Source organism: Pogoniulus pusillus, chromosome 17 (assembly GCF_015220805.1).
Source record: "Pogoniulus pusillus isolate bPogPus1 chromosome 17, bPogPus1.pri, whole genome shotgun sequence".
Classification (NCBI taxonomy): domain Eukaryota; kingdom Metazoa; phylum Chordata; class Aves; order Piciformes; family Lybiidae; genus Pogoniulus; species Pogoniulus pusillus.
This window is the reverse complement of record NC_087280.1, coordinates 15,980,951-16,123,992: the sequence shown is the minus strand read 5'-3', so window position 1 is coordinate 16,123,992 and position 143,042 is coordinate 15,980,951. Positions and strand designations below refer to the sequence as shown.

Genomic DNA, 143,042 nt, shown 5'->3' with positions numbered 1-143,042 from the left:
AATGGAGCTTGTGCTGTCCTATGGGAACACAGGGAAGTGGTGCTAATCCTGCAGCTACTGGCCAACAGCATCCTGGCTTGGATCAGCAAGAGTGCAACCAGCAGGACCAGGGCAGTGATTGTCCTCCTGTACTCAGCACTGTTTCTCTACAACTCTCTGAAAGGAGGTTGGAGCCAGGTAGGGGTTGGTCTCTTCTCCCAAGTTACAAGCAATAGGACAAGAGGAAATGGACTCAAGTTGCACCTAGGAAGCTTTAGGTTGGATATCAGGAAAAACTTCTTTACTGAAAGAGTGGTCAGGCACTAGAACAGGCTGCTCAGTGAGGTCATGGAGTCACCACCCCTGGAGGTGCTCAAAAAACATATAGACATGGTATTTTGGGACATGGTTTAATGGGCATGGTGGTGGCAGTTTGAGAGTTGGACTTGATGATCTCAGAGGTCTTTTCCAGCCCTAATGGCTCTACAGTTCTATGACTCTACTCACCATTAGATGGGGAGGCTTTGGTGATATTGCCCTAAAGGCAGTAGCCCTAATTGCCAAACATCCTCCTGAAGTGTTATAAGGTAGCCATGAGTTAGCAACCTACTCTTGAATTCGTCCTTGTGCTGAAATCCACTGGCATCATGGATTTCACCTTGGGACATGGTTTAATGTCCATGATGGTGTTAGGCTGATCATAGAATCATAGAATCAACCAGGTTGGAAGAGGCCTCCAAAATCATCCAGTCCAACCTATCACCCAGCCCTAGCCAATCCACCAGACCAAGGAACTAGGTGCCTCATCCAGTCTTGTCTTGAACACCTTCAGGCACAGCAACTCCACCACCTCCCTGGGCAGCCCATTCCAATGCCAATCACTCTCCCTGCCAACAACTTCCTCCTAACATCCAGCCTAGACCTACCCTGGCACAACTTGAGACTGTGTCCCCTTGCTCTGTTGCTGGTTGTCTGGCAGAAGAGACCAACCCCACCTGGCTACAGCCTCCCTTCAGGTAGTTGGACCCTGATGATCTTAAAGGGTCTTTTCTAGCCTAAACAATCCTGTGATTGTATGATTCAGTCACCCAATGAGGGGTGATGGAGAGAGCTTTACTGTTCCTTATCATTCCATCTGTTGTCTCGCCACTAGGGTTCTGTCCCTGCAGAGGAAGGGAGAACACATTTGCTGGTGTGAATTTGAAGTACTCTTGGCAAGTCCTGGCTCATGTGGAGATGTGAACCTACAAGGCTTGAGGGTGCCCTTGTGCCACAGCAGTGAAAAGCAGTGAGATTTTCTCTGTCAGCATCACCTCCTACACCTCCTGGAGCACAGGAGCTTTGGTCAGGGACAGAGGAAGGTCATTGCTGGCTCTGAAAGACCTCCCAAAGGGAAGGACCAGCCCCAGTGGGCAACACAGAGCTGCAGCCATGCTTCCCCCCTTTGCCATCACCATCATCACTTCTGAGCATGCGAGTCTGCTGTCCCCCAGGCTAGCAAACTGGGAGCCCTCTGGGCTTCCTGTAGATGAAAGCAATCAGATTAACAGTGGGACATGAGATGTGTGTAGGAAAAACCCAGTTCTGAGGCATCACAAAGGGGCCTTGGCTCCTACCGATGCTTCTGCAACCAGGAAGTTTGCCTTTTGTTTGATCTATTTTGCACATCCCTATTAAATAACTAATTATTTAACATCTTTTAAAGCTTTGCTATATATTACAGCAGGCAAGGACACAAATGGCTGCTTTTAATAATATAAAAGCCCATTAGCTTCATTTACTGTTAATGTTAAAATAAACATGAGGCAATTTAGATATACTATTCCAATTTCATGGAAACTTTGATGTTTTTCTTCTCCTCTCACATAATTAAGGGAAAAAACTACTAATGATATTAAGTTTGTACAGTGTTAATGACAGAAACAAGCTGCAGTAGAAATTGTGGCCATTAATATGGAAAAATAAAATATTTAACACGGGAGATAAATGAAAGCAATTTTAATAAAGTAAAATGAAGAGAATTAATTTTAGGGACTTCCAGTGTTTGTAAAAAGGCTCCTGGTTTCTGGCATGTCTTGTGCCTTGCTCTGGTTGGGATTATTTGTGGGTAGTATGGAAATCTGTCCTTAGTATCATTTTCACACCTACCTGTTTTCCCTTTCTATTGCCCAATGGTTTGTTTGTTTGTTTTTCTGAAGGCTAAATTCTGTCCCCGTGGTCTGGCAGCAGCTAAAGGTGATCTCATTCTTGAGAGCTTCTCACAAGCTCTTTTGAGGAGGCAGGAGCTCTTCAAGCATCTCTAACACTTCAATGCCATGCCAAGATACATAGAATCATAGAATTAACCAGGTTGGAAGATACTTCCAAGATCATCCAGTCCAACCTAGCATCCAGCCCTAGCCAATCAACCAGACCATGGCACTAAGTGCCTCAGCCAGGCTTTGCTTGAACACCTCCAGGGATGGTGACTCCACCACCTCCCTGGGCAGCCCATTCTGGATCATACTGTCCCATCGGGATAGGGCTCCATGGTTGTTCATCCCAGGGGACATTAGTAGCTTTCAGAACAGAGAATATAACTGTTTTGGCTGGAAGAGACCTTTAAGAACATGAAGTCCAACCTTCAACCTAACACCACCATGGCCATTAAACCATGTCCCCAAATGCCACGTCCACACATTTCTTGAACACCTCCAGGAGTGGTGACTCCACCATCTCCCTGGGCAGCCTGTTCCAATGCCTGACCACTCTTGCAGGAAAGAAATTGTTCCTAATCTCCAACCTAATGACACAATTTCAGGCCATTTCCTCTCATTCTGTCACCTGATACTAAGGATAAGAGACCAACCCCCACCTCACTGCAACCTCTTTTCAGGTTGTTACAGAGAGAAAGCCAGCATGGACATACATCATTTGAATGGAGTAACATCTGTGTGCAGCAGGGTTTATGTCTCTTGTGGGGGTTTTATGTCAGGTGGTGCTGTAGTAACACTGCATGAGCATCAGAAACAACAGAGAGTAGCTAATGGGGCTCTGCTGCAGGTAGATCTAGATCTAGATTTGCACTGTGGTGCAAATTCCAGTCCTCAGAGCAACCCAGAGATTGTGCTATAAAGATAACCTGGTTGGTCCCACAGGCAAGCACCAGCCTGTGCTTCTGTTGCTATGGCAGACCTGGAGCTCTGCTGTGATAGAGACAAGACCAAATCTTGTCCTGGTTTAGCTGGGACAGGATCCCAGGCCAGCCACAGACTGCAGGATGTTCGGAGTCAGCCAGGGCAGCCCCCCCTTTATTTGGCCACAGGTCCTTCTCCTGCTCCTGAGGACTGCCTTCACAGTCACTGTAAGCACCCTACACCTGCTGAGTATGACTTTATATACTTTACACTGGCGTTAGGGTCAGTTTGGCTGTTTCATTAAATCTGATTTAATTTCAACCCAGGAGTCTTCTCCCTTTTTTTTCAGTCCTCCTTTTTGGCTGGGAAATGGTCACCAGGTGATAGAACAACTGTTAGAGTTTAGCCTCAGCTAAGGGCTCAATGTAGACAGAACATGGCTCCAGTTCTCAATGAAACATACCTGTCCACAGGAGAGAGGGAGGGAGAGCTCACACCCAAGGAGAGGAGCTCTTGCTCTGTGGCTCAGCTGCCAAGTCCCCAGCATCCCCCTCACTTCAGAGCCCCTCAGTAGCTAAATCCAGCTCATTTCCTAAGAAGCTTCCCACATCTCCAAAGGAAGGACAACTGATACCCACCTAATATTTGAGCCTCTCCTGCGCTTCTTCCACACCACGAGCTGCATGTGGCAGCCTCTCAGAGCAAGCCCTTTTGTAAGAGCATCACCATGAAGTGTTTTATTTTGATGCAGTTATTTACAGGAAATGATGGATTACAGAAATCCTTCTCCCTGCCATTAATTGGCTTGCAGAGAAGCCAAAGAGATAATCATCACACGCTGGCAATCACTTGCCATCAATTCTCCACACGCCACTGCTGTCAATGAATCACAGCCTCTACCTGGTGGGAGAGTCACTGCTGGTGCCACTGGGGCATTTCCCCAGTAATGTATAAGAGGGGAGGAGGATAAAAGATGCTCTTCTCAGACAGGCTGAGAGATTGATCTGCAAGCCAAAAGGGAAATGCATTAAACCATTTAACTGCCTGGAAATCCAGTGTAATGAACATCCAAAGGTAGCTTATTACTGGTGCGCTGTAGCTTGCCCTTATTTATTTGTTAATGTTTAAATGTGTTGAACTGAGTTCTTCTGCTGGAAACACTCTTGCTGCTAAGGTAGGTCCAGCTCTTGTTCTGATGAAGGTCATGGCTGAAGATCTTTGAGTCTGTATTTAGAATCCTAGAATTGCTTCAGCAGGAAGAGAGCTTTAAGATCATTCAGTCCAATGATCCATTCAATCCATTAATCCAGCACTACCAAGTTTGATGCTCAACAACATCTACATGGCTTCGAATCCCCTCCAGGAATGGGGACTCCACCACTTCCCTGAGTAGCCTGGTCCAGGGCTTGATTACCATGATTGTAGCCAGGTAGGGGTTGGTTTCTTCTTCCAAAGAGCGAGTGATAGGGCAAGAGCAAAGTGCCTCAAGTTGCACTAGGGGAGGTTTTGGTTGGACATGAGGAACACTTTCTTTCCCTAAAAGAGTTGTAAAACCCTGGACCAGGCTGCCCAGGGCAGTGATGGAGTTCCCAACCCTAGAGGAATTCCAAAGTTGTGTAGATGTGGTGCCAAGGGACATGGTTTAGTGGTGACCTGTAAATGTTGGGTTAACAACTGGACTCAATCTTAAAGGTCTCTTCCAACCAAAATATTTCTACAAAGGCTTTGTGGGCTTAGGCACATCACCACCTCTGTGGGTTTAGGCTCATCACCACCTCCACTCCCCTTTCCCAAGCAAACATTGAATTAATTTTGCATGTACTGCCCAGTGCCACCTCCAGCACCATGCCTGGGAGACAGTTTAAAAAGAAACCACATCAAAATCTCTTTTATGGCTACGCATCACTGGGGACAGCTGAGAGGACACTGGGGACATGCAGTGGCCTCCTGCTCTCACTGAACCTCCTGCAGACGATAGAATCATAGAATCACTCATGATCAGAAGGGACCATAAGGATCATCTAGTTCCAACCCCCCTGCCATGGCCAGGGACACCTCACGCTACATCAGGCTGCCCACAGCCTCATCCAGCCTGGTCTTAAACACCTCCAGGGACGAGGCTTCCACCACTTCCCTGGGCAACCCATTCCAGGGTCTCACCACTTCTTCCTAACATCCAGTCTGAATCAACCCATTTCTAGCTTTGTTCCATCCCCCCCAGTCCTATCACTACCTGACATCCTAAAAAGTCCCTACCCAGCTTTCCTTTAGGCCCCCTTAAGATACTGAAAGGTCACAATAATGTCACCTCAGAGCCTTCTCCTCTCCAGACCGAACAGCCCCATCTCACTCAGTCTCTTCTCATAGGAGAGCAACTCCAGCCCTCTGATTATCCTTGTGGCCCTTTTCTGGACACCTTCCAGCATATCCATATCCCTCTTGTAACAGGGGCTCCAGAACTGGACACAGTACTCCAGGTGGGGTCTCACCAGTGCAGAGAGGGTGAGCAGAGTGAGGCATTTGGTGAGCAAAGCTTTGTGAAACTGGACCAATGTGCTCAGTGATGCCTCAGCTTCCCAATCACACCAGAAGGATGCTAAACCAAATGCATTCAGTGCTAGGAGTTATGGTGTCTTTAGAACCTGAAGTGGATAATTAAATGATAGCATCTGAGATTGGAATTGCTTTTTGGTTTTTTTTTACTTGTAGAGGAAGGGGAAAAAAAGAAAGAAGAAGAAGAAGAAGACATTTTAATAACATGTCATAAGTTTTACAGTTATTGGATTTTTCAATTGTTTACAAAAGCAATATTGCTAAATTGCATCGTTGAAGGGGGGGGGAGGTTGGGCTTGGGTTGGGTGTTTTCTTAAAGCCTTTTGATAGAAAGAATAAAGTAACAATAATGTTCCCAGGAGGGAAAAGAGAACTGCTTTTCACTTTTGTTATTTGGTTAATTATCCATTCAGGCAGGCAGTAGATAAAACTCATTTTCAGCAGATTCCTTCTGAATGTCTCCAGCTTCCAGCTGTAAGTGTTTGACTTGTAGTTAACATCAAGAGGCCAAGGAAAAGCTTTGTGGTTAAGGTGTTGCCAGCACCTGATCATCTGCAATTCATGCAGCCATCAAGAAGAGGTAGGAGGGGGCATCAGGCTGGTAAGTAAGCCCTAGCCTTGAAACTTGGGAGCTATGGACTGTGGTGTCCTGTTTATTTTAAAGAGGGAACCACTAGCAAGTTGTTCCTAAAATCAACAGCCCGCAGCAGCCTCACTGATAGCCTCATAGCAGCAAAGTTTGACAACTCTCATGTCAATTAAAGCTGGGGAAATGTGGAGCAGCTGGAGGAGGGTTGTGAATTCTTCAGCTGGTGGTGTTTGCTGGGATTTCTCCTGGCTGTTTTCCCAGGTTGCTGGGAGGAGAAATGAGGTGGTCCGTCTGAAGGTGAGTTTCCCATGTTGTAACCCATGTGAGGTTTGAAAGGTGGCTTGGCTCAATAAGGAGGCAGAAGCTCCAGGAGGTAGATTGCCCATGCCATAAGTCAGGTGATGTCCACATCTCAATGCTCAGCAAAAGCTAAAGGGTGGGGGGCAAGAGGATGGGGCCAGACTCTTGTCAGTGGTGCCCAGTGACAGGACAAAGGGCAAAAGATACAAACTGAAGCCCAGGAAGTTCCATCTGAAGATAAGGAGAAATTTCTTTGTTGTGATGGTGCTGGATCCCTGGAGCAGGCTGCCCAGAGAGGTTGTAGAGTCTCGAATCAAGACTAGAGGCAGAAACAAGGAGGCTTCTCTCAGCTAACAACTGACAGGACAAGAGGAAGTGGCCCCAAGTCACACTAAGAGAGGTTTAAGTTGAATATTAGGGAAAATTTCTTTCCTGCAAGAGCGGTCAGGCATTGGAACAGGCTGCCCGGGGAGGTGGTGGAGTCACCATGTCTGGAGGTGTTAAGAAAAACATGTGGACATGGCACTTTGGGACATAGCTTAATGGCCATGGTGGTGTGGGACTGATAGTTGGACTTGATCTTAAAAGTCTTTTCCAAGAAAAAACGATTCTATGACTCTGTGAGTAGCTGCTCTTGTTGTCACTCTGCAAGTCTATAAATATGTCCCCATTAGAGAGGAGGACAGTCCTGAGAGACCCTTCTCAGGGGTGGTTCAGTGCACTGAGCCAAGGGGATGAAAAAGACTGTTGAGAAATGAAGAACAACAAAGAAGTGCTGGCAGCACCTTTCAGAGCTGGGACCTGCTGCCCCCTGAGCTGCAGGCTAGGACTGAGCTTATGAAATAGAGAAATAAGCAGTCCTGAAGAGTCACTTGGCCAGGCAGGCTGACTGACCTCTTGGAGAGCAGCCTGCACCACCTCATCTGCTGAGGACTGGGACAAGACAGTAGGAGACACAGAGTCAGGGTGATGCCATGCATGGCTGGACATGAAGAGAGTGACACTTAGTGTGTGCTCATTGACTGAATTTGGGTGTAAACCCCTCTTCTTGCAGAGTTAAGTGGAGCAGCTGTGAGCCAAGAAGGTGATCACTCCTCTACTCCTACAGAACCTCACAGAGTCAAAGAATCATTCTGGTCAGAAGAGACTTTTAAGGTCATGCAGCAGTGAGGAGCTGGAGGTGATGCAGAGTAGACAGCGAGACAGGAGCAGCTGCAGACCCAAAGTAGGTCCTTCCCTTCCTCCAGATCTCCAGAGCATGGTCTTGCACTCCTACTCTTACTTTCACTGAGCCAGACAAGACAAGATACCTCTCACTAGATGAATTTCACAGCTGCCCAAAAGTCCAAGCTGCCCTTCTATGCTGGTTTCATTGATCTTGGGCATGAGCAACTAGAAATGCACTGGATATGCCAGGTGTCTCCAGTATCACATTCAATGCCAACAATGTTCTGCCTTCCATGGAAAACCATTCTCTTGATGTGAGATCTGTGTCTGTCTCTGGAGTCTTCAGCACAGCAGGGCCAGAGGAGGCAACAGCAATGCTGGGAGGGCTGGAAGCCCTCTGCTGTAAGACCAGGCTGGGAGAGTTGAAGTTGTTCAGCCTGGAGTAAGAAGGCTCCAGGGAGACTTTCTGGTGGCCTTTCAGTGCTTCAAGAGGCCAAGAAGAAAGCTGGGCACAATCTTTTGTGCAGGCTTGTTGTGACAGGACAAGTGATGTTTTTAAAGTAAGAGGAAGATTCAGACAGGAGAAAAGGGAGACATTTTTGACACTGAGGGTGGTGAGAACCTGGCTCAGGTTGCCTGGAGACTTGGTAGATGCCACATCCATGGAACCGTTGCAGGTCAGGTTGTCTGGGGGTCTGAGCAATCTGCTCTAGTTGCAGGTGTCCCTGCTGACTGCAGGGGGGCTGGACTAGATGACCTAGAAAGGTCCCTTGCAATTCAAACCCTTCCAAATAAATATCTCTGAATCAAGCAGGAGTGAAGCCTATGGACCCATTTTTTGGAAGGCATGCAGTAGGATAAGCCAGAGGCAGCTGATGGAAAACCCAACTCTGCTGCATGGCTCCAGCAGTGACCCCACAGCCACAGCATCAGTGCCAGGTGGATAGAGATCTGGTTAGCCAAACACATCCAGAAGAATTCAGGTGCATGTAAGCCCTAGGACAAGTAGTGACCAGGGAAGGTCCTCTTTGGCTTGTGCCCCTTCCTTGGCTGTAGGGTGCTGTCCAGAAGTGAGCTTTGCAGGTGCCTGGGTACCATAGGCTTTTTCTTCTGTCCTGCAGCCTAAAAACTGAAGGAAAAGCAAATCCTTTGGTAACAGCTGTTTCCTTAGCAAATAAATGTTCCCTTAAAAGATCCAGGATGACAAGTTGACAGTAATGAAGCAACATCTGTCCAACCACTGCACTTTTTGGCAGCTCCAGAGCCTCCGACTGAATGCTCCCTAATGTTCAGCAGACACTTGCAGCACCTGCTCTTCACCCTCAGCCTCCTACTGCTGCCTCCAAATGCAGAGCAGATGTGAGCAAACCTTCCCGAAGCAATCCATCAGGCTAACAGCATCCATCCAACACAGTCTCAGAACATCACTTGCTTTGCTCCAGGCACCTTCCACCTTGCTGGGACGTGTACCCTGCCATTAACTCTTGCAGGGATGCACAAATGGAGGCTCTCAGGACCTGACAGGGTGGTTGAGTGTTTTTTGTTACAGACAATCAGTAGTGCTGGGACTGCAGCACTCAGGGACGTGTAGGAGTTGCTGTGAGGGTCTGCTGGGAGTAATAGTGGGACAGAAAAGATCACCCATATAGGCATCAGCTCCAGAGTGGCTCTGAGCAGGCCTATGGCTGAGAAAATGCAAGACAAGGACACACACAGAATCATGGAATGGTTTGGTTTGGAAAGCTCCTTTTAAAGGCCATCGTAGTGCAAGACCCCAGCAGTCAGCAGGAGCACTGCAGCTAGAGCAGGTTGCTCAGAGCTCTGTCCAACCTGACCTGAATGTCTGCAGGAATGGTGCATCTGCCACCTTTATGGCCCAGCAGAGTGTTCCAGCCTGCTGATCATCTGTGATCTCTTCTGGATCTGCTCAAACAATTGCATGTCCTTCTTGTGCTGAGGACTCCAGGGAGTCTGTGCCTTCAGGGGCACCCTTGGACTGGAAGATTCCTGTCTTGTCCTGTGACAGCAAAGAGGAAGTGTAGCCCAGAAGGAACAGCTATGGTGCACTTTTCTGATCTCATCACATGCCAGATCTCAAGAACAGTCTGAGACTGAAAAGCTTTGATTTCCATCGTGCCTCAGTTTCCCCACTGGGAATTTTGGACAAAACCAATTCCAGCCCACAGTGCTGTTGGGAAGATTAATTAGTCCCTCAATGTCCTGTGATGCTTTGATGTAAGGCAGAGCTTCCTAGGAGCTGATAGTGCAGTTTTCAGAGGAGAAGAATGCTTTGGGTCACACATGTGTGCAGTGACAGCCCTGGAATCCATACTGGGCAAGATGGAGTGGGCAATGAGTGTCTTCTGGAGTAGCAAGAGCACTTAATAGCAAAGTCCTGCTTTATTAGGCATTTAACCCAGAGCAAGTCTCGTTTTGCTTCTCCCCTGTGCTATAAATACACCTGCCAATACCTACAGCTAAATGGGTTGGAAACTGTGCAGCTCATCCAAGCATCCCCATGGGAGATCTTCCAGGACAAGACTTTGTGAGCTGCTGAACTGTGTCAGCTTAGGCAGCACCTGATCAATTCTGAATTATCATCTTCCCATCTATTAGCACACTAAATGATTGCCCTGCACCTACACATCTGGATCCATATGTCCTCCTGTGCTTTGCACTGACTTGTTGTCCCTCATTGATTTTTACCCTCAAGCTTCTCTGCTGTGATTGATTCCAAGAGAAAGGTGCAAATGAGGAGTCAAACATCTTTATGACTTGAGAACTTCGTATCGAAGGAATTCTCTGCTCTTAATAACCTCCCTCCCACTGCTGGGTAAGCATTTTGCAGCAGGTATGTTTTGTCAGGAGGAGCAGCCTGGCCATCCAGGATGAAAAACCTTCTTTCATCACATCTCACTGCCTGCAGGCAGTGAAAGAAGGTGACTTGGTTTTCTCATGGAATCTCAGCAGGGTGGGGGTTGAAAGAGACCTCTGGAGACCATCCAGTCCAACCTCCTTGCTAGAGCAGGGTCACCCACAGCAGGTTGCCCAGTATCACAATAGCCAGGTAAGTTTGGAATCTCTTCCTGCCCCAGACAGTTGCAGGTGGGCAAGGCTGAGCTGCTCTGCATGGTTCCACAGGGGTTTGCCAGCAAAATGGTAATGCTGGCTGTAGGTCATTGAGCTCACCAACCACTCATGTTGTATCACAGTATCACCAAGGTTGGAAGAGACCTCACAGTTCATCAAGTCCAACCCTTTACCACAGAGCTCAAGGCTAGACCATGGCACCAAGTGCCACGTCCAATCCTGCCTTGAACAGCTCCAGGGACAGTGACTCCACCACCTCCCCGGGCAGCCCATTGTGCCCCTGGGCCTCTTCTACTTGCTGAACTGTGAGAAGCACAGGTGGGTAGAGACACCTGGAGATACCATCTTTGACTGGCAGTTAAGTGGGATCCTTTCTCTGGGGACATGTGCTCCAAATATCTTTGGAGCAAATATCCCCTGCCCGTGACTGGATTTGGCAGCAAAGCAGAGCACACAAAAATCAAGCAAACAAACAAACAAACACCCTAAACCACACAAATAGCAGAGACAACAGCCACAGTATGTCACTTCATGACATCTTTTTGTGCAGCTAATGGCCCCAACTGCCTGGAAGGGCACTAAACTGGAAAGAAACCACAGCTGCCCACTGCAGAAGACACTGGGAAGTGCTGTGAGCAAGCACTCCTCTGGATTAGGGCCAGAAGCCCCAGATTCCTGCCCTACCTGAAGGCTGCCCACAGTCATGTCCCTGCATCCCTTACTAACCATACTATGGTAGAGATTGGAAGGGAACTCTGCAGATCACCCAGTCTGACTGCTCTGCTAAAGCAATGGCACCCACAGCAGCTCGCCCAGCGTCACAGTGTCCAGGCTAGTTTGGAATCCCTCCAGACAAGGAGACTCCACAACCTCTCTGGGCAGCCTTCTCCAGGGCTCCAGCATCCTCACAGGTAAGAAGTTTTGGGGTAGGTAGGATGGTGAGTGCAGCCCAGGAGGTACCCAGGTACAAAGGACCCATCATGGATCTGCATTGGCCCTTTGCCACCCCTTCTCAGGCTAGCAAGCAATGTTCCTGATAATCTTGGGGGTGGTGTCAGTGAGTTCTGTCAGTTTGAGGTGCTGCAGAAGCATTGAACTTTTATGGCCTCGAGCACAAGCTGAAGGAATCAGGGTAGTTTAGTCTGGAGGAAAGGAGGCTGAGTGGACACCTCACTTTCTATAACCACCTAAGTGAAGGTTGGAATGAGGAGGGGCTTGGTTACTTCTCCCAGGGAACAAAAGGACAAGTGAACGTTGCCTCAAGTTGCACCAGGGGAGATTTAGGTTGGCTGTGAGAAGCAAGTCCTGGCCCAGGCAGTAGAGGAGTCGCCATCCCTGGAGGGGTTTCAAAGCTGTGCAAATGTGGTGTGGAAGGACATTGTTTAGTGGTGACCTGACAGTGCTGGGTTAAGGGTCAGACTTAATGATCTTTAAGGTCTTTTCCAAGCAAAACCCTCCTGTGATTCTATAACCCTGACCCACAGCCGGGAGGGCCAGGAGCTTCCCTTAACGTGGGGAGCAGACGCTGCCGTTCCTCTCATGGGTCTCATGCATCGGCAAGCCACCAGAAGACAAGGCGCTGAAGCATTCACAGCCATAGCAGAGCCCCCACACCACCCTCTTGGTGCCCGGGACGTTCCCGCAAGCGCCGCGCACCGTCTGCTGTGTGGCGAGCGGCGCGCCTGCGCTACACGCAAATGGCCACAAGAGGGAGACAGCACACCGGGAACGGCACCGGCACGGCGGCGCACGACCCCCCCTGCCTCGCGGCTGCAGGCTCCGAGGAACTCACTTGGTTCGTTTTGCTACTGGTTTTACTGGGCTTGACGCTGGTTTGCTGGGCTGGTCACTGGTTTTACTGCTTTTGTCACTGATTTTCTGCGTTGGTCATTGATTTTATTGGTTTTGTCACTGATTTGCTGGGCTTGTCACTGGTTTTACTGGGCTTGACACTGATTTGCTGGGTTGGTCGCTGATTTTACTGGGTTTGTCACTGATTTTACTGGTTTGGTCACTGATTTGCTGGGTTGGTCACTGATTTTACTGGTTTGGTCACTGATTTGCTGGGTTGGTCACTGATTTTACTGGTTTGGTCACTGATTTTACTGGTTTGGTCACTGATTTTACTGGTTTGGTCACTGATTTTACTGATTTTATCACTGATTTGCTGGGTTTGTCACTGATTTTCCTGGTTTGTCACTGATTTTCCTGGTTTGGTCACTGATTTGCTGGGTTGGTCACTGATTTTACTGGTTTGGTCACTGATTTTGCTGGGTTGGTCGCTGACTTTCACAGAAGCGCAGAATGGCTTAGGTGGGGAGGACCTCAGAGATCATCTATTCCAAACCCCCTGCCATGGGCAAGGACACCTCTCAATTAGGCTTGGTTGCCCAAGGCCTCATCCAGCCTGGCCTTTAACACCTCCAAGGAGGAGGCATTCACAACCAATCTGGGCAACATATCCCAGAGTCTCACCACTCCCATACTGAAGAACTTCCTAAGTCTCAATATAACTCTGCTCTCCCTCAGCTTCAAACCATTCCCCCTTGTGAAAAGTCCCTCTGCAACCTTCCTGTAGAAGCCTTCGATGTTGGAAGGCAGCTCTAAGGTCTCCTAAGAGTCTTCTCTCCTCTAGGCTGAACAAGCCCAGCTTCCTCAGCCTGTCCTCATAGCAGAGGTGCTCCAGTCCTTGAACCATCCTTCTGGTTTTTATCACTGACTTTGCTGGGTTCATCACTGATGTGCCAGTTGTATCTTTGGCTTTGCTGGGTTTGTCACTGACTTTGCTGGGTTTGTCACTGACTTTGAGATGCTTTGGGGGCTCAGTGATGTTTTGGCTGTTGCATGTATGGAGGCACGCAGTGACTCGAAAGCGTTTGGGTCTGAGTTTGTGTTGATGCTTCACAAAGTCCACCCTTTCTGCTTCCCATTCTCTGGTTCAGAGGCTGGGTTCAGGGCAGAATTTATCCTGCTTTCTTGGCTTCTCTCTAACCAACATCTCCCTGCTCATGGTGCCTCATAGCATTACCAGTGACCTAAACTTAAGCCACTCATAGAACTAAAATACATTATTTCATCCTCATTAATTCTCATTCATTAATGCTAAATTCAATCATCCTTTAAAAGTCATTTGAGCCACTCTCATTTATTCCAGCCACAGAGCACGTATGTGGACAAACCACTATGGTGTCTTCTGGGCTGGGAGGAAAGTTAGAATCACAGACTAGTTGAGAGAGAAAGAGAGAAAATGTGACCCAGCTGTCATCTAATGGTTTGGGTGGGATGGGATCTTTAAAGATCATCTAGTCCAACCCCCTGGCAGTGAACATCTTCAGCTAGAGCAGGCTGCTCAGACCTTGTAGTAAAATATCCTGCCAAAGCCTTCTGAGCTTTAGGGATAGAATTTGCCCTTCCAGGCTGACCACAGAGCATGGCGAGATGCTGTGCTTAGATCTATGGTGTGGAATGCAAGCTGAATGCGTTGTCCCCTTAACACAAAGAGAAGATGAATTAGCAAAGGTGAAAGGAAAGTGAAAGGTCTGTCTGCAGGCTGGCCTGGAGTCAGATGGAGGGCTCTCAGCTCATTCTGCATGAAGCACAGCAAACTAAAGCCTTAGCCTTGAGGCTTCTGGCCATTGAGTTTATGTATATTGATTTCCCACCTTCCCTCATTTGCTCTCAGCTTTCCATGGTGCTTTCAAGCAGACACATTTAAAGCCCAGCAGAGAAGGAGCATCCTTAGCTGGGAAAATCAACTGTGGCAAATCTGTGATAAAAGTCAATCTCCTGTGCACCTTTGCTTTACTATGTGTTGTAAGAGATTAGACACCTATCTCACCCAGCTGAATTTTCACCCTGAGCTTTCTTTGCTGTGGGATCAAATGGGAGGGAGGTTGTTGTGCTTTGTTCAGGTGGCAGTCGCCTGGAGACATCCCAGTTACCTGAAACCAGAGACCCTTAGAAGAGGACTCTGGGTGGGGGGAGGAGGGGGACAGGGATATTTATTTTTAGGCAGGTTCCAAGCAGAATTGACTTGAACTTGAGGAAAATCTAACAGACCAGGCAGGCACATTTAGCTGGAGTGAGTGGTACTGGTCTGATGTTGCAGCTGTGAAGGGGTCACCTCCCCACTTTCCCCATTTCTGGTGCTGCTTGCAGAGCTCTGGCCCCTTTGCTTCCTGGTCCAGCTTGATCTGAAGGTCCCTGGGGCTCTCCACTGCCTTACAACTAGTTTACTCTCTCTTCCTGCTTTATGTTGTGACCCAAAACAAGTCATTGCTCTGAACACGGGACAAAATTAAGCCTGCACTGTTTTCTGCATCCTCCACAGTCCCCATCCTCTTTTTCTGCTCCAAAGAAGCTAAACCCAGGTTATGAATGTAGCAAATGCAACTTCAAGGCACTGAAGAGGGCCCTGCTCCTCCTGCAGAACAGTGGTAGGGCCACCCTTGCCATTGCTAAGGGTTTATCCCACTGAATGAGTGCAGCTCCAGCTTGCACTGGATCCCACAAAAATGTGCTTTAATCCTGGAGTAAGAGGAGGGAAATTCTGTGGTTTCATGCCTAGCATCTAGAGCAAATGATAAAACTTCTCCTTTCTCCACATACCAATAAATGCCTGATTTAATGAGGCAGGGCTGTTGACACAGGGTGAGCTGGTTAGAGGTGATTCATGCACACCAGGGCAGCAAGAATTCCTTGGGAAAGGTGTCTTTCCCTCAAGCTGCTCTGTTGCTGTGTGAGTAACAGGGAACCTCATCTCTCTGTTATTAATATGCCATGGGACCATATGTTCTCAGCCTCAGCCCATATGTTTTTTTGAGAAGAACCACCTGTGAGGAGTTCTGCCTCCTCAGAGCAGTGAGGAAAATCTGCTTTGCTGTTCATAGAAACATAGAATCATAGAACCAACCAGGTCAGAAGAGACTTCCAAGCTCATCCAGTCCAACCTAGCACCCAGCCCTATCCAGTCAACCAGACCATGGCACTAAGTGCCTCATCCAGGCTTTTCTTGAACACCTCCAGGGACAGAGACTCCACCACCTCCCTGGGTAGCCCATTCCAATGCCAATCACTCTCTCTGGGCAGAACTTCCTCCTAACATTCAGCCTAAACTTCCCCTGGCACAATTGGAGACTGTCCCCCCTTGTTCTGTTGCTGGTTGCCTGTTTGTGTGTGCAACCAGCAAAGGGGTGCCTCAGGATTCTACTGAGTTTAATAGAGTCATAGAATTGTTCTGGTTGGAAAAGGCCTCTAAGATCATTGAGTCCAACCATTGACCTAGCACCACCATTGGCCATTACACCATGTCCCCAAGTGCCACTAGAATCATAGAATCAACCATGTTGAAAGAGACCTCCAAGATCATCCAGTCCAACCTATCACCCACTCCACCACCTCCCTGGGCAGCCTGTTCCAGCCACTGACCACTCTTGCAGGATAGAAATTGTTCCTAATATCCAACCTAAACATCCTCTGGCCTAATTTCAGGCCATTCCCTGTCATTCTGTCACCTGACACTAGGAAGAACAGATGGAACCCCAACACTCCTCACTCCAACCTCCTATCAGGGAGTTGTAGAGAGCAGTGAGGTCTCCCCTCAGCCTTCTCTTCTCCAGACTAAATAATCCCAGGTCCCTCAACCACTCCTCATCACTTACAGGTCCTCCCCGCTGCAGCTCAGGGGTTACCCCAGTCCCTGTGCCACCTCACCTCTGCAGGAAACCAGCCCTGCACAAGAGGCTGTTGTTTTCCAGGCAGTCCATGGGCCTGCTGGTCTCAGGTTATTTTAACAGCTGTCAGGAGCAGTTCAGCAGGGAGCTGCTGTTTCAGCCTCTGGTGAGTCACCGCCGCTGCCAAGGACAGAGCACAGACCTGCTCGGGTGCCAAGGCTGGCGGTGCTCAGTTACCCCAAACAGGCAGAGGGCTGGGTCTGACCCCAGCCAAAGGCTCCCTCTTATTAGCCTCTACTTCACAGAGAGATGGGGAACTACTTAAGAGGGAGCAGTGAAGGCTACAAAGGTAATGAGTAGCCTGGAGCATCTCTGTGAGGAGCAAAGGCTGAGAGCCCTGGGGCTGGTGAGCCTGGAGAAGAGCAGCCCGAGAGGAGAACTTAGCAATGCTCAGCAAGAGCTAAAGGGTGAGGGGGCAAGAGGATGGGGCCAGAGTCTTGTCAGTGATGCCCAGTGATGGGACATAGAGCAATGGGTACAAACTGGAACCAGGAGGTTCCATCTGAAGATGAGCAGAAAAGTCTTTGTTGTCAGGGTGCTGGAGCCCTGGAGCAGGCTGGCCAGAGAGGCTGGGGAGTCTCCTTCTCTGGAGAGATGCCAAACCTACGTGGACAGTGTGCTCCTTGGCAACATGCTGTGGGTGACATAGATATAGCAAGGAGGTAGGACTGGGTGATCTCCAGAGTTCCCTCCCAACCACTTTTAATATTCCAGGATTCCAATGATTTTGGATGGCCTAAAGCCCTTTTGAGAGCTCTGGGAGCTTCTCAGCCACTGCAGCCCCAGGATGCACTACCAAAGGACATCCCAAAGACAGATGTGACTTCCCCATTTTCTGAAGGCATCAGGACACAGGGTTACATTTCAGTATCTCTAATCTGGTGGGAAGGCTGGGAAGCAGGAGAATAGCAGAGCCATTTGGAAGGGCAGTTGGCACTCAGGATGAAACTCCATCTTCTTGGTTTTGGGGAGGTTAACACCTTTAGCAGCAGCAACCATGGGCCAGTGAAAGTCTGGAAGTAGCTATTGTTTGCAGATGCAGGAGAAAATGTTTGCTAAACACTGTTACGAATCAGAGCTGCAATGGATTGGAACCACATGCTAGTGTGTTTTGGGGTTGGGTTTTTTTCATGGTAAAATGTTAATAAAAAACTTTTGGGCAAGCCAGTTCCAGTAAATGATATAGCTCAGGTCTGTGTAATGCTGGGAATGCCTGAGGAAGGGCTGGATTTACTGCTCCACTGGAGTCAGAAACACATTTGCTGTATAGAATCACAGAATTGGCTTGGAGGGGACCCTTTAAGGTCATCTTCTCCAATCCCTCTGCAACAACCCAACTAGGTTAGGTTGCTCAGGATGCTGATCTTGACTGTCTCCAAGGATGGGGCTTGCACCACCTCCCCCTGGTAAAACGTTCCAGTGTTTCAGCAGCCTCATGGTAAGGAATTTCTTCCTAACACCCAGTCTAAATCTACCCTGCTCCAGTTATCATAGAATCACAGAATGCAGGGTTGGAAGGGACCTCAAGGATCCAACCTTTCCAGGTGATAATGTAGTTGAAATGAGAAAGCCCAGCACTCTGTCAATCTGAGTCTTAAAACTGTCCAATATTCTTCCCCTGGGAGAGGTTTTCAGTGTCTAACTGCTCTTGTGGTGAAGAATTTTCTTCTGGACTCCAATCAGAATCTCCTCAGCAGTAACTTGTACCCATTGCCCCCTCTTTTCCATGGGAGTCCTTGTAAAATGTGTCTCCATCTTCTTGGCAATGACCCTTTATGTACTGGTACATGGTAACAAGGTCTTCTTTAAGCCTTCTCTTCTCAAGGTTGAGCAAACCATGTTTCAAACCACTGCCCCTCGTCCTGTGACTGCAAGCCCTTCTAAACAGTCCCTCCCCTTCCTTCCTGTAGGTCCCCTTCAGTTATTGTTGAAACTGGGTGGCAGACAGTGCCCAGGTCTTTCTCCTGCCTGTAGCAGGGTTGAAAGCACCTGAAATTTACACCCCATCCTTTGGCATCACTGGAAATTCGGGTGTAGTGAAAAAAAACCAAACATGCCTTTGGGCAGGTTGTTAGATTTCTATGCCCACTGCAGCCAGTCAGTGGAGCCATCCAGAAAGAGCTGCTGCAAAGCCTCATGCCTTGGGAGACAGTCCTTGGATCTGCTCCTGGCACACAGTCCTGGTCTGATGGAGGAACACCTTCACAAGAAGGTCACCCTCAGCAGATGGGCAGACAGGCAGCAACATCACCAGCAGGCAGGGAGCTCTCAGACACCTACCAAATGCCATTTTGGGTAAGAGTAAGGGGAGTAAGGCCAGTTGCTGCTGCTCTGTGTCATCCAGGGCACTGAGTCAGCAAGTCCTTCAGCTTATGCTTAATGTCAAGCCCATGAAAGATCCATTTAAACACCTTTACTCATTTTAGTGCCCAGATGTGTCTCAGATACCAGATACCTCTGCTGCAGGTGCTTATTCCATTTCTGGACTGCTTTTCTTTCTGTATCATTTGGGCAGCAAGAGACCATCTTGCTAATCTTCACCCAGCTCCAGCTGAAGTTCCATCATGCTTTTAAGAAGAATTAGGAAGTTGTGAGCTGTGCAAATGAAGTGTGCATGTGTGGTCTGAGTGGCTTGAAAGAAAGAAAGAAAGCAAAGCAAAAATGCCCACTGCAACTCAGAAAAGAGAAGCAGGGAAATATGTTGAGAGAAGATGCATTTCAGGTCCACCAGTGTCCTGCATCATGTGCCAGGGTCTGGAAGGGGATTGCATTTATCATCTCCCTTGTCTTTCTTTTCTCTCCCTGTGCTGTGTGTTCACAAGAGAACTCACAGCACCAGCAAGTAGCACTTTGTTCCAGTCCTGATATTGTACTACTTTTGAGTACTCAAATGAAGCTCCAAACTCAATGAGAACCATAGAATCAACCAGGTTAGAAGAGACCTCCAAGATCATCCAGCCCAACCTAGCCCTATCCAGTCATCTACACCATGGCACTAAATGCCTCATCCAGTCTTTGCTTGAACACCTCCAGGGATGGTGACTCCACCACCTCCCTTAGCAGCCCATTCCAATGCCAATCACTCTCTCTGCCAAATTCCTCCTAACATCCAGCCTAGACCTCCCCTGGCACAACTTGAGACTGTGTCCCCTTCTTCTATTGCTGGTTGTCTAGGAGAAGAGACCAACTCCTACCTGGCTACTACCTCCCTTCAGGTAGTTGTAGACAGCAATAAGGTCTTGTCCTCACCAGGAGAAGCTTCCTGTGTATGGTATCTGCAAACTCTCCTGTGCTGGAAAAACCTTGTACTGGTGAAGGAAATGTTTCCATATACAAGAATACCATAAGGTAAGGTACCAAAAGTCTTTCTTGACCTGGTAGCAAGAGCATGCCATGGGGTTGGTCCCCACATGTGATGGGAATCCACAGGCCTAAGCAGAGAAGCTGTGCAAGGGAAAGTTTCCAGAGTGGCCCCAGCCTTTGTTTATGAATCATTTGAATCATCCATTTCATGTAATGCCAAAGGATTAACCCACTCCCGGGTTTTAAAGGGAAGCTTTAGGAAGATCACTCACACATTGTAGGGTCAGGGGTTTTTTCAGAGTAATGACTCAATTAAATCTTTCTGGAAGCTGTTGTTTAAGCCTGTTAAATTCTGCAGGACTTCTCATGGGATTGAGGATGAGCGAGAAGTAGAGAAAGAGCTGATGGCCAGCACTGGCCATTCCAGCTGCTCTTTTCTGTTCAAGGGCCCTCTTTAGTGGGGGCAATCTTAAATGCCATGCCTTCAACAAGAAGCAGAGATATTTCAAGGTCCCCCTTTCATAGTGATCTCCTGTCTGCACCAAGGAAACCTTAGTTAAGAATCATAGTAACACCAACCAGGATGGATCATTCCCATCCCTGCAGCCCGTCCTTGCAGCAGAGGCTGTGCTCCCATTTTGTCCTCCTTGTTTGCTCCCTCCTCAGATGCTGTTTACAGCAGCCTCCCAGCACCAGCGGTCAGAGCAAAGGGAGGAGCAGGGGTTTGGCTTTAAGGATCAGGACCAAAAATAAAGCTCTCTGCCAAAAGCCAGGCAGAGCTGGGAATCTTGAGAACTGTCCCTGCCCAACCACACAGACGGGCTTCCTTGGGTGGAAAATTAGAGATGAGTACTGGAGCAGGCGTGGGAGGCAGGGCACTTCTGTAGAGTCTGCAGAAACAAATGTTGTCGTGACATAGACATGGCCAGAGCTCAAACAGACAGGGACTTGAGCAGACACTGATGGGCTGTCCAAGCCCACGAAGCTCAAGAGGAAGCTCCAAAGTTTCCAGAGATGACCATGTATGTGAGGAAGCTGGGCCAGTGCTGCTCAGCTTAAGATTCCCACCAGCATTTCGTTTTCCTACTAAGTCCCAAAATCCCAGAGTTGTTTTGGTTGGAAAAGACCTTCACGATCATCAAGCCCAACTGTTCTCTACCTCTCCTAAGTCTGGGGCTAAACCATGTCCCTCAGCACCACATTTCTGCATTTTTGAAACTCCTCCAGGGATGGGCATTTAGACTAGAGAGAAAGATGACATTTTTGACACTGAGGGTGGTGAGACCCTGACCCAGGTTGTACAGAGAGGTGGTAGATTCCACATCCCAGGTCAGGTTGCTGGGGGCTCTGAGCAATCTGCTCTAGTTCCAGGTGTCCAGTTGGATTAGATAACCTTTACATGTCACTTACAACCCAAACTATTCCATGGTTCTAAGATTCTCTTCTGTGATCTCACATAGCCTCAGGCAGGCACGTGCTGTGTGCAGCCCATCTAGGGTCACCCTCTTCAAACCTAGTTTCTGCATTATTGATATTAATGCCTACAGATTTGGCTTAGCCTTTTGGCTTTCTTGCCTGTACTTGGGGGTTGGACAGGATGACCTCTGAGGTCCCTTCCAAACCATCCTATGATTCTATGAAAATATCTGGAGCTGTAACACCATTTTGTGTCACCAGCTTAACAGGTTATCTCCAGGCTGTAGTGTGTCTCTCTGTGCAGAGGCATGCCCAAGACTTTGCCCCTCCATCTGCCTCTTCTGAAGCACCAATGAAACAGGCAAACCAATCAACTTGTGGCTTTTGAAAGCCCAGAGTGCCAATCTCCATATCCATATTTGCTGGAAAACCATTAATGCTTGCCTGTGGTGTCAGAAGAAGATGAGTGTCTATGCGATTAAGAAACAACTGTTCCTTGGCAGCCTGCCCCAACCAGTCTCAACAAGGAGCAAGACAGGTAGCCTGCTTTCATCAGACCCTGCAATCCCTTTCCAATCACCCCAGACAGAAGATTCACAGCCAGAAAATAAAATAAGCCAATTTTTTTTATTAGCCTGTAGGAATGACAGGTTGGTTTGGGGCCAAAACACAAGATGAAGTTGTTCTAAGGCATAATGCACTGCGGTAAGGACAGCATGTTTCCACCACCACCACCTGGCAGGAGGAACTGAAAACAATGCTGAAATCAGGCCAATCTAAAGATGTTCTGGAGTTGATAGCGATGTCAAACCGGGACAGGTGTGGCCATACTTTCCAAATTGCCCAGGGCCAGTGTTTCAGAAACCTGGCAACCACTGGCAGGGCCAGATTGTCTAAGGAGGTCAGCACCCAAGATGTGGAGCTGGCTTGAAAACCTGACCCATAATATGGAGCAGGGAAACACATACCTTGAGGGCGTCCCAAATGTTTCCCCACTGCACATAAGATGCCAGGAGACCTAAGAACCCTTCACATCAAATGCTGGGTGACCTAGCAACCTTCTCCAGACCACTGGACACAGCTTGGCAGTGCTAAGTATCTCTCCTACTGCCACCTGGGGGCGAATGAGTAACCTCTGACTTCTCTGATTCTGTGATTCCCTGGCAGCTTGTGGCTTGAAATAAACAAATAATACTCTGCTCTCATGAGACCCCCCCTGGAGTACTGTGTACAGTTCTGGAGCCCCCAGCACAAGAAGGACATGGAACTGTTAGAGCAAGTCCAGAGAAGAGCCATGAAGATGATCAAAGGGCTGCAGCAGCTCTGTTATGAGGACAGGCCATGAGAGCTGGGGCTCTGCAGCCTGGAGAAGAGAAGGCTTCAAGGAGACCTTGTAGTAGCCTTCCAGTATCTGAAGGGGTCCTACAGGAGGGCTGAGGAGGGACTATTTACAAGGTCCTGTAGTGACAGGATGAGGAGTAATTGGTTTAAACTGGCAGAGGGGAGATTTAAACTGGATGTTAAGAAGAATTGCTTTGCAGTGAGGGTGGTGAGACACTGGCACAGGTTGCCCAGGGTGGTTGTGGATGCTCCCTTCCTGGAGATGTTCAATGCCAGGTTGGATGAGGCCTTGAGTGACCTGTTCTAGTGGGAGGTGTCCCTGCCTATGGTGGAGGGTTGGAACTGGCTGATCTTTGAGGTTCCTTCCATCCTAAACCATTCTATGATTCTCTGAATAAAATGTTGTTATTTCTTGAATAAAATCTGTTTCATTTCCTTCCTTCTGCTTTCTCTCTTTACCTCTTTTCTTTCACTCTTTACTTCTTCTGTCAATGGCTTTCATTTCCAAAGCATCATGATTTGCAATTGTGATTCATTAATTGCATTATAGTGGGGAAAATTCCCAGCATGATGCTGGGAGCTGTACAGACACTTCTGTCTGTCCTGCTGTCCCCATCCATGGTTTGAGCAGGGAAGAAGCAAGCCACCTCCTCTGAGTCGGTGCAGGATGCTCACCTCACCTGCCAGGAACTGATGCTCCAAGTAAAGAGGTGCCTCCACACCATCTTTGCTTGGCCTTAAGAGAGATGGAGGTTGGAACTCAACTCTTGGCGTGTTTTGTACCAGACCCAGACAGGGACACCCATAAATTCTGGGAAAGTCTGGTTCTGAGCTCTGTGGCTTGAGCTCCTCTTTAATTACAGCTTGCTGGTGAAGCTGGTTGGAAAATGTTCTATATATTCTCTGCAAAAGTGGTGGTTCAGTCAAAAAATCTCTACTGATTTCATTCTTGGAGTATTATATCTTCTTCTCGAGGCCTTGCATATATTTAATTGTCCACTTTTTCACTCAGCTTCCATCTTTCCAATAGAGGAGCAAATGAAGTGGTAGAAAATCAAATCCCTCATCTGCATTTTTCTCCAAAACCTTGGAAAATTCCAACCAGAACAAAGAAGTACTTCAGCCATGAGCCATTTTGGTCAATGAAGTGCTCTGTGAAAAACAAAATTGAAACCAGCCTTGGTCACAAAGCTAAACTGGCTGCCTCCACATCCACAGAGTGCTGTGGGAAGAAGTTGGCCCACTATTCACCCTCCCTATACTCAAGGCTGCTGTCTTCTGCTGAGAAACTCCACCGCACAGACTGAGGTGGTGAAGGCTCTGCTGACCTCCTGCCTGTGGTGCCCCTGGGTGGTATCTCCACTTCCTCTATGTCTTTAAGGATGGAGAACATTGTAGCAAACAGTTCTTGTGCCCAGTGTTCCATGCTCAGAAGGATGATCCAAGCAGGCAGATGTTCCTGGGAAGTTAAGGGTGTGGAAAGAGAAGTTCTGCAGCACGTCAGTGGAAAAAAAAAACAAACCAAACAACAAAATAAAATGATGAAGGCCAAGTGTCTTAAGCAATGGTGTTTCCTGCAGAGCCAAACAACAGTGAGGACAACCACCTTTGGGAATTGATGATGTAGAAGTGCACTTCTGCTGGAGGAGGAAGCGAGGAAGTGGGAGGAAGCAAGTCGGCAAGAAAGGCCAACGCTTCTGAGCAGCATGACCCACAGCCCATTGATGTCTGCATTTTATTATTAGAATTATTATTATTTGCACTGTGGTAGCAACAAGTGGTCACAACTGGAAGAGAGCCTCATTGTGCTAGCACTAAACAAACACTGAGTACCAGACACTCCCTTCCCAGTGGGATTTGCTGGCACAGAGGGCTACGGAGGACAGGAAATTATCATTTACTGGCATTCATTGTAAGGCAAACTGCACTTCTGTGCTAACAAGGCTGTCTCCCACTACCCTTGTTCCCATCTAGGGCCTACTCCAAAACCTGATGGAGTCACTAGAAACATGGACTTGAGCACAGCACAGACCAACGCATTCATTTTGCTCCCTCCCTCCATGTCTGTCCCCACAGCTCCTAAATATGCAAGAATGCTGCTTCAAACCACCACTGGCTGAATAAAGATGCAGCCTCGAGGCAGAGGAGGGAGATATGCCCACAGTCCTTTAGAATCTAATTTTAGATTTATCATCCTTGATGAAGTCCTTTTAAAGACTGACCCAGGTGGGAAAATCTAACTCTGCAGCTGTACAAAGGCCACGCACAAAGATCTCAGGTCCCTTTGATTCGCCCAACCTTTAGCTTTGTAAACTGGAGATTAACACAGCAGCCTCAGCAGAGAAACCTGAGATAGATTCAAGGTTGACAGGTTTCACTGAATAAAGGTTACTTGCTTTAAAAATTACACATTCAACATTTCAGATCTAAATACCTGTCCTTACATCTCCAGGGGAAGCAATTCAGGAAAGCATGTTCTCCAGGGAACCAAAGCCCAAAAGATGTCCCTTGTGCTGCCAGATATGTGACAAATACTAGTTTCAGTCCATGCCATTCTTCATCCTTCTATTTTATTCAGCTGACTAGTACCAGATGCCCAAGATTGGCAGGTGATGAACGCTTCTAAATCCATTTGAAGTGATGGGAGCTGCAGAAGAAGCTCAGCGTCACCAGGTTGACAGTGCTCTAAGGGAGGCACCGCTCTGCTTCCAAGCCAAAGCGCAAAACCTTCTAGGTAGGAGAGCATGAAGACAGGCTGAGAGAGTTGGGGCTGTTCAGCCAGGAGAAAAGAAGACTCCAGAAGGACCTTATGATTGCATTTCAGTGTCTGAAGGGGACCTACAGGAAGGCTGGGAAGGGACTGTTTAAAAGGGCCTGTGGTGATAGGTTGAGGGACAATAGTTTGCAACCAGAGCAGATTGAGCTTGGACATAAGGAGGAAGTTCTTCACAATGAGAGTGGTAAAATACTGGAATAGGTTGCCCAGGGATGTGGTTGAGGCCCCATTCCTGGAGACATTCAAGGTCAAACTTGATGAGTCCCTGAGCAGCCTGATCTAGTTGGAGATGTCCTTGCTGACTGCAGGGGGGTTGGATAAGATGACTTTTGAGGGTCCCTTTCAACCAGATGCACTGTATGATTCTGCCATTCCTTGCACACTCATATGCAATCTGCTGGTGGGCTGACAGGTTAAGAATGCATCTCCCAAATGTTCAGCCTTTCTGAGCCTCACAAAAAGTCTCTGCACAACCCAGCTGGAGAAAATAAAAGCCACTGCTCCAGCACTGCTCCCTCTGCTACGTGTGGGAGTTTCGCTATTTGCCATGGGCATGACCAAGGTTGTTGTTGATGGAGGTGGAACAGAGCTACTCAAATCTCACCCAGAAAAAAACCCACATAAACAGTCTGCAAGTGAACCTCCACCTGTGTTGGTGCATTTCTGCTCTAGAAGCTGTGGGCCCTTTTCTCTTGTTCAGATGTCTGGCACATGGCTGGTGGGCAGTATTGTGCTGCTTGGGACTGGCTGGTGTGGTAGAGCATGGGCTCCAGCCTTACCCTCTCGCCAAGGGCCATCCTAGGGCCGTGCTGAATGTGGATGCACATTCTCACTGTCCATGTAGGGCTGCTACTTGTCTCCAGCTTGCAAATCCAGTTCAAGGCACAGCCAATCCACCACCTGCTCTCCCCAGCAGAGAGCACCATGGCACAGAAGAAAAAACCTACCACCACACTGCACACCATGGCTATGGGGTCTGTGATAGAAGAAACCAGCAAATAGATGTTCAGCAAGTCACTGAGGCATCGGCAGGTTCTGGAAAATGTTCCCCTAAGACTTTAAGGATGCTCCAGAAAGGTCCTTGTGGCCTTCTCTGAAGCACCATGCCCACAAAGTGTCCCAGAAAAGGTGACACGAGTGCAGACAAACACAGCAGCTTTTTCCCAGGTTTGTGGCAGCTCTGAGATCAGGAAGCTCTCTAGACAATCTTGTGGAAGGGTGTGGGCACAGATCAAAAAGCAAAAGACCTTTTGTAGCCCAAAGAGGCCCCTACACCTTTTCAGTGCACACAAGCTACTCATCTCCTCCCTTCTCAGTCAGGGCAGCTGAGCTGAGTTGGCCACAGGTGTATCCCATACCAGAAATGTCCTGCTCAGTATAAAGGGAGAAGTTTGCTGATGAGGAGGTCTCCTGCTTGGGCTTCATTTGATCCTGCTTCTCTTCCTGAGGACTGCCTCCCTGTTCACCATGGCCACCCTATGTTATCTGGGCTGAGTATGACTTTATAGAGTGTATATTTGTATTGGGATCAGTTTCTTTATATCTGTTTTCATTTAAACCCAGGGGTCTGCTTTTTCTCAGTGCCCTTCTTGGATGGTGGAATAGTTATCAGGTGATAGAGCAACTTCTAGAGTTTAGAATCATAGAATCACAGAATTGTTTTGATTGGAAGACACCTTTAAGATCGTGAAGTCCAACCTTCAACCCAACACCACCATGCCCCCTAAACCGTGTCCCAAGGGGACATGTCCACACATTTCTTGAACACCTCCAGGGATGGTGACTCCACCATCTCCCTAAGCAGCTTGTTCCAGTGCCTAACCACTCTTTCAGGAAAGAAGTTGTTCCTAATCTCCAACCTAAACCTCCCCTGGCACAATTTCAGGCCATTTCCTCTCATCTGATACCAGGGAGAAAAGACTTACCCCCATTTGACTCCAACCTCCTCTCAGGTAGTTGTAGAGAGCGGTGAGGTCTCCTCTCAGCCAGATACTGGCTAACTGTAGACAATGTGCCCTTGTGTCATGATGTTATCTCCCACTGTATGACTATGTCCATTTTTCCTCATGGGGCTCCTGCCTCTTTCCATGTACCAACTTGCAGAGTGAACCATTATTCAGCCTCTTGTTCTTCCTTGTTGTGCAATCTGTGGCCCCATGCCTTATTTTCTGCAGGCTCTTCCAACCCTGCTCTGAAGACAGACTTATTAATTTCCTTATGAGCTCTCCTAGGGCACTGATGACAAGAACTGGTGAATTTATTTTCCACTGTTCCCCTGTGAGATGTGGGGGTGGTGTTATGCTTAGTTTATAGATGATATTTGAGGCAGAGAGACATCAAGTTGATGAGTTTTCACCAGTTCTGGGTTTGGATGTGATGTGTCTGCAGTAGTAACCCCATGCAGCACTGCAGCTCCTCAAAGGCCAGGTGTTTTCAGATACAGTTGGGAGCTAGGAGCTCAGTGAATGAAGAATGTGTATTTAGTGACCATCTGGGCCTGTTGTAAGTGACTATTCTGTGGCAGAAGCAAGAATTCAATTCAAGAGAGATGTTGAGATATTGGAATGTGTCCAGAGAATGGTGACGAAGCTGGTGAGGGGCCTGGAGCACAGCCCTGTGAGGAGAGGCTGAGGGAGCTGGGGGTGTGCAGCCTGCAGAAGAGGAGGCTCAGGGCAGACCTCATTGCTGTCTACAACTATCTGAAGGGAGGCTGTAGCTAGGTGGGGGTTGGTCTCTTCTCCCAGGCAATCAGCAGCAGAACAAGGGGACACACACTCAGACTGTGCAGGGGGAGGTCTAGGCTGGATGTTAGAAGGAAGTTGTTGCCAGAGAGAGTGATTGACATTGGAATGGGCTGCCCAGGGAGGTGGTGGAGTTGCTGTGCCTGAAAATGTTCAAGCAAAACACTGTATGAGGCACTTAGTGCCATGGTCTGGTTGATTGGCCAGGGCTGGGTGCTAGGTTGGACTGGATGATCTTGGAGGTCTCTTCCAGCCTGGTTGATTCTGTGCAATTGTACAGACATTTTCCCCCTTTCAGTTCTCAGCTGCATGAACTGGTTCTCTTTCTAATTCCTTCTTAATTCACTATGTGCTTGCCACCTCCTGCAACACATGCAGAAGTATTATAAACAAAAAGTAGGAGCCCACCAAGTTGTAGCTTCCATCACCTTGCAGTCCTAGTTAATTCCTTACTAGAGTCTTGCCTGTGTGCTGATAGAAAACGAGGACACAGCAGGGATGTGGCTACATGTAATAAATGCATTTGTGGAGGTCAGTGGGATGACACAGTTCATAAGGTCTGTGTTTTCTCTGGCTCCTTCCACAGCCCCTACTCATTTCCACTTCCAGTCTTTCTCCCTGTTGCTCTCCTGTTCCATCCTCTAACACATAGCCAAGATTTCTACCTGCTGTCCTCTCCTGCATCCATTTCCAGCTCCATCCACCAGACTTTATTCTGCAAGGCTTGCCATAGCTTCCAGCTCTTCACCATGTGTAGCCTATGAAGTTGTTGAACCCACACCTGTGAGCTCTGGTGGCCAAGCCAGCTCTTCTCAGCCTCTTTGGGTGTTGGTCTGCAAGACTGTGGGGCACAAAGAAGCATCCAGCAGGTCAGTTCTGAGCGCTTCCAAACTGCAGCTCATTGTAAGTTTGTAACTTGAGTAAACTTCCAAAAATACTCCCCTTCCCTTGCCAAATTTCAGGCTTCTCTTCTGGAAAGTAGGCATGTTTCTCAGAAGTCAACAGAGTTATTGTAGAAAAGGCAAAATACCCTCTTTTACTCTGTCCTCATTTCACAAATGGATGAATGGTTTCACTTGATTTAAATTGAATCAAAAGAGCAAATAAAACCTCAGGACAAACCAGACCATGGCAGGCCTTTGACACTAAATGTTCAACTGAAGTGTTGAAAGCTTGGCAAAGACCTCAACAGCATTGAGGCATCAACTAAAGCTGCCTTTTACCCAAGGAGGCTGGGGTGACCTCATGCTGTTTTGGAACTAAAGAAAGTGAGATGAGACAGTGATATTAAAGGTATTAAATCATTAAAGGTTGCAGAGGTGGTAATCTTTGGTTCAAAGAGGTAGCAGAGTCTTGTGCTGCCAGGTGGAGATAGCTGAAGATAGGGCTAAGCACAACACCCATCAGCAGGGACATCACAGTGCCTGGAGCTCTATCCTCTACAGTGGCTGTGCTGAGATTCCCAGAGAGAAAGCTACACTGGATCCCTGTGGCTCTTTCATTTCTTATGGTGGGTTTCTGGATGTGGAAGTAGTTTGTAGCAAAAACTGAATCACTTCCATGCATCTCTGAAACATAAAAAGACTTCAAAGGCAGAAAGGCCTCCTTCTGCAAAAGCAGGGCTGACTCCAGTTAGGGACCCATGAAGTGCCACCACTGGAATTAAGGGTTAGTAAAGGAAATACAGAACAAGTTGTCTTGAAAAAAGCAACAGAAGTCAGGGAAGAGAGTACATGATACAGGAATTTTTAGCCTGGTGGATGGAGTCACAGCAAGGGAAGCCTTCCAATAAAGTAGGATCTGACTTGTCCAGGAGACCTTTTCTGAAACCAGACTCAGATGTCAGAGTTTCCTTAAAACTCTCATAGTGACCTACTTATGTTTAACAGACAGCTGGGGATGTGCTTTGGCTATGTGAAACTACATAGCTCAGAGATCAATTCAGACTCAAAATTCAGATGTGATAGAATCATAGAATCTTTTAGACCTTCAAGATCATCGAGTCCAAGCATTAACTCAACACTGCCAAATCCAGATCGCATCCCTCAGCACCACGTCTACATGTCTTTTAAATCCCTCCAGGGACTGCCCTAGCCAGTCAGTTCCAGGGCTTGACAACCTTCAGGGAATAAATTGTGCTTCATGTCCAGCCTAAACTTCCCCTGGGGCAACTTGAGGTCATTTTTGCTTGTCCTGCTGCTTGCTACTAGAGAACAGACCAACTCCCCTCCTTGCAGGGATTTGTATGCTGCTAGAAGATCTCCCCTCAGCCTCCTTTTCTCCATGCTGAACAAGCTCAGTTCCCTCAGCTGCTCCTCATGAGACCTGCGCTCTAAACCCTTCACCAAATTGTTACCTCTCTCTGAACCTACTCTGCTGTGGTGCCCCTCTTGGAGTTCCCTCAGCTGCTCCTCGCAAGTCCTGTGCTCTAGACCCTTCACCAAATTGTTGCCTTTCTCTGGACCCACTCTGCCATGGTGTCTCTCTTGGAGTGAGAGGCCCAAAACTGAACTCAGTACTCAAGGTGATAAGCAGGCAAATGGTCTTTGCCTTCAGGATTTACCATTCTGGATCTCAATTCATTACCAAGACCTAAAGCAACAACTCTCTTTCTCGTGGCTGATGATAATGACAGAAATCCTTGATTCTGCAGGTCCCTCAAAATTGGAATAAATGTTTCAAGATTATTCTGTGCTCTCCTCTTGATGTTCAGGCATGCTGCTAGTTTCATATTTGCACAACCCTTCCCCATGCAGGTACTTTGGGACAGATGGCATCAATACCCAGCTTTCTTTTGGATTGCTGTGCAGTTAAGGACACTTTCACAAGGAGACAGATATTGCTCAAAACACTTTCCTCTCAAAAGTCTTCTGTTCAGAGAAGAGAGCAAGAATCATCCCTTAATATAATATATTTAAACATCATGATAAAAACCCTCTCTGGAGAATCTGACAACACACTCTTCCACCAACACTGTAATGGATGGTTTTCTTCTTTTAAATGCCTTGCCATTAAAGTTTAACGAGCAATACTTACTTTCCTTCTAAACTTATTTTTCTCCTTGACAGATTGGATACTTAGTTTGGATTTGTTAACACAGCTAGTCATAAAAACGTCTGCTTCAAAGAAATGGATAGAAACTGTCTTGAAGAAATTGGGCTTTGATGCCTGATTTGATTTCCATGGCAAAATAAGTTCATATTTTCTTGTTTGGAAGAAAGGAATGTGAAGTGTTCTGCAGAATGAGCCAATAAGCTCATGTCCCTTTTTATTTGCTTGGAATTTAAGTTTATAATAGATTGTTTAGCTCAGAAATGTCCTAGCTCAGGACTGTACTTTTTAACAACGAGGGGGGAAGGCTGTTCACTTGTGGGTTTTCTGATCTGTTTTTACATGTTTGAGGACTTTACACTTTCTAATCATTTACTCCTTGCATCACTACATATTTTAAAGTAGTCATCAATGAAGTTGTAATTAAGGCTCATATCTTTATGGAGAGGTTATCTACAGCACCATGCATCTTAACCAAATGTCTGGTAAAAGTCCTTTTGTAGTTGTCCTGGTTTCACTGGGACATAATCCCAGGCCAGCCATGGGCTGCAGGCTGTTAGCAGTTTGGAGTCAGCCAGGGCAGCTGTCCTGAGCTGGCTGCAGCTGTATCCCAGGCCATAAAAGTCATAGTCATGTAAAGGCAGGAAGTTAACTGAGCATAGAGGAGAACCTTGCTCTTGCTTGAGCTCCTCTTGACCCTAGTTCTTTTTCCCTCCTGCCTGCAAGGGCTGCTTTCCCATTTAATGTGACTGCTGTACATTCTCTGGGCTGAGTGTGACTTTATATACTTTATTTTGCCATTAGGATCAGCTTAGCTGTTTCATTAAACCTGCATTAATTCTAACCTTTGGTTCTTCCTTCCTTCTCCACTGAGTAGTCATTGGGTGATAGAGCAACTGCTAGAGTTGAGTCCCAAATACAGCCTCAGTGTGGACAGTGTTTTTAGTTCTCACAGTTTTACTTTGAATGTCAGTATTTGTCTTAGCTTTCAGATTTCCTTCCAGACATGATTTCTAACCTCAGATTTGGAAAGAGAGGACTCACCTTGGGAATTCCCATGCTTCAAAACAAGTATACCTTTGTTTTGATCCATAAACCAAAACAAGGGGCATGGAAGGTGAGAGGAGCCTGACTCCTGATTTCTTTCACATTCAAATTGTCCTTCCTCTGACACACTTTCAGAACAGCCTCTGTGATCTTGCCAGGCTTTGTGCTTCAAGAACAAACATTTGAGACAAACCTCCTTGACCCTCTGAGTGATGTGGTGCCGGATGGATCGATGTTAAGAGTGACAGCAGAAAAACAAAAGGAGTGGTTCAAAGACTTGCAGGAAATACACTGAGAAAAAAAAAGTGCTGAGCAAGGACATTCGCAATTTCTTTAGCAATCGTTTTCTTACAGCTACAGTCTTCTCCAAAGCTGAGCTTGGAGCTTTGAGCTGATGAGCCTTTTCCTAGCTCAGAGGAGGGCAATAGCAAACCACCTGATATCTGAAGACATGAGGATCCAGTGGAAAAGAAAAAAGCAGACCACAAATAGACGGTAAGAACCCGTACGACATCACAGCAAACATTTCCTAATGCTCTGTGATGCCAGAAGATGATTCATCTCAGTGTTCCTGTTGCATAATCTTCCCCACAGCTCAGGAGAGTGAAACTAGAAACCCAAAGGTCTCGCTGGGCTTTCAGTGACATTTATGCTTAGACTGAACTTTCAGTTAGGAAAGTGTGAGTTTTTTCTCTGATGACAAAGGAGGAGGAACTGATATAGTAAGGTGCTCTTTCAGAAATGATAAACTACGGCATGTACCAGATTGTCATCTCCTTGGCTCAGAATAAACCCTGAGCTAGACCACAGCCTTCATTCACCCTTCCTGACTTCCATGCAGGTCTTGTTGCAAAGACATTCTGGCCCACTTAGCCTGCCTGGTCCCCGAGAGATCTCAGCTGGACTTACAGAGCCATAAAGCCCCTCCAGAAAAACCAGAAGAGGGTCCCTCAAGGCTTGGTTATTGGGTGGAAGGTACCATGGGGGTTTCCCCTTCCACCTAAACCTTTGTGGCAGCAAGAGGTCTGGAAAGTCCAGGCACATGTTTCAGTATTGTGTGCACATGGTAGGTCCAATGTTTTCCAAAAGCACCAGACTTGCTGCTTGCCCGTGGGATCTCCTAAGCATGCAAGGAGCCCCAGGCGCAAGCACAGCTGCCAGACTGCCTGTGTAGTCACCAGGGAAATTCCACCCAGGTAGCTGCTTGCAAGAAAGAGCATGAAGAATGCAGTAAGAAAGCAGCAGGCAGCAAGGATCACTGCCTCAGAGCTTCTGAGAGGTGTCATGATGCATGCAAAACCGTGTGCTTTAAGGGCCCAATCCATTTTTTCTCCCACAGGAAAATCAAGTAAGTTTGGGAATACTGCACATTTTGGGTCTGTGACCAGGTGCCCAGCACTTTTCTGTGCTGCCTGGGTGAATGCTCTTTCAGGAGAGGCAGTGTGAGTAGCACACAGATCCTTCACACCTCGGCAACCTTCTAGTCTCTTGTTACACCAGGCTGAACCAGGTCAGTTCCTCCTTCAGGGCAGCAATTGTCACAGGCAATGAAATTTCTTCCCCCTTTCTGCTGAGAGTAGAAAAAATTCCTTTATTCAGAGAAGGGAAAAAAAACCCCAACAAAACTAAGCATTCTGAGAATGACTTTTTCTCAACATCTGTTTGTGGGATTTCCAGTCTTGCTGTATTTCATGCCCCCCTCCCTCCAGCTGATGTGGGACATGGTCTATATTTGCTGCTACTTGACAGTTTGTGGGGCAGATAAGGCATTTGCTGAGCACTTGTCTCAAACACACTTTTTGGTAGGGATGGGTGCTCCTCAGGCCAGCCTTGGCTCTGCAGGTGCGTGGTCCTGACTCACCAGGCAGAGCTGTCTCTTTCCTGCAGCAGGGAAATTCTCCTCTTGGATCTCTGCCCTGTGCTCTGCCCTTTTGCCAGGTCTGGACGTGTCATCTTTGTCTGAGGCTGTACCTAAAGCATCCATGAGCTTGGTCTTGAGGAGTAAAGTAGGTGATCTCCAGGTGATCAGCAATAACTGCTGTCAAAAGCTATGAGCAATCGTGAAACTAAAGAGACTTCAGAGTTGGGAAACAAAAGGATAGACTGAGGGCAACCTCAGTTAAATGGAGAACATTGCAAGCCTTGTGTTAAGGTTAGTGAAATGAAGGTTCCTTGCGTTTTGCCAGCAGAGACCACAAACCCAACAGGCAGCTGCCTGTGGGTGAGAAAGGGCTGCCTGACTCACCACCTCTGAACACTTCTTCATGCCACTATGGGATGAGAGCAGAGAGCTGAAGCAGAGCATTATCCCTATGAGCTAGGCTGAAGCTGAAGTAGGAGCAGATGCCAAAAGGGGAACAAAAACTCATCAACTCAACCACAGCTGTGGCTAGAGAAGGGAAGATGGGGTTTCACAGCCTCTCTCCTCTCACATCAGGGCTGCATACCACAGGGAAGGAGGGGTAACCGACATTGCTCTCACTCAGGCATTGCTCTCCATGGCTGGAAGATGAAGCCTCACAGCATGACTCCCCCATACTACTATGAATATGGCCCTTAGCAGTGATGAAGCCAAACGGTTTTGTCATTTGGATGAGGATGGGGATGAAGAGCTGTACTAGGAGAAAACGACATCAAGGTGCAGGTGCTTCCTACGTGCCTAAAACTGTAACCTTAAATGGAGAGTGATCCATGAGCAGCAAGCAGAAAATGAATAAAATAGGTACATGAGTGGAAATGCAAGTCTTAGTTGCTTACCTGGTTGAAAGATAAAAAGCTGGGCCTGTATTGGTAAAGATGATGCACAGAGTTTGCAGATCACTCTGGTCCTCAGCTGCATGATAAGGGGTGGGGGGGGGGGAAGGGAAATATGCACAATTATGCAGCTACTTAGCTTAAATGATTCGTGTCATGCTCTGTACACTGAAGTTTCCACCTAAAGTGTGCAGCTCTCCCTTGCACTGATGAGCTGGATGGTGTCACAGTTTAGTGACACACAGATACGGTGTTGTTTCAAAATTATGGCAATACCTAACCAAAAGAAGTTATAAATCATAAATATCCTGCATTAAAATACTTGTGGAATTTTCAGGCCTCAGGAAGAAGGAAACTTCTTCAGAGCTGCTGGAGGACTGATCATTTTCAATGCCAAATCTTAGCTCGAAGCATGTATTTATGGCCAAGTTTCTAATGGAAAGGCTGGCACCACCTTAACTGTAGTAACCCTGGCAGAGGCTGCTGTGCCTCTAACAACAGCCATGGCTGCAGAAATGGGAAACTGCCTCTTGTTAGTTCCTCATTCTTCAGCCGGGAGGGTATATGTGCCTCCTGTGGAGAACCCCTTCTTCCTCTTGTATCCTCTAATTTGTTATCTTTGATATCCTGTTTCAACTGGAAGTTAAGATTTTTTAGCTCCACCAGGCTAAGTCTGCAAGTGAAGCATGGCATTAAGTGCACATGAAGTTCAAAGTCCTCCTGCAAAACAAATACCTGTTTAAGTATTCGCTCAGATCCACTCTAAACTGGGAACAAAACATAAAGATGTTTCAGGGCTTTGATGAACTAAGGCAGATTTAAGCATACCATTAATTAATAGGCAAACATTTGTGCCCAAGGCCTGCTGCAGCAGTGTTACAAGACGTTCCCTTTTAGAAGATCCTTCAGCAAATTCACTATCCAGAGTCTAATGTTATTATTCCATCTTAATTCATTACGGGCTAGACTTTGCCACTTCTATTAATGCAAACACATCCCTTCAAGCTTAGCTGAAAACATCCCCAAAGAAAGGGGAGCCAGGGGGTGGAAATCTCATTTAACTCTTAAAATGAAAAGACTGTTTGGAAGGAAGTGTTACCAGAGAGTGTAGGCTCTGTAGCACTTGTTTTCTGTTTTATCTGTGCTAACTGCTGTAGCAGTCAGGCCTGTGACATGCATTGTTCACTGGAAATGAAATTGCACACTGTCATAACAGTCTATTAACAGCTCTGAATTTCTGCAGAACTTCACCCCTTCTCTGGGAGATAGCATCTCTCTTTCCTTCCAAGGATAAAACAGCTTCCTTTCTAGCAGCGGTATATATAATGGTGCCTTTGCTTGACGGGGATGTCACGTTCCCTTGACTATTAAGGAGAGGGGAAACGTCTTTGTTACACATTTCTGCTCTCCTTTTATCCTCTTCAGAGAGGGCCCAGCTCAATCTAAACAAAATAAAGCCAGGGTATCGTTTAGAAACTAAACGGCTTTGAGACCTCTTTGATCTGCCTGGCTTCCTGTTAAAGACACAATCGGCTGTTTCTCTACATCCTCGACCACTGCAGATCTGATCTTCTCTATGGTTTGTATTGTCTTTGGCACTACCCAAAACTAACATAGCATTGGCTAGAAAATCTTTTAAAGAAATCCAAACCCTTCTCAGCCTTACCTTTGCCTTTTTGCATCCCCTGCCACCCACCTCTCTGTGTTTGAAGACCCTGAGGTTAGCCACTCTCTTCTGCCCTTATTTTCCAAGTCTCCTGTCCATCTTCCTTTTTTCCCCAGTTCAGTGAAGATCTCTTCTGTGTTAGTCCTGGAAAAACTCAGTATCTCTTTTTCTCTGTATCTACACACTGTTCTATGGGATTTCCCCTGCAGAAGCTTCTCCTGCCCTACACCACCACTGCTACCAGGTCACTGCAACTGAAGACCAAAGTCTTCTCTACCATGGCGACCTTCTCCTCCAATTCTGCCTAAGGTTTTCACCATCCTCTGGGTGGGAAGAGCATTGTTTACCCTCTGCATGCTCTCCACCAGCCCTGAATGCTCAGGCCTTGGTTTCCCTTATCCTCTTTCTACTCACCTCTTACTCTTGCACTTAGCTGCATCTCAGCCTGGCCCTTCTCCTTTCTCAGAATCTAAACTTTTCCAGTCTACTCATAAAGCCATTTCTTCTCTCTTTGATGGATTTCTGCCTCCATCCTTGCTCCACTGTAATCTGAATAATTGACTGCCCTTTTTCTTCTATGAGGTGGTGAGAATGGGTGGGAATGGATGGGAATAAGACAACTTCCTACTCCTCAATCTTATCTCAGCTGTCCAGCGTTCATCAGTTCTGGTGTGTTAATGATTCAGGCAAAGTATGTTAATCATTTAGGCAGAGCAGGGAGTTATACCTGATATAGATTAATAGATGGTAAGGTATGTAGGTTTTACTCTACTCGTGCAAAGCACTGCACATAATCTATTGAGCTTTACAAGTAGCAACAGGACCTCTAATCCTCTACACTGGAAAATTGTTGACTTTGTCTCTTCTGTATTTAATTACACTGAAGAAAAAGAAAACATTGTAGCTTCAAGGACTAACTGCTCCATTAAGTGTAATGTTTTAAGCAAGAGAAATGTTTGCATGCAATGGAAAGATACATAATGTTGCTCCATGCAGAAATCAGATAAATTGGTCTCTAGCTCTAGTGACAGCAGAAACAAAAGGCTTTGTCTCCCACATTGTGGCAGCAAAATCTGCATGGCTGCCTTTGCATTCCTCCCCCTACTTCAGGCCTCTCTGTGTTCAAATACCAGGAGGCAGAACATTGTTTCACATGTTTCAGGTAGGACCAAAGCTGGCCGAGGTCTGAAGCAATCTGTGAGAGCGTGAGAGATGCAAGTTTTGACATCAGAGTGTAAAAGTGGGAATGGAGTTTGCATGCATCATGGGGAGATTTGCTGTCAGAATAATGGATCTCATGGGGCTTTGAGTGGCTGATCAGAATTATTTTGCAACTTGTCTGGTTCCCCTTCTTGCCTCAGAGGTATTGTATAAAATGAAGATAATATTTCATAAAATAAAGACACCAGAATATCAGAATAAATTGCTATGTAGCACAGCCACTCAGCTTCCCAAATGCTAGCCCAACACAAAGGCTAAATTCTCAGCTTGCCTGAATCCATTCAAATCTTGCCTTGCACCACAGCAACTTTGTGTTCATCCTGTCTTGCAGAGCTCACACAGCCCCAGTACCCAAGGGCCCTTTTCAGGATTCTCCTCCCATACAAGCACAATGCAGTGATTAAGAAATGGCATCAACACTGAAGCATCTTCTTCCCTGCTCACAGTACCTTTATAGCTTACCCACTCCTTCTCCCCAGCCTCAATAGCCAGAGGGAACTACTGCCAACTGGGTAGTGTGTAAAAGGCATCCTCCACGTGATGCCAGACTCCCACCCCAAGAGATCCTCAGTTTACAACTCAATGTCTGAGGAAAACTCTCAGAATTGTCAGAATAAATAAAAAATGAGCTGACTAATTTCAAATGTGCCTCAATCTCGACCTCAGCAAGGTTGGCCTCTAAACCAAACCAGAAAATACAAGCTGAACCAGAAATCAGAGCTGAAAAAGCCCATCTTCATGGCATTTCACTGTGAATTCAGCTTTTAGCCTGGTTTCTTTTCTTTTTAGAGTAACACATCTCTCTGGAAATAGTCAGCTCTGTGAAGCTTTGTACCGCTGGTTTGTCATGACTGCATCTGGTCAGAACAAATGGTGGTACAGGAGAGGAGTTAACCATTTCTCATTTACTTAGTCAGCTGGGCTAACAGGAAGGTCAGCCAGGAGGATATCCCCTATAGAACAGAGCCAAGATATGAGTCCATTTACTAAACACATGCTTTCTCTAGCATATTTGTCAGTATCCTGTAAGTAAATATAGGGCATAGTGAAATTTCTGCCTACACTGATGGTTACCAATATTTTCTGTACTCTCTCATTTTACAACTCTTCTTGTTTTCAGCAATTTGCCTACATGACTAAAGGTCAAGTATTCTGGCCTAGGCCATCATTTCTGCAGTGTTACAAATGATGCTGAAATGCAGATGAATTTTTAATATGAATACATAGAAAGCAATGAAAGGATGGATATTTAATACCTAAGTTATAGCATTCTGTCTTCTTCAACCCAGGGATCTTCAAACTCTTAACAAATCCAAATTTCCTGCTGCTAATGGGGTTTGGATCAGCTTCTTCCCCTCGAAAAAATAATGAAGCCAGTTGTCTTTTACCCAGCTCTTTCTTTGTGCTGTAGGCGTAAATTCCATTTTACTTTCTCTGAGGAGCTGCAAACAACTCCACTGCCTTTGGGGTAGGCGGGGAAAAGAAGTATGGCTGATTCTAAATAGAAGTTACTTGTCAGATCAACCTTGATAGCAGAGATAATGAGGGTGATCACATGGGAATATAGATTCAGGGTTTAGTTTAATCATCGTTCCGTATCAGCTGCACTGATCCAGTTCTTCGTGACTAAGTCAAATAAACATTAGGTAACTGAAATTATCTCTAGCCTTACTTTTCACTCCACCCCCCCCACCCCCCCCCCCCCCCCCCCCCCCCAATACCCACAGTGTTTGTTTCAGTGACTTTAAAATCTATAAAGGACATCTGTAAGTGCTGATAAGCAAACAGGATGGACTTTTGGTGAAAAGGTATCTGTAGTTAAGCGATGAAAGAGATTGCTAAAGGCAAAAAGTAGCAGCAAGGTCATAAAAATCACATGTGGCTTTGAAAATCTCTATCAAGGCTGTACCCAGATGCCTGAATTATCTTCCATTAACTTTCACAAGCACTTTCTGAGTGCTGAAGCATGTGAGTTTCAATTCTACTCCCAAGTCCAATGAAGGGAAAGATCATCAATATTGAAAAGAATTCCCTTTGATACCTTACAAAAAGCCTTACAAGCACTGATGTGGCATTATGATAAAACCCCCAAAACCTCCCCAAACCAACAAGCAGCCTTCCCTAGGCAGCTTTGAGCTTTGGTTTGAAAACTTGATGCGGATCCAAATTGTGCTGGTTAGCTCACCCTGAAAGAAAAAGAAAATATTAGTGTGGGATCCCAACATGTTACAATGAAGCATCGTTGGAGGTTTCCTTAATTTGCTCAGTATCTCAGGTCAGTTTGTAATTAAGAGCCTGTTCTACACAGCTCTGGTTTCTTTTGCACCACTCCTGCCTCTCACAAGTTTACTGCAAGCCTCACGCAGGTGGTGTTTCTTAAAACCTTCAGCTCCCAGAAACACAGGATCTCAAACTTCATTTCACTTCATCTCATCTTTTATGTGGGCCAAGACAAGGCAGGAAACATGAACCCTTTGAGATGCAAAAATGGAAATAGTGTTATTATTTTTATGTAATTGCTAGAGCTGCAAGCCCATTCGATGGCATGCTAGGGTCTTGACTCGGGAGCTTTGAATGCTCGAGTGGGTAGTTCTGCCTTTAGCCTCCATATCAAGCACTAGGCTGTGTGCTTAAACTCTTAAACTGAATTTGATTTGGGTTTGGTTTTAATTGAGGGCAGTCTGCCCAGATTGCTTTCCCCTCTCCTGACAGACTTGGCAATGCATTTCAGCCTCACTAGCAAAGAGCCCTCACACAAAGCAATTTATTTCTCCCCCCCGCCTTAGAATAAATAAACAAAGAGTAAACATCACTCCTCTCACACAGAGGGAACATTTCTTTGTGATTCTCCTCCCCTTCTGTGCCATTTCTAGAGCCCAAGAAGGACTTCAGCTTCATGAAAACTTTATGAAAAATGATTTTTTTTTTTTTTTTGGTGATGGTAAATACCCAGAAGAAGACATAAAGTAAAAAAAGGAAAGGCAGCTTTTTTTGAATGGTACATACAGAGCTCATGGATTCTCTCCAGTTCAGCTGTGCTTGAGGCTCCCCATATTAATGTGACTGTGGCCTCTTGAAATGTAGTGAGATCCCCAGCAGAAACACAGAGCAGGAAGATTGTAGTGGTTTGATTTTCCTTTTTTTACACTTTTCATTTTTGTTTTCCTTTGACCCTGAAGAATGTACTTTCTTGGGTTACACATTAAACTGTCAGGAGGCAAAACCAACACTTGGGATTCTACATGGAGCTTGAAAAGTTGCTCCACAAAGCATGACCACACAGAGTTTCTCCCATAAATCTTTAAGCTGTTTTTCTTATCTGAGCAAGCTATGTATAAATATTAACATATTATTCATGGGTAAATAATTCCATGCCGCTCCTTCCTGCTTCTGCCTTAAAGAGGATTCTTGATTCAGATGAGAGTGACAGTCCCTTTGTGGGGCCTCTTCTGTGTTTCAGGTTAAAAGAAATCCAATTTAAAAAACAAACAAAAAATGAGATTAATGGGACTTCTTAATGAAGTAAACCTCAAAAATGAAGAAGTAAGCAGCCTTTAACTGTTGGGTTTAATGTAGAGGAACCACCACAGAAATATTTATGGCTACCCTCTATAGGAATTGAAATTAGTAAACTCCCACTCAACTTTTGTGGGGCAGGGCTGAGCTCGAAAGCATTTGTTGCCCGGTGAGCGTGCACAAGGGTGCATGTAGAGCAGCCTTAAACCCTGCCCAGGTTCAGCACAAATATTGTAGCAAGAAAATGGTGTCTGAAAAGCAGAGTTTTAATCTGAAACAGGATCTCCCTGTAGTGCTGGGGAGATCAGTTCTGGAACGTTGGACAAGTTGGTTTCTGCTACTCAAGGCTAAGCATAACAAAGGGCAATGAAGCTGGTGAAGGGTTTGTGGAACATGCCTTATGAAAAGCAGCTGAGGGAACTGGATTATTTAGTCTGGAGAAAAGGAGGCTGAAGGGAGACCTCATTGTGTTCTACAACTCCCTGAAAAGGGGCTGTAGTGAGGTGGGGGTCAGTTTCTTCTCCCTAGTAACTAGCAAGAGGACAAGGAAATGGCCTCAAGTTGTGCTAGGGGTAGTTCAGATTAGATATTAGGAAAAAATTCATGATTAAAGGAGTGGTCAGGCATTGGACCAGGCTGTTCAGGACAGTGGTAGTTGCCATCCCTGGAGGTGTTAAAAAATGTGTAGACATGGCACTTGGGGATATAGTTTAATGAGCATGATGGTGTTGGGTTTGATGCTCTTAGAGGTCTTTTCCAATCTTGAAGATTCTGTGATCTCTCCCTGCAGCACAGGTGAGTTTTTTTCATGATAATGTACCCTGAGACTCTCTCTTGTGCACAACCAGAAATGTATTCCTCCAGAAGTGCATTCTTCTCGTAGAGAGAATTTGACCTGCCAGCAGCTGCGGACAAGAGGCCATTGCAAGTGGAACATGTGAAAACAGGAGCCTATTCATAAAAAAATTAAGATATTTATATTTACTTCTTAAAAGTCTTTGCTCAGGATCTTTTTTAAAGTTCAGCTGGATATAAAATGCCCACTTCAAAAGCCAAAATGAAGACTTTAACAGATGTGCCTGGCAGAGAAAAGGGTGTAGACACAGCAAGGAATTCAGAAGGGACAGACAGACATATATGGACATAGGAAAAGAATCTCAAATGAAATGCTTGTGGCTGGGAGCTGGAGTTTTTGTGTTACCTGTAATGAGCCTCTGCTCACTGGGGCTTTGGGATCTGGCCTATTCCTTCTTTTTCCTTCTGGCTGCAGCTTTGTTACTGGTGCTTTTTGTAACTCAGGAGACTATCTCTGCAATTTTATGGGGACCTCAGTCTAGAAAGCAGGGGAGGGAATGTCTTATAAGGAGAAATTTTCCTATAACTGGGTTTTACCTGGAAATTGGATCCAAATTCTGGACCTGGAATTTGGATCTTATTTGAACCAGACAGCATACTTTAAAAATACCAAACTTCATTCTGCAAAACCTGGACCAGGCAATCATGTGAGTGTGTGTGTGTGTGACATTGAGCAACAGCCTGACAGCAGCTACTTGTATGCAAAGCTTCAGCAGCACTGAGCATTTGCAGGTGCTGCCTTCTTGCAGAGCTAGGTGCTGAAAACACTCCACGATGTCAGGATATCTGCATGGCCTGGTGGGTGTCCATAACAGTAGATAATTTTATCTCCAGGGTAATTGAAAGCATATGAATTTTGCTCTGTTAACACATTTGTAAAGATTAGATCAGGCCTTATCCAAGTGATTGCGGTTCAGTTGAGGGCTTGACCTCAGGAGGCTTCTGTGTCCTTGTGTGTGACCCTCCTGTCCTCCAAGAATTTTGCAGGGGAAGATCATGGAATCATAGAACTGTTCCAGTTGGAAAAAAACCTCTAAGATCATAGAGTCCAACCAACAGCCCAAGCCCACCATGGCCATTAAACCACACCCCAAATTGTCCACATGTTTCTTGAACACTTTCAGGGACAGTGACTCCAACAACATCATAGTTTCTCCAGTAAGCTGCTTTATTATCTCTCATGAAACAAACTGATTGTCAGACTATTGATTGCCCTCTCAGAATCACAGAATTGCCTAAATTGGAAATGGCTTTTAAGATCATCAAGTCCAATCACCAACCTAACACTGTACAAATCCTTGACTAAATCATATCCCTAAGCAACACATTTACATGCTTCCTACATACCTCCAGGGCTGAGAACTTCACCACTGCCCTGGGTAGTTATGTGTCTCACATCACTTTCTGGACACAGGTAACCTGTGTTAAGAGGTATCACATAAGATATCTTAATATTTCAAAGCCAAGCCTTCAATGACCAAGGAAAACCAGAATTAGTATTGCCATTCTCAAAGCTCTGCTAGATTTGTGTCTTTGAGGAGGTCCTTCAGGTCCCTGCCCACCAGGACGTCCCGCTTTACTGAAGCAGAGCTCTCAGCAGCTTCCCGTGCAGCTGCAGACTTCACCCCAGGGGAGCAGCCAGACCTCCTGAGAGCAAGATGCACACAATAAATCAACAAAAATTAGAGTATTGTGTGTCCCAGATGGGGCATGGAGGTCTACTGAAGGCCACTTGTTAACCTAAGTTATAAGCAGAGAGGTCTCGAAGTGTAGGAATGGCCTATCCACGGCTCTCTGGGGAGATCAGCTCCAGTTCACGAGTGTCTAGACAAATAATTTGCCAAAATAGGGAGAGTAAGTCAGAAGGATGACCCCAGGCTGCTGCCTTGTATTTTTCCCTTAGGTGAGAGGTGCTGCAGTGGTCACAGAGAGGATTCTGGCTTAACTAGACCTCTGGTCCAAGGTATTTGTGTGATTTTTGCACTAGTCAGGCTCTTGGAGCATGCAGGTGAATTAAGTCTGTAGCAACTCTGATGAATTTTCAACACAGCAACTTTTTATTGTGTTTTGTCATATGTAGTGAGGAATTAATGCTGTACCCTGAAAGGATTTGCCTGAGCTTCACAAATTGAAGTTAACTCTGAAGACATTAACTCAGAATGACCTTGCTTTTCTCATGACTCACATCAGAAGTTATTTTCCTGTAGGTTTGTTCTGAGTGATGAAGATAGGTTTGCTTGCATATAAATGCTGTTCTACATATATATATTACCTCAAGCAAGGAAAGCTCCCACACTTTCCCTTGTTTGTGCATATTATACGTGACACAGATTCAAAGCAAAATGTCATAGCCCTTATTTACAAGTTAACATATGAATATAACCCAATTTAAAGCTATCTCCTCATTTTCTCTCCTGCCTATCTCACTTTTCAGTGGGGCTGCTACTTATGCAACATGCAGCAAATGGAGTTGAGAAGGTCATGGACCTCTTTGTCTGCTCCAGTACTACCTACTATGAACTTAACAGGTTGTCCACCTGTTTCTCTGCTGTTTTGGTCAGTGGTGTTGTAAAATTCCACACACAGGTAATCATAGAATTGTTTTGGTTGGAAAACACCTTTAAGATCATCAGGTACAACAATTCTCTAACTCTATCAAACCTAGGGCTAAACCATGTCCCTCAGCAAACACACCTCTGCATCTTTTAAATACCCGAGGGATGGGGATTCAGTCAGCTCCCTGGACAGCCTGTTCCAGGGTTTGAGAACCCTTTCAGTTAAGAATTTCCTTCTAATATCCAACCTCAATCTCCCCTGGTGCAACTTGAAGCCATTTCCTCTTGCGTCACTTCTTACTAAAGAGAAAAGTCTGATCCCCATCTCACTTCAACCTCCTTTGAGGGAGTAGAAAAGAGCTAGAAGGTCCCCCCTCAGCCTCTTTTTCCCCAGACTAAACACTCCCAGTTCCTTCAGCAGCTCCTCACAAAACCTGTTCTCCAGCCCCTTCACCAGCTTTGTTGCCCTTCTCTGGACCCACTCCAGCATCTGTGTCCTTCCTGTAGTAAGGGCCCTAAAACTGAACATGATACTCAAGGTACAGCCTCACCATTGCTGAGTACAGGGGTACAATCACTTCTCTGGTCCTGCTGGCCACATTGTTCCTGGTACAGTTCAGGATGCTGTTGGCCACCTCGGTCGCCCGCAATGCCCACATAGGAAATTACACTCAAAATTTCAGTCACTGAGGAAAAGAGAGATGGAGACAGGACATTAGAAGCTGATTCTCAACCACTCCTTGACTTTTGAACTAGCCACCACTGCATGTTAAGACAGCACGGGAGTTGTTTCAGCAGGCTCCCCGAAGAACCGTCTGTCAGCTGAGCAGAGCCAGAGAACAAGGTTCTCTGTTCCAACATGCCCCTGCGCTGAGGGTGTCAGGGAAAGCAGCAGGAGCCAATGGAACCAGCTTTGTGTCTGCCCTAAAATCCCTCACTCCCTTCTCACTACGTGAAGGCTATAAAGGGAACACAGAGCAAAGCACAGAAGCTATTCTTCAGTCTCAGAAGCTGTTAAAAATATTTCTAATAAAGGTAGATGTGTGTGTGAGCCTCAGAGAACACCTTCTTGTTCCTTATGCTAATTTTCTATCGTTCCCAAATAAGAGCCCAGTTTTTGTTCTTTGTGAAACTAAAGCTTAAATTCAATTTCAATTCTCTTTCTATTCACTGAGTGATCCAGTTAATAAACAAGGTGTGTCGAGATTAATTTTCAGTCATGAAGGTGCTAGTGTGTTAGCAAAAGGTTAAGAAATGCAAGATAACCATAAAATGTGTGTTTGTTTTTCTCTTCAGGTACATGGGTTCCTCACATTATTGCAGATAGTTATCTTTATTTTCCAGTAAAAGCAATCTGCAATAAGTGAACTCCCTGAACTTGTGCTGTACCACCAAGAAGCAAAGATAACGACTTCTAAAAGGCAAAGGCAGAATTGTATCAGAAATAAATGCATACATTTATGGCTTCCAAGACATCAGGCATTTTGTAAACCAGAAAACAGATCCAGACCATGCAAAACTGGGATGGTCCTATCTTTTCCTGTCCGTTAACTTTTCCACTATGAGCGTGTCCAAAACTCTCTGAAATAAAGGTTGACTGTCTAAGGGGTTCAGAAAGTCATATTTTCATAGAACAGTTCATTCTGGCAGGTAACCTCAGCAGGCACACAAGCTGCTCCATAAAAACTAATATCCCTAACCTTAACATCTCATTCTGTGCCCCAAACTCAAATATTTACTTGTTTTCAGTAGTGTTCACAGTGCTGCTGTGGCCCAGTTTAGCTCAGTGATTTACTGCCTACGCCTCATAAGATGGTAAGCAAGCGAAGTCCCAGTTTGGTTTAGTGTTTAGCAAATTCTAGTCACTCTTTTGCCACTAAATCACTGTAAAAGGGTGAGCAAACCACTCAGCTCTTTCTCTCCTTCCCCTTATTCAAATGCGCCCAGTCGATTGCTTGCGATATGACTGTAACAGAGTGAAGATTAGGCCACGAATACGCACAGAAAATTCTGGAAGCCCTGCTGAACTGAGGTCACAGCATGGGTTCTGAGTGCAGAGATGAGATTGGAGTAATGTTGCAAACTTTCTGGATGAAAACAAATATGGGAAGGTCCCCATGATTTTCTAGAAAGAAATAGATAGAGTCCCCAGTGGAAATTTGCACTGAGATCACCTTGACATGCTATTGACACGCCTGGTCTGAGAAAGGTCCTTCAAGATCACCCTTCTTCTGGGTTTCTTATAGTTGCAAACTATAAGTAGTTGGGTCAATAATCAGGAACAGGGAATAAGATTGCTTCAAACTTCACCACATTTAGAATAGTAATAGTTATTTATTTCTACAATTAACATGTTTTTAACTTCACCATAACAGAACAGAATCATAGAATCTCAGAATGAATTGGGTGGGAAGGGAGCTTCAAAGTCCATCTAGTTCAAATCCCCTGCAGTCAGCAGGTACATCTGCAGCTTAGAGCCTCAACCAACCTGGTCTGCAATGAATCCAGGCATGGGGCATCTACCACTTCTCTGAGAAACTTAGGCCAGGGTCTCTCCACTTCAGTGTCAAAAATGTCTTCCTTCTCTACAATCTGAATCTTCCTCTTATTTTAAAACCATCGCTCCTTGTCCTGTCACACCAGGCCCTGCTCAAAAGACTGTGTCCAGCTTTCTTCTTGGCCCCTTTAGGTACTAGGAGCAGGTGTGGATCTGTTGGAGGGTAGGAGAGCCCTGCAGAGGGACCCTGACAAACTCGATGAGACTGAATAAGGCCAAGTGCAGGGTTCTATGCTTTGGCCACAGCAACCCCAAGCAGTGCTACAGGCTGAGGACAGAGTGGCTGAGACCAGCCAGAAAGAAAGTGACCTGAGGTAGATAGTAGCTGAACATGAGTGTGCCCAGGTGGCCAAGAAAGCCAATGGCATCCTGGCCTGGACCAGGAACAGTGCGGCCAGCAGGACAAGGGAGGTTGTTCTGCCTCTGGACTCAACACTGGTCAGGCCTCACCTTGAGTGCTGTGTCCAGTTCTGGGCTCCTCAATTCAAGAGAGATGTTGAGATACTGGAATGTGTCCAGAGAAAGGCAACGAAGCTGGTGAGGGGCCTGAAGCACAGCCCTGTGAGGAGAGGCTGAGGGAGCTCGAGGTGTTTAGCCTGTAGAAGAGGAGGCTCAGGGGGGACCTCATTGCTGTCTGCAACTTCCTGAAGGGAGACTGTCGGCAGGTGGGGGTCAGTCTCTTCTCCAAGGCAAACAGTGATAGAACAAGGGGACACAGTCTCAAGTTGTGCCAGGGGAGGTCTAGGCTGGATGTTAGGAGGATGTTCCTCACAGAGAGAGTGATTGGCATTGGAATGGGCTGCCCGGGGATGTGGTGGAGTCACCATCCCTGGAGGTGTTCAAGCAAAGCCTGGCTGAGGCACTTAGTGCCATGGTCTGGTTGATTGGCTAGGGCTGGGTGATAGGTTGGCCTGGATGATCTTGGAGGTCTCTTCCAACCTGGTTGATTCTATGATTCTGAAAGGCTACCAGAGACTCTTCCTGAAACTGTCTCTTCTCCAGGATGAACAACCTCAACTCTCTCAGCCTGGCCTCAGAGCAGAGGGCTTCCAGCCCTCCTAGCATTACTGTGGCCTCCTCTGGCCGTGCTCCAACAGGTCCCTGTCTGTGCTGTGCTGAGGACTCCAGAGCTGATCCCAGCACTGTTGGTAGGATCTCAGCAGAAAGGAGCAGAGGGACAGAATCCGCTCCCTTGACCTGCTGGTCACAACCATCTGTGTTTCATTTGGTTCACATTTTCAGGTCATTCTCAATAGTAGTGAGAAAATACTTTGTGAACTGAAAGTTCAGATTCTTCAGTAATCACCAGGTATCAGGAAGGAAGCCTTTTCAGAAAAGGGTTTTAGTGTAGTTAGTGTCAAAGCTTTTTTGGTTTATTTTAGAGGTATTGAGGAACTATTTCCTCAAACGATGTTGGGATCACCTACAGGGGTTCCACATCTTCATATTTCAGGCATCTCAACTGAGGCAGCCAAAAACTGGGTCAGGGCAACACTCCAAAATTTTAGTGGTGAGCCTCCAAAATTCAAGACACTTAGGGAATGCATGTTGGGGAATAATATGAAAATGCTGGAGAAGGAAGAAAAAAATAAAGAGAAGGGAGTATTTCATGGTGCTCAGTACCTCAAAATTCAGTGATGTCGATCCGAATGAAAACGTGCTGCTTGTTTTAAACCCCTGTGAAAGCCCAGCCAGTTATTTCTGAGCTTCATTCAGGCCCTGTTTGAACCCATGGGTTCCTAACTTACCGCAAGGCAATCTATAAGGCTGGCTGCTTTGAGTGCACAGGCATTTTGGATGCTAGCTTTCGAGGAGTCTCCCCCACTGGGTTGCACTGGAACCTGGAATATGAGAATGTGGGTTGGCAAGAACCTGTGTGTCCGGGAAGTGCTGCACAGCCCTGCGGGCTCACCATCATCCCTTCTGATAGGATGGAGAAAATCAGGAAGAAAAATCTCCCAAAAGCACAGAATTTGGGAACTGAGTCCCCCCAGACTTTTATCCCGGGCAGCTGTAGCAAGGAGTTGTGAAGCAGCTCAAGCTCAGAAGCATGAACTAGCCCTGGTCGAGGCACCTGGTAGCTCTGCAGGTAGCCCTCAGCCTCCTTGCTGCTGGCCAAGCTGCTGTGCAGGCTGTTTAGAACCGTTTTGGGGTGGTTTATCAGAGAACTGGAGACATGGTTTGTGCTTAACTTTCTTTTAGGGCCTGGACATCCTTTCAGCACGGAGGGGGCGATGCTAGAGACTGGGGAGTGTGACAGCCCAGTCTGGCCAGCGATGGAAAGTTAGAAACTGGAAATGACCTGGCTGCCACCCTGACTCAGCCAGCCCCAAAGCATCTCTACAAAACACCTAGATCTGAACAAACTGCTGTCCTCTGACAGAAATATTCTGTCTGAGAATTTCTGACCAGCTCTGGTAGTAAACATCTCCAGGGTGTCGTTTGTGCCTGATACAGGGTAAAAATTATTTAGGTACCTGGTACTTGGGGTGGAAAGATGAGGGAATGGAATAGTAAATTAAAAGGGGCTGAAGGAAAAGCTGCCGATTGTCTGAGCAGGACTGACCAAGTTGTGTTCGGCTATCTCTGTGTGCAAACACACCTTTCCACAGAGGAATAAGCTGTGGGGTGGAGCACATCCATCCCACCCTGCCCGAGGACCCTTATTTTTGCTGCCACCCCCTGCAGGGGCTTTCTCCTGGGCTTTTATGGCCGGGCTGACCCACTTGTACACCCGCGGCTCTGAGCGGGACGGAGCTGTCACCCCCGGCCGGCTCGCCACGCTGTGGGTAGGCCAAGGGGCTGCAGCAGAGCCCCCGTGGGGTGAGGAGCTCCTTCCCTTTGCGGCGGCCTTGAGGGGATCTTCCTCCCCTGCGCTCTCAGTGGTCTCACGGAGGCAAGGCCGGGGGCTCCGGACGCCGCTGAAAGGGCTGAAGGAGGGAGTGCCCCGTCCTAGGGGCCTCTGCTGGGAGTGCGGGGGTTGTCGACGGAGGGGAGAAGTAAGGGGAGGGGAGCGGAGTTCCCAGCGGGCTGGCCGCCTCCCCGCCCTCCCTCGGCGGCGTGAGTGAGCGTGTTTGGGAGGGAAGGAGGGGGTGGAAGCCGGGCCGGGGCGGCCAGCAGGCAATTTGCATGAGAGACAGACTGGGAATGAGCTGGAGTGGGCGCCTCTCCGCGCACACAGAGCGGGGCAGGAGGGGGAGGAGGGAGCTGCCGCCGCCGCCGGGGAGAGGCGGCGAACTCCGGGCAAAGTTTGGTACCGCGGGCCCGAGGCGCTGAGGCAGCGGCGGGGCGGGCGAACGGAGCGGAGCCAGGCCAGGCCAAACCAGGCCAGCGGGGCCGGGCTTTGTGCTGCCCGCGGCGCGGCGGGGCCTGCGCGGAGCGGAGCGAAGCGGCGCGGAGCGGAGCCGCGGGCGGCGAGAGCGGAGCCAGCAGCAGGGCGCTGCCGGCCCTGCCGGGCGAGCCAGCATGTCCTCCATCCTGCCTTTCACTCCTCCCATCGTCAAGCGGCTCCTGGGCTGGAAGAAAGGGGAGCAGAACGGGCAGGAGGAGAAATGGTGCGAGAAAGCGGTGAAGAGCCTGGTGAAGAAGCTGAAGAAGACGGGGCAGCTGGACGAGCTGGAGAAAGCGATCACCACGCAGAACATCAACACCAAGTGCATCACCATCCCCAGGTAAAGGGGCTTCACGGTGGCGGGGAGCACACAAAACCGGGGCGCCCCTCGCCGGTCACAGCAGCCCCCCGCCCCGTTCCCCCCTGCGGGGAGAGGTCGCGGCAGGGCGGGTGCGGCGGTGGGGCCCCTACCCGGGGTGGGTACGAGGGTGCTCGGAGGCCCTCCGGTAGCAGCTTTCTCCCTAGGGATTCGGCGTGTTCTTGGTACAGGCTGGTGGAGAGCGTTTGTTTTGCTCTCCAGCCCCGCTGCGCTTTGGTGCGGGGTTGGTTCTCCCCTGCATGCTCTGCTCTGGCTCTATATATAGTTCGAGGAAAAAAAAAACGTAACTGGCTGCAGAACTGAATCCCTGTCTAGCAACAAGAGGGGAATGTAAGGGAGAAAATATGTCTCCAGCCGAGATTAAGAAAAGAAAAAAGTTGGAAGCACTATGGATTACAGTTATTGTGGATACTCATTGTCAAAAGTTTCAGCCTGTTCTCTGGTGCTATTATATTCAGGTTTCCTTGTGATTAATGTACCAGGGAAATGGTTTTTACTTGGGGTTGCTTGGTTTCTTCCATATTAGCTCGACAGATACTACTCTGGGAAGGTGATTTCGGAGCCCTGCTGTGCATATGTTTTCAAATGACTTTTTGAAATCGGCAAGGCAAATGGAATAGCTGAAGGGAATTGCTTGAAGTTAAAAAAAAAAGATCATGTAAGGAGAACTAGAACTGAAAAATGTTTCCCTCCCGTTTTTTGGATGAATATAGATTTTTCAGCCAATCCGAGTCTGATCCACAAATCCTTTCTAAATCATAAAGGATGTGGCTCTAAGTATCCCACGTAAGAAAAACATTTTCCAAGTAACTTTTCAAATCGCTCCCCCCCAAGTGGTGTTTTATTGCTGAAGATCTGTTGATGGCTGTGAGCTCGGCCAGATGACTTCAGAGTCTGTTGCTGATTGTCGTGTGAGGGTGCTTTTATTTTATTTATTTTTTAAAAAATTATTATTAAACAAAGGCCAAAGTTCATCCCAAATATTTGAATGCTGCGTAATTGTGTGCTTCTGCGTGAGAAGATATCTCTGTGTGTGTGTATTCATGCTTCTCTCTCGCACAAACAAATGTATGCTTTCTTGGTTGTCAGAATGATTTAATATGCAGTAGCTAACACAAAGCAGCATCTGTTGCATGAAAAAGTGAGGCAAGTAGCTTAGAAATGTGGATATTTGGAACTCCTCAGATTTTCTAACAACATCTATAGTAGTTTTTTTATTAGGAAAAAAAAAAAGGAAAAGTAAAGTGTTTTTTTTCCTTTGTCTTTCTTTTTGTGGTGAATGACTGTGGCTAAGTTTTGGCCAGCAATACAAATAGACCTCTCAGCCTTTGTTAGAGTTACTCTCTCTTTGCCGAGCTGAAACAAATCAAACCCGTAGAGGTACCGTCCGGTACAAATGCCTTTAAACCTATGTTTTTAATTTCTTGATAAGCTGTGTGCTTTCCACATAGATAAGACCCTCTTTAAACCACCTCCCTGAAATACTTAACCGTTTCAAAAGAAGAAAATAACTTGAGCAGCCCTACCGATAGGACCTGGGTAATGTGTATAGCAGCTGCTGACCCGTTAGGGAGTGTGAAGCCTCTTGGTACATCTTTTACCTACTAACAAGGTGGTTTAAATACTTAAAGAAGGTTTTGGGGCTTTATGATTCCAAGGAAGCCAAAAGAAAAAAAAAAACGTGGGTGGAGTACAATGTTTTAATTTATAAAAATAACTTTAAAGCTTGAAAATAAGTAACAACACAAGCAGATATCACCAGTCATCAATGTTGCCACCTCTAGACTAAATTTTCTTGGTGGTTCCCACGGTGCAGAAGTGAAATCTTTCTCTTAAAGGGAATCTGTACAGAAATTAAGAACATTAAGGAATTTAAAACAATGAAAATTGTTCTCTTACGACACACAGAGTCTGGGTCCTGCAGATCTTAAACTTTGGTTTGGAGGAAGTGTCAGCATATTTTGGTGGTAGCTCCTTGTGCCTTGGCTCTAGTTTTTAGACATGACACTTTGTATGTACTTTTATTGTTGCTAAGTGTGTATACTATGGAGCTCCAGATGGGCGTGGTTAGGTTAGTCTGGGCTGGACCTTCTGCAGCAACTTATCGAGAGGTGATACTGATCTATCAGGGATTGGTAAATGGCTTGGAAATGGGAAACATCTTATCTAGCAGTCAGTGGAACTGTAACCAGGCCTTGTGACTTCAGGAGCTATGTCTTTCTGGACTGCCCTGTTTGTCCTAATGTATCTGCGAATCTGGTTATCATGTCACGTGAAATTAGTGTTTAGAAGATAAATTTAAGTCTGATTGTCATTTGATTGTTTTGTTGGTTTGAGTTTTTGTTATTTCAATAATTCTACATATTTACTATTTAGTCAAATAAGTGTGTTGAGGAGGAAAAAGTGGGGGAAAACTATCATCATGATATTGTGTATTGTCTGTAGTGCATCACTAGACTGAGTTACAGTGGAGCTATGACAGTGATGACTCTGGCCCAGCAGGAGCAGGGTAAGTCCAAAATTAGCTGTTGTATCCATGAGACCAAGCAAGTTTCAGATGTAAGAGTGCTTGAGCTTTGCAGAAATATTGCTGGTGGGAATAAGGGCTACCCAGCAAGTTCCCATTGTGAGCAGGTGGGGTTGTTGAAAGAAAGAACAGGAAAACTATTAATGTTTGTTGTAGGGCTAAGGAATGCCAAATGTATTCCTGCTGTCACTTTTATCTACTTGGAACCAGAAGTCCATCCTACATTTTTATCTCCTGGTGGATTATTAAGCAATGATAGTTTATTTGCTTGTGTGTTTGTTCAGCATGTATTACTTTTCCAAGGGCTCCTTATAAGATGATGTGACAGACATCTCAGATCCTAGGTAAGAAGAACCTGTGGCAGACAATAGAAGGTTGGAGAGACCTTCAAAGATTTCAATATAATGCTCTGCTGGTAGGATTTTGCCTTTTTTTTCTTTTTTTTCCCCTCCTGATGGAGCAGGAAGTAATTTCCACCTGAGAAACCTACCAGTCTCAGACCATCTGATTGTTTCATGTTACTAGTGCTGGACAGAATGGCTACTTCAGAGGACCTTTAAAGGTCATCTAGTCAAACCCACTGCAGTGACATCTGCAACTAGAGCAGGTTCCTCAGAGCCCCAAGCAATGTGACTTGGAATGTTTCCAGGATGGGGCATCTCCCACCTCTCTGAGCAAACTGTGGTAGCACAGCCAGGGAGTTGAGTTTGTGGCCTCTCTGCTTTGCTCTGTGATCAAGCTTAGACATACTCCAGCTGCTGTCAGACTTTTTTTAGGTTTCATGGCTTTATTTGCTTCTGAGGCCAAACAGCGTGGTAAGGGTGGAATCTGATGGCAGCAAAGAGTATGCACCTACGGAACTCCCTGAACTTAATCCTTGGGAGAAGAACGCTGAGCTTCTAATTCCCATCTAAAGAGAGACTGTACTGTGCCCTTGACAAACCATCAGCATTTTGCCCTAGAAATAAAGTGTGTTAGGCTGAACTGTAATGAATTTTTAACTCTTTAACCTATATAAGATTTGAACTGCAGAAGCCAGGAGTGTGTGATGAGCAGTTACTAATTCTGAAGACTGTGCAGTCTTGACAGTATGGAATGAAATAGTAGATGCTTTGTTTCAAGAGCTTTAGTGGTACTATGTGTATTAAGATATAAATCTCATGACATTTTGTAATGTATTTTCATATATATGTTTTTCTTTTGAGCCTGTTACTGTATTTATTTGTTTATTCTTGTATCCTCAGTGGTTTTAGGGAAGGCAGGATTCTTGTATGTAAGGAGCTCATTTTAAGTGGTATTGGTTGGTTGGTTGTTTGTTTTTTTTTTTTATTTAGAAAGTAGTTTGGAAGAGAGGTGAGTGGTGTTTCTTGAGGAACTCATCTAATAAGGCTAGAATGTACCGACTGACATGGAAACATATTGCATTTACTTCTTAAAAGCAGCTGAACAAGGTTTTCCTTAAACAATTTGCATGTTGGTGGGGAAGACCCGGAATAATAAGTGATTCGAGGAACCTCTTAGATGTGACCACACCTTCTGTTGTGTTGGTAGTTGGACCATGCAGTGTTCACTGGAGTTGACTCTGTTCTTAGGATTGCCTTGACACCAGGAAAACTGTAAATAAAAGTGGCAGAGGCTGTATTCAAGACCATGAATAAGTTCTCTGAAACTGTTACCTATCTGATGCCAGTAGTGAACAAAGGGCCACTCTCATAGTTTTGTGTGTCCATGGGCAAATTTCTATGTTTTCAATGCTAGTTTTAAACTGCCTGGTTTTAATTTGGCCTATCTCTGTATGTTAGGAGTTTCAATATTGCATAGACCTATTGAAGAATGTCTATACTTAAACTGGAGGAATGGTGTAGCACTGGAGATGGTCACAGCATAGTCCCTGTGAGCAAACAAAATCTAGCTGCCATTATACTTACTAGCTCCTTGTTGCTGGTGGTTTTACTGCTGCAAAACTCTCTCCACTAACCTGTGTACTGGCTTAGCTTTATGGGCATGTTTTTACAGCCCTATCCTAACCTTTGTGCTGCCACAACTAGTTTAGCTGCAGCAGTGATAGCTGTAGGGTAGACACTGCTATACAAATCTGTTTGTAACCAGCTTTTGTGGACCTCGTGTGACTTTGCAGATCAGGTCTAAAGGTGAAAACATGGTAAATACATACAGGCCATTAGTCAGGAGTGCTTTCTGCTTGCACTCCTGCTTGCCCAGCAGTACCTTTCTCGCCTTAGAATCATTTTGTTTGTAAAAGACCTTTAAGATCATTGAGTCCAACTATTACCTTTCTCTAGCAAGAGAATACCTCTAGGGACGAGGATTCAACCACCTCCACGGGGAATCTGTTCCAGAGTTTGAGAACTGCTTCAGTGAAGGTTTCTTCTTATATCCAACCTCAATCTCTGTGATGCAATTTGAGTCCATTTCCTCTCATCCTATCATTTGTTAATAGAGAGGAGACTGATCTCTGCCATGCTTCAGCCTCCTGGGCCCTGGCTTCAACCTTCAGAAGGTCTCTCGTCAGCCTCCTTTTCTTTAGACTGGAAAAACCCAGTTCCTGCAGCTGCTTCTCACAAGACTTGTGCTCTAGACCTTCCACTAGCTTTGTTGCCCTTCATGGACCTGCTCCAGCCCCTCAGTGTCCCTGGAGTAATGAGCCCAAACCTGATCCCGGTGTAGTCCTCCTGGTGAGGCATGGCCTCACTGGTGCTAAATGCAGGGGGACAGTCACTTCTCTGATCCTGCTGGTCACACTATGTTCCTCCTTGCCATCTTCTTAAAGGCCAACCCCTCCATGTCTGAGCACAGTTTCTGCTCCCCATACTGCCTCCAAATTCTTCCCCTTAGCCTTGCATTAGAGTTATTGTTGCTCCTAGTAGCCCAGATAATAGCAGTGTAGCTGACTTCTAGTCTACATTGTGCCCTCCTTGGAACACTGCTGTTAAGCTAAAGCAATAATGTTGGTACAACCAGTTAGGGAGTGATTACACATTCAGCTGTGTTAGCAGAGATAAAGAAACTGGAGAAAGGAGAGAGGTCAGAGGAGAAAGCATCCCTCAGCAAGTACTACAACCCTGTCCCTCAAAATAATTGCTGTGATAGTGCATCAGACCCAGCCTACAGTAAGATGTCTTCTCAAATTGTGATCTCTCGCAGCAGCCAATACAATTCAGACACTTTTGTCAATAGATATTGTTTTTTTTTGTATTAAAAATACATTTTGTATTAAAAACTGATGGTGAAAGTATTTTTGACTAGGAAGACAACACAACTATGTTTATACAGAACACTGGTGGGCTAAAGGAGAATAAAAATGTATTTTGCCGTTCAAGATGTTTTCATATATTCACCTCTCTGCCTTTTTTCCCCTTCTCTCCTTTTCTCAAGAGACTAAAATATTTAAAGTAGCTGCTGAAAGGAGTCATAAGATTCTCATTATATTGTGTAGTAAGTAAGCGTTGAATCTTTGTGAAATAAAAGTGCTTAAAATGGTTGCTTAACTTTCATAGTATTAGCAAAAGACCCTGAACACTGCCTTCATTTAAATATAATGAGAAATAAATGCAAAAAATTGATGAAATCAAGAAATCCACACTGTATGGGATTATCACATCAGGGATCCAATTAAAATGAGTTCTTCTAATAAATATTGGTTTAATAATGTAAACTTGTGATTGCTATATTATTGCAACCAAAATAAAATTAACAAGATTTAATGGACTGAGCAGCCATTAATTTTCACTTGTTAATTTATTAGGAGCTTCTAATGCTGTTAGATGCACCATAATGCCATTATCCTGCCTGAACTATTCTAGGAAATAAATAGGGCCAAACAGTGCTTGAATTAAATTGAAATCAGATTTTATTCCCAAATTATCTTATCTTTTTTTTTTTATTACTACTTTTCTTCTAGCTTTCCTCTATTGAGTGCAATTAAATTTTCAGGGATGGGATGCAGCACTCTCTTCCAGTAAAGCTTATGAATAGTCCTAATTAACTTCTGTCCTTGTCTGCCTTGATGTGCTGTGTAAAAACCTTTTTCCAGTCCAAAGCTGATTGTGTTGATTGGCAGTGAAGAGAGCAGACAGGAGCAAGGGGAATAAAGACAGGGCAGAGGTTCTTGTCCAGATACTCCAGTTCTGGTAAGTTGACTCCGTCAAGCTTAGCAAATGTTTGCTAATTACATTTCCTTACATCCGACTTGAATCCAAACATAAAGACAAGGAAGATGTTAATAATTGGGCTTTTGTGCTTGTCCATGGTAGCCCAACTTTGCTGTGTAGCTGAAGAGACAATAATGTGTCAATTGTTGCAGTTCATACTGCTTTTAAAGATGTTTGAAGCCTCATTTGCTCACCCATCTCTTTACCATCACTGTCAGAATGGTGGGACTTGTCCTTGGGCAAGCAGCAACATTTATTGCTACTGCTGCTGTGGCTCTGTAGAAACAGAATAAAAAGCCAGAGAGCTCTTTCTTTCTGCTTAAAGGCTTGGTTCTTCAGAAGCAGAGGTCACAAATGTGAGCAGGAATAAACTACTTGTGCATGGTAGTAAGAGTCCTACTAAAGAAAAAAACCCAGAACAAACACCCCCCACCTCCCCCAAGAACAAACCAAAAAATCCTCACCAAAGCAAAAAAAAAGTAATGTTTATCTTCAGAAGAATCAAACGAGGTAAGAAATAACACCTTGATTTTTAGAGGGTGACCTAGGAATTGTGTGAGCTCCAGAGGAGGGAGTGTTTGTGGTCAGCTAGGAGGGCTTTTCAACCTGAGCTGCCATAGCTGTGCTGTTTTGGGTATCCAGGTTCTCTCACTTAGTGACCAGGTAGGTTTCTCTATCTTACATGGCTGTGTGTGATGTGACCAGGCTCTTAACAATTAGTAGGTCAGGAAATCTGTACTGATGGAAGTATTGAACCATCATTCCTTTCTCTGCAGTAGAGACTTTCCACATGATTGCAAATCAGTCATGGCCTTGCTCACATCAATCACTTCAGAAGCAGCAGATATCAGTGGATAGGAGCTGCACTGGGGAAAGAGCACAGAAAGGAAATGGTAATTGTTCCTTGATTGTTCAACCTTCTTGTGTTTCAAGTCCTGCTTTTCCATGAGGAATACATTTAATTGGTTTTTTTGAAGTATTTGGAGCTGCTACCCATATGACAGACATGATGACTTGGTAAATCTCATTGGTGAGCCTCATGAAAAAACTTGCTTTGCAATCTAGTAAAACCTACCCCCTTAGAAACCTACCTGTGTGAGTCTAGGAAAGGTGAACAGGTGATCTTGATAACATTTATTTGTCACTAGAAATTCCTTTACAGTTCACTTGCTGTTCAGAGCTGGGTTTATGAGGGCAAAGAAGCTGGATGTTTGAGGTAGTTGTGTGACTGGGTTCTCTGTTGCCTTCTCCTAGGGCACCTGCACACCCACCACAGATGGGCTGTGTGCCTGTCCCCATGAACATGACCTTTTTAATCTCCAGAGGAATATGCATCAGTTTATGAAAGTGAGGTGTGTGTGAATGCTGGAAAGGAGATTGCAGGGGCAAGGTTTCAGGAGATTTACCTGCCTGCCTGGGGCCCTTGCTTCCTCCAGGCTTTGGGGTCCTCAGGAAGGAGAGTCTCGGGATGAAGTTCTAGGTGGACCATTCTTAGGTCACTTTGTAATTTGTAGTTATCTGATCTGGAAATGTGACTGTGCTTTTGCTTAGAAAATACATTGTAGGAAAGGTGCAAGATGATCTTCAAACTGGTGATGTTCATTGACCATAACAGAGTCTTTAAAAAAAAAAAAAAGTCAGAACAGAAATGTTCTCCTTTGTGGTGAAGCTGCAGCCAGCAGTGGTTGAATGATGGTGCTGATAATGACTCTTTTTTTCTCAACAAAAGAGGAAAAACTTTATCCTTCTCGTTCTGGTTTCTTGAACACGAAAAGAGAAATTCACTTACTCTTCACAGATGTTGAACAGTTAAAGTTCACAGAAATAGTTGGCTTAGTAGAAGACAGCTGTGGAACATGAGAATGCCTCTTTGTTTTTGTGTTGAATGTGCAACTGTTGTTGCTTTATCTACTTAACAGCTAAAGAAAACTTTTTTTTCCCCCTTCAAATTTCCTTTCCTTCCCTAACTGGATTTTAAATGTTGCTGTGTGCGAATACAGAGACCCAACTACCGACACCTTCCATGTTGTTGTACTCAGACACGACCAGATGTGGGTTTTTTTCATAGAGATACAAACTCTGTGGTTTCTATACATGTGGAACTGTACAGAAAGGTCCTTTTCTTATTATTATTTGTTGAACAAATTGGTGTTCCCGTTGAGTTGGGTGCATAGCCAATTTGTAGCACACGTGGAACAGTACCTGAAAAAGAGTATCAGTGTTCAAAAAGCACTCTTTGCCTAAGAGGAAAGCTAATAAGCAGTTGGAGTCTGAGTCTCTTCCCACTCTTTTTGCATTTGTGTAATTATGTGAATTTCAGTAAATTTACTTCTCATTTACATGGAAGTGAAAGGAGAATTGGGCCAACACAAGAAAGCAGTGAATTGAACATGGAAGGTAGAGCTATTTGTGGGTTGAGTATTGCTCATTTTTTTCCTTTGAACCCAGGGCTTTAGGGGCTTCTATGGATTCTTCTTTGCAGGACTTGAAACCTCCCCAGCAGAGCTTGTGAGACTTACTTCAGTCCCATAAAGACTAGGCATTACCCTGGGCTGGCAATCTGGCTGGAAGCCAGGCAGGATTTAACTGGAAGTTTGTTGAAAATGATACTTGTCTGTAGTGTCTTTAATTTTCAGAGTTGTTGCTCATGTTTCATTGAGGGTTTTCTGATGAGCTTGACAGAGGCCCTCCTTGGTGGCTGAGATATCAGTGGCACTGAGTCTGGCATTGACACTGATCCAGTGCCTTTGCAGAAGACAGCATTTGACTGTTCTCACTGTGGATTTTTTTGCCTTTTTTTTTCCTTTCTTTTTTTTTTCTTCCTTGCATACTGCTGGTGAAACTCTGAGAATGTGCTTCTCCCCGAGCCCCCTTCCCATCTCCCCTGCAACACAGCTACACAAATACAGGAAGGAATAAGATTTCCTCTCTTGCCTGGCCTGGATAAAGCCCACCCACAATCATGAGCCTTGAATTTAGAACAGCACAAGGTCAGCTAGTAACATCAGACCTTGCTTTCTCCACTCCTGGTCAGCAGAAGAAAGGTCTGGAACTAGAATAGTTATTGATGTTGGCCTGGAACCTTCAAGCAAAACTCCAGGAGTTCTGGAGTGACCAGATTACCTTGTAAGAGTTTCCCAGGCTTGGAATGGCAGAACCTTGAATAGGGTTTGGCTAATCTTTCTCCATATCTGCTTCTTGGACCTGCATTCACCTGAACTACTGAACATAAGCTTCACTGTAAGTCAAAATGAATTTGTTTGCCTGTTTAATGTTAATGTGTAAATTTTTGTGGGCCTTCTTAGGGTCAGTGAAGTTTTTGCAGAAGGTGGGTGTTAGAATGGTGGCAAGTGAGAACCAACTGATCTGAGACCATTGCATTAAAACCAAAATCATTAAATGTAAATAAATAAAAGAGGTAGAATCACAGAATCACTTAGGATGGAAAAGACCTTTAAGATCGAGTCCATTCCTTAACCCAGCACTGTCAAGTCACCCCTAAACCAGGTCCCTCAGGACCACATCTGCATGGATTTTTCAGTCCCTCCAGGGATGATAGCTCCAGCACTTCTCTGGGCAGCCTGTTCTAGTACCTCACAACCCTTTCTGGAAATAAAAGTAGATAATGACTGTCTGATTATCAAAGCTAATAGTACTTTATAGCTGATTTCTGTCGCCAGTAAAAGTCTGCTGGCAGTCTGCAAACTGTTGGGAGCTCTGCTCTGAATTAGATGCCATAAATAACTTGTGTGTAGGTAGACAGCTGATCACTGAAGCTTCTTCCCGAATCTGGTTTTGCTTGTTTGATGGAACTATAGGCTGAAAGTTTATGTATGGAATTGCAGTTGCATGTTTGTTTTTCCCAGTCACAACTGAATTAAGATAAGCTTTCACTTGTGGATTGCTGCATGATGAATGTGCACCGTGGGGAGGGGAAACTGAAAACATCAGGGTTTGTTCCACACCGCTGTGTAACAAGGAGCAAAACCACTTTGGACCTTACTGTAAACTACCTTTCAAATACAGCACTTGCTTCACAAGGGTAATGAAGTTGTGAAAATCTCCTAGAATCTCCTGGAGTTTATAGACTCATAAAACCTTTTGAGTTGGAAGGGACCTTAAAAATCATCCAGTACCAACCCTCCCTGCCATGGGCAAGGACTCCCAGATTGCTCAAGGCCTCTTCCAACCTGACCTTGAGCACCTCCAGGGAGAGGGCATCCATAACCTCCCTGGTAGACTCTGTTGCAAAACTTTGCCTCTCTAAAAAGCTTTCCGTGGCTGTTCAGCATCTCCTTTGTACTGAGGAAACAATTTTACTTTCTCTTGCAAACTTTCTTTCCAAATATGTAGGTGCTGTGTCAGTGAGAAAATGAGAATTCCATGCATGTTTAGTGGTAAAGCTGAGCTGGCTTTGCGTAATATTTATCTGTTCATCTCTCCTCTGGTGCCTCCTGTACAAATGGAATATTTTGACTGGTTGATACACATCATTCCATAGTGGTCTGCTACTGAGCTTCAGTTTGAAGTCTGTGAGCACAAGTCCAGAGGAAACACTATACATGTAGCCTCATGTTTTCATTTAAAGGATATTATATAACCATATGTGAATTTAATGCCATCCAAATGCAAAATATGAAACGAAATTAAATGGAATGTCAAGTAATTGTGCTGTTGCTAGTGGATTTCTACAACCAAGACCTGCAGCAACACAAGCTGGGAAAAGCTAAAGGTTTCTCTACCCATAGCCCTGCCTTTTACTGATCATTTGGCAGCCACCAGGAGTGCTGGGCAGTCACATCTCTCTGCTTTAAAACTCCCCTGCATCCAAAGACTTCTGCTGAATTGTTCTGAAATTGATGACTGAAAACTAATAGCTGGCCATCTGGCTGGAAACAACATTATTAATTAAACTTTCTCTTCTACATAATTTATGGGTTTGGAAGAAATGCTCTTTTCAAAGGTATTGAAGCAAGTGGAATTTGAATTCTTGCCGTGGAAAATGATGTATTTAATCTGTATCTTCATTAAAATTAAGGATTGAGAAGGAAAGCTTGATGCTACAGTTCCTTAGATTTTTCTAAGAGCAAAACAACCTCTGGATTAGTTGTATGATTTAAATGTTGCTATCTGTGAAAGACAGCAATTAAGATTGGATGCTGTCAGCTACTCTGATTTTAAAATAAAAACAATCTTTCCTATGCAGTAGTCACTGAGTCCTTTTAAAGACCTTTCATTATTTTCATTATTTCAGAGTTTAACACCAGATTTGGTTGAGTTAGATAACAGTTGGACTCAATCATCTTAAAGGTCTCTGCCAATCAAAACGATTCTGTGATTCCACAGCCTGTTGAAGGGCCCATGCCCTATTGAAAAGGGAGCATTTGTGACTTCTCATTTTATACTATAGATACTAAAGTCCTTTGTGTCAGATTTTCTACCCCTTTTTGTTGATGGTGAGAGTGAAGTGCCGAGAACTTGCTTTAATTAGTTGAGGTTCATTTGGGGCAGAGCAGCATTTAGAGTGTAGCATCCTAAGGTCTGCTAAAGTGTTCCATTTGAAAGAGAGAAGTGACATTACTCTTGAGAGTGTGCCTTCCTATGCACGGGATGGAAAACAGGAGTCAGAAAGATTTATACTAATCATAACATATTGATGATGTAGCACTGGCAATTCTATTAATAAAATTAACTTTCAGTCAAATACAGGAAGAAGTCTGTAGCATTTTAGAATCACAGGCTCATGGAATGATTTGAATTGGAAGGCACCTTCAAAGACTATTTGGTGTTGAAAGAAACCTTAACGAACAGCTAGTTCCAACCCTCCTGCTACTATACCAGGTTGCTCAAGGCCCCATCCAAGGGAAGAGCTGTGTAACCAGTTAGATGCATGGAATGGTGTACAGTTATGATGGGAAAACCCTTAAGTAGTGTTCTGGGTTAAAAGATTAGTTTCATGTAAACATCCCTTCAATTTTCTTCCCTTCAGCTCTCCATTTTTTGCTTATGGTGCCCATGCTGTCAGATGTTGCTGTACCAGACACAAGTGAACCCGTATCAGCAAGTGAAGGTCTTAGAAATGATGGCTTGAAATTGAGTTTTGTAAGTCACTGCTTTGCATGCCAGGCTCTACTGATTTGAAAGCCCTGTTGAGATAGCTGCTTCTAAACAGGAATAAAAATAGACATTTGAGTGTTCTGATTTTAGAGAAAAAAAAAGCAGCATCTATTGGATTATGATTGGCTGGTGAGTCTGAAGCAAGAGACAGTTTTATGTTACAGAGCTTCTCACTCTGCTTATTCTCTCAGTTCTTGTTCTCCCCCATTTTTTGTTTTGTTTTGTTTCTTGTTTTTTCTCTTTTCTTGCTTTCTATTTATAGGATGATATTTCAGAGTCTGGTAGGCCAGCTATTGCAGAAGAAAAGGAGAGAGGAAAGGTGGGAGGTAGAGCTAATGAGCACTATTAGTCTGTTGTTAATTTGGCTTTTGAGTGCTTGTGTTCAAAGTTTTGTGTATTTCCAATTTCTTTGATAGTGGAAGATCTGCTTGCACTCGAAGCCACTGATTCCATGCTTTATGACAGCCTTTGTGCACCTCAATAGAAGAGAGGAAAAATAGGAGGTTTAGTACTGGAGAAAAGCCATTAGAAGGTTTAGGACAATTCTTTGTGTGTGCTATATATATATATGCACACATTAAAAAAAGTGTATGTACATAAATAAAACCTCATGTCCAGTACAGTTGTTTCAAGTAGGAACTGATATTTTAATTAACCATTCTATGATTTAATGAACCATTTGGCAGAGGGGAAAAATTAACAAAATTTTGTGACTTCATTAAAAAAAGATGTTAATGGTCTATTAACACTTGAACAGGAGATGAATTGCCCTTGTTTAGTATGTGCATGTGCCTCCATCAATGAAATGATGGGATAATGGGTTTCCAGTCAGCTCTGATGCTGATCAGAGACTTGAATTGCTTCAAGGGCACAAAACAAGGAGTGGAAGTTCCACAGGGATGGAGTTGTTAGTGCATATGGGTGTGAAATCTTTCCATCCCTCCTGGTGAAGGGGCAGTGGTGCTGCATGGCCCTGATGAATCTTCCATGAGATGCAGCTGACCGTAGGCTTTGCCGCTTTGTGCCTTTGTGACTTGTGCTTTTCATTGCTTAGAGGTTGGGGGGTTTTGGTCGTTGGCGTTTTCTTGTTTCAGTATTTTTTTTTTTTCTTGCTTGTGCTATCTCTGAGAACCTTAAACTAGGGAAAGGTGGTGAGGATGGCAAAGAAATGAACAAAAAATATCTTTTGTTGTGGAAGCAAAAGGCATTGCTTAGTGTGTCAGTGTGTAAACTAATCAGACATAGGTGTTCTTGGTTTTAAAGCCTGAGTGGGGTTTGACTTTTGTTTTCTTAGTGCAGTAAGTCACTTTTTTTTCACCTGGGTGACCTCAGGGCTGTTAGTTTTGCATGTGCAGAGCCGCTCTGAATTTACATCACTATAAGAGAGTAACTGGGGAAGCGTAAAAGCCTTTGTCACATTTTTCCTTTAGGATGGCCTCTTAATTTTAGAATTCATATCCCATTTCACCCTTGATTTTGGTTTGCAGTCCCTGTGCTACTTGGAGCAATGAAGAATATTTTTCCAGGCTCGTTTGGGCGTTGTGTTGTCAAAAGCTGGCTGAAAGTTGGTCCAGTGTGACTGTGTATGTAATGCATTGCTATAAATTAAATCATTGAAGAATTATTTTTAGAAGACAAGGATTATTTCAAAACACAGGCCATAACTTTTCTACCAGTGGTCCAGTAAATGATTCCTGTTGGTTAAGAATTACACCTCCTGTTGAGTTGAATTCAGTGCTGGCTTGCAGGAATTTTGTTAATTTATTTTATTTTACAGCTAGGGAGGTTGTTACTCAAAGGTGCTTGACCTCTTTAGAGTAAACAGGAGACAAACATGGAATCATAAAATAGTAGAAATTGGAAGTGACCTCTGAGTATCAAGTCCGACCCCCCCTGCCAAATCAGAATCACCTAGGGCAGGTCAAATAAGAACACATCCAGATGGATCTTGAAAGTCTCCAGAGAAAGAAGCTCTGCCTCTGACAGAAGTATCTCATCATAGAATTGTTTTGGTTGGAAAAGACTTTTAAGGTCATCAAGTCTGACCAAGTCTAATCTATCAAGTCTGGTGTGAAATTATGTCCCTCAGCACTACATCTCTGTGTCTTTTAAACACCTCTGTGGAAGAGAATTCAACCAGCTCCCTGAGGTACCTCTTCTAGTGATAAAAAAACCCATTCAGGGAAGAAGTTTTTTCTGATATCTGACCTAAACCTCCCCTGGTGCAACAGGAGGCAGTTTCGTCTTGTTCTTTGGAGAAGAACCCAACCTCCAGTTGACTGCAACCTCCTTTCAGGGAGTTATAGAGTGACATGATCTCCCCTGACAGCCTCCTTTTCTCCAGGCTGAACAACCCCAATTCTCTCAGTCTCTCCTCATGTCTCTTGCTTCACAAAAACTGATGTGCTTTGTTTTGTAGCTATCATGGGGACTGAGGGCTGCTGCTTCATCCGGAGGAGGCAATCCTTTGGGGATGCAATGCGAAGGCTTGCTCATGGGATAACCTTCCTGTGGTTTTCTTTTGTGGTGTTATCTCCTAGCACAAAAGACTGGAGGAGGAGTAAGCAAGTGAAGGGTTTAAAATCCGCATGTTTATACCCACTGTGGTAACTTGCAGGGGCCGAGGAGGCGACTGACAAAACTCTGTTCATGGGTGGCAGGATGGATGAAGCTGCTCATGCAGCCTTTTGTATTCTAGCAAATTCTAAATACATTTTCTGCAGGCTGAAGAAGTTGAAAGCCGCTGGCAATGCTCACACTTGGCTGGCAGATTGATCCAAGCCAGCTTGTTGTAGCAAGCAGCATTATGTTGGTGGAAGTTGAGATAGCAATAACCCCACTTCTATTTGTCACTAATTTACGGCCTTGTACTTTAACCCTAAATATTTTCTTAACATGCCAATAAATGGCAGAGTGGATTTGGACAGAGCAGGCGTCTCAGGCTGTGCTTCTGTGTTTTGTTAATGTCATTTGGAAGCCAAGTTAACGTTATGAGAAATGGCAACTCGAAATTGTCTCATTTCCCTTTACTTTTATGCTGCTGTATCTCTACATATTATGATAATGATACATCAGTAATGCAGTTTTGTTTATGGTTTCCACTTCTACAAGCTTACTTCTTGTTACCTACAAACCACTGCAGGAATATTACTCACTGGGTGAACCACTTGACTTTGAAGAATGTGACTATGATGAAGTGTTTTGTTTTCTCACATCCTACGCCAGTGACTGGTGGTTTCTTGTCACTGTTGCTACCAGGGACTGTTCAATACAAGTTTGTGGCTTGACTAGCAAATAGGTATGCAGTGATTCCTGGGTGATCGGGCACCTAACCACATGCAAGGCCATTACAGTTGGCCGTTTGGTAACTGTGCTTACAAAGTGCCTCTGAAGTGACCGGCGCTGAAGATGCAGACTCCTTAAGCCTTTTGATGTCCCCTTCAAAGAAAAGACGAAATGATGTCTCATTGTGTAAAGTAAGTAGCCTGTTAGTGGTCACAGGCCACTAATGAAGAACTTGAGCTCTTGAGATATCCTTAGTCTGGCGCTTTTCATGAGAGTTGAAAGCATTTCACAGCTGGAGCAAGGTGTTACAACAAAGCCATGTGGGTGCAGAACTGTCTGGGCGTGTGGAACGTGAGCAGTGTGTAACCCTTGTGCAACAAATAAATGAGCAGCCGTTGAAATACTCCTCCATCTTCTGAACCAAGCCTGGCCCTCTGCAATTTGAACATTTGGCACACAGGTAGTCTGTTTGTACAAGAGGCAGCGTTACCTAGCAGTTGCCTAATCTGCCCATCTGCAATAATTTACTGCCCGGATATTTTGGATCCCGCAGATCTGAAGTGTCAGAACTTCATGGGACTCCGCACTGAAAATCAACTATATCATCACGGTGTGTTTTGTCAGAGATGGGAGTCAGAGGCTTTGTCAGAGATTGGTTCTGCTTTCAAAATGTGGATATGTAAATGTCAGCTGCTGGAGTTGTGCCTGAATGAAAGTACTCTTCTGAAAACCTTTGTTCCTTCAAATTACATCAGAAGCATCATGTGTAATTTTAAGATACACGTTCCCATCAGGTAGTGGTGTTCGCATGCATCTCTCATCAACTTGGCATTACTTTCCTTGTCTTTTTGCCTTAGTTGAAGCCCTTCAGCTCAAACCTCTCCTTCTCTGGCCTTTGGTCTCTTCCTCTACGGTGCACTATTTAAAGTGATAGATCAGCACCTAATAAAAGTGGAATTATCTCTAAGCTGAAAACAAGTAGAAAAAGCCTGCTGTGGAAATGACAGGGTTTGCTTGTCCTGACTGATGCTTGTAGTGTGTTTCATTTCAATAATCAGCAAGGACAGGGTCTTCAGATGACTTTGTCGCTATTTTTTACTACTTGCAAACTATTTAGACTTTGGCTGTTCACAGTGTTGCGATGATCTCTCTCCAGTCATGCAAATATCACAAGCTGTTCGACTTGTTCATTTATTCTGTTGGGAAGGCAGAGGAGAAAAACAGCCTTGACTTGCACCCTGGAGGGATGCTATGCAAAACCAGTCTAAGATTTCTCGGGTGGGAGCTGTAGAGTTCTCTATTCTTCTGTTGATTATACTTTGCTTTCTGTCATCTCTCAGCAAATAATGAATAACAGTAATAGTATGCTGCGAGACATGAAATCTGGAAGTGTTTATTACAGTATGTGTGTGAACTACAGTCATCACCAGAACTTATTTTCTCACGGACTGGTCTAGTAACTGCCCTAGGGGAAGAAGCTTGCAGCTATCTTCATAATAAGGTCTCAGAGACTCTGGTATTCCTGCTTCCCGAGTTTCCTGTGGGTAGCAGTTGCTGTCCGTTCTCCAATCAAGACCTGTCTATTTTCTTTTCCTAACAAAGGAGTCTGCCTGCTGCATCAAATCCTTTGCAGTTTGTGTGTAGAGTGCTTAGCTTTTACAGTCAAGGGCTAGGAAGCACCACAAGAGCAGATCAAAGCTAAGCAAAGCACTTGCTGCAGTAGGCCTACAACAAACAAGAATTGGTGAGGTTTTTCCTTCCTTCCCTTTGTGGCTTATTTTGTCTTTCTTTTCTGTTTTGGGAAGCGGTGTGATTGGGGAAGATACATCTTCAATCATGAAGACTGAAATTGTCTTGGTCTTTGTGCACAGTTTGTTAGTGTGGGCTGGTTTGTTTTTGCTTTTATTAATCACTTTCTTTAAGAGCTGCTTGCTTCAAATTAAGATTTGCATGATCTCAGTCCTGCAGTGAAGCTTCCCATGGTCAGTCAGAAGTGTCCATGCAGAGCTGTAGGAAGCCCTTTTGCCCTCTGAACACTTAGGATGAGTAATAGCAGTCCCACCAAGTTCACACACACTTGGAGTCAGACGTGTCCTGAGGAGCCCTGCCAGCTCGAGCCTCCTCTCAGTTAGTGGAACTAATTACAGATCTAAGTCTAGCCATACAATTCCCTTCCTAAAATCTGCAGCTGCTGGTGCATGGCTGTGGGATTGCCTGAGGTGTTTTCAGATGCATGTGTTTCTGAGGGAGCTGCTTCGCCTGCAGTAATATTTCTTTTAATTTAATTTTTGACTTTTCATAGCAGATCTGTTTAACAGTAGGGTTGCTGCTGCTTTGGTCTCTAAAAGCATTTTTGGAGAGGATTGCTAGTAAAGTGATTTTTTTTGTTTTCAGCTCCAGCAACTGCAGTCAGCTCACTAAATATGTATTTAATATTCTTTGGGGTTTTAAAGAAAATGGAACATCACATAATTAGTTTAGCTCCTTGTTTCTAGAAATCACATCTCTACTGGCAAGCAAATGTAAAACAAAAGGAAGCATTCTGAGGCTGAATAAGGCTGCAGCTTCATATTACGCCCTGATGTAGTCTAGTGGTAGATTGCCATTAAAAGGCATAATCCCATTTTCCTCTGTCTCTGGATGAGTGCTGCCTGCTTGTGCAGACTTTAGCTCTCAGAGTCTTTTTATCTTTCTGGCAGCAAGATCACCCAGTCTGATACCTTATAAATCCTTCACATTTAAATCAGGCTTTTGGGCAGAGCTTTGACCTCTGTATTGAAATCTGTAACCTGTACAAGTGTGGATTCTAGAAATGCATCCTGTCTTCAGTTAAAGATGCCAAGACAGAGATTCCACTATGCTCTCCAGGGTTTTTTCAATAGCTAATTGTCTTCTCACATTAAAGGAGGAAAAAAAAAAGTTACCATATTTCAGCTGCAGTTGGCCTGGTGTCAGCTTCCAGCACTGCTTCATTTTACCTCTCTTGGCTAGACTGAAGAGTCCTTCAGTGTTCCCTTTTTCCCCTTCAGTGCACATACCCTTCCACTCCTGTGATCAGTCCTCACTCAATCATTGTCTTCATAAAAACAATAGATTGAAATTCTCATTGTCTTTTGGTTTTAGACATTTTGCTTCACCCTAAGTTGTTTTTGTGGGTATATTTTTACCAAGCTGTACACAGGCAATTGCCTTACAGAACACTAAACATAGTGTGTTGATAAATTACCTTTTATCAACCACATTTCTCATCTAATAACAGATTGAAAGTAAATGTGGGAAGATCTTAAAACTAGGTTACCCAGAGTTATGGTGGTCTTTAATTCTGCAGTGGTCATCTGATTTTTTTTTTCACTAGAGATTTACCCTCTGTCTGCTTCTAGAAGTCCTCTGCCTCTCGCATAATCAGAACAGTTTGGGTTGGACTGGATGATCTTGGAGGTATCTTCCAACTTGGTGGATACTATGATTTTTGGTTTGGGTGGGAAGGGCCCTTTCAAGCTCCTGTAGGCCAACAAGTATCCTTCAGTCAGCAGGGAGATCTGCAACTAGAGCAGGTTCCTCAGAGCCCCAGACAACTTGACCTGGAATGGTTTCAGGGATGCACATTTCCCACCTCTCTGATCAACTTGTTCTAGTGTCTCACCACTTTCACAGTGAAGAATTTCTTCCTAATACCTGATCCAAATCTCCCCTCTTTCAGTTTTAAAACCATTCCCCCTTGTCCTGTGATGTTAAATTTTATCCCATGATAGCAATTGTTACTGGGTTTTATGTGTGCCCCTGTAGAATTATAGAATGGTCCAGGCTGGAATGAACCCCCAGAGGTCATCTAGTCCAACCCCCCCTGCAGTCAGCAGGAACATCTTCAACTAGAGCATGTTGCCCAGAGCCCCTTCGAGCCTCACCTATCCCTCCAGGGATGAGCCCCCAAACTCTTCCTGGGCAACCTGTTTTAGTGCTCCACCACCCTCGTAGTAGCTTGTACAGTCTTTCAAAGGAGCCTTCCAAAGAGTAGTTGTCCCCAGAAGCACACCTTGTGTGTCTGCTGCGATCAAGAGGGTAAAGGCACTTAAGCATACTATGTTGCTACTTAGTCTGAATTAAAGTCTGTGCTTTCCCTGGTGATTTGAGAGGGATGAGAGGGAACATGTTGAAACGTGGCTATCCCCATGGCCTGACACTTCTGACAAAACTCCAGAAATTCCTCTGCAGAGGCAGTGGGAGAGGAGGCAGCTTCTTGTGGACCTGACATTTGAGTCAAGAGACTTGATTCTTTCTACCTGGAGAAGTCCTGAGGTTATTTTTAGTACGGACAATAGTACCTGAGAAGATTTCCTTTACAAACCATCACGCATGTTGGAGTAGAACAACGTCAGGTGGTGACCAAGCTCATGTGTGCTCTGAGCTACAATAACGCAGGTCAGAGGGAAAGTGGAAATACAAAATCTTTTATGTTCTTTCCATTTGATCCTTGTTTTTGTTTCAGATGCCAGGACCATTTTATAGGCTGAGGAGGGGTGTGGGAAAAATGTATGTTAACAATGCTTCAAGTATTTATTTTCTGGGTAAACTCAGGACAAAACAGTATCTTCTTGTTTCAAGCCACACTTAGCATTTCTGCCCTGAGGAGATGATGATGATTACACAGCATATCAGGCTTGCTTGGACAAGTTGTAATGAGTGTTAAATAACTGTTTGGTAGCAGCGCGCGTGCTTTTAACTTAATAAATATACATTGTGGTAATGTTAGAGAAGACCTCAAGATTATAATTATTTGAAATATGCTTTACAAGTGCTTAGCAAAGCAAACTAGTTTGTAGTCTCAGTCAGCAGCACACGCTCTAAGGACTTGTAAGGAATTCTCACCTCATCTGGTTTAACCAGCAGAGGACATCTGCAGCTCTTTTGGTAGCCGGCTACCTTGCAAAGGCAGTGGAGTGCTTGTTGCTCTAAGACTGAAAGATGTGGTTTAACTATTTGCCCAAACAGGGACTTAGGAGGGTAGGTTGGATTCCTGAGCCAGCTGAAGATCAAAGTCACTGAAGACCAGTCAAGTGTTAAGTTCCCAGAACAGTGCTGTGCTGAGACTGCATCCGGTTCAACATAAGAAGGACATGGAGCTGCTGTAGCAGGTACAGGGGAGGGCCATAACAATGACCAGAGGACTTGAACACCTCTCCTATGAGGACAGGATGAGAGATATGGGGTTGTTCAGCCTGGAGAAGAGAAGGCTTAGAAGAGACCTTAGGGCATCCTTCCGGTACCTTCGAGGGGCCTACAAGAAAGCTGAGGAGGGACTTCTTACAAGAGCTTGTAGTAATAGGATGAGAAGGAATGGCAGGAAGCTTGAGAAATGGAGATTAGGAAGAAATTCTTTCCAGTGAGGGTTATGAGACACTGGAACTACTTGCTCATGGAGGCTGTGGATGCCCCCTCCCTGGAAGCGTTCAAGGCCAGGTTGGATGGGGCCTTAAACAGTCGGACCTAGTGGAGGGTGTCTCTGCCCGTAGCAGGGGGCTTGGAACTAGGTGATCCTTAAGGTCCCTTCTATCTCAAACCATTTTTTGAATGTAAAAGACTGGTGCCCTGAGCTGCACCTGGAAAACTGCAGTTCCAGGGAATAATCAGGAAGGTGCATTTTGGCTGATTGATAGGCTGATGCACCTGCAAAACTGAGAGACCTAGAGGGGGTGGTGAGAAGCTGTTTGGCTGTGAGCAGGAGGGATAATTTGTCATTCACTTGTGCAGTTCTGAGATACAAAAGAGGCTTCCTGGGCCTGCTATTTCTTGAGCTTTTTTGAAAGCTAAAAGGTTCTTCTCCAGTGCTGCCAGTTTGGTTAGAGAAAAAGGGCTCTTACCACCGAGCTGTGCCATGAAGGGTGGTTGTCATTGCATGGAATTTTTTCATTGCTTCCTTCTTGGTTTTACTCCAGTGGAGAATGAACTTTGACACTTCCAGGGATTTAAAGGAGGCAGGATTATAAACTGTAGTGGTGGAGATTGTCAAAAGGTGATTAATACCAGAAGCTTTATTTTCTTTCTTTTATTATGTGGACAGTCTCCAGTGTTGTTAATTGTTGTGATACAATCTCTGCAGGCAAAGTTTCTAGCTGGTCTATTTCTCAGGATTTCTGTAGTATTCACACACTTGGCAAGTTTCCAGTTTTGGTTAGGTGCTAGACCTATTGTGTTGTGCTGCCCAGATGGTCTCACAACATGGACCACCTCTATGAAACCTGTGGTAGCTGAGATGCCTCTTGAAAGGGTCAGACTTGCACAGAAGTGCAGTTTATGCACATGCTGTGAACGTATCTGGACTCTCTGGACCTACCACAACCTGTGGCTTTGGTCAGGCTTCACTAGGTCTGGAAAATACAAAGAAATATAGAAAATCTTTAAGCTGTGCCTGAACATATCTTTTTGGGGGATGAAAATCTCATCTGATGGGCCTGGGGAAACCTTGGGAAAGCATTTGCTGGAGAAAAGCTGTTTAAAATGGCAATGTCATTGATTTCCACTTCATTTCTTCAGCTAGAGCCAGTCGTTGGACAAGAGTTGCACCCCAGGAACCAAGCATTCAGATGCAGGTTGAGAAGAAGTGAGATAGCTTGCATACCTGCTGACTTCCTTCTGCTCAAAATAGCACATACAAATGGAAATTGATGCCCAGCTTCTGCTAACTGGGCCCTAAGTGGGCTGTTCTTTCTTTCCATGGTGGTGCAGATTGTAAGATCTGTTCCTAGGTAGACTTGATGTGCAATTAATCATCTTTCATTTTTTTGTTTCTAGAGGAGGTTGAGGGGAGACCTCATTGCTCTCTACAACTAAAAGGAAGTTGGAATGAGATGGTGGTTGGTCTTTTCTCCCTAGTGTCAGGTGACAGAACAAGAGGAAATGGCCTGAAATTTTGCTGGGGGAGGTTTAGGTTGGATACTATATGAAAAATTTCTTTCCTGAAAGAGTGGTCAGGGATTGGAACAGGCTGTCCAGGGAGGTGATGAATGCCTTCAAGGACAATTACTCCAAGGAATGTGTGGATATGGCACTTGGGGATATGGTTTAGTGGCCATGGCAGCTGGACTCGATAATCTTAGAGTTCTTTTCCATCTGAAACAATTCTATGCTATCCATAAGGCAGATATAAGAGCACATCCAGTCTGGAATATGACAAGAGCTCAGGCATTTTCTGAAGCTCTGGAGTAGCCTGTGGGAGCATCTTCCTCACTCTGTAATTCTGTGCACAGCACATGAGCCTGTTTCCTGTTAGCAGCAGGGAGAAGCTGTGGTTTGAAGGCAGGCTGCCATTGCATTCCAAGGCAACCTTCAGCCAGCTCTCAGCTGCCCTCTTTCCCAGACACTCCTCAGATCTAAGCAGGGGTTAGGATGCAAAGGGGATGAATGGCCTTTGTGGTAGCACTAGGCCATTTCCAGCCACCGTATTTCCTAGAGAAAGTTTGCCCTTGGCTGCAGAAGAGGGAAGAAGGGTGGTGGGGATGGAGCCAGATGGCTCGTAGTTGAGCAGCCCCAGGGTGGACAGCACAATATGCCTGTTAAATTTCCTTCTCCAGAAAATGTCCAGACTCATCATGTGCTGCAGCCAAATTTATGGGATACTCAGATGTGCCGGGTTTTGGGGTTTTCTGAAAGGATCAGCTTGCAAAGCATTAGATGTTGATGCCAGATGTATTTGGATGTGGTTTGCTTTGTTCTTAAACAATAGGCAGTTTTAAAGCAAGAGGAATATTACTTGTGCCCATATGTCCCATTGTTTCCATCAGGGGTATAATCCTGGCTGTACAGAGTGCAGCATTATCATGCTGATTCTGTTTGTAGCAACTCATACAGTTGAACATTTGTCCTCCAGTTTGTGGAGTCTTTGATCCCATCGCTCCCTTTCTGATCATATTTAGGCTTTGCATCCTTTGCTGTGGTAACTGTGTGGTTCTGAAGGAGTAAATTCCACCACCTACTAGGTGCTTGGATTGTTAGGTGTAAGCATTTAATTAGTTCTACATGATTCTGTCATAATTTTTCATGGCCCTGTATTTTCCCAGCAGTGATTTCAAAGGGAAGTAATATGCATATTAAAAAAATATATTTCTAGTGGCATTTAAAAAGAACATTCTTAATACTGTGTTAAGAGAATCAAGAAATCCTCCTTGCTTTTAATGTGAGCTCATCTTTTTCTTCCGTGGGGCTAGAGAAAATGCACTGAAAATGAGAGAGAAGTGTTTAGGAGCTCAAGCAGATGAGGATCACGTAGCCTTTTTTTCATTTGGAATTCTCAAATCTTAATTAATTTACCCAAGGTATCAATGAGTATCTTTCTCAAATGCAGGGCTGATCACTGAATACACAAAATACTGTGTCACTTTCCTGGCTGTGTGAACAGAGCTTGAAAAACCAAGACTGCTGAGGCCATAATTGGATTAAATCTGTTTCTTTACCCATTGGGGAATATGAATAAAATTTCTGCCTTTCAGTAGTTCTGTTTTGACCGTACCAGCTCCAGATCCCGGGCTGATGGCTGGTGTTACAATGGGCTGAATAGCAGATGGCAACCATGGAAGTGTAAATTAGCTAGCAGCTGACACTACTTGGAGAGCTATTGATTGTGTTGATACCATTATATGGTGATAAGTGCTAGATACTCACACAATCAATACCGGGAGAATAGAACTTACTTGGAATCGTTTCATTAAGTTAACCCATCAAGAGTTCTTTCTTCCAGTCAATTACACAACCCATTTTTTTTTCTGGTTTCCCCAAATAACTTGATGCTTTCAGACAGTCGTAGTACAATGGGGATTGGAAGAGACCTCTGGAGATCATCGAGTCTGACCCCCCTGCCAAAGCAGAATCACCTAGGGCAGGTCACACAGGAGTGCATCCAGGCAGGTTTTGAAAGTCTCCAGAGAAGGAGGTTCCACCATATCTCTGAGCAGCTTGCTCCACTGTTTTGCCACCCTCGCAGGAAAGAAGTTTTTCCTCTTGATGAGGTGGAACTTCCTAAGTTCCAGCTTGTATCCACTGCCCCTTGTCCTATCATAGGACGTCAATGAAAAGAGACTGGCCCCTTTTGACACCCACTCTTCAAGTATTTATAAACATTAATAAGATGGCATCTCAGTCTTCTGACTAGAAGCCTTTAGATGGCATCTCAGTCTTCTGACTAGAAGCCTTTCCTCATCAGACAGATATTCCAGTCCCTTCACCATCCTCACAGCCTCAATTTGGATTCTCTCCAGTAGTTCACTGTCCTTCTTGAACTGAGAAGCCCGGAACCAGACACAACACTCCTGATATGGTCTCACTAGAGCAAAGTAGAGGGGGATGAGAACCTTTGTTGATCTGCAGGCCACACTCTTGTTAATGCACCCTAGGATACCACTGACCTCTTTGGCCACAAGGGCTTTGAAACCGAGATGCTAAATCTTCATGGGCAAAAATTCTTAGACTTTACAGTAGCAAATATTTTTATTGTTGAATATATTGTCCTTATTTTCTGGACTGTTTTCACTCAAGCACACAAAGGTGAGGGGAAGAAGTAGAGTGGGCCAAACATTCCCATGGGAAGAGCCTGAGGGAATCTTTGTTTCCCTCAAGAGCAATTTCTCTTTGCTGTCTTGGGGAAGTGATGACAGGTTTTGCAGAGTGACATCTGGTTTGCTTGGCCAGCAGAGCACTGTGATTCAGGATTTTTCAGAGGAACAATGGATTTAGCAATACTGGATTATCATAGTGGCTCACCAGCATGGGTACCTGCCTTGGGTCATAGCTGCCATGTGAGACATCCACTCCTTCCTGTAAAGACCTTGGCAAAGCTAGCAGCAGAAGAAATTAAAGTCTCTGTGTCTAGCACAGGATGATTGACTGCCTTCTACAGCAAAAAAAAAAAGACTCATTTTTGCTGTTTTATTCAAAATGACAATCCCATTTTTATATCTGTCTTTAATATTGGATTTGTTGGCTTTCTTTTGCCTCAAAGTTATAACAAGGTGAGGCATAACATGAATGAAACAAGTAGAACAGCAAACCCAAAGTGTTGGACTCTTTCCCCAGCCTAATAAATAAATCAACATGCAGCTTGTGGTTCAGCAGTATTTGGATGTTGGTAGTTTACTCCATGACTCTTCCATAGCATGGAATTGTTACATTGACACTGGACAAAAGACAAATACAGGACTCAAGTTCTGCAGAGTTACCTGGCTGCTTCTTAAAGACCTTCAAATTCAGATGCTGGGTACGTGACAAGTCTGGGAATTTCTGCTGTGTGGTGCTCCCTCTTCAACCCTGTGAAGTGCAGAGTGTGAGAAGAGGCTCAGGGGTGACCTTATTGCTGTCTACAACTACCCGAGGGGTGGTTGTGGCCAGGAGGAGGTTGCTCTCTTCTCTCAGGTGGCCAGCACCAGAACAAGAGGACACAGCCTCAAGCTACGCCAGGGGAGATTTAGGCTCGAGGTGAGGAGAAAGTTCTTCACTGAGAGAGTCATTGGACACTGGAATGGGCTGCCCGGGGAGGTGGTGGAGTTGCCGTCCCTGGAGCTGTTCAAGGCAAGATTGGACGTGGCACTTGGTGCCATGGTCTAGCCTTGAGCTCTGTGGTAAAGGGTTGGACTTGATGATCTGTGAGGTCTCTTCCAATCCTAATAATACTGTGATACTGTGATACTGTTTACAGAACACTGAAGGGAGCCTTTGGTTTCTGTCCCCATCTCAATGTTGTGTGCTCAACTGTCACCTGGTTGGCTTGGAGCCCAGGGAAGCAAATAGAAGTCAAGAACTGACTTTGAGCTTCATGTTACATAAAGAAGTAATTTTGAACATAAGCAATTTGTCTGCATATTGTGGAGAATGTATTTGTGGCTGGGATTTCATTGTTTGGAAATATTTCTGGTTTTATTCTGAGGGAACTGGTTCCTGGGGTGGGAGAGTCTTTGCTTTCTGTAGTTCCACTGTCCAAAATTGCTTCTGCAGCTGCTGGAGGCTGTGGGAGCCTTCCATGCTCTCCAGCCAGAGATGCTACTCCTTTCTCAGGCTTTCTCCACATTTAGCCCAGAGCAGCTGCGTGTGCTACCCCTGTTCCCTAGAGCCACATTATAGGCAGCAGTGCAAGGAGACTTCACTGGGATAGATGGGCAGAGCAGTGAGAAATGGGATTGGTACTGCAAGAAAACCTGGAGGGCAGGTCCAGTTCCCTGCTGCACAAGCAAGGGACCTGAATCTGACTCTCCTGACATGGCAGAATATCCTCTAGAATAATGTGCCTTTTTATTTCTGGGTGAAAAAAATGGGTTCTGGGTCAGTCTCTTGCTCTTTGACTGGACTGGTTTCATGTTTGGCTTTCATGCCTGAATCAGTGAGGATGCCATCTGGCATAATTTTGGAGCAGAATCATCTCAAAGAACAGGTCTGGTGAGGAGTAGCGGAGGGAACTGGAGAGAAAGGACACTGCAGAGATAACCTCACTCTCCACAACTCCCTGAAAAGAGGTTTAAGCCAGCTGGGGATTTGTCTCTTCTCCAAAAACCAAGTGATAGGACAATAAGAAATGGCCCAGATTTGCACCGCAGGAGATTTAGGGTGGGAACCATTTCTTCCTTGAAATGGTTCTCAAGGACTGGGACAGGCTCCCGAGGGAGTTGATTGAATCCCCATCCCCGGAGGGGTTTCAAAGAGGCAGAGATGTGATGCTGAGGGACATGGCTTAGCAGACGTTGACAGAGTTAGAGACATGATGAATTTAAGAGGGCTTCTTCAACTGAAACAATCCTATGTTTCTTAGCATTTCATCTCAGACCTCTTCTTCCAGTGATTGCAAGACAGAGCTAGGACACAGCTGAGGTATTTCTTCTTTTCCATTCTGTTTCTTCTTCTTCATCCTCCTCCTTCTTTTCCCTGCTCTTCCTCCTCCTTCTTTTCCATGCTCTTCCTCCTCCTCCTTTTCCATGCTCTTCCTTCTTTTTATTTTTTTCTTTGATTGTTTGGTTGGGGTTTTCCGTTTGACACTTTTCCCCCCCTTCTTTTTAAGGTACAAAAAGTTGTCAGGGGCATCCTGTTTTGTAGAAAGGGCTTTACATAGGTGAGGTGTGACACAGGCTGCCATCCCTGCCTTGACTCCGCAGTAGAGGGAGGTCTGTGTGAAGGCTGTGAGGAGCAGTAAGAAAGCTTCAGCTCAGCGTGGACTCAAAGAGAGTGCTGTTATTCAGCGCTCAGGAATGCAGAGGCATGCTCCAGCCGGGGTGTGGGCGGCTGTTTGGTTTGCGGTTCTTGCTGGGGGGTGGGTGACTTTGAACAGCACTTGCTGAATTCGCATTGGGTTGGATAATGGCCACTTCATATCCAAATGATAAATGTTAGTCACAGCGGAGCAAAAGAAGTTTCTTGTGTTGGTCATGGATTTGGCATATCAAAAAAGGGAGAGAGGCAAAGAGAGAAGAGAAAATAAAAGGGAGCGAGGCAAGGGTTTCACTGCTTCAGAAACTGCAAAGTTAAACAGAGCTGCGTTTATGTTATGTGACATCTTTAAGCCTTTGGCTCTCCCAACTTACTGCCAGATATCTAATCTGGAAATATTTATTGTAACTGGCATATCTTCTGGAAGCCTGTCATCACAGAAAAACTGTCATCAAACTGTCCTTGCTGACTTGGTTAAGTGACTTCTTTTTTTTCTGTTGGTGCTCCAGAGTTGAATGAATAATTTCTGTTTTCCTGCAAAAAAGCTTAGAGAATCATAGAACTACTTTGATTGGAGAAGACCTCTGAGATCATCAAGTGCAGCTCTCAGCCTAGCACCACCATGGCCATTAAGCCATGGCCCAAAGTGTCAAGTCCACAGGTTTCTTGAACACCTTCAGGGATGGTAACTCCACCTCCCTGGGCAGCCTGGTCCAAAGCCTGACCACTCTTGCAGGAAAGAAGTTACTGGATTTATGTGGCAAGTTGTGTTGTTGATGGCTTGGGCTTTGTTGGGTTTAGGGTTTTTTTGTTTCTTTTTTTGTTTGTTTTTCATTCTAGAATCCAAGATTCTGCAAAATTCGATTCCCAAAGCAGTGTATTAGATTTTTTTAAAGTATCTTTAATTGAGCATCTTGATATTTATTTACCACCAGCAACTCTTGGGAGTCGTGCTTTGCTGATCTGCTATTCTCAAGGATCCTTTAGTGTGTTAATATTAAATGAGGATGGAGTTCTACATAAAAATATAAAGAACAGATTAAACACAGAATAGAATTCCAGGAGAATGGGATTTTATTTTCCAGCTGACTTTGGGATTTTTTGGGTTTGGCACTTTATTACTTATTTGCTATTACTGCTTATTTTGAAATAGCAAAGCTCAGTGCTCCACATGCGGCTGAAGTCAATTTCAGTGTCTGGTCCTCTTTGATTCTTCCTGGGAAGTGGTCTTCTGCATCCCACATTTCTGGACTTCTCTGTATTAGCCCTGTTCTCAGCCAGGTGCCCTGAGTTTCCAGGTGTAGTCCCCAGCTTAACTTCCTGTCAGATCTCCAAAAGAAGTACCACAGAGCAGACCTTAGGAATTAGAACTCAATAGTGGATCTTGCCTTTAAGAAAAAAAACAGACTGAAAACAAACTGCATCATTATAGCAGCTCCCATAAGGCTGTGAAGTGGTTTTGGTGGGTACAGATGATGTTGGTTTAAAGCAGAATGCTGCAAAGAGGGTTTCAGCCTGAAGAAGAGCAGCCTGAGAGAGGATCTGCTCAATGCTCAGCAAGAGATGAAAGACAAGGGCAAAAGGATGGGGCCACACTCTTATCAGTGGTGCCCAGTGACAGGGCAAGGGGCAACAGGAGCAAACTAGAATCCAAGCTGTTCCATCTGAAGATGAAGAGAAAATTCTTTGCTGGGAGGGTGCTGGAGCTCTGAAACAGACTGCCCAGAGAGGTTGTGGAGTCTCCTCTCCTGGAGAGATTCCAACACCCCCCCACCCTCTCACCCCCGGCCATTGTGATCATGGGCAAGCTCCTGCTTTGGCACGGGGGTTGGACCAGATAACCTCCAGAGGTCCCTTCCAAAAGCTTTGCTAGCCTAGTTTGTCCCTGTTCTGCTCCCAGAGTTAGCACAGAGTCATGTTTTAAACTCTTTGCTTATTTTAAAGTATCTTCTGTCAAGCATTGGGGCTTGGACCCAGAAGGAAGCAGTTCAAAACACTAGATCAAGCTGAATGCTGGGTTCGTGCTCTGCTAAAGTGCAAAGCCCTTCCTAGGAAGAGTGGATTATAGAAATCCTGGTTCTACTGAAGGGAAAAAAAACAACACTTCTCTACTGACTTCTGTGCAGCAGCTAAAGAGCGTTGCTGAGGCAAGTTTCTAATTAATGGAGGGGGGAAGAATCCACAAATATGTCCATTGCCTTCTGAAAGATGAAAAGGGGACTGCATATCACTTTTAATGTCAATAATGTTAATAATGCAAAGCTACAAAAAGGAAATTAAACTTCTAAACCCATGTTAAAATAACACTGAGGATTTGCCTATGGCCCACGGAGGCAAGGGAGTTCAAAGGGAAGACTGAACTTTCTCTGACCCTGATGTGCCTAGGAATTGCAACACTTTTGCTCTGTAACGTTAGCCAATTTTTGGAGAGCTTTTAACCAGAGCAGGAAGAGGAAGGTCAGTGGCACTCTCTTTATGAAGTTGTTGCCGATGTAGTTCATGCAACACTAAAAAGAAAGAGCTTAAAGTTACAATGTAGTCTGTCCAAGCTATCTCCTGATTACAGATGTGTGGTTTTATACAATACCCATCAGAAAAGCAGAAATCATAGAATTGTAGAATGTCAGGAGTTGAAAGAGATCTTGAAAGATCATCTGGTTCAGCCCTCCATGCCAGAGCAGGATCATCTTGAGCAGATCACACTGGAATGCATCCAAATGGTTCTTGAGTATCTCCAGAGAGACACTACAACCTTCCTGGGCAGCCTGCTCCAGAGTTCTGTCACCTTCACAGTGAAAAAATTCTTCCTCAGGTTCACATGGAACCTCCTATGCCTCAACTTCCACTCATTGCCCTCAAACACTCCAGTTTTCTGGTTTGGTTTTCTTCCCAGAGAATGTGTATGAGCAGAATGTCATCTACTTGAAAGACCTGCCGGTGGTCTCCTGTGGTGAACTGAGAAGAGTGTGGCAAGCAGGTCAAGGGAGAGTCTCTTCTCCCTCTACTCTGCCCTCATGATGCCCTCAGCCGAAGCATTGGGTCGTGGTCTGGGCTCCCCAGTTCAAGACAGACAGGGAACTACTGGAAAGAGTCCACTGGAGGCTACAAAGGTAATGAGGGTCCTGAAGCATCTCTGTGAGGAGGACAGGCTGAGTGTCCAGGGGTTCTTGAGCCTGAAGAAGAGCAGCCTGAGAGGATATCTGCTTAGTGCTCAGCAAGAGGGCAGGGGACAAGAGAATGCAAGCAGGCTCTTTATCGGTGGTGCCCAGTTACAGGACAAAGGACAATGGGCACAAATTGGAATCCAGGAGGTTCCATCTGAAGATGAGAAGAAACTGCTATGAGGGTGCAAGAGCTTTGGAGCAGACTCACCAAAGAAGCTCTGGAGTCTCCTTCTCTGGAGAGATTCCAAACCCACCTGTCCCAATATTGCGATCCTGGGCAAGCTGCTGTAGGTGACCCTGCTTTAAGCAGAAAGGTTCAACTGATGATCCTCAGAGATCCCTTCCAACCTCTACCATGCTGGGATTCTCTATTGTTCTTCTGAACTTATAGGCTTTTGAGTTGTAAATTGCTCCCCTTAATACCCATTTATTAAAAACCATGGAACTTTTCTGCTCTTACTCTCTGGCCTTTTGGGTTGGTGTTAGTGGCTCAGTTCAGTGTGTACTACAGATATCTCAAGTTTGGTATGCATCTGTATGAGGGGAGCTTTTTCAGTAGGTTTCTTGCCAGTTTGGAGTTTTGTTACAGAGGTTGGTATTTTTTGTCCCTGTACTTGAAATTCTGTCAAGAAATGTAACACTTAACAAGCTGGGAAATTCTTGAGTTAATTGGTGCTGCTTTTCTCACAGGTGTTAAAACTGCTTCACTTTTGGCATCAAGAGGAGTTTGTAATCAGAGGTTTGAGTGTTTGCTTGTGTCTTGGCAACTTGCAGAAGGGATGTTTGCCAACTACCTTCTCCACCACGTGCTAGTATAAACTTTTATTGCAGAGGAGAGGTTGACTTTATGCTATAACTTCAGTTTTGTACCAATACACTGAGATAAGGCTCTTTGAACTAAAGGTAGGAGCTTGCTCTCCCTTCTTTGTATGTTCATCCTTGAGCTGTGAGCTGAGGTAGTGCGTCCCCACCATAGCTTGTTATCAGTGCCAGATGCTCCACCCTGGGGGGTTGATGTATCCTTTGTCCTGCACATCAGGCTAAAAGCCTTGTGTTACCTTCCTTTTCTCCCCTGTTGTAATGGTTTCTACTCCTTCCACATCTGGAGCTCTCTACAGTTGTGTCACCACTTTGCCATCTCCCCTGGATGCTCACATCTGTATTTTTTTTCCTCTGGGTACATTCTGTCCCTCATCAGTGAATCCATCTCCAATCTCCATTTCTTACTGCAGTGTGCCAGCCACCAAGTGACATTTTCCCCTTGCCTATGGCAGATTCCACCTGCCTCATGGTTTTAGTTTGCCATGCCATTTTGAAGGTCCTGTGCATTTGACCTGCAGGCAGAGTCACCACTTGTGGCTGTTTCACTGTGCTGTGGTGGCATGCTGTTAGGTTCTGCTCTGATCAGCAGATGGATCTCCTGTAAGCCACTGCTTAAAGGAGCCTCCTGTTCTTGTCTTCTTCTGCTATCACTTCCAATGGGTATTTTGGTTTTCACCAGAATTGACAGGGAAGTTCTCTTTAATGCTCCTCAAAGTTACTATATTACAGACATGCTTTATGAAGGCAAGCAAGTTGCACATGCAGCCCTTTGTGCTTGACTAACCAAGGAAGAAATGAAACCCAGAGTAGCCTCAGAGACAGAGATGTTTGTGGCCTCTATTGGAATTTCATAGATTCATACAATTGTTTGGGTTGGAAGGGACCTTAAAGATCATCTAGTTCCAACTCCCATGTTCAAGGTCTCATCCAAGTCTTCCAGGGAAGTGGCATCCTCAGCTTCCCTGTGAAACCTGTTCCAATGTTTCACCAGCCTACTGTAAACAATTTCTTCTCAATCTCCAGTCTAAATCTCCCCTCTCCCAGCTCAAGGCCATTTTCCCATATCCTGTCACTACAAGCCCTTGAAAAAAATTCCCTCCACAGCTTTCTTGTAGGCCATTTCAGGTCCTGAAAGGCCAAATGAGTAACATGGTGTGCAAAAGTATAGAATCAATCAGAGAATCAACCAGGTTGGAAGAGACCTCCAAGCTCATCCAGTCCAACCTAGCACCCAGTGCTATCCAGTCAACGAGACCATGGCACTAAGTGCCTCATCCAGTAGTGTGAAGCTTTCTTATGGACCCCTGACATCATGGTTGGATAGTTAAGAGTAACTGTGTCTGAGAAGGGGAGTCCCCATAGATCCCTGCTTTCACAGAGGAAGCCATGGTGAGAGAAAGCACAGCACAGAGCCTTGCTGGCTGCCAGCTGGGTGCCTCCTGTGGTGTCGCCAGGGACTTTGTATAAGAGACTGCACTGGTGAGGTGAAAAGGTTGTTTTGCAGAGGTTTTTCCCTAGTCCGTCTGGTTTAATGTTGGCTGTGCAGATCTGTAGACTCCTGGGATTTGGTAACACCATGTGGAATGTGTTCCCAAACCCCTGTGGTTTTACTGTGTGTGTTTTATTGATTCCTCAGAGGGTAAGTTTTACTGTTTCTCAGTGTGAGGGGGAGGGTTTTTTGGTGAAGTGTGAAGTCTGCAATGTGAGTACTTGAATTTGGTTTTGTATTTACATTTTTGGAGGCGCTCCAGTGAAGCTCTCTTCTCCTCTGAGTAACTCTGGAGGCCTCCTGCACAGACTGAGCAAATGGGATTCCCACAAGAGACACTCTGAAAGAATTTGATTTTTTTTATAACAGCCAATTAATAAAAGACTGCTGCTGTCTATACTCACCCCATACTCATTCCAAATGTATTTGATTGTACCAAGCCACATAGTGTAGATGAGACAAAGACATTCTGATTTGCAAGGGGAGGTGCATGTGGGTACTGCATTTGGATGCTGACCTGTGAGAGCCCAGGGGAGGCTGACTTGTAAAGGGCAATCCACAGAATTCCCTGCTGGAGCAACATGGGAATGATGTGTAAGCCCTGGACTCTGAGAAGACTTTGGGTTGGGGTTTTTTTGTTGAGTTACACTAATCAAATATATGCACAGTCATGACTGGCCTGATCTAGAGCCCTCTACAAGTTCTTCCTGAGCTTTGAATTAAGTCCTAAGGCTGCAAAAGGAGTAAGGAGAATTGCTTATTGGGTTATGTTCATGTGTGTCTTTCCTGGGGTCTGCAGGAGGAGTGACTGTTCTGTAGAGAAGATACAAGGAGGGTGTGTGCGATAGGGAGGAGGACACCACCGTCACTCCCCCTCTCTGCACACACACTACTCATAGAAGGTTTTAGGCAGGAGGGCTAACAAGCAGGGGAGATGGTAGAAATGCCTGCACTAGAATAGCATAGGTACAGTAAATGTTACTCTTCACTGTTCTAAATGACACAATCAAAAATGGTTTGGGTTGGAATGGACCTTAAAGACCATCTAGTTCAACCCCGCTGACATGGGCAGGGACGCCTTCCACTAGACCAGCTTGCTTAAGGTCCCATTCAACCTGGCTTTGAGCACTTCTAGGCTTGGATCTGGGCAACCTATTCCAGTACCTCACCACCCTGCTGGGGAAGAATTTCCTCCTAATGTCTAATCTCAGTCCAGCTTCTTCCACTTTTAAGCCATCACCACTTGTCCTAGTATTATTACAGAGAATTTTCTGTCTTGTCACTTTGAGCTATAAAGTTTTGTGGTTTTTTGTTTTTAATTGAAGTTGCTTTCTGCAAAGAATGTTTACACACATGTGATACAGAAGCAGCTTTAAACATTAGAGACCACACCAGAGAACTGGTGGACTTGTACTTCTGTCTTCATCGTCACTTCAGATCAGTTAATTTTCCTTTGCCTCAGTTTCCTTTCTTCAAAGTGGAGCAAATGATTCTTAAAGACACTGGGATAAATAATGCAAAAGTATATCAGGCACTTGGATGCTATAGTAATGGGACCCATACAGTTGTGTAACTTCATATGAAATGTGGTTTTCTTTTTCAGGTTGTGTCATGATGTAAGAAGGGAAAGCTTATTCTTGAAAACATGGTGTAGAGTTTCAGCATCATGAGCAATGTTTCTGCTTGAGGATAGAGTGTAAAGGCTGCACTGCATTGAGTAAAGATGATCTGTGCAGCCGTTGGCTTTAGCCCTAGTGCTGCAAGGGAATGCTGTGTGACTCTTTGTAACCCATGCCCACTGTGTGACCACAGCTAGGGAGGGAAATAAGTTGCCTACCAACACTGCCATGTGTGAAATGTGGCTGACGTAGCACTCAAACTCTCTGGGGACTCCTGCACTCTGCAGAGCAGGAGGCACAGTCATCTTCTCCACTCTTGGCCTTTCTCAGAGCTTGCTTTTTTAAGGGTAGGAAGAAGACATCTTCATGAGCAGGCCTAACTACTTACTCAACAGTAGTTCTGCTTGATTTTTATGATGAGGTAAGGCATTCTTGAAAGTTGCCTCATATATCCCTCCTCTCCTTTACTGCCTCCTTTTTGGGAGTAACAAAATGAATTCTTGCCTCATTTAGGTAGAGGAAGGAGTAGATTGCATGGTTTGCTGTTCAAGGCAAGGTTGGACGTGGCACTTGGTGCCATGGTCTAGCCTTGAGCTCTGTGGTAAAGGGTTGGACTTGATGATCTGTGAGGTCTCTTCCAACCCTGATGATACTGTGATACTGTGTGATACTGTGAAAGACGACATAGAACCTGAGCTGGTTCCTAAAGTGGCTAGGTTAGGATTGTTCTGGTATGAAATACCTCTTGTGCCTGCTGTACAGAGTAATAATCATAGGATCATAGAATGGTGGGGATTGGAAAGGACCTCTGAAGATCATAAATTCCAACCTCCCCTGCCAGAGCAGGGTCACCTAGGGCAGATCACACAGGAATGCGTCCAGATGGGTCTTGAAAGCCTCTAGAGAGGGAGACTTCACAGTCTCTCTGGGAAGCCATCTCCAGGGTTCTGTCACCTCATAGCAAAGAAGTTTTTCCTCATTGTTGAGGTGTTCCAGTTTGTATCCATTGCCCCTTGTTGTGTCACAGGACACCATTGGGCCACTATGTGCCAGGAAGGACACTAGCAGTTGGAAAAGCACTGGATACCTTACAGGTTGCCTGGGGAGGATGAAACAGGATTTTCAACTTGACCTTCAAAATTACTTAGGCTAGTTTCATTTCTAAATAAAGTCTCAGTTTTCAGGAGAACTGGAATCAAAACTCAATTTGCCAAGAGTTAGGAGCATATAGTAGGAGGAAAAGAGCAGCAAGTAAACACGTTCATGGGGTAAGGTATTTTCCAAGAAAATAAGTACAGCCAATGAGTTATATTTGGGAATGGTGAATATTTGTTAAAAAAATTACTGGTGAACCATTTGGTCTCTCAGTGATTTCACTCAGCTAATTTTGGTCAATTATTTTGTATAACTCTGTCTCATGGGAGGGTGCCCTCACTGCACAGAGGATCTGGTATCAGTATGTACCCTCATTTGCCACTAAATGTTCTGAGAATTTCAACAGAGGCATGTGCAGCAAAGATGGTTTTGGCTGTACATCTGCTAGTGAAGATCTGGCATTTCAGATGACTTTTTGTTTTGTACATATTAGTAGGGCCACATTGTGACGGCATAAGGCGATGGAAGAGCTTAAAAGGAAGAACCTGGTAAATCTGGGTGCTTTGCAGCCCCTCCTGAAGGGTGTTTTTGCTTAAGCTGGCAGTGACAGTGATTCAGACTCACCATGTTTCTGCCAGCTGGTTGCCACTTGAACCATGTGCAGCCATACTTGGTACTGGGCTGGAAGAGGGTTCACTCCTTGTAGAGCCAGAGGCCCTGGCAGAAGCCTTGCTCTCAATCCTTCTTTCCCCATCAGAGATGTGAATGAGGGAGGGATCCTTCAGGGGCAGCTGACAGGAATGGAGAGGCTCAGCAGCCTGGGGGAGAGAGAAGCTGGGTGTCTGGTCTTGATTGCATTGCTGTAGCTGTGGGTCTATGCCTGCTGAAAAGTACGTTAGTGGAGACAAGGATGTTCCCTACAAAGCTGTATTACTCTTGCTTTGGAGCAGCAGAGTGATCCAACCTGCCCTAAGAATTTAATCAAGGTGGGACTTGCACAAAAACCTCTAAGTCTGTCTGTGTAATACGGTACCTTAGTAGTGCTTTTGTACAAGAATTACACTTCAATTTACATTACTGTGCCAATGACAGTTTCAGGTCTAGCTTGGTGTAACCACAAGATAAAGAAGCTGAGTTTTCATCCAAAAGTTAGAACTGTGCAAAACCAGGCTGGAACAAAAGAGAACTGTGCAACGATATGATGTTCTACCACATGCAGGGATGAAATGTGTCTCTGCCTGTGCGCTTTGTCAGCAGAAATATCTTACTGGGGAAAAAAGAAGGTCCCAGAGTTTTCTGTGGGATTACTGCCAGTTTGAAATTTGGTCTTGTGTTTGCCTATCAGTGTATAACTTTGATTAGATCATGGTTAAGAGCGAAAGGACTTGATTGCATAAACAGACACAGAACATGGCTAACAACCCGTGGTGGGAAGCACTACCTGCTCCACTGCCTCGTTAAGACACTTAAAACTGACAGACAACACTCATATTACAGACCATATTACAGTAAGTGCTAGCTGTTTGTTAGTGGCTTTCAAAGTACCTCACTAAACATGGCTTAGAGGCTTTGTTTCTAAAGGTTAATTATCCCAAAAAAGTGGAGGTTCTTGCTGTAACTGATACAAGTGAGAAGGGTTCAAGCAGTGGTTCACAGATAAAATTCTTGTCCTGCACAGTCTGTGTACACACATGATGCCAGCAGCAAGGTAGCTGAGCTCTGCTTCCATTGTGTAGCCAGACCAGCACCCGTTGCTGGGCAGCTTGCTCTCATGGGACCACTGATTTGATCATTCCCAAACCTGACATCTTCACTAGAACCTGCTTCCCAGCGCTGATAGATGACTTCATCCTTTCTCACTCCTATTCTGCCAGCACAAGTGCTTTATCTCCACCTTGAAAAGAACCCCTTGTGCCTCTGCCCTTCCTGTCTCTGTTTCTTTGTGTCTTTTCCCGTTGCTAGATTTCATATTAGAGGGCTCCTTTGGTTCATTTCAGGGAACTGCGGACTTCCTTAGGGTTTAGTTTCCTTTTCTGGGGCCAAACTGTGATGAATGGGGTTTTATTTCTTTTTTTCTCAAGCCACTGCCACTGGTGGCACAGGAAAGCTGCAGCTCCCTTCTCCCAGTGTCTTTGGAGTGCCCTGTGCTGCTGCACTTTTGCTTTCTCCTGGTTGGCTATGTGGTTCTTTAGTATCGATTAGTCTCACCTCCGCTTGAAACCCATCCTGGACATGGGAATCTGTGACTGGACAAAAATATTTTGGGTCTTCTCCATATGAAATCATTTGGATTGGAAAGGACCTTAAAGATCATATAGTTCCAACCCTTCTGCCATGGGCAGGGACACCTCCCACTAGATCAGGTTCCTCAAGGCCCCCTGAACTTGAACACTTCCAGGGAGGGGGTATCCACAACTTCCCTGAGCAACCTGTTCCAGTGTCTTAACACCCTTACTATAAAGAATGTCTTCCCAATATCCAGTCTAAATCTCCCCTCTTCCAGCTTAAAGCCATTGTCCCTTGTCCTATCACTGTGAGCCCTTGTGAAAAGTCCCTCTCCAGCTATTTTGTGTGTCCCCATTCAAGAAAAGACTGGATGAGGCACTTAGTGCCATGCTTTAGGTGATTGGACAGGGCTGGGTGCTAGGTTGGACTGGGTGGTCTTGGACGTCTCTTCCAACCTGGTTGATTCTATGATTCTATTTGTGCCCTACTTAATCTACTGAGAGGCAAAAATTGTCATTATCGGCTTCTTAAGAAATAATTAATTCTCTGCAAATAGAGACTTCCAAGTCCAATCAGAACCTGTTAACTTTTGTGCTCTTGATAGAAACCAAAACACTGATCCAACAGGAATTTTGTTCAGCAGAGCAGTGAGCATAGCTGTTTGTTTTAGGAAGCTTGATTATTGCTATATTCTGAAAGGTGGATTCTGGACAACCATCCTGCTAAAATAAACACACTGCCGAAGGAAATTAGCTTGTGGTTAATTAGCAGCACAGAGAATGAATATGTATCAGTGTTCAGATGTTTGAACTGGAAGTTCTTTAGCTGACTTTACAGGCTTGGATGCACTGGTGTTATTTCAAATGCTAAAAAGCCACCAAAAATGTATTTCTAAAAGCTTCTTTGAAGGCAGTGTCCTGTGTTAAGTTGATCAAACTGCGGGATGATGATGTCATTTCCCTCAAACTTGCTGCAAAACTCTGTTATAAAAGCATAATGTTAGGAAAACCACAGCAAAATGAGAGAAGCAAAAAGCATGTGCCCAAAGGAGTAAGGCCACTGAAGGTAGAGTGATAGCACTGCTTTTGCACCACAACCGGAGGGAGCCCAGGTGGCATTGCGCTGAGGAGGTGCTTGAAACTCTCCCTTCCTTCTTCTGGCCTCTTTGTGTGCTGCTGACACTTTTCAGGGAGAGTATCTTGAGGATTTGTATGCTCCTGACAAGAAAGAAACAGCCTCATTGTAAAACAGCCTTTGAAAACAGTGTTCTCTTGAGAGCAAGATGGCAGCCTGCACACACCATTGTGTGCTTCCTCAGTGGCCAGTCACAAGTGGGGGACCTCCAGGCTCAGGACCCGGGATGCTTCTCTTTAATATCTTTTATCAGTGATGTGAACGAGGGGGCTGGAGGCACTGAAGGAAGTTTGCAGATGACACTGAGTTGGGTGAGAGTGTGCTTGAGTGTAGGAAGTCTCTGCAGAGGGATCTGGCCAGGCTGGGTTAATGGGCCAAGGTCAGTTGTATGAGGCTCACCTAGGTCAAGTTCCAGGCCCTGCACTTAGGTTGCAGCAACCCCAGGCAAATGTACAGGCTTGATGAAGAGTGACTGGAAAAGTTATCCAGCAAAAGAGGATGTGGGGATGTTGTTTGACAGCCAGCTGAAGATGAGCCAGTGTGCATGTCCAGGTGACCAAGAAAGCCGGAGGCATCCTGACATGGATCTGCAATAGTGTGGCCAGCAGGAGTAGGGCAGTGGTTGTCCCTCTGTACTCAAGACTGGTGACACCATACCTCGAGTCCTGCCTTCAGTTTTGGGCCCCTCACTCCAAGAAGGACATTGAGATGCTGGAGTTGTACCAGAGAAGGGCAATGAAGCTCAAGTCTTGTGAGTCTTGTTGTAGAAAGGGGAGTGGAACTAGACAATCTTTAAGGTCCCTTCCTTCTGAACCCATTCTTTTATTTTTGTCTGCTTGGTGTGGTGGCCTGCAGATGGTGCTGGGCAGTTCAATGCCAAGTGAGCTCTTACCGAGTTGTTTGGTTTGGCCTCAAAAGAATGAACCTTTTGGACACAGGGAAACCCAGGAGACCTACAGAGCACAGGAGACTGAAATGACATTAACCCTGTATCACCCTGAGTAAAACAACTGAGCCTTCAGATAGACTCCTGGAACTTCATAGTTTATTTTTAGGGGAAAGACTTTTAAAGTTACATTTTCCATTCAAGGAATGACTTTTTTTCCCCCAAGGCTTCCGAGAAAGAAAATGAAATGTTGACTTTATGCACCTCAGTTAAACACTCCCAAGTTGTGAAAGGACATATTTCATAAGGGAAAGTTCTGGGTTTAATGCTGCAGTTTGCATTTATAGGGAAGATAAACCTAGTCTGAAGTAACATTTCTCTAAGCCTTTTTTGGTAGAATTTGATCAGTGGTTGAAGCAACTGGAACTGGTTCCAGGAACACTTCAAAGCAGGCACTGCTCATTGGCTATTTGCAAAATCACCTTCCGAGGCTGAGGCTCTGGAAATGCATTTATTCATAGAATACATCTTGCATTAGTCCTCAGTTGGCCAACAAAATTATCTAAGGCATGTCTGAGGCAGCTACTAAAAAGGAACTTTAAAGGCATTACTGTTCTGGTGAGGATGATGCAATACACTTGTGCTATTATCAGCCTGAGAATAAAATTAAAGACATTCAAATGAACTCCTTCTGAAGGGATTTGATTAATAGAGAGCTTGAAAGAAAAGTTGCTTTGAGTGAAGGAAGGCTCACCCTTCTTAACTCGCTGTGCATGAAAGCTTAGGTCCGAGGTAAGTGCCTTTCCCCTTCTCCTCCCTTGCTTATCCCAGGTTTGCATGTGATGAAAAGCAAATGACACATGATACTCCATGTTGGTTTGCAGGTCTCATAGGTGGGACCTGCAGTTGTTGAATCTTTGGAGCAGGAAGCAAAATGCTAAATGTCTTTAAATCTCTTGGCTTTTATTCAGCTGGGAGGTAGGAACAGAGAGGGAAGGGATTATTCTCTTTAAATAGTTCACATCAGTGTTCACATTTGTTGCCCTCAGGTAGATTAGACTGTATTGCCTTCTGGGGTTGTGGAAATAATAGGTGCTCACAAGAGAAAATACTGAAGACCTTTATTTATTTGTAACCACTTGTTTAAGAAAACAGCAGTATTTTAAGGTATCAAAGTCTCTTTTATCCTGAATAAAGTGTTTGCTTCCTCAGTTTGTCTTCTTTCTATGAGGCCCTCTAAAAATAGGCCTAGATTTAAGCAGTTAAATAATGATGGAGCTGATGCACGAAGTCTAGCAGATGCTTAAAGCTAACATCAACAGAGTGTTTTTGAAACAGCCGACTTGGGTCACCAGGAATTACTCCCTGGGGACCACACTTGGAGGTTTCTAAACACATCATCAGGTGAGAATGGCAGAGCTGCAGCCGGGAAGCAGGTGGTTGGGTTGCTAGTGACAAATGACATAGTGTCTTCCGAATTTCTGCCTTCACAGCTCCCTGGAGAATGTGTCAGGGCTGTCAGAAAACAATTAAGAGGCCATTAGGAGGGGATTGCTTTTGCCAATCCTGCACCTGACGCAGCCACCGGATGCACCTTGGCTTATGAGTCAGGAATGCCTGGGCCACAGCCTTGCTCATGTAAGGATTCCTCTGTGACTGCACTGTGCCCTGGCCCTTCTCCAGGCCTTTTCTTGCCTTTGATTGCTTTATTTGCTGCTTTAACATCTGAAAGGTTTGCCTCAATGCCAGTTTTTGCAGTTTCCATATTATTGCTGTTTTTTAAGAAGCTAATCATAGAATCACAGATTGGTTTGGGTTGGAAGGGATGTTAAGGATTATCTAGTTCCAGCCTTCTGCTGTGGGTAGGGACACCTCCTACTCGGCTGGCTTGGTCAAGGTTCCATTCAACCTGGCTTTGAACGTTTTCAGGCTTAGAACCTCCACAACTTTGCTGGGCAGCATGTTTCAGTGCCTAGCCACCCTCACATCGGAAGAATTTCTTCCTAATGTCTAATCTGAATCCAGCTTCTTCCTACTTGAAGCAATCACCTCTTGTCCTGCCACCTTGTGCTTTTGTAACTAGTCCCTCTCCAGCTCTCCTGTATTCCCCTTCAGGTACTGGAAGGCTGCTCTAATGTATTCCTGAAGCCTTCTCTTCAGGCTGAACAACCCCAGTTGTCTCAGCATGTCTTTGTAGAAGTGCTCCAGCCCTTGGGTCAGCTTTGTGACCCTCCCCTGGACCCATTCTAACAGTTCTTTGTCCTGAAATGCCTTAAAACTATGCAGTTACTCATGTATAAAATGTTGGCTTGCTGTGCTGAGGTGCTGGTCCTGTCCACCCATGGCAAAGTTCCAGAGGTGCATCAGCAGATGTGTGCCCTCCGTGGCTTCTGAAGGCAAGGCATTTCTAAATTCTGGCTCTGTCTTCTCTGCAGCATGCATCTGGGAAGCTAAAGGTCTTGCTGCCTCTTGTAGCTGCTTTTGTGGCACCAGAGCTACTAAGTTGTAGCTGGCTGAGCGGCCAGAGCTTCTGCAGTAGTGAAATTCTTCTATGTGGGAGTGTGTCCCTCGTTGAAGTTTCAAAAGCAGAAGCAACCTTATCTTCCTTAAAGATCGGAGTAATAATCAAAAACAGAGCGAAAGAAATCCCAAAGAGAGTCGTGATAATTTATCAATGACTATCTGCAAAGGAAAGTGAAACGAGCTGGTGCTCTTTGCTTTACTGATACCCATTTCCCCACAGCTTTCTCTGCCTGATACCACTGCAGGATTTTCAGACAAGTGGAATTCTTTTGCCTGTCTTTTCCTCTCTTTCCTTCCCCTTCACCTAAAAAGAAACAAAATGTTTCCCAGATTTGCCTACTTGGACTTAAGCAGGCAAAGTTTTGGAAGTCAAATCTGATTAATTGCTGGAAGAAGAATGTGATGGTGATGGCTTTAATTCTTTTTCCCCATGAAGCCACTTCACACTTGTGGTGCACAGTAACTGTAGCGTGATAGCTGCTCCTTCCTGTCTGTCCTGCTCATTTACCTGTTGCATCCTGTTGTAAATGGCAGTCACGGTCTCTTTGGGTCAGGGACTTTCTCTTTTATGCTGGTTGTGTATTGGCCTTGATATTTGATTGGGGTTTAGTGGGGACTACCGTAAAACAATTAGCATCCTCAAAAGTCAGCGATTCAGAGGGCTGGAACGGAATTCACTGAATTCATTGCATTGCAAATGAGCACACTGCGTTCAGCTGGAGGGCTCTGCTCATTCCCTTCCTGGAAGGTAACTAACATTTCAGGTTTTGGAAACCTGTTTTTGTTTGCCTTTCTGAATAGCCTTTTACGCCTTGGAACTTTACATAGCTTTAGGCACAGTGAGAAAAGATTAGACTGGCTGAATGATCATGTGCATTGTTCTAGCCAAGGATTGGTTATGTCTTTTTCTTTTAGGGACTGTTATGCATAACTGCACTGAATGCTTTGAGAGTTTGACATCCATTCTTGTGGTATCAAAACTTTGGAGCATTTCCAGTATCCTTACATACTTTCACAAGAGGGACCTATCACATACGTTTTATAGGAAAACACTGAGACCAACGGGGAAGATTTTGGTAAGAATAAAAGACCTAAATGGAATCTGAGGGGTTTGAGAACTTGGATCTGACTCACCCAAATCTAGCTAAACTACATCTGCTAGAAAAATAAATGATTCTTGCTTTTCTCTGTTCTTCACTTTTTTTGTTCAGTCTAGTGTATTTTTTACCATTCTCTCATTTATGCTAACCAAAATACTTTCCCTTCAAACCCAAATGTTTCAAATGGGAACAAGTAATGCAGAATATGACATTTCCTAGCTGCCTGGGGCCCTTCTGGTTTATTTTTGATTTCTGGGAAGAGAAGGGAGATGGCAGAGGAGTATTCTCCTCACTTGAAGAGAGGAAGAAAAGAAGGGAAGAGTAGAATGGAAGAGCAGAGTAAGAGAAGGGAAGAGGAAAAGGAGTGTTTTTAGGATAGCCGCTGTAAAGAACCATGCTGCAATGAGTCAGCACACCTCGAGGGTGGTATCCCTGCTGTAGGGTGGACACAGAGTTCCTACAGGTGCTGACCTTCAGAAAATAGATGGTGACACCATTTCCTCCTTCCACACCTCTTCCTCATGCACCCTACCAGTGGGACAGGCACCTCAGCTGTGCTCTCACTGGGTTTCTTGTTCTTCCAATATTGATAAAGCTATCTGGGATGAGGAATGTAGTAGCTCTGGGCTGCAGACTGCAGTTTATTCCAAACTACTGTCCTGCTTTTTGGTACGGGTGGCCTGATGTGTACAGTGGTGCCAATTCGCATCGTGGTGTTTACAGAGTCAAGACAGGATGTGCGCCGGCCTGTCTCAGTGCATTATCTGCTCATGTTATATTTTTAGGCTCCTGCTTCCATGACAAAATACTCAGTGACAGTGTATTTGCCTACAAGCCTTTGAAGGGCTGCATTTGCCTTGTGTAAGAGTTCCCATTGTTTGGGATTCAGCCAGCACTGGAGCAGCAGTGCCACGTTTTACATGTCAGCTCCATCATGTTGCTAGAAACAAACTTTGTGTTGCTTTCAATAAAGCCACAGGTCCCGCCTTAAAAAGGTTGAGTTTGTGGCAAGCTGACTGCTGATCAGTTCTTCATGCCAAGCAAGTTGTGGTGAGCGTGAGGAAAGCAATAGGATGTGTGTGTGGTGCTGGTAATTACAATAAACACAACAGTCTGTGAAGTAGCTGCTCTCAGGGGCTGCTTCTCAAGCTGGTGCTACAAGTAAGCCTGTGTTCATATCAGGGGGAAGACCTATCCAGAGATCCTTGCTTCATTCAGCAGAACAGGAGAGAAGGTTGTTGTTGGAAGTGTTGGAGCTGAAATGTGAGGAAATAACGTGCAGAAGAAGAGAGATACTCCTGGTATGAAGAGCTGGGCCAGAATTGTGGAACTTTCCACCAGCAGAGAGAGAGCTAATTCCTCAAGCTCAGCATATTCAAAGCCTGAATGCAAAACTCATCTTTTCCTTCAGTACTTTTTCTTCTTCTTTTTCTTCACACGCTCACAGCAGATAAAAACAAAATCTTAAGAACTAATCCAGTTAAGCTTTTTCTTGCTGGCTGAGAAGAAAGAGTGACAAAGAGAACAATCAGCACTTTGTTTCCCTCTTGTAGTATCTGGTCACTGGTCAGATACAACAGAGGGAAAGAGGTCATAGATAATTTGGAGCTGGATGTGTGCTGGGTGGGAGAGTGATGTTTTGGTGGAGACAGACCCAAGACAAAACCATGTGGGCATGACGACTTAGACAATTGAAGAAGATAAATCCTCTCTTATGGGCTCATCTATAAATCAATTACCATTTGTTCCTTATTAATAATTTAGCTGCCAAGAATATGCTTATTGCTTTGGAAGGTGGGGGGGAGGAGCACAGACTGTCCCTGCAGTGATTAGCTGGCAGTCTAAAAGATGCAAGATGGTGCTCATGGGAATACCCAGAGAAAACTGTAATCATGGGCTATATTAATTACTTCAATATTTTTGCACCAGCTCCTCCCTGTAAACCTTTTTGTCTGCTTGCATCATGTTGCTAGTGTGTGGCAAGCTGGGTTTAAGTGGCCTTTGCAAAGAAATGAGGCAGGGAAGTATGGGGTTGATCTTGGTAGCAGTGTCTGGTGTGACAGGACAGAGGGTGGTGGTTTAAACTAGAAGCAGATTCAGACCACATAGAAGGAAGACTTTTTTTTTTTATGCCGAGGATGGTGAGACACTGTCCCAGGTTGCCCAGAGAGGTGGGAGATGCTCATCCCTGGAACTATTCCAGGTCAAGTTGTTTGGGGCTCTGCGTAACCTACTCTAGTTGCCCACATCCCTGCTGACTGCAGGACCGGATGACCTTTGAAGGTCTCTTCCAACCCAAACCATTCTATGAAGGGTCATCCTTCCATATCATCAGGGACAGAAGGCTTGTCTGAACCCAAATGAAGTGCTGAAAGCTGCACAAGGCAGGAGAGGGGCCAAGGTAGGAAAGGAAGGAGAAGCCGAGGAGAAGCATGTGCTGGATGTCCAGTCTGGGCAAATAATCTGGGAGGAGCTCTCAAATGCAATAGAAAGTGGGCTGGAGTGCCTTGAGAACAAGGCCCTAGGCTGATCGAACTTAATACCTTACAAGAGATACCAGACAGATTAAGAGAGGAGTGTGATTGATGGGTCAGAATGATAATTTTAGCAGCTGTATTTTTGATGGATTGGAGGAACAAGATATTTAACTGGTGTACCAGACAGGAGGAAGAGGTTAGATGGGATGACATGAGGGTAGGCAAGTTGGTTTGGTTGCTAAGAGGGAAGGAAAAACAAAAGGTATCTTTTAGTTTGGGGTTTTTTTTATTTGTCAAGGTGTGAGTAGTGAACTAAACAAAAAAATAGTGAGTAGGCTACTGGAGGTGTTGAGGAGCAGTGGTTGCAGATGGTGGGTGGGTTCCTAGAGTCAGGTTTAACAACAGGTCTGTGCCAAGATGGGAATGAAATCTGTGGGTTTTGCCCCAGTTGCAGGTAGCATCCTTGCCATTAAACCAGCAGAGCTCAGCCAACACAGCAGCAGCACCACCTTCCAGGTGAGGCACGAAGCCTGAGGCGATAAACTCAGCAAGATGTTGGGAGGCAGCAAGGCATGGAGAGCTGCCACTGCTCTCCCTTTCCCAAAGCCAGGAACCTCTGTGGCACAGTCCACCGCTCCTACTTCCTCGCTATGCTTTGGGAAGGCTGGTTTGGGATCAGTTCTGGTCACACACTGGGCACTGCTGTATCCTTTCCCTGGAAGCAGCTAGGAGTGATTTCAGGAAGTTTATCTGGGCAAACAGTGTTGTCCACAGCTTTGGGAAAGAGGTAAGGAGAAGAGAGAGGAGTTGGACTCGCTAGTGTTTAATGTCTCCTTGAGAGAGGGAGTTGGATCCTCTTATGTACAAAGCAGACAGTTGGTGCAGACTCTTAGTAAATAGAATTAGTGCTGTGAGGAGGAGGAGGTGGGATTGGTCATTGCCTGTGTGTATTTTAGAGCAATCAAATTTGTTTCATGGAGTTGTTTTTTGAGGATGGAGTGGGTGTGTGGACCAAAGGCTTAGTCACGAGGGGAGGGGAGGGGAAAGAAAACTGTCTTGACTTGTGAAATCAAATATTTGTGACTTATCCCATTGTTTCCCTGTCTTCGTGTAGTTTATGCCCATATTCACACGCTGGAGGAGTGAGCAGTGCTGCCAGAGATGTGTGTGGCTTCTGTTCTTCCTCATAGCATTCAGATGTTCAGGAAGGATTGTCTGCTCTTCTGCACCCTTGCTTGCCTGCTCTCACTCTCATACCTCGGGACAGCCTGGATAGTATTTAGGGAAGGTGTAGGTAGTGAGACACCTCCCAATCAACCAAACCTGGAGGGTGCTTAAAAATGTGTGGATGATTCACTGGAAGGGCCTCTCTTCTCTGAGTCACTGCTGACCCAGGGACCCAGTGGGTGCCTTGTGCTGCTAAAGAGACATAAAAAGAAGGTCGTAATTGAGTGTTAACCTTTCTATGCCTCATCGTGTTGTTTTAGAGAAGCTGGCTGGTGTTCCTGGGTCTCTTGTCTGCATTTTGTCTGCAGTGGTTATTATGGTTTGCTTTTAAAATTTCCTTCAGGCTTTGATTTGGAGCAGGTGGTGGTGGTCTTCATGTTGGCCATGAAAGTGCTGTAGTGCTGCTGTGACCTGTCGAGCAATCGATTAGACTCACTCACATCTTGGTTGTACCACAGAGATGGACAGATTGTACACTTGAATAGTTTTCAAAATGCTTTAGAATTTGAAGAACTGAAAATTGTTTTGTCCTCAATGACAGGCCTTTTAGCAAGGCTTATTGTGACAAGACAAGGGGTGGTGGTTTTGAACTAAAAGAAGGAGATTCAGACTGGAGAGATGGAAGAAATGACTCTGAGGTGCTGAGACTCTAGCCCAAGTTGCCTGGAGACATTGGAGAAGTTCCAACCCTGGAACCATTCCAGGTCAGGTTCTCTGGGGCTCTGAGCAACCTACTCTAGTTGCAGATGTCCCTGCTGGCTGCAGTGGGGTTGGACTAGCTGACCTTTGAAGGTCCCTTCCCACCCAAACCTATCAGTGATTCTGTGATTCTCCTCTCAGGTCACAGCTCAAGGATGCTGATCTGCTGCTGCTGGCCAGGAGGAATCTCTCCTGTGGCTTTAAAGAGATTTCAGTCTTTAGCTAGGATTATTGCTCAGTCACTGGCCTGTAACTCATGAATGCTGCAAGGTAGCAAGGTGATAGGAGGCCTGGGAAAGAGAAGGCTGTGTGGTTACTGGCCTGGGAGCGGTGAGGAGAGCCGTGCACCCAAACAGCATTCCTTGCCCCTTTGGGGAGTGCCAAACCCACACACACCAGTCCAGCCAGACTCCTGTGTGGCTGGAAGTACAGGCAATGGCCAAAGGGGGGCAGAAAGAAAACAAGGAAGAAAAACATCCCTTGTTTCTGGAATTCTGCTGATCGTTTTCCGTAATTTGGCTGATAATGGCTGGCAGCATCCCTGTCACCCTGCTGCAGCTGCCAAAGACACCAGGCGCTCCTTTGCCCTGCGTCACCCTGCCCAGGCAGCCTTTGACAGGGAACGGTGTGAAGTTGGCACGAAAATCAAAAGCAGCTTTAAGGTGTGCTCTGGCTTCTTCAAGTACAAACTAATATTTACCTGTGAGTCTGCTTCCCTCCTTGCTCCCCTTTCTCTGGCAAGCTCTAGATCTGCTTCCAGTTTAAGCATTTCTCCAGTCAGGTTCCCAGGACACCAATGTTAAATACTCTTTTTGAGTTTGGAGAAAAGGAAGGGGGGAGATGACAACAGGAAAGCTACTTGAAGTAGCTCTTTGTTGCTTAAATGTGAGTTTTGATGCAGTTGATATTTTCAGCTGTTCGTGATGGACACCTCATGGAAAACTTTTGGAAAACATCTCATTTGGGAACAGCTCTGTCTCCTGTGGTGGTTGAAGGGCAACCTGTTTGTGTGGTGGGGTTTTTTTTTTCTGAACTGTTCTTTAATCACTTCTTGCCTCCCAGTTTTTATTACTTACTGACATTTACATGAAAATGAAGCATTTGTTTATGTTGATTTCGGCGGCTTGCTTTTTCCTGCTCCTTTTTATGCCACACCAGCTGGATTTCCCTGCAAGCAGGAGTAATGATCAAACCTTTACAGGAAAGGTACATGTGCATGCAGATGCTGGAGATCCTGTTTGGATGATAAGAACGACTTAGCGTGCTACTGAGCCGTGCTTTGTCGAGCTGTTATTCATGCTGCCCTGCTGCTCTCCCACACATCCTGCATTAGTCAGAGTGAAGCATTGAAATTCTACGTCCTTGCTCTCAGCCATATCACCAGCACAGAGCTGAGGCAGTTTGGGAAAGAGTAAAGGGAGGAGGGACAATGTCTGTGATTGTTAGTGCTGCTTTCCTTATCACAGAAATCACAGAATTGTTTCAGTTGGAAAAGACCTCCATGATCATGGAGTCCAACCATCAACCTAACACCACCATGGACATTAAACCACGTCCCTAGTGCCATGCCCACGTTTCATCACCTCTGAGGACAGTGACTCCACCACCTCTCTGGGCAGCCTGTTCAAATGCCTGACCACTCTCTCAGGAAAGAAATTTTTCTTAATACCCAGCCTAAACCTCCCCTGGCACAATTTCAGGCCATTTCCTTTTATCCTATCACCTGATACTAGGAAGAAGAGACCAACCCCTACCTTGCTCCAGCCTCCTTCCAGGGAGTTGTAGAGAGCAATGAGGTCTTCCCTTAGCCTCCTTTTCTCCAAACTAAACAATCCCAGTTCACTCAGCTGCTCCAGTTCCTTCACTAACTTCTAACCTTCAAGTAGGTAACAGTGAGTGCTGCAGGTTGTGGTGGCAAAATGGTGCACCCTGATTGAGGCAGAAGCAACATAGAGTCACAAGCTGATTTGGATGGAAGAGACCTTAAACATTATCTAGTTCCAACTCCTGCCATGGGCAGAGACACATAAAAGTCTGAATTTTGGGGAGCAAGGGAATTCCCCATGGGGAAAATACTCTTCCCCCTTTTCTTTCCTCAGTGTTTTTTTAGTGTGTTAAGGATTTTCTTTTTAAAACTTAATCTGTAATTCAGGAAAGCAGAATTTGGCTTACATGAGTAAGATAATTAATTTGGCCAGAGGGGATGGCTGAGGGAATGACTTTCTCTTGCTGCATGTCACGTCTGCTGTGAGTCCTAGCCTCAAAAAAAACCCAACCCTTTGAACTGGCCTATACATTTACTAAAAGAAAGGAAGCTTTCAGGTAGGCTCTACACACAGCTTCCTTTTTGGCTTTTAAAGGGTTTTGGTGAGGGGGAAAAGACAAACAAAAACATTTTAGCCAAAGTGTTTTCTACCTCTTTGCTACAACTAACCCTTTTCTCTCCTTGTATAGGAGCAGCCTCCCAAAACAAAGCCAACAACTAAAATGCCCATAACACCACCTCCTCTCTTCCCTTGCCCTCCTCAGATGTGTTATAAAACCTGATTACGAGACAGAGAGGTTTACAAAGTCCTTCCTCTAAGTAGACAGGAATTCTTGCAGAGTCCTGAGTCTCTGATTTCACTCGTAATTACAGACATAAGAGACTGTAAAATATTAACTTCCGTGGGCTTTTAATGAGGCGTTTCATCTTAAATCTGCAGCGCTCCCCTAAGACATCACACTCCTGGAGGTTTATTTTTTTGAGCTGAATTTCTCCTGCCTTGCTGGTGACTCATAATTAAGGAAGTCAGAGTTGTAAAATTAACACAGCCTTCTTCCACTAGCCTTTTCACCTCTCTGCCAGGGCACACACCTTCTGTTAACTCCTTGTGGAAACAGCAAGGCTTGTTTGGGTAGCAGGCGCAGTTCTTTGTCACCAGGAGCGAGGAGGAAAGTCTGTGCGAAGCGGCCCAGTGATGAAATGCACAGTCGGCACATGGGAAATGATTCATCCAAGAACTGATTCATTAGCAACTTGAAGGATGCCAGAGCAGGTCAGAGGCTGGGAAAGCTCCGTTGGAGAAGAGAGGTGCTTAATTGTTTGGAAGAAGAGGAAAGACCAAAGGCTGAGGAACCCAAATGATAAGCTTTTTATCATAGAATCGCCCAGGTTGGAAGAGATCTTTAACGGTCGCCTGGTCCGACCCCCCCGCTGTGGTGAGCAGGGACATCTGCAACTAGGTTGGGTTGCTCAGAGTGCTGTCGAGCCTCACCTTGAATATCTCCAGGGATGTGCCCTCAACCATCTCTCAACTGTCATTTTAGTAAGCAAGCTGCATTTCCTTTAAAGTTTGTGCTTGTTTGAAGCTAATTGGAATATTTTAATGAGAAAAAATAGATTATAGGCTGTGAAAGAGAAAGAGTGGTGATGTCTGCTTCACTCATAGGTTCACTGAGACATATAAAACCAAGAGCACAAACAGAGATAAGACAGTGTCTCTGTCTGTCGGAGTGTTTGTTTCTCTTCTGCTTGGATCTGTGTAACCCAACTAATCATTCTGCTTCTAACCCCCCTTGTCGATCCTCCAAACTCACCTTGCACGTAAGACAGACTCTGGGATAAGGTTGAGGGGTGGAAAGAAAGTAGAAGGGTGGTTGGGAGCCCCTCCTGGGGACTCTGATTTCTGGGAGGGCTGTTGTATTTCTGTATTACTTTTAACGTGTGTATTTTCTGCATGTAGTTGTAATATATTGTAAATACCTGCTTGTATATTATGCTAGGCTGTGAATATAAAGCTTCATTCCTTAACTCCCAGCTGGCTGAGTCTAGTCTGGGTGATTTCATAAGAGTGGGGAAGCAGGTTAACTCCCAAACCGTCACAAAAGTGATCAGCCTTAATGAAGAGCAGATCCTCAGAGGGAGCAGTCTGAGCACATGTGTAGCTCTGCTGTCAAATGGATCCCAAAGGTCAGCCCTGTGGAGGGGCTCGGAGTGGAGGAGGATGTTGGATGGAAGTGTGAGTGTCTGTGGGACCTGGGCCCCTTGTTTGTGGTGCGCTGTTAATTAGTACTGGTTGTGCAAAGAGTTATGTGAGTGGTTGTTAAAGCAGACTGAAAAAGGCTGTCATGTAGTGCCAGTGGAATTAATGGAAGACTTGAAAGATCTGTGTAACTCAAGGGAAGTATCGATCCACGTCTGACTTGCTTTGGAAAATGGGAGATGGGCAGTCTGGAAAATTTCACCCTGGGTCTTGCTATCCATGCGGAGGAGGTCCAGACACAGATGTCAAATCTTGAAATAGCTGCATTTCAAATTACAGGAAAAGCAGCAACATTTTCACTATATAATAAAGAAAATAACAGCAACGAGCCTCGAGTAGCCTCAGACTCTTCCAAACAAGATAATTGGAGGCTGTCACACAATGTATTTTTAGTTATATCTGCCATAAAGTAAACATCATCTTTGCCCAGGACCACCAAAAATGTTTCCATAAGAAATGTTGGCTTTGTCCCAACTTGATAAAAGGCACAAACATTTGTCTGAGAAGTCAGTTCTGACTCCTGGTATTTATATGAAGTTTCTGTTGAAGGCACTGGCGCTTGTATACATTGTGAAGGAGAGTCCAAGGTCTTAAAGCTGTCATTTTTCAGCACACACTATGATAATCACTTTTGCTTGTGCTAGCAGATGGATATATTTGAGGCAGCAGTTCGTGGTGTGAGACTTCTGTCTAAACATTGTGCAGTACATGAGTTTCTTTTTCACTAATGCAGGAGCAGATTCTTCTCTTGATTCTCTGCACTGGTTTAGTTCAGGCTATATCAACAGCTGAGCTCATTTGCAAAGCTCTCCTACTTCAGTGAAAATATGACTTTTTTTTTCCCTTGCAGTATCAAGAAATGTGTGGACATAGCACTTTTGGGACATGATTTAATGCCCACAGTGGTGTTAGGTTGACAGTTGGACTTTGGATCTTAGAGGTCTTTTCCAATTGAAAGTATTCTATGATTCTAAGGTGCATGTTGAAGCTAGATGTTAAGTGTGAATCAATTTAAGTGCCATGGAAGCTAACAGAGTAACTGATGTTTCCAGCAGCCTGGGTTGTTGTTTGGTTGCTGGCAGGACCGTGTGCTCCAGTTATTCAGTCTTCCTGTAGTACTTTTATTTTGAATTCCCTCTGTGTTGTGGAAGATTATCTTGAATCTCTTTGGCATTTCCATCCCTCTGTTTTCTCCTTATGAAATGTCCAAATACACAGACCCATCAGCATGCCTGGAATCTCCTTGGGGAGAGGAAGCTGCTGGTTCGGTTGGATGAAAGCTTGTTGGGTTTTGGATTTCCCGATCGGGGCTGAAGAGGAAATTCTGGGAAGAAATGAGCAGCTCCTATGATAAATGACTTTTCAAAAAGGCATGCTCCTTCTGAGAGGCTCAGCTTCTTACTCTGTCTGCTTCCTCCACCCCCATTCCCCTTAAGGCTTAAGCACAAATAAATTTAGATGAGTCTGACACAGATTTGGGCAAGGAAACTTTGAAATAAATAAAGGGATCAGGGTTAGGGTTAGAAAAAATGGATTTAAATTTTAGAGGAGTTATAAAAATCATATCCAAAGTCACATTTGCTCCTCAAAATATGGGAAATGGCTTGGATCTGGTACTGTCTTGGTTTAAAGAAGTGGGTGGTTGTTTTTGCCCCCCACCCCGAGGGGAAAAATGTAACCCTCTTGCCAAATTGGAGAGAAATACAGAATTATATTCAAAAATATGTATAGAATACATAAATCCAGAATACAGAATACAGCATATATAAATCCACACTACATACCCAGAAAAAAACCTTTCCCCCTGGTCCATGGCTTAATACTCAGGCCTTAGTGTTCTTTTCTAACCCAAGCCCCCACCCCCTGTCCCTGGCTCCTTACATAAGGCTCAAACAGGCATATGAAAGATTACCCAGGCCTCTCAAGGCTGCAGTGAAGCTCAACGTCCTCCCCCGTGTGCCTGATAAGAGCTCATGCCTTCCCAGGAGGAGAGGAGAGAGAAAAGAGAGTGAGCTAGCTGTACATTTTACTTATAAAGAGATAGCAGGATTATGAGATAGAATAAACAATTTGCCCTTTCCAGTCCATCCCCAGGCCCTTCTGGCCCTCCTGGAGGTCTTCCACTCAGTGGTTTTTAAAGGCACCCAGCTGACACATACCTTCAGAAACACTTCTGGCTTCAGCTTCCACCTCTATCCCTTGTTCTCTAGAGTTTTGTTCATGGTAAGTTGGTAGTAAGCTACCTTATTCTTAGCCAAATCAAGCTTGCCCTAGCTGACAGTGATAGCAAGGAGAGTTAAGGGGATTTTACCTTGCTTTACAGAGCCCTAGAACTATTGAGGTTGAAAGAGACCTTTGAGATCATCAAGTCCAAAAGCTCACCTAGAGTTCCCAATCCCACCACTATCACTACCAAGTCATGTTCCTCAAGCACCATATCCACATGTTTGCCAATAGCTGTGGGCTTCCTGAGGGTTAAGGGGTGCTATCAGAGGTACTTCAACTGCATCACTTCTGCTACAGTTTTTAAAAACAAGTGTGTCTTTGGGTTAGTGCCATGCTGGGGACTTCACTGCTTTCCTTGGCAGCAGGGGAGTGCACCTTGTCTGAGAGCTGCTGTCCACCTGGTGCTGCTGGACAAGCATAGGTGGCAGAAATATCAGGGTGTTGACTAGCAAGTTTAGAGTTGAGTTTGTGATTAAGCCTTATATGAGCGTTAGGATGTGTCTTGTCCTTTCAGAGGCAGGAGGGTGAAGGACATATATGGTTGGGTCTCTGAAGTACCTACCTTCTGTGCTACTGGCTATCAGAAAAGGGAGGAGGTGAAAGAGAATGTTGTGGCATATAATTACAAAATGGCTAAAAATAGAGGAAAGGGGGCTGGGTTTGATAGCTGCTAGCCAAGATTGTGTAGCTGTGGCAGGAGCAGAAGTGGTGTAAATTACAGAGTGGTAAGAAATACAAAGGGAGAAGGAGTTAGGTTGTGATACTACATGACAAAACAAGATCTATCCATAGCTTTAAAGAAATCTAAATTAAACTGAGCTGTTAATTGCATGCCAGCAGGGAGGAGACGTGTACACTGCTCAGAGAAGAGAGCTGTGGAGTGCAGGGCAAGGTGCTTTTAGAGCCTCAACAATGGACAGAGTTTATGGTAAACCAATAAAACGCCCTTGTGTCTGAATCTGAAATTAGACCCTGAAAAATATGGTCTCAAGGCACCTGCTAAAGAGCTTAGCATTACTGGAATCTTAATAAATGACTCATGCTGTCATAATCTGATCCTGACATCAACTCTCCGTGCTGTATTTCTTCAGCTTTCAAGTGGGGGAAGGGGAAGTCTGCAAAGCCTTGGTAAAGACTGAGAGATGTAAATAGGCAGTTAGGAGCCCACACAAGGTATCTGGGTGGTATCTGTATTGTCAGCTACTTTTCAAACCCTGAACAACTGCGACTTGAGTAGAAGAATTAATGCAGCATCGGAAGAAAGGGGAATTGCTCATTACCTTTAAAATCTGTACCTGATACTGTAGGCTGTAGATTGTAGCAGTCTCTGTTGAAGACTTCATGGCCAGCAGATGCATGGAGCTATGTCACCCACTGGCTGTGATCCTGTGCTTGCCTGTAAGTACACATGCAGCGGTTGCCCAAAGGGTCTCATAACCTTTCCACAGGTTCCCAAACTTCCATTGCTCCCTCTTTGTACTTCCTGATCCTCTTTAACTCATTGTGAAGGACAGAAGTCTCTGAAGTCAGCTACCCTCTGCAAATGTGAAGGAGATGTGGTTTTGTTTTTTCAGTGGGAAGAAAAAGTAGTCCAAGAGTGACCAGCACAAAAGAGTGGTGCTTGTTGATAGTTGAGGGGATGATGAGCTCCTTATCCCTACTGTTGGCTCTGACACCAACTCTTGTTTTACTTTGGGAGATTCATTTAACTTCATTGCTTTAGGGTAAAATCTTACCCTCTACATAGGAGTAAAACCTTCCCTTCCTTGGAGGTGTTCAAGGCCAGATTGAATGGGACTTTGAGCACCCTGGTCTGGTAGAAGATGTCCCTGCCTATGGCAGGGCAGTTGGAACTGGATGATCCTTATAGTCTCTTCCAACTCAAGCCATTCTGTGATTGTAGGATAGAGGTGTGTTGCAATGAGGTGTTTTAGTTCTTTCAATATCCTGTGAATTTCAGTGCTAAGTAGAAGTATTAATGACCTGATTCCTCTCTGTCAGAGTGATAATGTGTGTCACAAACCTCAGTTTGATGCAGTTTCTTCTATTTCTACAACTTGAATGACGGCACTGTTCAAACTGCACCAGAGATTGGAAAATCTACTGATGCTGAACAGATTGAGGGGAAAGAGATGGCAAGGGATCAGCTTTTTGAGTTACAATTGTGCTGCATGGGTTGGGTTTTTTTTGATTCAGTGTTGTTCATTTGGCCAATATTCAGGGAAAGCTGTGATTTTATCCAGCCTCTCAGTGAAGTCCTGTGCCTATTGCAATGCTCTGCACACAAAAGCCAGATTCAGCTACAGGAACAAATCCTTACTTTCCTGGAGTAGACCAGATGTTGGGCCAGTAAGCAATTATTTACCATGTTTTGTGCTGAAGAGAAAAGCCTGTGACCATACTTCTTGGTCCATTTTAGAGCATCCAGGTTACTTGTCATGGGTTTAAAAAGCAGCTTCTGCTCCTGGTTTTTAATAAGAACTCCTTAGAAATGTGTAACTTTAACTCTTGATTGGTTTTCTTTTTTCCTTACTCCTTTTTGCACATGCTGGCGTTACTGGGTACTTGAGCTTTCAGTATTTTGCTGTCTTGGAAGATTAATGACAGGGCTATCAAACTCATAGGTTTTGCAAACAAGAGTGTATGTGTATGAATGGATCGTCTGTCAGAGTAAATTTGAACCCTGACAACCTCCTCTCTAACATCTTGTATCCCTTTGCTTGATTTGCATTGCTGCATTCCATTGATTTCAGCTTTACTTTAAGGGGTGCAAGGAAGTTTCATTACCCATCCGGAGGAGAGAAGCTGTATGGAGGTGTTGAATAGAAGGTTGGGCTGGATGATCTTAGAGGTCATTTCTGACCTTCATGATTCACTGAAAATTCTCTGAGGAAAATGAGAAATAACAAATACATAGAATCATAGAATCAACCAGGTTGGAAGAGACCTCCAAGATCATCCAGGCCAACCTAGCATCCAGCCCTAGCCAGTCAACTAGACCATGGCACTAAGTGCCTCATCCAGTCTTCTCTTGAACACCTCCAGGGACAGTGACTCCACCACCTCCCTGGGCAGCCCATTCCAATGCCAATCACTCTCTCTGCCAACAACTTCCTCCTAACATCCAGCCTAGACCTCCCCCACCACAACTTGAGACTGTGTCCCCTTGTTCTGTTGCTGGTTGCCTGGCAGAAGAGCCCAACCCCACCTGGCTACAATGTCCCTTCAGGTAGTTGTAGACAGCAAAGAGGTCACCCCTGAGCCTCCTCTTCTGCAGGCTGCACACCCCCAGCTCCCTCAGCCTCTCCTCATAGGGCTTGGAGTTTGACTTTTTTTTTTTTTTTTCTGATTAAAGATCTCAACAAATTAAACCAGAATATAGGGAACAAAACCAAAATACACATGGAAAGCAACCAAACAACAAAAAACTCAACCCCAAAACAACAACCAAAAACCCCAGCCAGGTCTGGAAATCAAATTCCTGTTCTGCAATGTCATGTTCTCTTATTTACTCCTTTTTCAGGCAGAGGTTTGGTTTAAAAAAAAACAAACCCAAAGTTTCCAGTGATTCTGATATTCTTTGACCTTCCCTTCTCTGCTTTTTCTATTAAGAGTCACTCTTGTCCTTTGGTCTTTGAGCAACAGCTGTCTGTAAAGCTTGGAGTAGGCATTTCGGGTGTTAAACTTTCCTTGTAACAACATACAAGGATGGATCAATCCTCAAGGTGTTGAGCCTGAGGGGTTTTTTTGTTTCTTATGGGCACTGCAGTCGTGTCCTGACAGTACCTTGTGCTGTTGTGAAAGCAACTAAATTACCTGAATGCATTCCTGAGGTCTTGGTCTCCATTTCTTCATTTAAAAGTTAATCTCTGGTTATAACTGCACTAGGTGTGTTATAACTCTCTATTGCCGGACTCTTGCTCATGGTTGCACCCCTCAAGCCTTTGTCTAACTTATCTTTGAGCGTATTTACTAAGCACCGAGTCTTCTGAGCTGTAGGATATGGGTGCACAGTCATTGCCTTCGTTGCTAACCCCCACAGCACAGGCAATGAGGCTGTGAGGCATCAGGCTGCTCTCCTGCCCCAGCACTGCCACCTAAGGCTCTGCTAGGTGTTGTTCATATGGGGAAGTATTGGTCTCTGCTGTTCTTCTCAAGAGCCTGATCCTTCACTGCTGGGGCTATTGGAAGGTGTCCCTGCCCGTGATGAGGGAGGGATTGGAACTAGATGATCTTTTAGGTCTCTTCCAACCCAAACCATTCTGTGATTGACATCACCGAACTGCTGTCTTCCTTTCTGCTGCTTCTCTTGTCATATGAGGACTTTGTTTTTCTGAGTCATTGTTGAATTTATTTCTTTGTTCTAGAGCCCTGCTAGCTGCACTCAGCTCAGAGATCTTGCTGCCTTCTGGCTTTGTTTTCCCTTTATTTTGCAGGCTTTTGTAGCCCACATGCTCTCAGACTCGCAGGCAATGATAACTACACCTCATCAGATTACCCTTAGTCAAACAGGCTTCTGGATCACAATATTTTCATATCTTGCAAGTTCAGGACATGTGCTACTTACAGAAGATGAACCAAAAAACAGCTTCTGGCACTGAGTCTGTATCACCTGCTTGCTCTAAACATTGGCACTGTGAAAAAAAAGAACTCTTCACAACTTTTGCTCTTTAATTTCACCACATAATGTAGAGACACTTGGAAGACACAGTGTCCTGCCAAAACAGTGCTGCTTTTGGAGAGAACTTCTGGGGACTCTCCTTCTCTGGAGTGATTCCAAACCCACCTGGACATAGTGATCCTGGGCAGCCTGCTGTGGGTGACCCTGCTTAAGCAGGGGGGTTGGACTGAATGATCTCCAGAGGTCCCTTCCAACCCCACCATGTTGGGATTCTGGGATTTAGCAGAGCACAGTGTTTGCTCACCTAATCTTCTATCCCATCTCAGCCACAGCAGTTTATTACTTTGGAGAAAATAACTCCTTGAGAGTTGTGGCAGGAAAGCAGAAGGAAACTAAACTGCCCTATTCCTTAGCCACGTTCTTCCCAAGAACATGCAGACAATGTTGCTTTGTCTCAAGTCCCTGAGCAGAGATCTTGGGAAGAGATTTCACAATCACAGAAATGTAATTAGCCCCCAGAGCTTTGGGGAAATGTCATTTCTTCTACCTTATCTCCATATTGAGGGGAGAGGGGAGAAAGAGAGGTTGTTATGTTTGAAAATAAACATATGGCTCTGTCACTCTAAAAAAGGCCTTTTTTAGATGAGGTTGTAGAGAAGTCAATCTACTCTGCCTTAGTGTTTGTGGCTTGAGCAGTGGTAGACAGCAAGACCAACACATTTTCCACTGTATGTAGTCCCCACTAACAAACCTGTAGCCGTGATACCAGTGATTGAGAGAGCTGTGGTAGGCTTTTAGCCTGGTTGTGGTTTAGATAACCACTGAACCTGTCCAGGGTTTGGGAACTGCTCAGGCAGCAGTGACTTGATGTCTTTCTCCACTGTTTTCTGCAAAAGCTTTGTTGGTGGAAGGGCTCCTCCACTACCCCAGGTGGTGAGGGCCATGGATCCAGAGCAGATCAGGCATGAGGATGGTAATGATTTTAAGTCTTCATTACTTATACCAAGGATCCTGGGGTGATGGGAAGCAGTGCATGTTACCTTCCAGCTGACTGGGAGGTTTGTTGTAGGTGTAAAGAGTTTCTTCTCTCCTGGGAAATGTAGAGACATAAAATCCTTGCACATAATCCAAACATCATATGTGCTTTGGCTTAGTCAGCCCACCTCAGTGGCTAACCTCATCCCAAGGTTGTCTCTGCTGCTCTGATGTTCACTTTATGGTGACTGGGGACAGTAAGAACATTTACCACAGTTGTATTTCTTGTGGGATACTTGGAATCCTCTCTGTGAGTCTTCTTTTTTATCTCCTTTACTCTCACTTTGATGCAAGATATCCTTCCAAGCAGGCAAAGGTGTTTGAAAGGGAAACAGAAAATCAAATGTCTTGTTCCTTGTTTCAGCCTAGTCTAGAATAGTTAAATTTTGTGAACATTTTCCCACTTTTGGTATTACTATTTATTCATTTTCCCAAACTGACCTAAGCCAAGCCTTGACCTCATTGAAATCAATATCAAGATTCCTACCTTCCACAGAAGATCAGTTCTAGTGTTGGCACCCTCCTTGGGCTTCTTCCACCTGGAAAGCCTAACTTTTGCTTTCCCACCCTCAGAAGGAGCTTGACATAAGAACAGACTTGGAAAACATACCAGGCACACAGCTGGTTGGTCGTAGCACTGCATCACAGAGCAGCTTGAGAAGGCCTGACCCGTAAATACCAAACACAATATGAAGAAATACATACTAGAAATAATAACTGTGGGCACCGTGCATCTCCCAGGACTCTGGTGGACTTGCAGGCTTTAGATGCTTTGGAAACCTGTACCATCAAGTCCCTCAGTGGTGGCATGGCCTCCATGTGTGCCTCATACCCAAACAGGCACATGCCATGTTTCCTGCTGCCCTAAATCAAGTGCTTGCAATGGTTGTGTTTTGCCTTCCTCCTTGTTATATCAGTGTTTACAGGAGGGGTGTGTGTGTGTGTGTGCTGCCAAGCTGTGCCAGAGAAGCTTTTGGGAAAACTCTTTTAGGGCAGCCAAGAGGAGCACACAACCACTGTTGGAATAATTGTTTGTGTGCTTTGGTTTGGGTTTGTTGTGTTTTGCTACATTTGCTGCCAACACAAAGAACCAAGGGAAATAATTCTGAGTAAAATTTCAATTTTCTGCTCTCTCTCCCCTCCTCCCCCTCCCCTTTTTCTTTTTTTCCTTTCCTGGACAAATTAAAAAATAGAAATCTTTCATTTCCCTGAGCCCCTGAAGTGTTTCATTTCAGTCATTAGGAAAAAGAAAGGAAATGAAGGGTTAGACTTCAAAGCAAGTGCCTGGAGGCAGTTCCCATTTAGTGGCTCAGGGAGCTGAGCCCTCATTCAGGGTAGAGGAGACCCTGCTCCAGCTCTTTCCTCTGCTGGAGAAAACCCCAATGTGCTTGTCTTGCTTCCCAGGAAGGTTTGCTGGGAACAGGGTCTTCTGGAGTTGAGCATAGGTGAAAAGTGGGTTAGAGGAGACACAGGCTAGATGCAGAAACAGAAGTAAGCAATGCTGAGAGTTATTTTTCCTTTCAAGCTGGAAAAGGAAACTTGAAACCTTCCTTATTTGTAGTATTTGTGAAAAGGTCTTCATAGGAATTTGAGATGGTTTTATCACAATGGGAATTTGTAGGCTTAGAATTGTTTTGGTTGGAAGAGACCTTTAAGATCATCAGTTCTGACCTTCAACTGAAGATCACCACAGCCTGAAGTGCCATGTCTACATATATGGCATGTCCCTCTGTATTTCAGAAGTCTAATTTTATTAGCAGATGTTTTAAATCCTTTTACATGGACAGCATAAATTGCTGAGGGCTGTGCAAATGGTCTATTGGTTTGGGATGCAAAAATGCCTCAGAAGAGCCACTAAATGGATGGATTTTCACTTGCTGTAATTCTTGTCCCTGTCTCCAAATTAACCTCTTTTCAGAAAGTTAATAAATCCAGAGCAAACAGAGATTTCACAGTATTCAGAGATAACTCGTGGCCTGAAGACTGTGAGTGAAGTCATAGAATCACAGAATTCTTTCAGTTGGAAAAGACCTTTAAGATCATCAGCTCCAAGCCATTAATGCAATGCTGCCAAGTCACCACTAAACCAGTCACTAAGAACCACACCTACATGTCTTTTAAATCACTCCAGGAATGGTGACTCCACCACTTCTCTGGGTAGCCTGCTCCAGGGATTGGCAACCCTTTCCATGAAGAATTTGCTCCTTATGCCCAACCTAAACCTTCCCTGGTGCAACTCGTCCTATCACTTGTTACTTAGGAGAAGAGACCAACTCTCTCCTGGCCCCAGCTGCCTTTCAGGAGTTGCAGAGAGCCAGAAGGTCTCCCCTCAGCCTTCTTTTCTGCAGAGTAAACAACCCCAGTTCCCTCAGCCACCCCTCACAAGACCTCTTCTCCAGACCCTTCACCAGTTTTATGCCTTTCTCCAGACCCGCTCCAGCACCTCAGTGTCATTCTTAGAGTGAGAAGCATGGAGGCATTTTGTTTGGAAAGGTTTGAATCATCAAGTCCAGTGCCTCCTTGCAGCACCATCTCAGCAGGCTTTGGTGACTGGCACCTCCTGGGTTTGTGTCAAGATGCTGTGTTGGCCATGCAGCCTGTGCTTTGAGCTTCTCTCTGAAGTCTGCAGTTTTCACATGGGGTTCTCCTGTGTAGCATTTGATGGGTGGTGATCAGTAGCATACATGTGTTAATGCCAGTCTAAATTGCTCTCATCTTGATCTTCTGACTGCAGATCATTAGATGGCCGACTCCAAGTGTCCCACCGGAAGGGTCTTCCCCATGTGATCTACTGCCGGCTGTGGCGGTGGCCAGACCTTCATAGCCACCATGAGCTGCGTGCCATGGAGATGTGCGAGTATGCCTTCAACATGAAGAAGGATGAAGTCTGTGTGAATCCTTATCATTACCAAAGAGTGGAGACCCCAGGTACTGCTGCCTCTGGCTCTGGATGCTCAGCTTCTCTCGGTGCCAGTCACAGGACCACAGGATATTAGGGGTTGGAAGGAATCCAAAGAGATCCTTGAGTCCAGCCCCCCTGCTGGAGCAGGACCATACCGTCTAGCTCAGGGCACAGAGGAACACATCCAGACAGGCCTTGAAAGTCTTCAGAGAAGGAGACTCCACAACCTCTCTGGGGAGCCTGTTCCTTTACCTTTACAGTAAAGAAGTTGCCCTTTGTGTTGAAGTGGAACATCCTGTGCTGCAGTTTATATCCATTGCTCCTTGTCCTATCACAGGGAGCAGAGCCTGTCCCTCCCCTCCTGACCCCCAGCCCTCAGATATTTATAAACATTTAATAAATCCCCTCTCAGTCTTCTCTTCCAGGCTAAAAAGCCCCAGGTCACTCAGCCTCTCCTCATAAGGCAGTGTTTCAGTCCCCTCATCATCCTTGTAGCCCTCTGTTGGACTGTCTCCAGCAGATCCTTGTCCCTCCTAAACTAGGGAGACCAAAACTGAACACAGTACACATGATGTGGTCTCACCAGGGCAGAGTAGAGGGGGAGGAGAACCTCCCTCGATCTGCTGGACAGACAGTCAAAAGAATTTGTAAGTGCATTTCAAAACTGAACACAGCAACTGGAGTAGGGGTTTAAAACCAAAGGGCATCTATTATTGATGATAATTTCTTACTGTATGCAGTAGAATAATTTATGAATCTGCACTCAGGGGGAAAATATAATTTCAAATCAGTGAAAAATACAAGATGAGCAGGTTGCATTGTTGCCAGGTTTCTAATGTGGCATGGTGTGCATGTAAACAACTCACACATGCAGCAGACACAAGGATGAACCATGAGAGTGTTCAGTGCCTCCCTAGTAGTTGGTATTAAGGATAAACTCACTGTTAAGTTGAAGTAGGTTAAAGAATAGCTCCCAACACAACTGAACTTCCTCTTCTGAAGCCTCCTCCTGCCTCTGGAGAAGCTTTTCATCTGGAGCTGCAGATGCTTCTGCAGCGTGTCAGTGCAAATCTGCAGAACCAGTCTGGATGTGTATGCTAATCCTACCTTGCTGCTTCGTTTTGTGGGAAATATATTCCTTTTGAATTAATGTGGTAGAACTTCTCTGAAATGATTTTTCAAGAAGACCTGTTTTATTGCCTTAGAAGGGGCAGCCAGACTAGGTGTGTTCAGCTAGGCATGTATCCTGTCCCTAGCTGAGATACGTTAAGGACAACCTCTTTAACTGCTGATCTTTTTTTTTCATGGAATCATATGGTTGGAAAGGACCTCTGAAGGTCAGCTAGTTCCATGCCCCTGTACTCAGCAGGGGCATTCTTAACTAGAGCAGGTTGGTCAGAACCCCAAACAGCCTGATCTTGAATGTCTTCAGGGATGAGACTTCTACCACCTCCCTGAGCAACCCGTTCCAGTGTTTCACCAACCGTATAGTAAAGAACTTCTTCCCAGTGTCCAGTCAAAATCTGCCTTGCTCTGATTTAAAACTATTGCCTCTTGCCCTATTTCCACATGCCCCTGGAAACTGTCCCTCCACAGCTTTTCTTTAGCCCCCCCTGGAGAAGCAATCATCAGATTGTGTCCCTTAATTAGTGACTTTGGCATTGCATGTACTTAAGGGTGTTCCTCCAAACTGGTTCCTCTTCATTTTCCAGAGTTTCAATCATTTTAGTTTAAAGCTGCTTAACACTGCTGCTGTGTCTCTTTTTGTTCCTTCCCATTTGTGCAGTGTTACCTCCAGTGCTGGTGCCTCGGCACACAGAGATCCCAGCTGAGTTCCCACCATTAGATGATTACAGCCATTCTATTCCAGAGAACACTAACTTCCCAGCAGGTATCGAGCCACAGAGCAACTACATTCCAGGTACTGTACAGCTTCCATTCTGGGAGTGGAGGGAGCAGGGTCATACTGCACAGTGGGTCATGTCTACGTATATGCCAGGCTGGATGACTGGAATGTCTTTCCATTATTACTGTGAGGCTAAGGAGTGGGAACCTATGCAAAAATAGATGAAAGCTGTAAATGTAGACACACCACAGTGCTGTTTATAGTTTGGGTTTGTTTTCTTTGAACTCACCTCTTCCCTTTCAACATTCAGTTTATTGTGGATTCTAAAGCTGAACGTTCCCTTAAGTTTAGGTTTGAATGACATTCAGCTGTTTTACTTCGAGTAAAACCCTGGAAATTTCTGGTGGAATTGAGCTCTTCTATTTATGTATCTCTTTTACAAGCAATTTACACCATATTTGCATGGACAAGCTATGCAGCTGCACACCAGGAGAGGGAAAATATGTGGACAGAAAACTCTCTACATGGCTTAAAGTTTCATGGGATTGAAAATCCGGATTTTTTTGTTCCCCCCTCCTCTGTTATTCACAAACACACTGTGCCCATTATCCTGGCTGTGCCAGCTCCTCCTCTCAGCAGCTTGAGGAGGAAAAGTAATAAATAGGAAATGTAGCTCCTTGTGAATAAAGAAGTAAATGTTTCTGGTGTCTAAAATTCCACTGCAATGACAGTGTGATCGTTTTATGCCTCTAGAGACACCTCCTCCAGGCTATTTAAGTGAGGATGGAGAGACTAGTGACCACCAGATGAACCCCAGCATGGATGCAGGTAAGTCATCTCTTACCATGTGCTGCAGCTTTCTAGGTCATCGCAGAGACTCCTTTAAAGTTTTGCTTTGAGGCACCGGAGATCAAATGGTGGTTTGAGGTATTTTATCCCTGTAGGAGTGCAAACATAGACTGCCATCTCAGACAAAGCACAGACCTGTGTGTTTTATTGCTGCTGGTGAAAGGTACAGCATGTTCCTGTTCTCCTCAATATCCACCATTAGACACTACTAAGTAGGAGCCTGAAACAACAGGGACACATCTAAGGGTGATTGTGTGGTATTTGTGTCCATGCATTTGTAGGCACATGAAAATTTGGCATGTAGCAGGCACCATTCTAGAGAATTTCTTCTCATCACTTGGTTGCTTACTGCACATGCTAAAATGTTCAGTTTAAATGTATCTTTGGGAGAGATGTGTGTTGAAATGGGATTATCATTTATCCCAAAGAAAGTTAAAAGTCTGGGTTCTCTCTCACTGCCAAGAGAACCAGCAGCCAGACACAGAGTGAGCAGCTTTAGTGCTGATGCTGACCTTTATCAACATGGAAATTAAACATGTAGGTTTCATCTTTCAGGGACTGTTTAAGGCATCTTGTTGATCTGAGTGCTGTAGGAACCACTGATTCAGGCTCTCAGTACGTAAAACTTGTGCTTGAAAAGCGAAAGCACATGCTTGATTAGAAAGCCTGATGCTTTACAAGAGGGATATGCAAATACATGGCACTTACATTAAAGATAGACACACAGAAGCTAATTAGTGCAGATACTGCACACAAATATCCTGGTTTCTCTGTCTGTCTGCAGCCGTAGCACATCTGTGGGATTCTAAAAGGGAGGGAGGAGAGATTTGGAGTCTCTCACTGCAGTGCTACAGATGGAGAGAGGCAGTGTGGGTTGGTTTGTCTACATCAAACACAAGCCTATTGACACAATCCATTTTAGTGCATACAATTATTGGTCATGTGGTTGACATGGGGAATGTATGTATGGCTTGTTGGGGAGTCAACTGGAATAGGAGCGGCCTGGAAGGTGCTATAAATACCCAATTTAAGTGCCAATGCTGTATCACTTCCTTCAGATGTCATGGAGTTCCCTCTTTAGAGAAAAACAAATCCTAAAGAGAGCAGCCAAACTCAGGCTGAGAAGGAAAAGCAAAAATGGGCTGCATTCATGTGGCATCCAGGGACTGTGGAAATTGTTCTGGACATCCATGTGCAGATATTTGAAACAGATGCACAGAATTTGTGGACCAAAATGAAAGGATATGGGATAAAATTCTGACAGTTTTTTGGTCACATCAGCACTGGTCAGGCCACACCTTGAGTACTGTGTCCAGTTCTGGGCTCCTCAATTCAAGAGAGATGTTGAGGTGCTGGAATGTGTCCAGAGAAGGGTGATGAAGCTGGTGAGAGGCCTGGAACACAAACTCTATGAGGAGAGGCTGAGGGAGCTGGGGGTGTTTAGCCTGGAGAAGAGGAGGCTCAGGGGGGACCTCATTGCTGTCTACAACTACCTGAAGGGAGGTAATAGTCAGGTGGGGTTCGGTCTCTTCTCCCAGGCAACCAGCAACAGAACAAGGGGACACAGTCTCAAGTTGTGGTGGGGGAGGTCTAGGCTGGATGTTAGGAGGAAGTTGTTGGCAGAGAGAGTGATTGGCATTGGAATGGGCTGCCCAGGGAGATGGTGGAGTCGCCGTCCCTGGAGGTGTTCAAGAAAAGCCTGGCTGAGGCACTTAGTGCCATGGTCTGGTTGATTGGCCAGGGCTGGGTGCTAGGTTGGACTGGATGATCTTGGAGGTCTTTTGCAGTCTGGTTGCTTCTATGGTTCTATGGTAGATTGATTCAGTACTTTGCCATCCCCAACCCAATAAGATTTGTTGATGTAAAATGGTGTGGGTTTGACTGTTAAGAATGTGATTTGTGCCAAGCAATGGAACATCAAGCTCTTAAATGTCTACCTGACTGGGTTTTATAAAATGCATTGCTTGGAAGAGAGCTCTAAAGGTCATCTAGTCCAACCCTGCTGCAGTCTCAGGGACATCCCCAACTAGATCAGATTCCTCAGAGCCCCGTCAAGCCTCATCTTGAATGTCTCCAGAGGTGGGGGCCCTGGGCATTTTGTTTCAGACTTCCACCATCCTCATAGTAAAGAATTTCTTACTAACATCCAACCTAAATCAACCCTGCTCTAGTTTAATAGAACTTGACAGGAGTCAGGTTTGACTGAAACTGTCATGGTGATACCTGGAGTTTTGTTAACTGCAAGTGAAAGTCAAACAACTGAATGCTCTGTGTTGAGAATTAATGGGTTAAGCTTAAGTGAATGTATTATGAGGATGCTTAGATGTAGCAAGTTGATCAAAGTACTAACATTTGGAAGCTCATGTAAAGAGTCATCAACATCAGAGAAAGTTTCTGGTGTCACAAAATGAGATTGAAGTGAGAAGTGGGTTATCCCCTCAACAAGCCTGGGCAGCACTGAGGATTCTGTGGAAGTGTTTTCATTTGTGCAGATGCCATACTAACAATTACCATGTCTTGATTTTCAGGTTCTCCAAACTTATCACCAAACCCAATGTCTCCAGCACACAATAATCTGGGTAAGCACATGATCTTGAGAACTGTGTGTAATTAAAGTCTGAATAGTGACATTTTAATGATGATGTTGTTTTCTTGAGATTATGAGCACTGATTGTGTTCCTTTCTGCTGATCCTCTTACTGTGATAACAGAGGTAGAGAGTAATCCGGTATGGAACAAAGACATTTGAACTTACATGAATTAAAGAACTATGAACTGACATCAGAGAGTTAAATAAAAACCTGAGAAGTGTTGTCAGGTGAAGAGCAGAAGGAATGAGTGAAGGTCTGCAGCAAAAAGACCTTTTAGATGATATGAGTTTGCAAGGACTCTGTCCATTTTGCTGCTGCTTTTGTGTCCTTAGATTTTTAAAGGATGCCGGTCGAGGTTAATTTTTGCCTCCCGAACAGTAAATGTGATGCTTACTGATCTGTTCTGCAGCCTACCATACCACCTTATGATTTGTCCTATTTATTGACTTGCTGTTAACACCCATTACAGAGCAAAAGCTGTTACCCAAATGTTGTGGGCAGAGGTCTGAGGTTCAGAGCAATGGATTTGCCTGCACTGCTTTATGAGCTCAGGCAATCTGCTTGATGAGAGGGGTAGCAAATGCATTCCATCCTTAAACACCGCTCAGGAGCAAAGACAGCTCCAGCACAGCAAGCATACAGTCATGCAGGACAGAGAGACGTGGCCTTGAGGAAGGGTTGGGTGGCAGTGACTGGGGACTCCTACCAAAACCACAGGTGCTGGAATGGTGTCAGATCACATGGGAGGTCTACCTGATGGAACTTCCTAGAATGCATGGGGACTGCAGCCCTGTGTGCCTTAAACCACTGGAATAACCAGTGGTCCAAGTATGAAACTGAGTATGAAATGGGCAAAGAGGAGGAAATCAGTTGGTTGGTGTGCAGTTGGAGAGTCCAAATAAACAGAGAGAGGGCAGGAACGCTGGAGTATTGAGAGGTATAGATGTCATAGACAACTTGACTTGAACACCAGAGGTGTTTGAGCATAAGACCATGCACAAACAAGCCTGGAGGTGTGTTGTCAGCTGATTTTCTTCAAGCAAGCTCAAGTTTGCTATCTTAAAATCATAGACTCACTCAGGGTGGAAAAGACCTCTTAAGATCAAGTCCAACCTAATGCTGCCACAACCACTGAACCATGTCCTGAGGTGCCACATCTGCATGTTTTTTGAACACCTCTAGGATGGTCACTCCACCCTAGGCTACACATTCTTGAGTTTCTTCCCACCTAACTCCATCCTGGACATCCCTAAGTGATCACTAGATGACTGCTGTCACTGACTGACTTCATAAGCTGCAGACAGTAAATAGGAGACAAGCTGGAGAAGAAAGAATAGCAGTTGTGAACCCCTTTCCCTTTGAGATAAAGCACCCTGACCTACTGCCAGAGGTTTTGTGGCTATCTCTGAACCCCTGTTAGCTTCTCACATGGCTCTGCCCTTTATTTTTACCATAAGAGATCTGATCTCCATTAGGTCAAGCTCTTACCCTATTCAAAATTGCTCTCAATGGTCTGTCATAAAAAGCACTCACAGCTCTGGCTGGCTGCAGGATCTACTCTCAAAACGTTCATTAAGCCAGCAGACAGAGGCCACTTGAGATTCCTCGTGAATAACCATAGCCATAAAGTTTACATATGCTTTTAATCCTGGCACAGGACACTTTTGACACTGCTCCAAAATTTGTCAGTCATTGGCTGACTCCTGGATATCTTGGGGCTGTTGAAGAGGGGATCTCTTTTCTCTCCTTTAAAGCATGAAGTTTATTGCCATGGTGCCACTAAATTCTTATTTACTTCAACAGTTGAAGCCCAATAAGGGAGAACCCTTCCATCCTTTTTTGTCATTCTGTGATTCTCTGACTTATTTCCTTCTTTCTTTTGAGAGGTCCCTTCCCACCCTTTTCCATAATTTTGTGATTCTGTGACTTATTTCTCTTCCTCTCTTTCTCCTCTCTCCCAACTGATAGAGAATTTCTAGCAATTATTTTGTAACCTGAAAACAAAAAGCCAATTAGATGTAACAAAACCCAGGCTGGTAAGTTGACTGTGGGCCCAGTGCATATCCTCTCTAACAGGGACGCTGAGTTTTCAGCATGCACTGCTCAGCTGATGGGCCTGACAGATATATAATGTGCTGTCTGGTGACAAAATCTGAGTAGGAGCAGGTGAAGCTGGTTAACCATGAGGAATCTCTTTGTAATTTAAGGAGAAGGCATCAGAAAAGCATTTCAGCTTAGTGACATTAAAAGAGAACTTTTAAGTTTTGCAAACCAAATATTTTCTTGCTCTTAGGCAGGAGCTGCCACAAATGAAGAACTTTTCATCTCCTCAAAAAAATGGTGTTGTGAAGTTTTGCATGTGAGGAAGCTGCAGGATAATACATGGCTGAGTAGCTCTTAAAACTGTCCAAGGACAAAATTGTCATCATCTGTACCTTGAGGATGGTGTATCTAAAGTAAAGAACTCCTTATAGCAGTGTAGGTATCAGGCAGACCTTCAGCCTGATGGCCTCTGCAGCAAGGGGTTGCACAGGCTGGGAGAGCAGAACTTCTCAGCTTTGCAGGTTCCAGGCAGCTGGACAGACGTTAGCTGGGAGATGGTGGCCTGCAGTGCTCCTAATTTTGCTGTGCTATATAATTCAGTGGCTCAGCAGAATGCTCCAGTGTCTAGGGCTGTACTTTGATCTGCTGAAGTTTAATCAGGCTTTGGCTGTGTGTTTGTTAAGAAACTTGAATAGAAGTTTGAAAGCTACAACAGTGTGGAATGAGGAAAATGAACCAGCAAGCTCTTAGCAGCAGAGCTCAGTGGGCTTTGGCAGTTCTGCCATTAAGAAAATAATGTCACATTATTGGTGTCCATTTATTTGATCAGAACTACCTTATGCTTTTCAGACAGCTTACTCTGTGCAAGCTGAACTTTGGGCTTAAATCCCATGGCCATGTTCCAGAGAATTACAAAGGCAATAAACTAAGCATGAGGCAAAACAGCTAGGATGATAGAAGCCAGGTTTGTTTGAGGTGCAGTAAAGCTGTGTAGGCTGTAATATGGGGTGGAAGGAACTTGGGGAGGCTCATGTTTCCATTCACAGACACAAAAGTGTTGCAAGGTAATGTATTGACATGGGTTTTATCTCCTTCCTACTTGTGTATTTGATTTGGTAGCATTCTAGTTTTGATCCAGGCTTTCTGTTGTGAGATTTTCATAGTATCACAGAATCATAAGGGTTGGGAGAGATCAAGTCCAAACTCCCTGCTGACACAGGTTTCAGTTGTCAAGCTAAGTTTTAAGTGGAAGTTGCAGATACAGATGGAATCACAGAATGATCTGGTTTGGAAGGGACCTGCAAAGGTTATTTAGTCCAACCCCCATGAGGGGTAATGGCTTCAGAGTGGAAGAAGCTGTACTGAGATCAGGCATTAGGAAGAAAATTTTCCCCATGAAGTTGGTGAGGCACTGGAACAGGTTGCTCACAGAAGTTGTGGAAGCTCCAAACCTGCAAGTGTTCAAAGCTAAGTTGGATATGGCCTTGAGCAATATGGTCTAATATGAGGTATCCCTGCACAGGATAGGGGGTTGGAACTAGATGATCGTTAAGGTACCTTCCAGCCTTCAAACCATTCTGTGACTCTGTATTCAGTCATCTCTTTGGTATTACTGAAAGACAAACTGGAGAAAATACAGAACAAAACTAGAATGAGAGGAGAGTTGCCAGCATGATGTGGCCATTGGGAATGAAGTCAGGCAGTTTGTGCTGGCCAAGGGCCAGGCCTGAGGTTGCATGTGCATTGTTTTTTTGGAGCAAGGCAGTCCCTTAGAGCACAGGAAATCTATTGTCAGTGCTTGCACCACAAAAGACTTGACGCAAAAGCTGTAAGCACAGACCCTACCCTCGCATCACAGCATCATAGAAACAGTAATGCTGGAAAAGATCTCCAAGATCATGGAGTCCAACCATTAACCCAGACTGCCAGGTCACCACTAAAACATGTCCCTCAGCACCACTGCTAGATGTTATTTGAACACTTCCAGTGACAGTGGCTGCACCACTGCCCTGGGCAGCCTGTTCCAAGTCTTAACCACTCTTTCAGTGAAGAAATTGTTCCTAATGTCCGAACTAAACCTCCGGTGGCACAACTTGAGGCTGTTTCCTCTCATCCTGTTGCTTGTTATTGTTTAAGAATATGGTTTAAGGGTGAACTTTGTAGAGTAGGGATAACAATTGGTCTTGATGATCCTGAGGGTCTTTTCCAACCACAATGTTTCTGTGATTCTATGATTGTTACTAGGGATTAGAAACCAACCCACACCCTGGCTCCAGCCTCCTTTCAGGGAGTTGTAGAGAACCAGAAAAGGTCTCCCCTCAGCCTCCTTTTCTCCAGGCTGAACAATCCCGGTTCCTTCAGCTGCTCCTCTTCAGCCTGTTCTCCAGACCCTTCACCATTTTTACTGCATTTTTCAGATGTGCTCCAGCCCCTCAATGTCCTTCTTGGAGTGAGGAGCCCAAAACTGAGCCCGGTTCTGTCAGTAACATCAGGGTCTGCGATTCTGCTTTGCAGTGCTGCTTACCAGAGCAGCCCTCTCAAAGTCCCAAAGGGAAGGCAGTGTGCACACATTTATCTTCTTATGTCTGAGGAGGGAGTTAGAATGCATGTGGCCACAACTTCCACGGGTGGGTAATGTGTCAGTAACTTGTGCCCAGGTGGCCAAGAGAGCCAATGGCATCCTGGCCTGCATCAGGAACAGTGTGGCCAGCAGGACAAGGGAGGTTATTCTTCCCCTGTACTCAGCACTGGTCAGGCCACACCTTGAGTACTGTGTCCAGTTCTGGGCTCCTCAATTCAAGAGAGATGTTGAGGTGCTGGAAGGTGTCCAGAGAAGGGCGACGAAGCTGGTGAAAGGCCTGGAACACAAACCCTATGAGGAGAGGCTGAGGGAGCTGGGGGTGTGCAGCCTGCAGAAGAGGAGGCTCATGGGTGACCTCATTGCTGTCTACAACTACCTGAAGGGACATTGTAGCCAGGTGGGGAGTGGCCTCTTCTCCCAGGCCACCACCAATAGAACAAGGGGACACAGTCTCGAGTTGTGCCGGGGGAAGTATAGGCTGGATGTTAGGAGGAAGTTGTTGGCAGAGAGAGTGATTGGCATTGGAATGGGCTGCCCAGGGAGGTGGTGGAGTTTCTGTCCCTGGAGGTGTTCAAGCAAAGCCTGGCTGAGGCACTTAGTGCCATGGTCTGGTTGACTGGCTAGGGCTGGGTGCTAGGTTGGACTGGATGATCTTGGAGGTCTCTTCCAACCTGGTTGATTCTATGATTCTATAACTTCTGGTAGACATTGTGTCCCAAATGCACTGACTGAAACTAGGGTAACAGCCACTCTTCTGCTTAGAGCATAGAGTGTAGAGAGTGAAAAGCAGGCAGCATTTTTTCCCTCTGCAACGGAACAGATAGGGCTTCCATCTTGCAGGGAAGATGCACGGGGAGCATCCCAATCCTCAGTGGACGTTTGTAAAAGCAAAGCTGGAGTAAGCCAAGGTTGAAATTGTGCAGAGGCAATTCAGGCAGGATTTGCTTGGTTTTGATGCACCATCTTTGAGTTGATTGTGTAGCCCCTCAGGATTCTTTGGCTGTAGCAGAGCTACATTCTCTTACTTTTCCCCAAGCAGTAAATCCATAAATTAAAAAGGAATATTCAGGACATCTCTTAACATAAGAGGAAATTCAGCCATACCATGACAGCTTAAGCTAAAGCCTCAGACCACAAATCACAGGAGAAAGCAGCTTGGTTTCATGTTTTAGAGACAAATTTTTCTTCAAAATAGGATTCCTTGGTTTGTGTCTTTCCTCAAGTTGCAAATAAGCCAGAAATAAAATTTCCAGACATCCTCCAGTGGGGAATCCACAGTTTCCTTGAGCCTCGCTACCAAGCGGAGGTGGTTTCTGAAGGAGAGGACCACAAAACCATCCAGAGCAGTAGAGGTTTTGCTGTTTTTCTAGCTTGAATAGTACCAATCTGAGGATGTTACTTAAGGATCAACAGAAGTTGATTTGTTGGAGTGGTGTTTTTTCTGGAGCTGAGTAGCCTTTCAATTAGAAAAGCACTTGCTGCAGAATAAGAGTGCAGGCATGTGGAGCACAATCTGTTTTCTTAAGTGGGTGGACACACCTTAAATGACTCTGATTAGTGCTGGTATTTGCTGTACCTCTGTACAAACTGCACTGCAGTCATGTGAAGCCCAGAGCTGATCATGTCTACAGATTCCTGTAGCTAATGGATGAAATGGGTCTGGGATTGGGAAACTTAACACTTCCCAGTGACCAGATATGTCGTACAGGGGACAGTAAACTTGTGCATCTCCTGGATGTGTTCATTATTACCTTTGCATATCAGGAGAGGAGGAAGTTCTTTACAATGAGAGTGGTAAAATACTGGAACAGCTTGCCCAGGGATGTGGTTATGTGGTTGAGGCCCCATCCCTGGAGACAAGCCCTGATGGCTTGATGTGGCCCTGGGGCAACCTGATCTAGTTGGAGGTATCCCAGAGGCTGGGGCTTGGACAAGATGACCTTTGCAGGTCCATTCCAACTCTATGCAATCTGTGAATCTGTGAGAGGAGCTTGCTTTAAGTGATAAAATAGTTTAAAATGTGACAAAACCAGAGGTGTGCTCAGCAGATCTCTTAAATTGAGCTAAATTCTTCTGTTAGGGTTAGGTGTTGTGTTCTTTGCTGTAAGAGGAGTACATCCTGATTCTTCTGTGGGTGTAGTATGTGGAGAAGAGCAGGAACATTGAGCCTGGTTTGTGATGGAGCATTTATCTTTCAGATGATACGATTGAAGAATGAGAAAGATGGTGAAAAAAAAACTGGGAATGGGCATGAGCTCTAAAATTCATGGACTTTGAAGGTCTGCTAAGGATTAGAGAGTTCCCCAGATGCTCTTTTATTCAATTCCTTATTTGCTGTCAGCAAAGCTTGTGATAAAGCAAAACACAAAGGTTTTGTCCTGATTATCAGCTGCTGTGGGAGCTCAAACACCACAGTAATAGAGAGGAAGCCAGGTTGCTTCAGTCTGTTCCTAAAGATGAAGGAGTAACAGCAGGTACCAGATGAGGAATGGCTCTCAAACCTCTGTAGAGACTCTCTCCAGTGTGAGAGGAGGCTGAGAGAGTAAAAACCTGCCTTTGATTTTTTTGGGAGCTGATCTCTTAAGCCCCATATTTGCCCTAAGCCTTACAGGAGCAACAGATGGGAAAGCCTGTGGAAAAAGCTGGGGTTTGCTGCTTGATGTTAACTCCTTGGCCAGATGGGAAGCTGTTCTGTTCTGCCTTTAAGCACCATTTGAAAGGGGATGAAGTGATAAACTCGGGGGGGGGGGACTGGAGGGAATTCTTCTTTGGTTTTATTTGTTGCATTGAATGTGGGGAATAGAGCAGTTATCAGTGAGCTCGGTCTGCTTTCCACTTCCTCTGCTCAGCAGATTCTTGGCTTGCAAAGCAGGACTGGGCACCATCTAGTGCAGTATTTCCAAGGATATTTGACTTAAGCCTTTCCCTGTTGAAATCTCACTGGCTTCAGTGGAAGCACTTAAATCATGTGAAGCCATTTCAAAGTCTTCCTTTTCATTGCATGAAGTATTGTCTTCCTGGGGCTGCCTCAGCCTTGGTCTTGCTCAGCTTTGGTCTGCAGGCTGAGTCAAACCATAGCCCAAATAAAGGAGATCTGCCATCATCCTTTGGATGGAAAATGGATCTTATTTTCATAATTTGGGGTCAAGTGCACTGGAAGAAAGCATCTTGAAGTTTTGAATCACTTTGGTACCAGTATTACATTCAGTTTGGTGCATATTGCAGGCAGCTCGACTGGTTTCACCAGTGCTAGAGATCTGGTAGCAATAAGAACAAAAGCTGGCTGAGTGGTATAAGCACACAGAGTTCTGGAGATGTTGAGGGGACTGGAGGAACATCTCTTTTATGAGAAAACACTGAGAGAATTGGGTCTTTTAGTCTAGAAAAGAGAAGGCTGAGGCTGGTTCTCATCACTGCTTATAAACACTTCAAAAGTCACTGTCAGGAGGATGGGACCAGGCTTTTTTCCAGTGGTGCCCTGTGACAGAACAAAATAAGTTCTACCTAGCATGAAGAAGAACTTCTTTAAGGGTGAGAGAACCTTGGAGCAGGCTGCACAGAGAGGTGGTGGTGGTGTCTCCATCTCTGGAGATGTCCAGATCTCACCTGGACGTGTTCCAGTGTGACCTTCTCTAGGTAAACCTGCCTTGGCAGGGGGGATGGACTGGATGATCTCCAGAGATCCCTTCCAATCCCTACCCTTCTGTGACTGTGTGAGACCTGAAAGCAGGTTTGTGGTCTACTCTTTTTAAGTTGTTGCTTGTTTGGTTTTTATTTTTTCCTTCCTTTTCTCTTTTTAGGGTACTGGCTACTCAAAAGCAGTGGCACATTTCCTGGTGTCAGTTCAACCATGACACACAGCAAAGTTAAATTTACCTTTTCAGTTTTCTCTGAGGCTGAAGATAGTCAAGTGACCCTCGCCCCTTGCTAGGTGACTAATACCTCTGACTCTGTGTGAGCCTTCTCTCTGCCAAAAGCACCAGGGGTGATGTAACTTTCTAGCTGTGCTCCATTAAAATCTGCCCAGTAATTCAAGTTTGGTGGTTAAAGTGAGCCCAAGGAATGGAGCAGGACAATATTTCAGAACTGTCACTTTTTTGTGTGTGCCTTCCCCTCCTGAGAGCCTTTGATTCATTTTGCTTTGTGTTTTCTGCAGATCTGCAGCCCGTCACCTACTGTGAGCCTGCGTTCTGGTGCTCGATATCCTACTATGAACTCAACCAGCGAGTGGGAGAGACTTTCCACGCCTCTCAGCCCTCCATGACCGTGGATGGTTTCACTGACCCATCCAACTCCGAGCGCTTCTGCCTTGGCTTGCTGTCCAACGTGAACAGAAACGCGGCGGTGGAGCTCACCAGACGGCACATCGGTGATTGCTCTTTCCTTGGGTTGGTCAGTGGTTTTCTAGGTGGGAGGTGAAGACCTGCATGTAAAGCTTTTTATTTATCAGCACACAGTAGCACAGCATGGTGGGGGTTGGAAGGGACCTCAGGAGATCATACAGTTTGATTTCCCTTGCTAAAGCAGCATTACCCACAGCAGCTTGCCCAGGATCACAGAGTAACCAGGTGGGTTTGGAATCTCTCCAGAGAAGGAGACTGCACAGCCTCTCTGGGTAGCTTATTCCAGTGCTGGGTATCAAGAAGATGGGGCCCAGACTTTTTTTCAGTGATGCCCAGGATTCAGACAAGGGGCAGTAGGCACAAACTGGAACCCAGGAGGTTCTATCTGAACAAGAGGAGAAACCTCTTTGGTGTGAAGGTGCTGGAGCTCTGAAGCAGGCTGCTCAGAGAGGTTGCAGAATCTCCTTCTCTGGAGAGATTCTGAACTCACTCAGACATTGTGATCCTGGGCAAGCTGCTCTGGCTGCCCCTCGTTTAGCATGGGGCTTGGCCTAGATGATCTCCAGAGGTCCCTTCCAACCCACACCATGCTGGGATTCTTTGATTCCTACCAGGATTACCCAGTGGGCCAAAAGAGATGGTTTTCATTTACCATCATTTGTAAGTTAGCTGCTCTTTGAGAGCTCTTTTCATGCAGAGCTCATCTACATCTCTGCCAGCAGCTCTTGCAGGTTTTGCAGGTGGTTGTTCTAAGCTAAGGCCAGACTGTGCCCTGTTTCATAGGAAGAGGAGTAAGACTCTACTACATTGGCGGCGAGGTGTTTGCGGAGTGCCTTAGCGACAGCGCCATTTTTGTCCAGTCTCCCAACTGCAACCAGCGCTACGGCTGGCACCCGGCGACGGTCTGCAAGATCCCACCAGGTAAGGAAGCCTTTCACAGAACCACAGAATGTTAGGGGTTGGAGGGGACCTCCACAGATCGAGTCCAGCCACTCCCCTTAGGTAATCCAAAAGCAGGATTACCTAAGGTAGTCCACACCCCGGGGAGGTGGTGGAGTCGCCGTCCCTGGGGCACTTCAAGGCAAGGTTGGACGTGGCACTTGGTGCCATGGTCTAGCCTTGAGCTCTGTGGTAAAGGGTTGGACTTGATGATCTGTGAGGTCTCTTCCAACCCTGATGATACTGTGATACTGTGATACATCCAGGCAGGGCTTCAAAGTCTCCATAGAAGGAGACTTAGATCTATGATCCCTACAGGCTCCACCTTCTGCAGAGAAGGTCTTGTCTCAGAAAATGAGCTCTGTCTCAAGGTGAGCATGGATTTGCTGACCTCCCTGCTCTTGACAACAATCAGCAACTTTTACCCTATTCTAAGCAACTTGACAACTTGAGGAGGGCGTTTTTTTATAGCATAAAGGCTGAAGGTACTGACAGAGCAAGCTCCAGCAATTGTTCCCAGCATACTCATACAGGTAGGAGGAAGCAGGACTTGAGGATCTAAGCAGAACTAAAAGCAGAAGCTGCCACTTGTGCTGTGGAGTGTTTTAGCCGTCCATTATTGTATTGTAATTACCTGTCATGCTTAGCATTTTTTTGTACCTTTAAGTAAAAGAATATAACCAGGGAATTGTTTTATTAATTTAGATTCATCCATAATGGCTTTAAATTGTTATAGTTTGTTGTTCTGTAGGAAAACTTCCCTTTGTAGGAAAACTTCACTTCACTTTGTAGGAAAATTCATCCCCCTTTTCTGAATTAGGGAAATCACATCTGCAGGCACCTTGTTGTTCTGGTTCCATCAAAAGTACCTCTAAAGTCTGCTGAAAGATTACAAGAGAATTTATTGCAGGTGTCTAGGAAGAAAATACTTTGCTGTTAGACACTTGCAGAAGAGCAAGGATGAGAGAATGCCGTCCCAAAGGGGATGTAGCCGCTTAGCTAGGCTTACAGAAGCCTTTTTGCAGTTCAAAGTATGTATGGATCAAAACCCAAACCTTTTTGTTTAGAAATACTTGAATAAAGATGGTCTTTCTTCCTTCTGAGAACCAATCCACACACTGCAAGCTCTGGCCCATCTTAACTGCTTTCCTTCCTCAGATGCTTAGGAAGCAGCTGCCTGTGTTGCAAACATGACTTAATTCTCCAGCCACATCACAAGAGTCCACCCCGGCTGGACTCAACATCTGAAGGCATAAACAACCCACATTTCCGCTGGAGATTCCTCTAAAGCGCAGTTTTTGGACTCCAGCTCTCCCCTCTTTTGCCACAGTCTTTGGCCTGCTTCTCAGGCTCCTCTTCAGCTCTTTGCTGGGTTTGAAGCAGATTCTTCATTGCCTTGTGGACAAGATCAAGTCGCAGCCGCTCCTTCTGGGCACAGTGCTGGGAAGACCTGTTCCCATCTAGGCCTGAAGTCTCAAAGCTTGGCAGTCTCCTCCTGCTTGCTTTTGCTTTTCTCTGTGCTCAACCTGATGCCCTTCTTATTTTCCCTGCCACCTTAGGCTGCCTGACCCAGCTTCCCTTCAAACTCTCAGCAAGAGCCACAGCTCCTCAGCTCCGCTCTGTCCTGGTCACAAAAACGGGCAGTTGTTGCCGCAGCTGCTGAGCTGTCACATGCGGTTACGCTTTGCTTTCTGCAGTTGGACCCAAAACAGATGACAGTATCAGTCCAGCCCAAGGCAGCAGGCTCTGAAGTGATTTTGTAGGGAAAAAAAACCCAACACAAACAATTCATCCTGGTCCAAATGGTTGTTTGTCAGCCTTGGCCCATGTGTAATCCCAAAGCGCGTGGGTTGTGTGCCAAGTTGCAGAGTTGAACTTGTATGTGATTATCTGGGAGAAAGCAAACCCAGCAACACCTATTTGAGGAGTTCTGTCTTTGTTTGCTCATTTAAATGAGGAAGGCTGTTGTTGTATTTCACCTTTAGCACCTCAAGCCAGCTAAATAAGTTGTCCTGGGTCTTCTACCTAATGTTTAGGGACTAAACATTAGGGAAGGTCTGTGGTTTTAAAGGAAAATTCTTCTGTGCATGGTAGTTGAATTTAAGAGAGGATTAGCACAAGAAGGACCTGGATCTGATGGACTGGGGCCAGAGAAGGACCACAAAATTGATCAGAAGACTGAAGCACCTCTCCTGTGTGGCCAGGCTGAGAGAATTGGGCTTGTTCAGCCTAGAGAAAAGGCTTAGGGAGACCTTACAGCAGCCTTGTAGTACTTGAAAAGGCCTACAAGAAACCTGGGTAGGGACTTGTGAAAAGGGCTTGTAGTGATAGGACAAGCCATTGGGCTTGAAATTGGAGAAGGATAGGTTTAGGACATAAGGAAGTTCTTTACTATGAGGGTGGTGAAACACTGGAATGAGTTTCCCAGGGAGGTGGTGCAGGCCCCATCCCTGGAGATGTTCAAGGTCAGGCCTGACAAGGCTTTGAGCAACCTGATCTAGCTGGGGGTGTCCTTGCTAACTGCAAGGACCTTTAGAGGTGCCTTCCAAACCGGTGCTTTCTGTGATACTATGACTGTAGTTCTGCTACCAGCCTTTAAACCCTGATAACTAGTTTCTGGCTTGCCAGAGTGGCTGCACTTCAGGACTCCTCCATTTCTTCTGCTGATGGACACCATGTAAGTCCAACACCAGTGAGTCCCCATTTTCAGCCTGCACTTTTCCTTTCTCTCAGGCCCCACACTGATTACTGCTGTCAACCATGATGGTCATAGTCGGATTTTTAAATGACAATAAGGGGCAAATGACCACAAAGGATGCGTGAGAAGGTTCACATGAAGAGCCCAGGTTTGGTCTTGCACTCACTGTTCCTGCCCTTAGCAGGACTTTCTTCCTCTCCAGCCTAAGAGCTGTGGAAATGTGGCAACCTTGATCCCTTTTCATGTGTTTAACCAATCTGCAGTATCAGATGGGAGTTTCTTTCCATCCTCAACTGTTTTAGCTAAAACCTTGCTCTTGTCACATTCTTTTCTCCTCAGGATGCAACTTGAAGATTTTTAACAACCAGGAGTTTGCTGCTCTCTTGGCTCAGTCTGTCAACCAGGGCTTCGAAGCTGTCTACCAGCTGACCAGAATGTGCACCATCCGCATGAGCTTCGTCAAGGGATGGGGAGCAGAATACAGGTCAGGTTTTGGAATGGAACTTCACAGCAGGATTCTGCTTGCTGCTGCCACTCCTCTGTTTCACAGCCTAGGAAGCATAAAGCTTTTTTACTCTGCATTATGTCTCCTCAGATAGGTGGGAGCTGTTGTGAATGTTAATTTCATCTTTTGTTTTCCCCATCCCATTTGTGTAGGACATACCTCATGTGATGTACCTGGAGGACTCAGCCTCAGAAGGGTGGATTTAGGCTAAATAGTAGGAAGAAATTCCTTAGAGTAAGGATGGTGAGACACTGGAACAGGTTGCCCAAGGAGGTTGTGGACGCTCCCTGCCTAGAGGCGTTCAGGGCCAGGCTGGATGAGGCCTTGAGCAAGCTGGGCTAGCGGGAGGTGTCTCTGCCTATAGCAGTGGGGTTGGAACTGGATGATCTTCAAGGTCCTTTCTAACCCAAACCATTCTATGATTTCTATAAGCATGTGTGTTTGGTCACAGCATGTGCGAACCCAGAGCTTTACTGGAGCTCAGCAGGTAATTCCAGGTCATTATTGGCCTGTGTGGGAACCATGGCTTTGTATTTATTCCCAAAACTAGATGTATTTTTGATAGTTTGGGCATTTTACAACTACACTCCTATCTGGTTAGGGTCAGTGTGAGTGCTTCCCAATAGATATGGATTGGGTTTGGTGGATTTTATCAGGGACCAAGGAAATTTGAGGGTGCCAGAGCCCTGGAGCAGGCTGTTCAGAGAGCCTGTGGAGTTGTCCTCTTCAGAGAGATTCCAAACCAACCTGGACATCATGATTCTGGGCAAGCTGCTGTGTGTGACCCTGCTTTAGCAGGGGAGCTGACTAGATGATCTCCAGAGGTCCCTTCCAACTCTCACTATGCTGGGATTTGTGTGAATTGAGATAAAAGCAGATGGGCTTGAAAGTTTGTTTGGAAGAGCTGTTGGAGTTAAAGCTCCTCATCCTTTCCTTGGTGCTTGTCACAGGACAGTCCTTTAGGTGTGGCTGGAGGCAGTGAGAGAAATAGGATCATTTTTCCTAGTGAATATTGAAGATAAAAAGGAGGGCCTGATGCTCACAATCATTTTCCAAGTGACTACTGAAGATAAAAAGGAGAGTCTGATGTTCAGGATCTGTGATGTGGTCATTCTGGCAAGGGGGCAATGGAGGCAATGTGAGGGACACTTGCCTTGCTGTCCCTCCAGTGCCTTAGCAAGCAAACATCCCAGAGTATCACAGGAAGGAGACAAAAAGGACTGGAAAATGAAGGTGGTTTTATGGGAGAAAGAGAACTGACCAGGATGGAAGCCAAATGTGATTTTGAAATCCTTGACTCTGTACCCTTTACATCTGTGGCTCTAGTTAAGATCTGGGGGCAGTCCCTGCCTCTTGGAGCCCTCGGGCTGTCTGCCCATGCTCCCTTTGCCCAGCTGCCTCCAGCAGTATCAGTTGGAGCCTGGGCCCTGCACGTTACTCTCCCACTCTTCTTCATTTCTCCAGATGTTTGGAGTCCATTTTGTTTTGAAATTGTCCTGCAGCTGAGCCAGAGCATTTCAGCCCTGGCTGTGAGCCACAGCTGGTAATGAGATCCAGATGAGCGTGACTTACGGAAAGTCAACTATCTCATTAGAGTCCTGGAGGCACTGAAACCCGGAGCTGCTCTCCTGCTCCTTCATTTCCTTGCCACAAAATACTACATCTCCTGCCCTTCTCAGAGCACGTTCATCTGTCAGGCTGATTCATAGATGAAAACGTTACTGCTGGAGCTGCCTCCAGAGGACTCCTCCACTGATTTCTGCTTTAGCTGCTTAGTTTTTTTGAGCAGTCTTTGGTGGGGTGTTGAGGGCTTTTGTGTGCCAGGGATTTGGTGGGGGAAGGAGGGAGAAGCAGCCTACCTAAGCACCCTGTGACATGGAGGTTCTCCTCTGCCCAGCCAGAACCTGATGGAGAAAGCTGAGGGCATGGAGAGCTTTGGAGAGTTTGTCTTTCTGAAAGGCTGGAGCCAGAGTGTTGGCTGTCGAGGTGGGAAGGCAGAATGAAACTTGCTGTGATAGGTTTATGGAGGGCAGAAGTGCTTCAGAGGTTGTGAGTTTCTGTAGGGTGTTGCCAGGTCAGTTGTGGGGCTGCCCAGTGTTAGGCTAGTTTCAGGCAGCAGAGGGGAGTGCTCTGAGGTCAGGGGCACTTTATTTTTATCCTGGGATCTGAGAAGTTTGTGTGCTTCACTTGAAGCCAGCAGAGCAAGAGAGGTGTTCTGCTCTCCCTGTCCTGCACTCCTCCTGCCCAAACAACTCAGGAGACACCCTTGGATGCAAACCACTTGCCATTTGGTTGCTGCATGGGACAAGCCCATCCCATACACCCACTCTTAGGGCACAACCTGGGCTGCCAGCTTTGGCCAGCCACGCCTGAGCTGGGAATGGGTGGGGTGCCTGCAGGGAGCTGCTTCCTTTTTCAGTTCCAAGGAGGAGAGATACAGATTCACCAATGGAATGGGATACAGCCCTGTCCGAGGCCTTGCAGAGCTGTACCCCAAAGCCCAAAGCCGTGGAGGGGTGGGGATGGTGGTGAGAACACAGGGTAGCCCCACAGAGCACAGAGTCCATTTTCAGCAGTGGCTTCTCCCTGGGCCCTGCAGACTTAGGGCTTCTGCCTCCCACAAACAACTTCCAAGGACAGCTTCTGTGGGGAATGAGGGTGTACAACAAGGCTGTCTGCAGGCTATTTCTCTCTCTTCATAATCCTCCTCCTCCACAGCAGCTGTCCCTGCCTCTCTGCCTAGAACAGGACTCCTGCCATCCCTCAGCAGAGGAGGGAGAGCCCCTTGCCCTGGGCCTTGGCCTCCCTTCCCCTCCCTTCCTCCCCATCTCTTCCTGCTTTCCCATCTGGAGACACTCCATGGGGTCTGGCCTCAGGGAGAGTAAGAGAGAAGCAGACAGGAGAGGGGGAAGGTGCTTCGTGGCAGGGGAAAGTCAAAGCCTGATGTGTGCTGACCCAGCAAGGATCCTACTCTGCTCTCTGGCCACAGCTGCCAACTCCTGAGGGATTTCAAAACATTTGGTTGGACTCCACAGTTCTGCTGCTGGGGTCTTTCACTCTGCAGCATTTCTGCTGCTTTTTAAGGCAGCCGATCAAATGCAGATCTGCATTGGATGATACACAACATGTGTGGTGTGAGATTCAAACCTCCCTGCTGCAGCAGGGAGTGCAAGTGGCTCGGTGCTGATCTCTCTCCATCACTGCCATGTTCTGCTAGGACCTAGAGACACAGGAAAAAGAGAGCTTCCCAGAGGAATGTCACCTGTTTGGCAAGCTGCTTACATTGCTGTCTAATTAGAGAATCACAGGATTGTTTGGGTTGGAAAAGACCTCTAAGAGCTTTGAGTCTTGCTCTTCTTTGGACCTGCTCCAGCACCTCAACATCCTCGTTATGAGGGGCCCCAAACTGAATCCAGTATTCAAGAGATGGCCTCACCAGTGCTGAGTCTAAGGGGACCATCATTGCCCTGGTCCTGCTGGCCACACTCTTACTGATCCAGGCCAAGATGCTGTTTGCCTTCTTGGTCTCCTGGGCACACACTGGCTCATCTCCAGCTACTGTCCAAGAACACCCTCAGGTCCTTTTTCCCCAGGCAGTTTCCAGCCACTCTGCCCCAGGCCTGGAGTGTTTGTGAGGCTGTTTGTCCCAAGTGCAGCAGCCAACTGTGCTGGGGAGAAGCAAAATCTGCACACTAAAGCTGCAGAATTTTGCTTGGATCAACACCTTCCTTCCCCTTCAAAGAATCATGTGCTCTCGTTTTCAGGAATCCGAGTAGTGAATAGGTTCTGTAGTCAGCTGCTCCTTTGGGATTGTAGGAACCATAGAGAGTAAAGGTAGGGGGTTGAAAGAAGTTGGCAGCAGAGGCCAAAGCCAAAACTGTGTTCAGGAGAGAGAGAGAGAGAGACTTTCCCTTGGCCTCACGTGCAGAACTATTGTCTAAGCAGGAAGGAATGCTTCAGTAGCTGGAAAACCTTTTCACATTGGTCAAGTTTTCTAAGTCACATTTATGTGGTTTTATTTTTCCTTCTCTCCCTCCCCTGCCCCCTCAACCCTTCTCTCTTGTAGGCGGCAGACTGTGACCAGTACTCCCTGCTGGATTGAACTGCATCTTAATGGTCCTCTGCAGTGGCTGGACAAGGTCCTGACACAGATGGGCTCCCCCAGTATTCGTTGTTCCAGCGTCTCCTAAGGAAACATCTCCTGGGGGGCAGGTGAGGGAGGGTGGGAATAAAGACTGGGAAACAGAATTGACTTAACCCTTAGCAAAATGCATAGTAAACAAATTCCCAGTTATTGAGGTGATGAGGGAAAAAAAATCTGCTAAACAAAAGAGGAAAAAGAGAAGAAAGTGGATTTTCCTGGGTTTGGTTTGGGTTTTTTTAACTGAATCCCCTTGTAAGCCACTTCCACTGAAACTGTTAGCACTTTGGTTACTCTGCTATGGGCCACTGCAGTTAAGAGTTTGAAGCTGATGTTTATCATGGTAAGAAACTGGACTTGGTTTCAGCTCAGAGATGCCAGTGCTCAGCCTCCAGCCGTGTCCCGCCACCATGAGCATGGCTCAGAGGACACTTTCCAGCTGACTCATGCAGATCCAGGCTCTTTTCCTGCATCATCTCTGAAAAGCCAGGTTCTGTGGGACGTTGAGATGGCTCTTGTGCATTCCTGTCACCATCCACCTGATCCACAGGGGAAGAGGAAGTATTGAAATCACAGACAAGAACTGATTCCCCCAGTAGTGTATCCTAAAAGGAATGAATTTCCCCTGCTGGGCTGCTGACATGGAGGCAGGGTCTTGCTTCATGGCTGGGGGACACAGCTGATACCCTGGTGGTCCCAGACTGGATTGATTGGAAGCAAAAGGCCAGAAGGCTCCTCCTGATGTTGCTGCAGCAACTGTTGACTTGAGCTGCTCCCAGACAGACGTTTGTCCTGCAGGGAGCTGTGGCTGGACACGTTACACCTCCGTGAGCCTGTGGTCTCTTTGCATTAACCACAGAGAGCTTGGATTCCATTTTCTCAGCACATTGAACAGTTTCTGCCACTCCTGACATCCTAGGGGTGTAGTGAATTCGTGTCCTCCTCTGCTCTAGTGGTGGAAGTGAACAGCCCCTCGCTGCCATTTCACAAGACGCCCTTTAACAGGTCATCCCACGCTGTCAGATGTGGCTGCACATGAACCAGGACATCTCAGACACAAACCCCTTCTGTTTGAAACTTACTCCAGCTGATTGAAATGCTCTGAGATGTGGTTTTGCCTGGAGAAACTGGGAGAGTGTGTATTTCCTTGTATTATAAAACCTTCCTTTTAAACATACATGCTCCAGACTGTTTCATATATATATATATATTTTATTTCTCTGCAGCAACTTTCATAGCAAACAACTGCCACAACTGGAAAAAGCAAGCAACCAACCCAACCCTTAGCACTTGTTTTTATGGTTCAGAGTTGCCAAATATGTCTCAGAAACTTTGTGAGTGCTCTGCAGTTATCTGTGTCTTTATACCTGCATTGAATGTCACACGTTTGTGCCAAAACATTAGGATAGGGAGGGGAGAAAGTGAGAATCAGTTTCCTATGGAAATCTTTTGTTTTCTTTCCTTTGTTTCATATACAAAACAGAGTAGATGGACTTCGAGTGGCTTGTGTTAAGGCTTTAGTCCTGCAGGTGTGAACAGGAGTGGCCCTGCTGAGCTCAGCGCCAGGGTGAGGTTTGCCACTTCAGAGCACCTTGGTTCCGTCGCAGGGTGCTGACTTGTGACAGCACTTCAGGCAGTTCCCAGGAGTCGCCATGGACCTGCCCAGCTGCAGAGAGAGGCTGTTCCATGTGCTGGTTCCTTTCAGACTCTGTTTATCAATGCTACCACCTGGTTTGCACCACCTGTTTTACACCTGAGGCATCAAGAAGACAGGGCGCAGGAATGGAGGATCGCAGAGACTTGCTGCTGGCCTTTGTTAGAGCAGGCAAACAAAGGGCTGCTTCAGGGAGTTCTCTTCCACAAACGAGAAAGGACATTCTGTGCATGAAGGAAGGCTTTCAGTGGTGGATGTGCTCCTGGATGATGCAGGCACCTGGGAATATCCCCTCCCAGAATTTGGACTGGAGCTCTTGCTGTGCAGCACGCCTCATATCCTAGTGCTGGAGGGTTCCTGGGATTTTTAGTGGGTTTTAGAGTTTGGTCAGATCTCTGCCTGCACAGATGCAATGACAGCAGCTGTACAAAGCAGCATTTTGTAGCCAGTTCAAGAGCAGGGCTTCTGTTGTGGGTTGATTTGGCAGGAACTTTCAGGTACAGGTTCCTAACAGCTGCGAACAGCTTTCTCCTGACCTTTGTGGAAGTGTTTGCCTCGCTGCTTTGGTGAGGGGGGGGGGGGAAATGGCCCCAGGTTCCCCCCCCCCTCAGGTGTCTTTTAAGTCGTAATTGATTCTTTTAATGAACAAGTGGGTTTGGTTGTCCACCTAATCATGGAGGAAGGAAATTTGACTCTGCTGCCTTGTGCCTTAGTAAATGACATCTTCAGTCCCAGTGCCAGGGTGCCGATTCTGCATGATGCTGTTTGCGTGGAATCAGGAATAAACCTCAGCTTTACTAGGAAGTTTGCAACTAGAATCACCTTCTTGGCCAAGCTAAGAGTTGGGCCTGGATTTCTATTAGGAACCAGATGGGTATCTTCTGCTTGGTGCAGGGTAATTAATTGCTACCTGGGTGCCTTTTGAAAAGCAGGATTCAGATGATGCATAAAAACTTCAGTTCATCTCCCCTCATCATCCCTTAAGTAAAATAGTTCAGATGGAAAATATGAGCAGTGCAGTTAGATAAAACTGAGGAGATTATCTCCACTAAAGTATTAATTTCCTCTGCTGCCCTTTGTTTGCCTTCTCACTAATTCATAGAAGCTTTGTGGTTTCTCAAGTTACCTGATAGAGCCAGATGGGAAATCCTGAACCTTGCAGCAAATGACAAGATAAAGGCTGGGGAAGGGCTGTGATCCCAGGGAGGTGGTGGCTGACTTTCCTTTCCTGCTGCACAACTGCAGTGGCTGTGCAGATGGAAGCTCATTTCCTGTCAGCTCTGAAACCTGCCAGGTCACACCACTGGTGTGGACACTAAGGAAAGGGACAAGGTGGCCTGAAGCTGGAGGTGGCTGTAAGCAGGGATGGCCCCAGAGCTGCAGCTGCCTGCTGCTGGGGTTGAGTTTTGCCTGGAAGTTTCTGAAGTAGCTTTGATATGTAGCACAGCTGTATGCAGTCAGCCTAGCTTAGGTTACACACCCATCCTGGAAAATCTTCTCCTGGAAGGGAAGTCTTGGCTACTTTTCCCAGGATTCCAGACCTTTCTGTTACTAGAAGGGAGTCACCGGCAGGAACTTTGCCTCTTTTTAACTAGTGTAGCCATACACAAAGGCCTGGCTGCTGGCAGATGATACTGATGGCCTTGTGAGTTGAAATGACTGTGGTGATTTTGTTAGTTTGGGTTTTTCATTATTATTCTTAATGTACTGAACTGAATTGCAGTTTGTATTCCATGTTAAGCTTGTCTTAGGAGTAACCCAGTGCTGTCCATCTGATTGAATTGCCAGGAACCGGCGTGTGTCTGTGTGCAAAAGATGGAGACATTTAATCCCCCAAAGCCCTGGCTCCCCATGTAGCCCACAGTGGGGCTGAGGGTAACCTTTGAGTAAAATGAATTTGCTGTGCCCTGAAGGATCAGCAGAGTCTCTGACTTCTGCAGAGGGCTCCTTTGCAGGGTGAAGAACATTCGGGACTCCATCTCAAGCACTGGCAACCATCCCATGTGCTGCCTGCTAACCGGAAAGGCACAAGGAGCAGGAGGAATAAAGCTCAGTGAAGGACTTCAGCCCTATCACACAACATCTGAGAGCTGTCAGAGTTCTCTACTGGATAGGTGAGAGGAATGGAATTTGGTGACAGATAAGCTGGAATGGGGAGTACTTGGTCACTGTGTCGTAGCTGACGGAGAGGCATGGTTACAGTTGCAGCGTAGGGCTTTATCTTGTCCATGCTTTTGTGTTTATGTCTTTCTTGAATATTTGGGTAAATCAGAAATTGAATCTTTAGCAGAAAGGGCAGTTAAGGACTCAGAGGGTTAAAGCTTTCCAATGTTCCTTTCTGATGATTGCAAGAAACGAGGCAGTTACTGATGTGAGAGCAAGAGACTCGCCTCAGAACTGAGCAGCAAAGCCTGGCCAGTGAAATAGACCAAGGACTTCTCCAGCAGGAGCCTTCATCCACGTTGCTGTTTCATCCTTCAGCAACAAGCCAGGTTCCCACATGGGCCCTCAAATTGTGCTCTTCAGATTCCTGAGGCTTGAGAGAGAGAAGACATCAGCAACCTTTGGGTTCATCTCAATGTTTCCTCCAGTCTGTGGGTACTAAGAGGAGGCTTCTGCACCAGTCTCTGTGCTGCTGAGGTGCACCCAACTCACTCTCCTGAGGTGGCATCCCACTTCCTTCACTCCAGACTGAGCTGTCCCCTGCAGTATCTATGAGCATGTTTGAGTAGTGTTTAGATGTTCTTAACCCCAGCCTGTACGTTAGCGGCTGGTGATGTCGCGCCCTGCTTTAGCCCCTCCAGCATTACTCACTACTTTGTTACTAAAGGCCTGTACTCTGTATGCCCTCCTATTTCATATGTGAAACTGTAAGTTCTATTTTGGACGTTTTAATAAACTTGGATTTGAAAACTGAGGCTCCTGAGAAAATAAGGGTGTTGGAAAAGGACCTCTAAGGACCCAAACCGAAGGTGTTTGGAATTTTGGAACCACAGGTAATTCAGACAGCAGCATCTGTAGGTAGGTGTGATGAGCAGGGCTGGAGAAGAGAGTTGATGAGGAGCAGCTGAGGGACCTGAGGTTTTCAGCCTGGAGAAAAGCACGCTGAGGGGAGACCTTCTGGCTCTCCTCAACTGCCTGAAAGGAGGTTGGAGTCAGGTGGGAGTTGGTCGCTTCTCTCACGAGATAAGCAACAGGGCAAGTTGCCCCAGGGGAGGTTTAGGTTGGACATGAGGAACAATTTCTGCCCCAAAAGTGTTGTTAAAGGTCCTAGTCTAGGCTGCCCAGGGCAGTGGTGTTCTCCATCCCTGAAGGACTTTCAGAACTCTGGAGATGTGGTGCTGAGGGACATGGTTTGGTGGTGAGCAGGCAGTGCTGGGGTAATAGTTGGACTCCATGATCTTGGAGATCTTTTCCAGCCTTGATACTCTGAATAACTTTGCCCTGCAGTTGTACTTTCACCTTGTGCTGTGCATTGGGAAGCTCCACATTCAGAAGGGCAGGAGCCTTGTCCTTAGTGTTTGGTTGTACAACAGACCCTGAACACCTCTGGTGTGTCCAGGTTGAGGAAGCGTATCATTTTCAAGTCCGGTGTTGAAGTCATGGGTTTGGAGACTCAGTTTGCTCCTGCAGAACAGAGGAGGGCAGGTGGGTGGGCATAAATAGGTCTCCAAGCCACAGTGCTCTGGTGGCAAGGTTTTAATTCTCGTGGCACAGCCCAGATTCTGGTCCAGCTCAGGACCTTTCATCTAATCCACACTGACACTGTGAAACAGGATTCCTCTTGGAACTGGTGTCCAAGTGCCTCACTCTTTTCATCACAGCCAGGCAAAGGTGGCTGGAACAGTCTACTGGAGGTCTTCAGTCCAACCTCATGAGTGATCCAAGACTGCAGCCAGTGCTGGATCAGGCCAGCTGGGCTTTTCTCCAGGTGAATCTTGAAGACAGATTCTACACAGCTCCCCCACAGGTAAGCTGTTCATGGCTGCATTAGAGAGAACTTCACAGAATGGTCTGGGTTGGAAGGGACCTTAAAGATTATCCAGTTCCACCCTCCCTGTTGTGGGCAGGGACACCTTCCATCAGAGCAGGTTTCTCAAGGCTTCATCCAACCTGGCCTTGAACACCGCTAGGGAGGGGACATTCACAGCCTCCCTGGACAACCTGTTCCAGTATCTCACCACCCGAACTGGAAAGAACTTCCTAATCTCCAGTCTCAATCCCTTTTTCCAGCCCAAACCAAACATTTTCCCTCATCCTATCGCTGCTATCC

General features: G+C 45.5%; 1 protein-coding gene and 2 long non-coding RNA genes across 3 annotated transcripts; all 3 read left to right on the top strand.

Moving 5' to 3' along the window:
- Positions 1-26,766: 26,766 nt before the first annotated feature.
- On the top strand, positions 26,767-38,486 carry LOC135183092 (uncharacterized). The gene is made up of 3 exons (XR_010305404.1): positions 26,767-26,856; positions 32,556-32,696; positions 38,174-38,486. It is a non-coding gene; the product is annotated as an uncharacterized LOC135183092 (long non-coding RNA).
- Positions 38,487-49,278: 10,792 nt separating this feature from the next.
- On the top strand, positions 49,279-49,777 carry LOC135183093 (uncharacterized). Its single transcript, XR_010305405.1, has 2 exons — positions 49,279-49,414; positions 49,528-49,777. It is a non-coding gene; the product is annotated as an uncharacterized LOC135183093 (long non-coding RNA).
- A 563-nt stretch (positions 49,778-50,340) lies between these two features.
- On the top strand, positions 50,341-141,682 carry SMAD3 (SMAD family member 3). The gene is made up of 9 exons (XM_064157908.1): positions 50,341-50,996; positions 114,413-114,606; positions 116,367-116,501; positions 117,180-117,254; positions 119,804-119,854; positions 128,646-128,858; positions 129,616-129,753; positions 132,809-132,953; positions 137,041-141,682. Exons 1-9 carry the CDS (start codon positions 50,791-50,793, stop codon positions 137,162-137,164), a joined length of 1,281 nt encoding a protein of 426 aa, XP_064013978.1. The 5' UTR covers positions 50,341-50,790; the 3' UTR covers positions 137,165-141,682.
- The last annotated feature ends 1,360 nt before the right edge of the window (positions 141,683-143,042 follow it).

Coding starts and splice junctions, on each gene's coding strand:
- SMAD3 (XM_064157908.1), top strand. CDS start 50,791: ATGTCCTCCATCCTGCCTTTCACTCCTCCCATCGTCAAGCGGCTCCTG. Junction 116,502..117,179: donor ACAGAGCAACTACATTCCAG/GTACTGTACAGC, acceptor TTATGCCTCTAG/AGACACCTCCTCCAGGCTAT. Junction 119,855..128,645: donor TCCAGCACACAATAATCTGG/GTAAGCACATGA, acceptor TGTTTTCTGCAG/ATCTGCAGCCCGTCACCTAC.